This window comes from Anomaloglossus baeobatrachus, chromosome 2 (genome assembly GCF_048569485.1).
Source record: "Anomaloglossus baeobatrachus isolate aAnoBae1 chromosome 2, aAnoBae1.hap1, whole genome shotgun sequence".
Classification (NCBI taxonomy): Eukaryota; Metazoa; Chordata; class Amphibia; order Anura; family Aromobatidae; genus Anomaloglossus; species Anomaloglossus baeobatrachus.
In genome coordinates this window covers 695,154,555-695,298,733 of record NC_134354.1, presented here as the reverse complement: position 1 = coordinate 695,298,733, position 144,179 = coordinate 695,154,555, and the positions used below count along the sequence as shown (strand labels likewise).

At 45.7% G+C, this 144,179-nt stretch overlaps 2 protein-coding genes across 2 annotated transcripts; both read left to right on the top strand.

Annotated features, from left to right (window-relative positions):
• Positions 1-68,424: 68,424 nt before the first annotated feature.
• On the top strand, positions 68,425-118,112 carry FAIM2 (Fas apoptotic inhibitory molecule 2). Its single transcript, XM_075337249.1, has 12 exons — positions 68,425-68,554; positions 78,263-78,446; positions 95,313-95,416; positions 95,614-95,678; positions 102,326-102,379; positions 104,017-104,067; positions 105,581-105,620; positions 108,054-108,091; positions 108,188-108,275; positions 115,632-115,727; positions 115,839-115,892; positions 116,874-118,112. The coding sequence occupies exons 1-12, from the start codon at positions 68,540-68,542 to the stop codon at positions 117,021-117,023; spliced, it is 939 nt and encodes a 312-aa protein (XP_075193364.1). The 5' UTR covers positions 68,425-68,539; the 3' UTR covers positions 117,024-118,112.
• Positions 118,113-123,713: 5,601 nt separating this feature from the next.
• BCDIN3D (BCDIN3 domain containing RNA methyltransferase) lies at positions 123,714-130,453 on the top strand. The gene is made up of 2 exons (XM_075334546.1): positions 123,714-123,921; positions 129,067-130,453. Exons 1-2 carry the CDS (start codon positions 123,718-123,720, stop codon positions 129,622-129,624), a joined length of 762 nt encoding a protein of 253 aa, XP_075190661.1. The 5' UTR covers positions 123,714-123,717; the 3' UTR covers positions 129,625-130,453.
• Positions 130,454-144,179: the final 13,726 nt, after the last annotated feature.

The window sequence follows — 144,179 nt, the reverse complement described above, 5'->3', positions numbered from 1 at the left end:
AATGCTCCTTTGTCTTTCCCATGTTGACCAAGTATGAGTGCTGTTCACAAGTTTGGGGAGGGTCTTAATTAGTCAGAAAAGGCTGGAAAAAGAGATAATTAATCCAAACATGTGAAGCTCATTGTTCTTTGTGCCTGAAATACTTCTTAAAACTTTAGGGGAACCAAACAGAATTCTGGTGGTTTGAGGGCTTGAATAATAAATGACCCTCTGAATAAACTTTTCACAATTTAAAAAAAAAAAAAAAAAAGAAATAACATTCATTTTTGCTGCAGTGCATTTCACACTTCCAGGCTGATCTACAGTCCAAATGTCACAATGCCAAGTTATTTCCGAATGTGTAAACCTGCTAAATCTGCAGGGGGTTGAATACTACTTGTAGGCACTGTATATATATATATATATATATATATATATATATATATATATATATATATACAATATATGTGTAGTGGCCCGGTCCAGATTGTGTCTGTTTCTTTACGTACATTTACTTATATTTAATATTATGTTACATGTTATAAGTAAAGCATTTTTCATTTGTTGTGTTCTAGCACCATCTACTGGTGAAAACTGTAAGAATCTGAAGTGTGCATTGGGTGTTTTCCTATTGGCCAGTTCTTGGTCACATGGCTCAATAGGTAGAGCTATTCTCCAGCCTCTGTCTGGAAAGAACTGGAATGTTCTGGTTCTGGCTGAGTCTCCTCTGAGGGAAGACATTATATGGAGTTTCTCTTCACCACAAGACTCCTGCTAGGCCCGAGGCCTAGAATTTCACCATTTACTGATTTTTACAGCCATTATACTGAAGGCTTCCTATCCTGAATCTTCACTGGCCAGATATACATCTCTTCAGATAGTAGGGCATACTGAGTATATACCAGACCCTACTGCACTCAGATTGTGGAAGTTTGAGGGTCTCCCACCCCACTGCAATATTAGTGGCTTGCATGCCATTGTCCACGCACCAGCCGTCCGGTCCCCGTAGCGCGCTGGGCAACTTTCTACATTTGCTTACAAGTACTGCATGTGTCTTAACTAGCAGTGAAATCAACCCCAGAACTCCAGGTCTGTACAATCTTATTACTGTATCATATCTACTGTTAGGGCCAGGTGGACGGGCAGACCCAGGAGGTGGATCCACTGGGCTGAACACCTCACCGAAGGCAAGGTGCCCGGTAGCCGGAGCACAACGGGTAGCAGGACAGTCTGTTCAGAGGAGTGGAGTGTAGAAGTCCCTGGGACCACGGAGTCACTGAAGGTAGTCCGGGTGACGGAGCTCAGGTTCGGAGGCCGAGATGACGTCAGGCAGAGTCCGGAACCGACGGAGCGAGAAGACGGGTCACCACAGGGATCGGAGATGGTATGAACTGACGGGATGGCAGACCGTCACCGTTCGGGGTTCGAGTATCGTCAGGACCGGTTGGCGAGGCAGGAGCGGCTCTAGGAGAGAGATAGGTAAGTATACCACAAGACACAAGGAGACCTGACTCCTAGCTTAGCAAAACACGAAGAACAGGCCCCGCCCACTTGGAAAGGATCTCCCTATATACCCTGTACCTGATTCTTCAATATCCTGTTGGAGGACACTGGCCCTTTAAGAGAGGGTCAATGACCGCGCGCGCGCCCTAATGCGCATGCGCGAGGCCCGGGTGCCAGAAGCCAGAGCAGGGAGCGGTGAACAGGAAGCAGGAGAGCCGGGCTGGAGCAGAGTTGCCGACGGGCGCCGGGAGCGGGGACCGGGCTGCCTGGGGACCGCAGGTGATGGGGCATGGAGGCTGTGGAGCGGGGGACGCCTGGCAGAGGAGCCGGGGAGCGAGGCAGGGGAGCCGGGGAGCGTGGCAGGGGGAGCCGGGGAGCGTGGCAGGGGAGCCGGAGAGCGTGACAGGGGAGCCGGGGAGCGTGACATCTACCCTCTAAGCTCAGAGGCCTCTGAACCTGCTAAAAGCATACCAGAATTAAATCTGAAACAAATTGTGCTCTTAAAAGCTCCAGAACCCTAATTGCACTTCAGCATTCAACTCCAAGCTGTATTTGCCGTGGCCTACCCACAAAAGACTGAAACATACAGTATATACCGTGTTGTTTTCCTTTGTTCCCGCTGTATTAAAGCAACTGTTATCCCCAAGACCGTGTCTGTGGACTGTCCACCAGCTGTGGATACTGTGTGGGGGTGGATAGCAGGGAACATCAGGGCCTGGTAGACCACTATATATATATATATATATATATATATATAACACAGTGAGTGTTACGCATAAAATGCCTTGAGCGAAATGCTAGTTATTCAGTTGAATACCCTTCACACCTCTGTCTATTTCACATCATGGAGCAATGCGTGGGCCGGGCACAGGGAGCTCTCTCTCTTCATAGAACAAATAAGATTATGTAGGAATCATAATGAAATCACTCAGAAATTGATAATGATAAGTGCAGTCAACTAATGACCTGTCCATGTGAATTTATTAACAAAGCTCCACCCCATAGCCTCACCTGTGGAAATTTCTTCTAAACTAAGCTAACATAGCTGAATATAGCCTCCATACATCGCACACCCAGAGTTTCTTTGCTACGGAAATACTTTGAATAATAATTACGGTACTTGTAGTGACATAAACACTGGTTCATCTTGTGAGGTTGACCATGGATGTAGATGAAGTCCAAGCAAATCCCTTGATCCAGCTGTTAAAATAACAACCAGAACATGGATCCATCAGATCTCGATCTAGTACGCCTGTCGTATAAAGAACCAAAAATGTTTTCAACAATAAGACTCTGTCTCTTTCTTAAATCCATGATATGATGCCATGATGTCATTTACTTATGTCAGTAATTGAGACAAATTAGGCAAAAGCTTCTAATATTTAGGGAGACTTGTGGCATTATTTGGTTAAGCCCTACAGGAATCTAATTTATTGGAACAATGAATATGGTGCTAATAATAGTACTGAATAGTAATATTTATCTAGGCAAGTTATCATCTTTATCTGGGCACTGTATGGTACTATTTACCTGGTTGCTATATTTATCAGGGTACTGCATTTATCTGGACACTATATTTATCTGGGCACTGTATTATATTCTGTGGCATCACTCTGTGGAGACCCTACTCCTCTCCTTTCTGTTTGGTTTGACTATGTTTCTTCCCGCTGGCATGTGGGTTAGGGGTTCATAAATTTATAGAGTTGTGCCAAGTCACAACATAGGCAGGTGAGCATATACAATCCTTTGCTCGCTGTGTCTTATATTGGGGGCAACATGCTTTGAGCGCCTTTTCCCTTTTTCTTTTCACTCCATATTTATCTAGGCACTGTATGATGCTACTTATCTGGAAGCTCTATTTATATGGGCAATGGTATGATATTTATCTGGTTGCTATACAGTTGAAACCAGAGGTTTACCTACAGTATCTAAAAAGGCAGATCTGCATGTTTTTCTCACTATCTGGGTGCACTCACACGAAGGTATGACTCGCATGATTATCAGATCGCATCACACGGCGCGGTCGCATACTCTTCGGACAGGAGTGTTTCCGCTGCATAGATACATGCAGCCGACCCACTCCTGTTAGGAGAGTGTTCGGCCACGCCAGGTGATGCAATCCAATAATTGTGAAAGTCATACATTCATGTGAACACAACCTCAGACATGAAATCAAAATAAACCTTTCCCGTTTTAGGTCAACTAGGAACCAAAGTTATTTATATTTTTCGAAATGCCAGAATAATAAGAGAGAGAATGTTTTAAAACATTTTTTTACTTTCTGAAAAGCCAAAATTTTACATGCCCTAAGAGTACTATACCTTTTAAACAATATGGGACAGCCCATATGATGATGTCATGTCTTTGGAAGCTTCTGAAAGGTTTATTGGTAACATCTGAATTATAGACACACATGGGGATGTATTTTAATACACACCTGAAACACATGCTTCTTTGTGTAGCATCATGGAAAGTCAAAAGAAATCTGGAAGACAATTTCGGGTTCATCATTGGGTGCAATTTACAGATACCTGAAGGTGCCTTGTTCATCTGTACAAACAATTATATGCAAGTACAAACAAGATGGGAATGTCCAGCCATCATACCACTCAGGAAGGTGACAGGTTCTGTGTACCAGAGATGAACATGCTTTGGTCAGACATGTGAATATCAACCCAAGAACAAAAGCAAAAGACCTTGTGAAGATGCTGGCGGAAGCTGGTAAGATTTTGTCATTATCTACAGTGAAATGATTACTGTATGAACTTGGGCTCAAAGGCCACTCTGCCAGGAAAGAAGCCATAACTCCAAAAGAAATATTACAAAAAAGGCAGATTAATGTTTGCAAATGCACACAAGAACAAAGACGAAACTAAAATTGAACGTTTTGACCATAATGACCATCACTACATTTGGAGGAAAAAATAGAGTTGCTTTGAAGCCTAAGAACATCATCCCAACTGTGAAACACAGGGGTGGCAGCATCATGTTGTGGAGTTGTTTCGCTGCGGGAGGGGACTGTTGCACTTCACAAAATAGATGGCATCATGAGGAAAGAAGATTATGTGGCAATACTGAAGGAATATCTCAAGACATCAGCCAGGAACTTAAAGCTTGTGCAAAATGGGTCTTCCAAATGGACAATGACCCAAAGCATACTGCCAAACTGGATACAAAGTGGCTTAAGCATAACAAAGTCAATGTTTTGGAGTGGCCCTGATCTGAATCCTATTGTAAATTTATGGGCAAAGCTGAAAAAGGCCGGTGCAAGAAAGGCGATATACAAACATGGCTCAGTTACACCAGTTCTGTCAGGATTAGTGGGCTAAATTCCTACCAACTATTGTGAGAAGCTTGTGGAAAGAGATCCATAATGTTTGACCCAAGTCTTAGGCGGGCTTTGCACGTTGCGACATCGCAAGCCGATGCTGCGATGTCGCACGCAATTGTCCCCGCCGCAGTTGCAGCAGCGATATCTTGTGATTCCTGGCGTAGCGAACATTATTGCTACGCCAGCTTCACATGCACTTACCTGGGCTGCGACGTCGCTGTGGCCGGCGTCCCGCCTCCTTCCTAAGGGGGCGGGTCGTACAACGTCACAGCGACGTCACACGGCAGGCGGCCAATCAAAGCGGAGGGGCGGAGATGAGCAGGATGTACACATCCCGCCCACCTTCTTCCTTTCGTATAGCCGCCGGCGGCAGGTAAGGTGATGTTCCCCGCTCCTGCGACTTCACACACAGCGATGTGTGCTGCCGCAGGAACGAGGAACAACATCGTACCTGTCGCAGCAGCATAATTATGGAAAAGTCGGAGCCTACACCGATGATACGATAACAACGCTTTTGTGCTCGTTAATCGTATCATCTAGGATTTACACACTACGAGGTCGAAAGTGACGCCGAATGTGCGTCACTTTCGATTTGACCCCACCGACATCGCACGTGCGATGTTGCAACGTGCAAAGCCCCCCTTACAGTTTAAGGGCAATTACAGTTTAAGGGCAATGGTACCAAATACTGAAATGTATCGAAACTTTTGACTTTGCAGAAAGTAATAAATATGCCTTAAAAGATTTTCTCTCTCATTATTCTGGCATTTGGCAAATATAAATAATTTTGGTTCCTAACTGAACTAAAACAAAAAAAAGGTTTATTCTGATTTTGTGTCAGATAGGGAGAAAAACATGCAGATGTGTCTAAAGATAATGTATGTAAACGTCTGGTTTCAACTGTATTCGTCTGGATACTATTTCTCTGCACTCTATAGTTATCCAGACACTGTGTGATACTACTTATCTAGATACTATGAGAGAGGGGAGCCAGCACGATCTGAAAATGGCATGCATCATATAAAAAGTGCAAATTCACAGATTTATTCCAACTGTACTGTAATATAAATGAGATTTTTAGCAAATAATTGATCAATTCTTTGAGCCACCCCTGCCAACGTCACGGCAAATCTCAATAGGGGGGTCCTACACTATATTCTGTATTTCATGTGCCATGCGGCCTCCTAGATGGGGTTAAAAGCAGAACCATAATGGAGCACACATACCTGTAACCTGTGTATATAACCGCTTCTATGTTGCAAAAGAGGCAATTGTGGATAGAGGCCAGCCCAGGTCCCAGCATGTGGAGCAAGCTCTACACATACCAGGACTATATCAGAACTGACCCTCCCAGTGCCAGACAGCAACCATTGATAAAGGCGGACCAGATCCAAGTATGGTGCTTAATTAGCAATGCCTGCAGAAAGGGTGAGGCAACTGGATGTAAACAGCTACCAACAGGAGGAATATATTGCAAACCAAGTTCAGGGGTGGCTCAAAAAATTGATCAATTATTTGCTAAAAATCTCATTTTTTTTTTATTATAGTACAGTTGGAATAAATCTGTGACTTTTCACTTTTTATATGATGCATGCCAATTTCAGATCGTGCTGGCTCCTTTTTTTCTCTGTTATGACTGTAGTTATGCTACAATTCTGGTGACTGACCATCACTATACCATGCACGCTTGATTTTGGTTTGCAATGTATTCCTCCTGTTGGTAACTGTTCAGATTCAGCTACCTCACCCCTTTCCACAAGCAATGCTAATTAAGCACCATTCTTGGATCTGGTCCGCCTTTATCAATAGTTGCTGTTTGGCACTGGGAGGATCAGTTCTGATATAGTCCTGGTATGTGTAGAGCTTGCTCCACATGCTGGGACCTGAGCTGGTCTCTATCCACAATTGCCTTTTTGCAACATGAAAGCGGCTATATACAGGTTGCAGGTATGTGTGCTCCATTATGGTTCTGCTTTTAACTTTATCTAGGAGGCCGCATGGCACATGAAATACAGAATATAGAGTAGGATCCCCCTATTGAGATTTGCCGTGACGTTGGCAGGGGTGGCTCAAAAAATTGATCAATTATTTGCTAAAAATCTCATTTTTTTTTTTTTTATTATAGTACAGTTGGAATAAATCTGTGAATTTTCACTTTTTATATGATGCATGCCAATTTCAGATCGTGCTGGCTCCTTTTTTTATCTAGATACTATATTTACAGTGCCTACAAGTAGTATTCAACCCCCTGCAGATTTAGCAGGTTTACACATTCGGAATTAACTTGGCATTGTGACATTTGGACTGTAGATCAGCCTGGAAGTGTGAAATGCACTGCAGCAAAAAAGAATGTTATTTCTTTTTTTTTTTTTTTTTTAAATTGTGAAAAGTTTATTCAGAGGGTCATTTATTATTCAACCCCTCAAACCACCAGAATTCTGTTTGGTTCCCCTAAAGTATTAAGAAGTATTTCAGGCACAAAGAACAATGAGCTTCACATGTTTGGATTAATTATCTCTTTTTCCAGCCTTTTCTGACTAATTAAGACCCTCCCCAAACTTGTGAACAGCACTCATACTTGGTCAACATGGGAAAGACAAAGGAGCATTCCAAAGCCATCAGAGACAAGATCGTGGAGGGTCACAAGGCTGGCAAGGGGTACAAAACCCTTTCCAAGGAGTTGGGGCCTACCTGTCTCCACTGTTGGGAGCATCATCCGGAAGTGGAAGGCTTATGGAACTACTGTTAGCCTTCCACGGCCTGGACAGCCTTTGAAAGTTTCCACCCGTGCTGAGGCCAGGCTTGTCCGAAGAGTCAAGGCTAACCCAAGGACAACAAGGAAGGAGGTCCGGGAAGATCTCATGGCAGTGGGGACATTGGTTTCAGTCAATACCATAAGTAACGTACTCCACCGCAATGGTCTCCGTTCAGACGAGCCCGTAAGGTACCTTTACTTTCAAAGCGTCATGCCAAGGCTCGTCTACAGTTTGCTCATGATCACTTGGAGGACTCTGAGACAGACTGATTCAAGGTTCTCTGGTCTGATGAGACCAAGATCGAGATCTTTGGTGCCAACCACACACGTGACGTTTGGAGACTGGATGGCACTGCATACGACCCCAAGAATACCATCCCTACAGTCAAGCATGGTGGTGGCAGCATCATGCTGTCAGGCGGTTTCTCAGCCAAGGGGCCTGGCCATCTGGTCCGCATCCATGGGAAGATGGATAGCACGGCCTACCTGGAGATTTTGGCCAAGAACCTCCGCTCCTCCATCAAGGATCTTAAGATGGGTCGTCATTTCATCTTCCAACAAGACAACGACCAAAAGCACACAGCCAAGAAAACCAAGGCCTGGTTCAAGAGGGAAAAAATCATGGTGTTGCAGTGGCCTAGTCAGTCTCCTGACCTTAACCCAATTGAAAACTTGTGGAAGGAGCTCAAGATTAAAGTCCACATGAGACACCCAAAGAACCTAGATAACTTGGAGAAGATTTGCCTGGAGGAGTGGGCCAAGATAACTCCAGAGACCTGTGCCGGCCTGATCAAGTCTTATAAAAGACAATTATTAGCTGTAATTGCAAACAAGGGTTATTCCACAAAATATTAAACCTAGGGGTTGAATAATAATTGACCCACACTTTTATGTTGAAAATTTATTAAAATTTAACTGAGCAACATAACTTGTTGGTTTGTAAGATTTATGCATCTGTTAATAAATCCTGCTCTTGTTTGAAGTTTGCAGGCTCTAACTTATTTGCATCTTATCAAACCTGCTAAATCTGCAGGGGGTTGAATACTACTTGTAGGCACTGTATCTGGGCACTATGAAATTATTTATCTGGGCGCTATATTGTTTGAATATTGTATTTATCTGAAAGTATATTTACCTGGAAACTGTATGATACAATGTATCTTGATGCATGTTTATCTGGGCATAGTATGATAGCATTTATTTAAGTGCTGTAATTATTTGGTCTCTGTATGAGTAGTTTATCCTGGCCACATATCTGGACATTGAATGGTCCTCTAACCTGAGCAGAGCATGGTGCAGCATACTCAGCAGTTCTATATAATTGCGCGCCTTGGCAGTAAGTAATGATGAGAGAATCTGCAGAAATATGAAATTAGCAGTTTGCCAAAAATGTGTCATATGCAAATCAAATTAGTATTATTATACTCTAATTTCTCTCCAGACCTCAATGATTAATAAACATATGTGAATATATATATATATATATATATATATATATATATATATATATATATATATATATATATATATATATGCAGTACAAACCAAAAGCTTGGACACACCTTCTCATCTCTAGAACAACTATTAAGAGGAGACTTTGTGCAGCAGGCCTTCATGGTAAAATAGCTGCTAGGAAACCACTGCTAAGGACAGGCAACAAGCAGAAGAGACTTGTTTGGGCTAAAGAACACAAGGGATGGACATTAGACCAGTGGAAATCTGTGCTTTGGTCTGATGAGTCCAAATTTGAGATCTTTGGATCCAATCACCGTGTCTTTGTAGAAAAGGTGAACGGATGGACTCTACATGCCTGGTTCCCACCGTGAAGTATGGAGGAGCAGGTGTGATGGTGTGGCGGTGCTTTGCTGCTGACACTGTTGGGGATTTATTCAAAATTGAAGGCATACATAACTAGCATGCCTACCACAACATCTTGCAGACTTGTGCTATTCCATCCGCTTTGCGTTTAGTTGGACCATAATTTATTTTTCAACAGGACAATGACCCCAAACACACCTCCAGGCTGTGTAAGGTCTATTTGACTAAGAAGGAGAGTGATGGGATGCTACGCCAGATGACCTGGCCTCCACAGTCATCAGACCTGAACCCAATCGAGATGGTTTGGGGTGAGCAGCTGGACCGCAGAGTGAAGGCAAAAGGGCCAACAAGTGCAAAGCACCTCTGGGAACTCCTTCAAGACTGTTGGAAGACCATTTCCGGTGACTATCTTTTGAAGTTCATCAAGAGAATGCCAAGAGTGTGCAAAGTAGTAATGAAAGCAAATACAATATAAGACATATTTTCAGTTGTTTCACACTTTAAGTATATCATTCCACATGCTTTAATTCATATTTTTGATGCCTTCAATGTGAATCTACAATTTTAGAGTTATGAAAATAAAGGAAACTCTTTGAATGAGGAGGTGTGTCCAAAGTTTTGGTCCATAATGGAAGTTTTAGCAACTTCCCCACTCTCTGGCTCCTGCCAGCGTACAACTCAAGCCAAGATTCCTTCCAGCACCCAGGGCCCTCTGCAGACCCCTGTCTGTCTCTCCTCCTGGAGAGATTTGGCCCTACAGCCCTGACCTGGCTTGGCTGCACTCACCTCAGACTCAATATCAGAGCCTTGTGTTCAGCCTCCACACAGGCTGATACACCCAGAGCTCCCGGCTCTGCTCTCACTTGTTTCCAGTACACACACACTGGAAGTCTGGAGCCAGTCTCTATCTAGACTGCCCTAGAGACACTCTCAGAGCTCCCTGCTCTCACTTGTTTCCAGTCCACACACTGGACGTCTGGAGCTAGTCTCTATCTAGACTGCCCTAGACACACACTCTCCTCATGTTCAGGGACAGGATTGCTTTAACCCCTGGAACCACACCCATAGGTGGTAAGGAGTGTGTAATCAGCATCACACACCCTTCCATGGCTCTGCATGTAATGCAATCCTGTGGAACACAGGTCCCAGCCAACTTCACATTGCAGAGCACCATGCTTCCGCAAAACATACCGGCCCTTTGTTATACAGCCGGTTGATACGTCACAATATATATATATATATATATATATATATATATATATATATATATATATATATATATATATATATATATATATATATATATGTATGTAACGTTCTGTCCAGGAGTGGATCCACGGAACCATGCACCGGAGTCCATCAGGGAAGCTACCTGGAGCGAATCCCTATACAGAGACTGTCTGGCGACCACCCCAGAGGGCCTAGATGCACAGCAGCCGGAACACAGGTGGGATATGGGTAGCATCCATGGAAAGTCCGGGCAGAATACGGGGGCTGTTCCCGCGGTGACTTCGGACCGGAGGAAAATCTGGATGGATGACTGGAGCTGGGCAAAGACAGCAGGCGAAGTCCAGAACCAGTGATGAATGCAGGCTGGAGACGTCGGATGTAGAGCCGATGGCGGAGCAGAGGGAAGATGGTGAGATCCACTGCTAACGGACACCGGTAAATCTCCAGGGAGCCAGAAGAGCTGGAGCACACGTCGGGCGTCAGGATCTGAGGGCAGTGACAGGGTTAATCCAGGAACAAAACACAGAGGGCTTGAACACTAGCACAAGAGACTAAGCTGCAAGAACTCGTTGAACAAGCACCACTCGTATGCAAAAGGAAGTCTTGCACCTGTAATTGGCCATATCCTGTTCCAGGGACACTGGCCCTTTAAGAAGAGGTGAATGAGCGTGCCCGCGTCCTAATGCGCATGCGCGAAGCCCAGGAGCCGGAGACACGCACAGGAGAGTGGGGACAGGACGCAGGGGAGCCGGGGCAGAGTCCCGAGCCGCAGCAAGCCGGCAGGACCGCCGAGCAGGGAGCATGGAGACGCAGGGGAGCAGGAGCGGGAGCAGAGGCCGCGGTCAGTACGCACGTGGACCGGATCAGTGGCTAAGGAGTGATGCCGAGATCCCGAGACCGATCAGTGGGTAAGGAGCGGCGCCGGGACCCCGGGAGCATGACATATATATTATATATATATATATTATTATATATATATATATATATATATATATATATATATATATATATATACATTGGCTTGACATCAATTTGCCACAGCCGGCACAGAGGCAGAAGTTCACTGTACATGCACCAATACTTGCTAGCCCAACACTTTACAAAGCGGCACAGCTTGTCTGCTGTGAGGTTACAGAGGCAATGCTCGGTCAATATGCACTTTGGGGTGCAGTATCACATAGGCATTGGCATGTCAGGTTCCCTTTCTAAATGCAAACCTTATTCCTACAGATAGCTTCAAACTAGTGTATGTCCTTCTGCATCATACCTCCTTTATGCATCCAGAATACTATTTTACAAACATTTGATTGGTTGATAGTTCCCTCTTCTTAGTAACCTATATATCTACACTCAATTTGGCAAAGAGTGCATGTGAGCAGTAAACCACTGTCCGACACTTTGGGCAGCAACTTATCTCCAGCGGGAGATAACAATTATTGTTAAAGATTTGCCTGACTCCCTCCTGCACCATCATCATTATCTGTGCATTCCACATTAATTTGTGGGACTGGTAGAGGGGCTGTCTCTCTTCATGGAGCAAATAATATTATTTAGGGTCGGCATGTGATTGGGGGTGCATGGCTGTGCACGTCATGCACTGCTCATCACTTACATGCCAAAGTCAATTGCTAGCATCATAAGAGGACACCGTGCAATGGGGGAGCGGAGGGAAGGTGTGTATAATCGTTTATTTTTTATGTGTTTAACAGTGGCATATATACTAGGATGGGGGACATATATACCAGGATGGGGGACATATATACCAGGATGGGACCATGATGGAACAAATATAAACCAAGATGAGGAACATATATACCTGGATGAGCTCAAGATAGGGGACATAAATACCAGGAAGGGGCCCAGGATGGGGGACATATATATCAGGATGGGCCCATGATGGAGCAAATATATTCCAAGATGGGGAACATATATACCTGGATTGGCTCAAGATGGGGGACATATATACCAGAAAGGGGCCCAGGATGGGGGACATATGTACCAGGAAGGGGCCCAGAATGGGGGACATTAGTACATAATTAAGGGACATTACCCCCATTACAGTGCATTAGGAAAACAGTTTTTGCTTCAATTTTTTTATTCTATTTTCCTCTTCTAAAACCTAGGCTTGTCATATGGTCTGAAAAATATCTATCATCTCTCTTTCTATTTATCATTTATCTCTCTATTTATCGTTCTATATTTGCACATATTTAACACATTAAAACCATTAACATCAGTGTATGCATTTTCTTCCCATACATGTCCCATGGATGTCATGTGGCTGGAACACATGTACACATGGATGACACACTGATGACACATGGCATGGATGACACATACATACAACTGGATAGTCAAAAGAGAACTTGCTAAACATGCGGTTTTTTGATACGTATGTGTGAACATGGCCTACAGTAGACTTTTCTCTAACAAGTATAGTCAATACTATAAGGCAAGAGCTGTGATCGTAAGAGTGAGGCTACACAAAGGGTTTCAGAGACAATTTTATTCCAAATTTGTTTCGATTTTGGAACAAAAACAGCAAACTAGCTCAAGACCACAATCATCACAGAAGCATAAAAATAGGTATGTGATATCTAATATATAAAGTTGAGTGCATGTGTGTATGTGTGTATGTCCACTAAAGGAATCCGTTCCGTCACATTTACAATCACGAAATTTTGCACAGACATTCCATGTGACTCTTTGAATGTCATAGACTATGTTTGGGTGGGAAAATTTAACCCCGTGCTTTACAGTTATTCTACAAAAATCCTGCATCCATTAAACTGAATGGAGCTGGAGCTGCTGGCTATAAATAACAACTGTCAGTGGTTGCTATAGGAACAAAATAAACTGTTAGTATAAGAAGCTTATGTGTGAGGTAATATGATGTCGGTGGTGAGACAGATAGAGAGAGAGACAGAAAAAGACAGAGACACAGACAGAGACAGCCCTGGAAAGAGACAGCCCTGGAAAGATACAGCCGGGCAAAGAGACAGACGCCGAAAGAGACAGACGGGCAAAGAGACAGACCTCGAAAGGGATAGACCGGGAAAGAGACAGACCAGGAAAGAGACAGACCTGGAGAGAGACAGCACTAGAAAGAGACAGCCCTGGAAAGAGACAGACGGGCAAAGAGACAGACCTTGAAAGGGATAGACCTGGAAAGAGACAGACCGGGAAAGAGACAGACCTGGAGAGAGACAGCTCTGGAAAGAGACAGCCCTGGAAAGAGACAGACGGGCTAAAACACAGACGGGCTAAAAGACAGATGGGCAAAGAGACAGATGGGCAAAGAGACAGATGGGCAAAGAGACAGTCCAGGAAAGAGACAGACCTGGAAAGAGACAGACCTAGAAAGAGACAGACCTGGAAAGAGACAGACCTGGAAAGAGACAGACCTGGAAAGAGACAGACCGGGAAATAGACAGAGCGGGAAAGAGACAGACCAGGTAAGAGACAGACGGGCAAAGAGACAGATGGGCAAGGAGACAGACCTAGAATGAGACAGCCCTAGAAATAGACAGCCCGGCAAAGAGACAGACCGGGAAAGAGACAGACCTAGAAACAGACAGCCGGGCAAAGAGACAGCCGGGCAAAGAGACAGCCGGGCAAAGAGACAGCCAGGCAAAGAGACAGCCGGGCAAAGAGACAGCCAGGCAAAGAGACAGCCGGGCAAAGAGACAGTCGGGCAAAGAGATAGCCGGGCAAAAAGACAGCCGGACAAAGAGACAGACGGGCAAAGAGACAGCCCTGGAAAGAGACAGCCCTGGGAAGAGACAGCCCTGGAAAGTGACAGCCCTGGAAAGAGACAGCCCTGGAAAGAGACAGCCCTGGAAAGAGACAGACGGAAAGAGACAGATGGGGATAGAGACAGACAGGGAAAGAGAGAGACAGAAAGACACACACATAGAGACAGACACAGAGATAGAGAGAGACAGATACAGAGATTGAGACAGATAGACTGATGCAAATACAAACAGAGAGATAGAAACAGACAGACAAGGAAAGAGACAGAGAGCGACACACAGACAGACAGCGACACACAGAGACTGGGAGAGAGACAGAGAGAGAAAGTTACTATCCCGGGCAACGCCTGGTACTACAGCTAGTAAATAAATAAATAAAAAAATAACTAAAACTATTAACCTATTAGCGTTCACAGTTTGCAGCTCGGTCCACATGTTGTCCAATTTTGTCAAACACAGTAAACACAAATTTCACACTTATCTAACAGAGACTGTCACATATCCCACAATAAAGTTTTTAAATTACTTTTCATGAAATACATTTTAACCCCTTCAGCCCCCAGCCTGTTTTCACCTTAAAGACCCGGCCATTTTTTGCAATTTTGACCAGTGTCACTTTGACAGGTTATAACTCTGGAACACTTCAACGGATCCTGGCGATTCTGAGACTGTTTTTTCGTGACATATTGTGCTTCATGTCAGTAGTAAATTTAGGCCGATATGTTTTGCGTTAATTTGTGAAAATTTCGGAAATTTGGCGAAAATTTTGAAAATTTCGCAATTTTCAAAATTTGAAATTTTATGCCCATAAATCTGAGAGATAGGTCACACAAAATAGTTACTAAATAACATTTCCCACTTGTCTGCTTTACACCAGCGCAATTTTTGAAAAAAAAAAAAATTCCGTTAGGAAGTTAGAAGGGTTCAAAGTTCATCAGCAATTTCTCATTTTTCCAACAAAATTTACATAAAAAAAATTTTTAGGTACCACATCACATTTGGAGTGATTTGAGAAACCTAGGCGACAGAAAATACCCAAAAGTGACCCCATTCTAAAATCTGCACCCCTCACTCTGCTCAAAACCACATCCAAGAAGTTTATTAACCCTTTAGGAGCTTCACAGCAACCAAAGCAATGTAGACGAAAAAATGAAAATTTTACTTTTTTAACACAAAAATGTTACTTTAGCCATAAAAATTAGTATTTTCACAAGGGTATCAGGAAAAATGCATCATAAAATGTATTGTGCATTTTCTCCTGAGTACGCAGATACCTCATATGTGGTGGAAATCAAATGTTTGGGCACACGGCAGGACTCGGAAGGCAAGGAGCACCATTTGAATTTTTGAACGCAAAATTAGCTGCACTCATTAGCGGACGCCATGTCGGGTTTGAAGACTCCCTGAGGTGCCTAAACAATGTAGCTCCCCCACAAGTGACCCCATTTTGGAAACTAGACCCCTCAAATATTTTTTCTAGATGTTTGATGTGCACTTTGAACCCCTGGGGGCTTCACAGAAGTTTATAACGTTGAGCCGTGAAAAGAAAAAAAATTTTTTTTACCACAAAACTGTTGCTTCAACCAGGTAGCTTTTTTTATCACAACGGTATCAGGAAAAAATGCACCATAAAATGTATCGTGCATTTTCTCCTGAGTACGCAGATACGCCATATGTGGTGGAAATCAAATGTTTGGGCACACGGCAGGACTCGGAAGGCAAGGAGCGCCATTTGAATTTTTGAGTGCAAAATTAGCTGCACTCATTAGCGGACGCCATGTCGGGTTTGAAGACTCCCTGAGGTGCCTAAACAATGGACCTCCCCCACAAGTGACCCCATTTTGGAAACTAGACCCCTCAAATATTTTTTCTAGATGTTTGATGTGCACTTTGATCCCCTGGGGGCTTCACAGAAGTTTATAACGTTGAGCCGTGAAAAGAAAAAAAATTTTTTTTACCACAAAACTGTTGCTTCAACCAGGTAGCTTTTTTTATCACAACGGTATCAGGAAAAAATGCACCATAAAATGTATTGTGCATTTTCTCCTGAGTACGCAGATACCCCATATGTGGTGGAAATCAAATGTTTGGGCACACAGCAGGACTCGGCAGGCAAGGAGCGCCATTTCACAGCAAAATTGGTTGGAATTATTAGCGGACGCCATGTTGCATTTGGAGACCCCCCTGAAGTGCCTAAACAATGGAGCTCCCCCACATGTGATCCCATTTTGGAAACTAGACCCCTCATGGAATTTATCTAGCTATTTAGTGAGCACTTTGAACCCCTGGAGGCTTCACAAACGTTTGTAATGTTCAGCCGTGAAAATATTTTATTATTTTTTTTACCACAAAATTGTTTTTTCAAACAGGTAGCTTTTTTTTCACAAGGGTATCAGGAAAAAATGCACCATAAAATGTATTGTGCAATTTCTCCTGAGTACACAGGTACCTCATATGTGGTGGAAATCAATTGTTTGGGCATACGGCGGGGCTCAGAAGAGAAGGAGCGCCATTTCACAGTAAAATTGGTTGGAATTATTAGCAGACGCCATGTTGCATTTGGAGACCCCCTGAGGTGCCTAAACAATGGAGCTCCCCCACATGTGATCCCATTTTGGAAACTAGACCCCCCCCCCCCATACAAAAAAATTAGTTTGGCGAAATAAAAAATACAGACATCAGTAAAAAAAAAAAAAAATGAATAAAAAAAAAAAAAATATGAGCGCCTGCCACTAAGACCAGTGCCAAACGTGAGAGCAATGCACGAGTCTCGCATCGCATCATCCACTCCAGTCTGGAAGCGAGCAACTGCGCTGGATAATGCGATGCGAGAGGGCGGGGCGGCAGATGAGAAAGGGCGCAGCGGATGGAAGATGGGAAAGTGCGCAGCGGATGGAGGAGCGGCAGAGGATGGGAAAGGGCGCAGCGGATGGAAGATGGAAAATGGCGCAGCGGATGGAGGAGCGGCAGAGGATGGGAAAGGGCGCAACGGATGGATGATGGGAAATGGCGCAGCGGGTGGAGGAGCGGCAGAGGATGGGGGGGGGGGGAGGTGAGATGGGGATACCTACCTTACAGGATGGATCTAGGCAGCAGGATCACAGCAGACAGAAGAGGCAGCAGATGAAGGAGGCAACAGATTGAGGAGGGTGAGAGGGGGCAGTAGATGAAGAGGATGGGAGAGAGCAGGCAGCAGATCGGGGAGGGGGGCAGAGTCTGATGGGAGAGAGAGATGGCTCATGGAGGAGGGGGGGCCCCAGAACATGGAGGGGGGAGGGGGGAGGGTGGCTTGCAGCACATGTGGGGGGGGGAGGGTGGCTTGCAGCACATGTGGGGGGGGGAGGGTGGCTTGCAGCACATGTGGGGGGGGGAGGGTGGCTTGCAGCACTGCAAGCCACCCTCCCCCCCACATGTGCTGCAAGCCACCCTCCCCCCCCCCACATGTGCTGCAAGCCACCCTCCCCCCCACATGTGGAGCACTGCAAGCCACCCTCCCCCCCACATGTGGAGCACTGCAAGCCATCCTCCCCCCCACATGTGGAGCACTGCAAGCCATCCTCCCCCCACATGTGGAGCACTGCAAGCCACCCTCCCCCCACATGTGGAGCACTGCAAGCCACCCTCCCCCCACATGTGCTGCAAGCCACCCTCCCCCCCCACATGTGCTGCAAGCCACCCTCCCCCCCACATGTGGAGCACTGCAAGCCACCCTCCCCCCACATGTGGAGCACTGCAAGCCACCCTCCCCCCACATGTGGAGCACTGCAAGCCACCCTCCCCCCACATGTGGATCGGAGCGGCGGCCGGGACAGCGGTGGATCGGAGCGGCGGCCGGGACAGCGGTGGATCGGAGCGGCGGCCGGGACAGCGGTGGATCGGAGCGGCGGCCGGGACAGCGGTGGATCGGAGCGGCGGCCGGGACAGCGGTGGATCGGAGCGGCGGCAGGGACAGCGGTGGATCGGAGCGGCGGCAGGGACAGCGGTGGATCGGAGCGGCGGCCGGGACAGCGGTGGATCGGAGCGGCGGCCGGGACAGCGGTGGATCGGAGCGGCGGCCGGGACAGCGGTGGATCGGAGCGGCGGCCGGGACAGCGGTGGATCGGAGCGGCGGCCGGGACAGCGGTGGATCGGAGCGGCGGCAGGGACAGCGGTGGATCGGAGCGGCGGCAGGGACAGCGGTGGATCGGAGCGGCGGCCGGGACAGCGGTGGATCGGAGCGGCGGCCGGGACAGCGGTGGATCGGAGCGGCGGCCGGGACAGCGGTGGATCGGAGCGGCGGCCGGGACAGCGGTGGATCGGAGCGGCGGCCGGGACAGCGGTGGATCGGAGCGGCGGCAGGGACAGCGGTGGATCGGAGCGGCGGCAGGGACAGCGGTGGATCGGAGCGGCGGCCGGGACAGCGGTGGATCGGAGCGGCGTCGGGGACAGCGGTGGATCGGAGCGGCGGCGGGGACAGCGGTGGATCGGAGCGGCGGCCGGGACAGCGGTGGATCGGAGCGGCGGCGGGGACAGCGGTGGATCGGAGCGGCGGCCGGGACAGCGGTGGATCGGAGCGGCGGCGGGGACAGCGGTGGATCGGAGCGGCGGCGGGGACAGCGGTGGATCGGAGCGGCGGCCGGGACAGCGGTGGATCGGAGCGGCGGCCGGGACAGCGGTGGATCGGAGCGGCGGCAGGGACAGCGGTGGATCGGAGCGGCGGCAGGGACAGCGGTGGATCGGAGCGGCGGCCGGGACAGCGGTGGATCGGAGCGGCGGCGGGGACAGCGGTGGATCGGAGCGGCGGCGGGGACAGCGGTGGATCGGAGCGGCGGCCGGGACAGCGGTGGATCGGAGCGGCGGCGGGGACAGCGGTAAATCGAGCGTGGCGGCGGGGCGATCGGAGACAGGGGCGAGCAGCTGGGACAGGGGCGGGCGAGCGGCTGGGACAGGGGCGGGCGAGCGGCTGGGACAGGGGCGGGCGGGCGAGCGGCTGGGACAGGGGCGGGCGGGCGGGCGGGCGGGCGGCTGGGACAGGGGCGGGCGGGCGGGCGGCTGGGACAGGGGCGGGCGGGCGGGCGGGGCGAGCGGCTGGGACAGGGGCGGGCGAGCGGGGGCAGCAACTTACCGATGGGCACCCGCAGAGCTTCGGCTTCCAGGGACGGTCACAGGCCGCAGATCCACATTGATTGGAGAGAGCGGTCACAAGACCGGTCTCTCCAATCAGAGCTGGGGGCGGGTGAAGCATCGATCACCCAGCTCCAGCCAATGGCCAGTGCTACAGCAGCACTGATCAGGGCTGGATTTCAATGTTCCAGCCATTTTCAATGGCTGGAACATTACAGTGGCTGTAATTGGCTGAGCGGCGTTCGTCAGCCAATCACAGCCTCTGTAGGTTCGGGGAGGAGGCACCACCCCTCCTGACGTCAGGCAGAGGTCCCCTCCTTCCCGAATCCACCGTTTAAGTAAATAAATTTCACTCCCCGGGGCTCCGGGACCGCGATTTCGCCAGGACGTACTGAGTACGTCATGGGTCCTTTAGCACCATGTCACCATGACGTACTCAGTACGTCCAAGGTCGTTAAGGGGTTAAAGATACTCTACTTTCATTGCTTAATATGTGGCACAGTTATGAAATCCCAGGCATTTAGATGAAGTCTTGTATAACAGTTATTAATCTGGTTATACAAGTTTTACAAACGTCCTCCATATATCACATGTGCACTTATAATCACGCAACTCTGTTCAATGAGGCAACTCTAATCAACAGCAGATTAGGGCGCCAGAAATCCAAATTCCGAAACAGTCCAACACTGCCACCTGGAGTATCTAACTGGAAATACAGGCAGTTTGGAAGTATTAAGAGAGTGGAAGGATTTTCATTATTTAGCGGCTGTAAATCAGTGCAGTGGACTTGAAAGAAAACTGTGAAGTGTAGGCATTCAGTAATTCAGTGACTATAATGGAGCAGATGGAGTCAGCGTGTGCTCTCTAGTGCACCATTTTCATAAGTATATGCCATTTCGAGGAGGGCACCCAGAAGTGTTGGTGTCCACCTCCAATAAGTGTATAGTCCCAAAAATGATACACAAAAGAGCCCACGGTGACTCTGTCTACACCATTATAGCCAATGGCCCTATCAGCGCATGCGTCCGAATCCCGTTTTGCAGGGGGTTTGAACGGAAGCCCCGACAGGACCACTGAGTGGGGAGAGGAACGCAGTGTGAAAGCGGCCAAAGGGTTCTCTCACTCTGGAGTATAAAAAATTCTGATTCTCATCCAGAAAAGTGGGACAAGTGAAATCCGTTTGGTATTCTGTATGTAATGAGGGTGCTACGCGAGTGTGAGATTATTTTCTCACCTGGCGTCCGTATGACATGCGTTTTTTTTCTCAACAAATATTATTGTACAGTCATTTACAGGACCATTTACAGTGTGCTATGCTACAGAATGATGATGTATCCATAAAAAACGGACTTCAATCGGAGGCTACAGGGATCGACGCTGACGCAGGAGCATGTTAAGTCCAGCTGTCAGAGACTGACAGTGGGATTTAACTAGTTAACAGGCCACCAGCGCCTGTTAACTGCACCACACGTTGTCTGATCAGATCAGCCGACATGTGCGGGAAAACATGTTCGCCGCAAGAGCACACAATAATGGGGCAGACACGACTTTGGACATAACAGTATGTCCAAGATCGTGAAGGAGCGAAGGTGATAAATGGTCTGAACTGATTTCTCGTGTTGTAGCTATAACTAGGAACTCTCGGTTATAGCTCAAAGAGGTGTCAATGTGAAGTGAAAGAGGTCATAGTTAGGCTATGTGCACATGTTGAGTATTTAGTTGCAGAAATTTCGGCATTCCTTAATAAGAAAAATGCAGTGAAAAAATGCGTGTTTTTGCTGCCTTTTTGATGTGTTTTTGCTGTCTTTTTGATGTGTTTTTGCTGTTTTTTGCTGTGTTTTTGCTGTCTTTTTGATGTTTTTTTGCTGTCTTTTTGATGCGTTTTTGCTGCCTTTTTTATGCATTTTGCTGCCTTTTTTCATGCATTTTTGCATGTTTTTTTTCCATTGATTTCAATGGTGAAAACACGGCAAAAACACTGAAAGAATTGACATGCTGCAGATTATTTTCTGCACCAAATCTGCGAGAAAAACACTGTGTGCACAACACTTCAGGATTCTAATTTACTTTGTTGGCATCAGGAGTTGCTTCCAGTTGTGTGACAAAACTGCACTAAAAAAGGATGGAAAAGAAAAAACAAAGTAACAATGCACTGTGTGTACATACCCTTAGGCAGTAAAAAAACAAACGTAAAACTGTCAGAGAGGTAGCAGACTTTTTAGGAGTAGCCAAATAAATAATTCAGTACACTTGTTAAAAAAGAAGAAAAGTGCTGGTGGCGAGTTCTGCCACATCAAAAGACCTGGAAGCGCACGAAAGGCAAGTAAATTGGATGATCACAGAATTCTTTCACTGATCCAGAAAATCCCTTCACGACATTCCAAATATTGCAGATCGAGCGTAAGCAATATCCACAATGGATAGGATTCGCTACAACTGCAAATTTAATCTGAGATGAAACAAACATAAGTGCTCAAAACTGTTTGTAATTCAGTGTCATTTCCTCTCATTTTTTAGGCTGTTGTCCCATCTAGTGGACAGCTTAGAGACAGCAACTGCTCTGGGTTTGGATGTGGTATGAATTGCGTTAAAAGCAATATGTAACCCATTGACGTATATAGCTGATCACGTAAACGTTTCCATTGTATACATGTTGTTGACTGTGAATGTCTTACTGACGTCTTCACTCTTAGGCTTGAAACACACATCCGTGAAACACGTGCGTGTGTGGTCCGTTTCCATGTATACTGGAGACACGGCCAAACGTGCACCAATGTTACTATATCTCTGCGGTTACAATTGCGTTTTTGGTTATGTCCGTGAGTCCGTCTCCGTGATGCGTTTTTTGGTCCGTGTCTCACGCCAGCATGTCCGTTTTCTGCACGCAACACGCACCCAATGACAGTCAATGGGTCTGTGCGCACGTCCGAGTGACACGGATGCATCTCTGTTTGCTCCCTGTACGTTTTGTGCTTTTTTCATGTGATGTCGGTCTTTTTTCTTTTTCTGTTTCGTTCTCTCCCTCAGCCCGTCGGTCGGTCTCTATGTCTGTCGGTCGGTCTCTCTGTCTTATCTGTCCCTCTAGCTGTCTGTCGGTCAGTTCCCCCCCCCCCCCTCTCTCATACTTACCGCTCCCCGATCTCCGGCGCGGCGCTGCACTGCTGTTATAAAAACTTCGGCGGCTTTTACTATTTTGAAAAAGCCGGCCGCCCATTAATCAATCTCGTATTCCCTGCTTTACCCGCCCACCGGCGCCTGTGATTGGTTGCAGTCACACACACCCACCACGCTGAGTGACAGCTGTCTCACTGCACCCAATCACAGCAGCCGGTGGGCGTGTCTATACTGTGCAGTGAAAAACATAAATAAATAATTAAAAAAAACGGCGTGCGGTCCCCCCCCCATTTTAATACCAGCCAGATAAAGCCATACGGCTGAAGGCTGGTATTCTCAGGATGGGGAGCTCCACGTTATGGGGAGCCCCCCACCCTAACAATATCAGTCAGCAGCCGCCCAGAATTGCCGCATACATTATATGCGACAGTTCTGGGGCTGTACCCGGCTCTTCCCGATTTACCCTGGTGCGTTGGCAAATCGGGGTAATAAGGAGTTATTGGCAGCCCATAGCTGCCAATAAGTCCTAGATTAATCATGTCAGGCGTCTATGAGACACCTTCCATGATTAATCTGTAAGTGACAGTAAAAAAACACACACACACGAAAAAAATCCTTTATTAGAAATAAAAAACACAAACAAATTCCCTCATTACCAATTTATTAACCCCGACAAACCCTCCATGTCCGGCGTAATCCACGGACCTCCAGCGTCGCTTCCAGCTCTGCTGCATGGAGGTGACAGGAGCAGCAGAAGACACCGCCGCTCCGGTCACCTCCACGCAGCTAATGAGATGAGTAGCGCGATCAGCTGCTGTTAGTCAGGTAAATCGCGGCCACCGCTGGATCCAGCGGTGGCCGCGGGTAACCTCAGTGACAGCAGCTGATCGCGCTACTCATCTCACTAGCTGCGTGGAGGTGACCGGAGCGACGGTGTCTTCTGCTGCTCCTGTCACCTCCATGCAGCAGAGCTGGAAGCGACGCTGGAGGTCCGTGGATTACGCCGGACATGGAGGGTTTGTCAGGGTTAATAAATTGGTAATGAGGGAATTTGTTTGTGTTTTTTATTTCTAATAAAGGATTTTTTTCGGGTGTGTGTGTTTTTTTACTGTCACTTACAGATTAATCATGGAAGGTGTCTCATAGACGCCTGACATGATTAATCTAGGACTTATTGGCAGCTATGGGCTGCCAATAACTCCTTATTACCCCGATTTGCCAACGCACCAGGGTAAATCGGGAAGAGCCGGGTACAGCCCCAGAACTGTCACATATAATGTATGCGGAAATTCTGGGCGGCTGCTGACTGATATTGTTAGGGTGGGGGGCTCCCCATAACGTGGAGCTCCCCATCCTGAGAATACCAGCCTTCAGCCGTATGGCTTTATCTGGCTGGTATTAAAATGGGGGGGGACCGCACGCCGTTTTTTTTAATTATTTATTTATTTTTTTCACTGCACAGTATAGACACGTCCACCGGCTGCTGTGATTGGGTGCAGTGAGACAGCTGTCACTCAGCGTGGTGGGCGTGTGTGACTGCAACCAATCACAGGCACCGGTGGGGGGAGAAAGCAGGGAATACGAGATTGTTTAATGAGCGGCCGGCTTTTTCAAATTAGAAAAAGCCGCCGAAGCAGTGTGAACGCCGTGCAGCGCCGGTGATCGGGGAACGGTGAGTATGAGAGAGGGGGGGACACTTCAGTCACTCGGGGGATTAGCGGTCACCGGTGAATCCTTCACAGGTGACTGCTAATCAGTACACGGCACACAGACAGAGCCGCAGCATGACTATGAAGTCGGGTGAAGTTCACCCGAGTTCATTCTCATCCCGCTACTCTGTCTTCCGACATGTAGTAACGACATTTTGCATCACACACGTACATTTCACACGGACAACACATACACATGTCAGTTATTTCACTCACGCACACACGGACATTCCACACGCACATACGGCTAGCATACGAGATACACACGCAGGCCACACATACCATAAAAACGGACCTAAAAAACGGAAAACGGACCCGAAAAACGGCCCGTTTTACACGGACGTGGTTTTCACGGATGTGTGGCGGAGGCCTTACTAATAGTCTAATGCTATTCATCAGCACCTCACAGAAGTGCTAATAACCACAAAAACATAGAATCCCGATACCAGAAGCATGCTGCACTTTTTGCTCTATTAAAAATATGGAACCTTAATGGAAACTAGACAGACCCCATTACAGTCAATTGCCCCCTATGTTTTCTTTTGCATACGTCATGTAAAGGGACTGTTTTCTATGTGAATTATGTTTTTTATCCCTAGAATGGAACAGTAACAATCTTCAAAAATGCAGTGTGAACAAACCCTAAACTACAGTCCAATTGTAAAGGGATGGCAAACAGAAGATACTCGTGTCCAATATCCCGCAGTGCTTGTAAACAAAGATCGCCATCTGCTGGTGAAACAAAACCTGCAGGAACTAAAATGTGAAGAGTGTGTTTCCTCAAGGGAAGAGTTTGAAGGGGATGCCGGGTTACAAAATATAAAAGGCAGCAGCAAAGAGGAGGAGCTCACACCATGAGTAGCAGCGACGCTGACGTGTACACAGCAGAGGAAATAAGTGTATCCTAAATCCCTAAGTTATTAAAATACTTTGGGGTGAAACATGTGCTGGGTCATGAGGACATATATTCCAGACACTCCACTCTAAGGTACAGCATTTATATGTACTAACTATTTTTTCATGGCTATCTCTTGTGATGCACTCCAGGGCTATGGGGTACTCGGTCCCAGGCAGTATATTCACTGGGACAGTTCACTGGGTGGCCATTGCCCGGTTCTGTGACCCTGGGGTCGCTTAAAAGGGGTTATGTACAAGGGAATGATAATTAAGTTTTTGTTGTGATGCCACCTGTGGTGCGCAGCTAGGTAGGGGGCCGCCGCTGCAGGGTTCTTTTCACCGGGGGTTGATGTTGATTGCAGCCAAGATGGAGTCACTCCACACAGGAGGAGTGGGTGCCCGGGGAGGATGGCCGGCTGGTTTGTAGTGGTCCATGGGCGCCGGCCGCGGGACGGCATCGCCGGTAAATAATGGAAACGAGGCAAGAGCTCCGGTTCAGGTGTTTTACTCACTGGTTAGGAGATTGTACGAGAGTGTCCTGGTTCACTGCTGGTAAGTCTGATTATCCAGTGCAAGTTCCAGGCAGTTACCCGTGTCAGTGTAAATGTCCTGTTTGTCCTCGCTGTCCAGCAACTGGCAGAAGGAACCTGGGCTGAGCTCCAGCTCACAAACCCCAGGCTCCGCAGCAGAAAGATGAGCTGTGTCTCGTCCCACCAGCACTGGTGCTCTCCTGCACCCAGTCTGGTCTCATGGGACATCCCTCCAGGAAAAAGCTCACTATGTGTCATGGCTACCTCCTCTTATACCCCATGTGGCACCCGCCCCCTAGTCATTGTCCTGGTGACCGGGAAGTCCCATACTACTGGATGGCTAACTCTCCATCTCCACCCCAGTCCAGTCCTCCTTGTGGGGAAGGCACCTAACTGCATGGGAAATGTGTCTGGTGTGAGCACCGGCAAACCACCTGTCACTTACCCCAGATAGATACTGCTCCTTAATTCAGTTGCAGTACACTGTAGCGACCAGAGCCTCAGGGGCTCTACACTTGCATCCTTTTTGCTCTTTGACCAAATTTGGTATACAAATTATCATATATTTCACTTAATGACTGTACGAGTAGGGATGAGCGAACCCAAAACGTGAAGTTTGGGGTTCTTACCAATCACCAGGTGTCCCAGACCTGAACACAGACGTTTACCTTTATGTCCAGTACATGTTTGGGTTTGGTCACCCAGATAATAACTAATAAAAGGAAGCAAAATAATTACGCAGGACATACTTACCAGTCTCCGCGCATGCAGCTGTCACACTGCTTCCAGGTCCACTCATTACATCTTATGCAAATTTACTGCTTCCAATGACCCACAATCTGTGATTGGCTGCATTTAAGGTGGCTTTACACGCTGCGACATCGCTAGCCAATGCTAGCGATGGCGAGCGTGATAGCACCCGCCCCTATCGTTATGCCAATATGTGAAGATCGCTGCCGTAGCGAACATTATCGCTACGGCAGCATCACACGTACTTACCTGCTCGGCGACGTCGCTGTGACTGGCGAACCGCCTCCTTTCTAAGGGGACGGTTCGCTCGGCGTCACAGCGACATCACTAAGCAGCCGCCCAATCAAAGCGGAGGGGCGGAGATGAGCAGGACGAACATCCTGCTCACCTTTTTCCTTTCTTATTGCTGGCGTGTGGCAGGTAAGGAGAGGTTCCTCGTTCCTGCGGCGTCACACGTAGCGATGTGTGCTGCCGCAGGGACGAGGATCAACTTCGCCCACGCGACAGCAGCGATAATTGGGAGAGGACCCCCATGTCAACGAGGAGCAATTTTGGACATTTTTGCAACGATCCAAAATCGCTCCTAGGAGTCACACACAACGAGATCGCTACAGCGGCCGGATATGCGTCACAAAATCCGTGACCCCAACGAGATCGCTGTAGCAATCTCGTAGCGTGTAAAGCCAGCTTTAGACTGCTGGCGTGGCATCATCTCTGATTGATTCCCTTCACAGAGGCCGTCTGGGTTCTCTAATGCAATGTAAAAATAAATTTAAAAAAATGACTTAGGGTCCCCTATATATTGATACACAGAGCAGATAAAGCACACAGCTACTGGCAGCTCCAGCTGTGCTTGTTATCTTGGCTTTTTATCAAAAAAGATACCCCATGCAGTTTTTTAAAATTATTTAAATAAATAATTTTAAAAAATGCATACAGTCCCCCCCAATTTTGAAACTCAGCCAAGAAATAACCGATAGCTGGGGGATGGTGTTCTTAGGCTGGGAAGGCCCATGGTTTTTGGGCCCTCCAGCCTAAAAAACACCCTCTTTCTGCAATTTATTAACCCACAAAACACCCAGGTCCGACGTAATCTAGATTATGACCTCTCACAAGGATCTCGACTCTACTACATACTGAAGTTGCAGCTTGCAGGCACATTAAAAAACATGACCGCGCGCTGCAGCTTCAGGCAGACACTGACTGAGCTACAGCTGGGACATCACTGAGTTTACCTGCAGTCACAGTTGAAGATTTCTACGGTACCCCACCTGTGACCACAGGTAAACTCCCCTCAGGTGAACATATTGAACTCAGCGACTTCACCTCAGGTGAAATAATTGAGTTCAATGAGACCTGCATCTCCTGACAAAACACAGTGGATTTTTTTTGCCAAGAGATTTGCTGCTAGAATTCGTAAAACAAATTCCTGCAATAATTTTGCATCCTGGCAAAAAACACATCAAATTGCAATGTGGATTACATCAGATCTGGGTGTTTTGGGGGTTAATAAATTGGAGACAGAGGGGGGGGATGTTGTTTTTTTTGTTTTGTTTTTTTAAAAAAAGGATTTCTGTCTTTGTTTTGTGTTTATTTCTTTTTACTTCCAGGATTAGTAATGGGGGAGTCTCATAGATCCCTCCCCATCACAAATCCAGGGCTTACTGGCAGCTGTGATTTTTGACAAATCACAGCTGTCATTAAACACTTATGTTACACTGATTGCCACCGCACCAGGGCAATTGGGATAAGGCAAGTAAAGCACTTAAATTGTCGCAACTAACAGATGCAACAATTCTGGGGCATCTGCGGGCTGCTATTTTTAGGCTGGGGAGGACCACTAACCATGTGCCTCCCCAGCTTGAGAATACCAGCCCCAAGCTTTCGGCTTTATCATGCCTGGGTATCAAAATTGGGGGGAACCCCACATCATTTTTTTTAATTGTTTATTTAAATAATTTTAAAAAAGCCAAATGGGGTCCCTCTTTTTTGATACACAGCCAAAATAACACACACGACCCAGCGCTGCAACCTTTCTTTAAGCTGGGTATCACAATATGGGGGACCCTAATTCATTTTTTTTATTTATTTATTTTTACACCAATATAGGGACAAAGACAGCGTGTTTGATTTCAACCAATCACAGATGCTATCACAGAGGGTAAGGGCCTGATGTGACTGAAGCCTCAGGGGCGCCACACTTGTCATTACGATTTAAAAAGAGAACACACAGTAGTTTGACAAGAAATAGCTTCACCCAACCACTATCCATGAGTGGAAAAAAAGATTTTGTGTTATCATTCATATTTTCTGAAAAAAGGCTAAGAAAGCAAAAAAATCTGCCGGGGTATGTAAACTTTTAAGCACAACTGTATATTGGTGCCATCTGGGTCAATAGGCATTAAGTCAATTTCAAGGATTTTGTTTTTGTCTACACAGCAAAGCAGGCACATGTTGACGGTGGTGAAAGTACCAGAGAGCAAACTGAGTTTGAAGGAGACCAGAGTCATACCAAGTACAACGAAGAACTCGAAGACCATATAGCAAATACCGTTTACCAGAGGGACACTAGACTTTGCGGTCCAGCACTCAAGGCTAAAAGCTGAGCATCGGCTCCAGAGGAAGACCAGATTCTGAGGTCAAGCACTGAAGACCGAATGCCAATGACTGGTTTAGAGGTGGACCAGCCTTCATAGGTCAAGCACCAAAGACTGAATACCAACAACCGGAGATGGTCAACTGAACATTCACTCCAGTGCAGTGTTCCAGTGAGTCAGGCAGATACTTCCCGCTTTGACATATGGTACTAAAAAAGTAAAGCTAGTTACCAGTTAGAATGGTGGCACAGTAAATTGTTGTGCAGCCACGTCAACTCTAGTGTACAACTAAGACACATACAGGTATATAAACCTTAAAGGCCACGTCTCACTAAGCAACATCGCTAGCAACATCGCTGCTGAGGCACGACTTTTGTGATGCAACAGCGATGTTGCTAGCGATGTTGCTGTGTGTGACATCCAGCAACAACCTGGCCCCTGCTGTGAGGTCGCTGGTTGTTGCTGAATGTCCTAGGCCATTTTTTAGTTGTTGCTCTCCTGCTGTGAAGCGCACATCGCTGTGTGTGACAGTGAGGGAGCAACAACTGAATGTGCAGGGAGCAGGAGCCGGCTTCTGCGGATGCTGGTAACCAATGTAAATATCGGGTAACCAAGAAGCCCTTTCCTTGGTTACCCGATATTTACCTTCGTTACCAGCGTCCGCCGCTCTCACGCTGTCAGTGCCGGCTCCCTGCTGCCTGCACACATAGCCAGACTACACATCGGGTAATTAACCCGATGTGTACTCTGGCTATGAGTGCAGGGAGCCAGCGCTAAGCGGTGTGCGCTGGCAACCAAGGTAAATATCGGATTGGTTACCAAATATTTACCTTAGTTACCAAGCGCAGCATCGCTTCCACGTTTCACTGCTGGCTGGGGGCTGGTCACTGGTTGCTGGTGAGATCTGCCTGTTTGACAGCTCACCAGCAACCCATGTAGCGACGCTCCAGCGATCCCTGCCAGGTCAGGTTGCTGGTGGGATCTCTGGAGCATCGCTTAGTGTGACAGTACCTTAAATTTGTTTGCAAAACGGAATACTGTGACAAAAAGTAGGGTCACACTGACAGAAAGGTTGAGATTAGGATAATGTTAGTAAGAATTAGTTGAACAATCTTAAGTAGTTGTGTGAAATATACATTACCAACTGTGAATTGATTTGCATGATTTGTACTTTTGTACCGCTCATTGATTACCCCCTAATTTAACTAACTCCTGATTGCTGTAAAATAAATACTTGATGTGACTCACCACTGAGTCGCATTGTTGCATCATTGCATGAGAACAAGAATGGAGTAAAATACAAGTCAATCCTGGAGGAAAACTTGTTACAGGCTGCAATAGACCTTACACTGGGGCGTAGGTTCACCTTCCAGCAGGACCATGACCCTAAACATACTGCCAGATCTACAATGGATGGCTTAGATCAAAGCATATTCATGTGACTGAATGGCGCAAGCAAAGTTAAGACTTAAATTCCAGTGAGCATCTGTGGCAAAACATGAAAATTGCTGTTCACAGATGTCTCCATCCAATGTCACTGAGCTAGAGCTTTTTTGCAAATGAGAATGGGCAAAAACGTGATCCTCTACATATGCAAAGCTGTTAAAGACATACCTCAAAACACATGCAGCAGTGATTGCAGTGAATGCTGGTTGTACAAAATATTAACTTAGGGGGCTGAATACAAATGAATCACAATTTTCAGATATATATTTTTAAAACGTTTAGACAATTACACACGTGGTCAAAAGTGTTGGTACCCCTCGTTTAATGAAAGAAAAACCCACAATGGTCACAGAAATAATGTGAATCTGACAAAAGTAATAATAAATAAAACATCTCTGAAAATGAAAGTCAGACATTGCTGCTTTTCAGCTTCCACAGATTTAAAAAGAAAAAAAAAAAACTCCTGAAATCGGCCTTGACAGAAATGATGGTTCCTCCTTGTCTTAATATTTTGTTGCACAACCTTCTTAGGCAATCACTGCAATGAAACGATTAATGTACCTGTGCTGTCAATGAGACTTCTGCTCCTCTCAACGGGTATTTTGGCCTCTCCTAAAGAGCAAACTGCTCCAGCATGCGGCTTTTTTTTTTTTATTATTATTTAAATAAATAATTAAAAAAAAAAAAAGATATGTGGTCCCCCCTAATTTTGATACCCAACCAGGATAAAGCCGGCTGGGGGCTGGTATTCTCAGCCTGCAGCCGCCCGGTATTGCCGCATCTATTGTTAACCTGTATATGAAAGTAAATATATATGAAATATTTTCTGTGTACATGCTTGTGCAGCTTATTTCCTGTGTACATGCTTGTGCAGCTTATTTCCTGTGTACATGCTTGTGCAGTCTATTTCCTGTGTACATGCTTGTGCAGTCTATTACCTGTGTACATGCTTGTGCAGCTTATTTCCTGTGTACATGCTTGTGCAGTCTATTACCTGTGTACATGCTTGTGCAGTCTATTTCCTGTGTACATGCTTGTGCAGCCTATTTCCTGTGTACATGCTTGTGCAGTCTATTTCCTGTGTACATGCTTGTACAGTCTATTACCTGTGTACATGCTTGTGCAGTCTATTTCCTGTGTACATGCTTGTGCAGTCTATTACCTGTGTACATGCTTGTGCAGTCTATTTCCTGTGTACATGCTTGTGCAGTCTATTTCCTGTGTACATGCTTGTGCAGTCTATTTCGTGTGTACATGCTTGTGCAGTCTATTTCCTGTGTACATGCTTGTGCAGCCTATTTCCTGTGTACATGCTTGTACAGTCTATTTCGTGTGTACATGCTTGTGCAATCTATTTCGTGTGTACATGCTTGTGCAGTCTATTTCCTGTGTACATGCTTGTGCAGCCTATTTCCTGTGTACATGCTTGTGCAGTCTATTTCCTGTGTACATGCTTGTGCAGTCTATTTCCTGTGTACATGCTTGTGCAGTCTATTACCTGTGTACATGCTTGTGCAGTCTATTTCCTGTGTAGATGCTTGTGCAGTCTATTACCTGTGTACATGCTTGTGCAGTCTATTTCCTGTGTACATGCTTGTGCAGTCTATTACCTGTGTACATGCTTGTGCAGCTTATTTCCTGTGTACATGCTTGTGCAGTCTATTACCTATGTACATGCTTGTGCAGTCTATTTCCTGTGTACATGCTTGTGCAGCCTATTTCCTGTGTACATGCTTGTACAGTCTATTTCGTGTGTACATGCTTGTGCAATCTATTTCGTGTGTACATGCTTGTGCAGTCTATTTCCTGTGTACATGCTTGTGCAGTCTATTTCCTGTGTACATGCTTGTGCAGTCTATTTCCTGTGTACATGCTTGTGCAGTCTATTACCTGTGCACATGCTTGTGCAGTCTATTTCCTGTGTACATGCTTGTACAGTCTATTTCGTGTGTACATGCTTGTGCAGTCTATTTCCTGTGTACATGCTTGTGCAGCCTATTTCCTGTGTACATGCTTGTACAGTCTATTTCGTGTGTACATGCTTGTGCAATCTATTTCGTGTGTACATGCTTGTGCAGTCTATTTCCTGTGTACATGCTTGTGCAGCCTATTTCCTGTGTACATGCTTGTGCAGTCTATTTCCTGTGTACATGCTTGTGCAGTCTATTTCCTGTGTACATGCTTGTGCAGTCTATTACCTGTGTACATGCTTGTGCAGTCTATTTCCTGTGTACATGCTTGTGCAGTCTATTACCTGTGTACATGCTTGTGCAGTCTATTACCTGTGTACATGCTTGTGCAGTCTATTTCCTGTGTAGATGCTTGTGCAGTCTATTACCTGTGTACATGCTTGTGCAGTCTATTTCCTGTGTACATGCTTGTGCAGTCTATTTCCTGTGTACATGCTTGTGCAGTCTATTTCCTGTGTACATGCTTGTGCAGTCTATTTCCTGTGTACATGCTTGTGCAGTCTATTTCCTGTGTACATGCTTGTGCAGTCTATTGCCTGTGTACATGCTTGTGCAGTCTATTTCCTGTGTACATGCTTGTGCAGTCTATTTCCTGTGTACATGCTTGTGCAGTCTATTTCCTGTGTACATGTTGTTTACAAGATTATTATTGGGTGTGTTTTGGTTTTAGTGTTTTTATTTGTTTGCAGCAATAAAGGTCATGTTTTAATTTTACATACATCCTTCTTGTTATGCCTCCTACTCATCTGCAGTACTTTTTCTTCTTCTATAAAATCGGCCCTGCAGACCTGTAAGGGTTACCAGTTTAATACAAGTATAGGCAGGCAACAGATGTTTAATGCAATTAAGTTTTAAATGATACAATTGTGATGAAATTTAATTTGAAGTATATTGTATTAAATTGAATAATCTCAATCACCCACTAGAGACCTTCATAAATGTAAAACTCATGTGACTAATGCCCCATGCCACACTGCAAAATTGCAGAGTGTACTACAAAACATGATAGGAGTCAGTGTGGAGACAAAGTTCATTGATCCCCAGGCAGAGATTACAAATGAGCTGTTTATGACTGTTACAATATTACTATAGGGGAGAAAGTCAATGTGGTATTCTTACTGCAACTCAGAAATTTACCTTTTCAAAAATATTCTAAGAGAACTGATGTAACGACTACCCATATACAGTATAATGATATATTCACAGGCAGTGACCAACAAAACATATTCCCATGTTAGGAGAGCTAATTGTCCTACAGAAACCATGACTAGTCAGAGTAGCCATTGATAGCTGATTAATATGTAGTGCCCCTGAACCAGTCAGGGCACTACAGGGAACTGCATCCTCACGGGGATGTAGGACCTACCCCCTGGGACCTGGAACACCAGTGCCAGAAACACCCACACACACCAAAATCCTAGTTACCACTCCACACCAGGGGGCACTGCCTAGTCAGATAAGGGGAGGGCCACCTAGAGGACATAGCCTGACCAGGGAACTAGACAACCTGGTGGGAGGGGACAGCAGTCAGTAAGAGACAAGAGGTAGAGAGAACAGGAGTGCACAGTGAAGTGTACGGACGTGCCTGAGAGCTGGGTCTTGTAACGGTGACCCGGGGGCACAGGAGTGAGGTTGCCAGAATAGGGGCAAACGAGTACCTCTGGAATGGAGTGAAGTCACCAGGGACAGTAGGAGGGAGCACGACTGGAACCGGGCACGCTCGGAGTACAGGGCCCTATGTCAGGCGACAGTTTCAGACGGCCTGGCAATTACCTGCATGGTGAGGGTCCTTCACGGGCCTCATTGACCTACAGATCCGGAGGCATCAGAAGTAAAGCAAGAATCGGGGTTCAGACACATACCTCCCCACAGGGTCCACACTGCCAGCCGAACGGACAGACCGCTGTATCACAGCTGGGGGACCCCCAAAGATCCAGGCTTCGGGGCGCCAACCACACTGAGAGTTCCGGGGACAGAGCAACCGAGTCATCAACTGGCACTGGAAGTACAGGGACCTGAACCAGCCATCCAAGGGTCCGGAGTGAGTAGAGACTGTTGTTTACAATCCACGGTGTGGTCTCCCTTATTACAATCATCTTACACATTCCAGGCTGATCCCTACCTGCGGAGGGCCTACCACCACAGCTGCCATTACCACCAGCCCTGGGAGTACCCACTTCAGCAGCAGCGGTTCCACAACATTAACTGCAACCCGCAGGTGGCATCACACAAATGACTTTATTCTCCCATGTAAATACTCCCCATTAAAAAGCACTCAGGGAACAAGACCGGGCAACGGCCACCACCAAAGTGACATTCCCCAGTAGTAAACCACCCGGTACCGAGTACCCCATTCTCTGGGCGACACAAATAGATCTACTGTAAAGTGCCGGAGAGGGCAGTCGTGGGCGAGGGTTGTGGAACCCAACCTACCTCGGCACAGTACAGGTACGGGGGGCAGAGTGGTGTGGGTGGTAGGTGGTGTGGAGGTGGTACCTGATAACCGCTGCACTTCTGTATCTTCAGCCGGCTCCTCTGCCTCACGTTCACTTCCATGGGCCTCGTGCCCTGTGCACTCAGTAAGGAGACGACCACCGGGTAAAACTTTCAACACTACTACAGAAACATTTGACAGTTGTTTTCCACTTTCTTAGCACAGAGATGTCATCATCATCCTTCATACACATTTGCTTCTGTATCCGGCTCGGCTCTACATGGACGGCCATAATGGTGCAACTTATCCTTCCGTTTTGGACCCACTCCCTCAAAATGGCCGCATATCGTACGGTCTGGCGCACTAGATTGATGGACTATCTTGATGCCCTTCCGCTGTGACTGCTTTCCCTGAAGTAATAGCAGGTGCCAGCCTAAGGTAGGGGCGCCCAACTTCTCCTTTTATGACTCTATGACTTCACTGGACTTACACTCCACTGCAGACGAGCCGCCTTGGAATATCTCTGCTTCTGTCTTCTTTCTTTCATTTTCTGTCTTGTCTCTGTCCCCTCTCCACTTCTCTTCACTTCATTCTGCAACATTCTGACCCTGGAGATCCTTTCTTGCTTGTCCTTCTCACTATCTCTGCATCTCCCTATCTGACTGAACCAGGAAGCTGCCTTTTCCTATATCTGTTCCTGTACTGATGAGCCACCATCTCACCTAACCCCTGCAGCCTTCCAATCATCTTCTCTCGGTGCCCTATAACTAGAGTTGAGCGATGTTCGAGGTTCGAGGTTCGCCAATTTCATGTTCGAGTGATTTTGGGAGGTGCTTGAGATCGAACTCGAACGCAAGCTTTTTGCTAAAAGCTCGACAGCTTGAGTTACGTTCGAGAACGGTTCGATCAACAAAAAGCCTAGCTAGTTACTAGCTGGCTTTTCACTGTAATAGTGTGAGTCACTGTGATTCATGCTATTATCAAATTTCAGTGCATAGTGTGCGGTGGGGACACGGTTTAGATCTGTGCTGCACCTGAGTGCTAAGATAATGCCGATCGCCATTTTTTTTTTCCTAACCGCGCGTGGAGAGGGGCGGGCAAGGATGTCAGCCAATCACAGACACACACACAGCTAAGTGGATTTTTGCCAGACAAGCAAGGGCATGTGTCATAGGCTGTGCATGTCACATGTCCTTATAAAATACAGCCATTTTCCCCATCGCCGCCATTATCTGCCTTCTGCGTGTGGGTGACAGTCACCGCTCACGCTCCCGCTGCCACTCCTGCTGTGTGCGCTATAGACATAGTGCAATCTACACCGCGCTGTAGGGATTAGGGACTGCTGGTTATTTAAGCCCTTTTCAGGGCTGATTTCCAGGCGTTCATAGCCATAGCTGCAAGGCAGGTCCGTGCAAACGCTGTGTATAGCTTTAGATACGTGTCTTGGTACCTCATCTCAGGGAATTCCTTGCTACCTTTTTTCATTAGCAGGGATAGAAAGTGAGGCTTCCTTTCCTGTCCTGGTACCCACAGCACCCGGGCACTGTACCCACCTGCTCATTTTTGCCACGCTATTTTATTTGCCCAAAGAGCTGACACTTTTCCTGCTATCCTAAAAGTGTCTGGAATACTAAGTTAGTGTTCCTTTCCTGTCCTGGTACCCACAGAGCCCGGGCACTGTACCCACCTGCTCATTTTTGCCACGCTATTTTATTTGCCCAAAGAGCTGACACTTTTCCTGCCATCCTAAAAGTGTCTGCAATACTAAGTTAGTGTTCCTTTCCTGTCCTGGTACCCACAGAACCCGGGCACTGTACCCATCTGCTCATTTTTGCCATGCTATTTTATTTGCCCAAAGAGCTGACACTTTTCCTGCCATCCTAAAAGTGTCTGGAATACTAAGTTAGTGTTCCTTTCATGTCCTGGTACCCACAGAACCCGAGCACTCTACCCACCTGCACAGTTTTGCCATGCTATTTTATTTGCGAACTGTGCTGCCACTGTTAGGGGCATACAAAAATTGTCTGTGATAGTCAGTGTTGGTTCTTCAGCTGTCAATAAAGATAGACCACCTCTGCATTGTACACAGCTGTCCATTTTTGCTACTCAATTTTAATTGCAAACTGTGCTGCCACTGTTAGGGGCAAAACAAAAATTGTCTGGGATAGTCAGTGTTGTTTCTTCAGCTGTCAATAAAGCTAGACCACCTCTGCAATCTACACCACCTCTCCATTTTTGCTACCACATTTTAAGTGTCCAATCTTGTCGCTAACAAAATGAGTGGCAAAAGGACAGATGCTGGTGAAAAGGGTAACAGGCGTGTTGGAATAAGAAAAAAAGTTTGCGTCTGTGGGGAAGGTGGGAAAGCTACATTAACATTTGCTGAAGATAGGCCATCTTCCAGCAAAAGTAAGATGTCTACTGCTTTCCGTGGACAATCCGATGTGCTCCTTTATTTACGGAACCGAACAACTGTAACAAAGGTAGATGATGCACAAAAAAGAACATGCTTGAATGGATCTCAAGTGCTCCAACAAGTGGCATCTCCTCCATCTCAACTTCAACATCCAAAAAACAACAGTCCTCTGAGTTGTCATCCCAATCGCACTTGCTTTCTCCCAGCTCTCAAGTCTGATGGCTCAGTCTGCAGAGCTGGTCAGTCACACTATAGCCTGGGAATCTGAGGTCTGCTCCCAAGCTACAGTGAGTACAGACCAGGAAATGGTCTGCAGTGATGCCCAGAAGCTTTGTGAGTCAGATTCAGGCACTGATGACCAAGTTTCTGAGCATAATGTAGACCCTCATACCCAAACTGTAACACCTGTTGGTGGAGACAATGAGGAACATACTGATGATGATGAGACGCAGATACCAGATTGGGATGACAACTTAACTAGTCAGTCAGGGCAGGAAGAGGTTAGGTCTAAAGACAAGGGGAGTGCAAACACAACGCTTGATGATTAAGTTCTAGATCCCACTTACTGTCAACCCACAGTCAGGCACTCGAGGAGGTCACCAGAGGCGGTGGAGGAGGATGCAACTGACGACGAAGTTACCTTGCGCCTTCCTGGAAAGAGTCGGAGTACTGGAAGCACGTCAACAACTGCATCCTCAGCCACCACTCTGCCTCTAAGCACAAGTCGGGGAGGCTCTGCAGGTCGCATGGCCTCTAAGCCTTGCCTAGCCTGGTCCTTTTTGACCTTGCAAAGGATCTCCCAAATCATGTGATCTCTAAAATTTGTCGGCAATCTATAAGTAGAGGCCAAAACCTCACCAGTTAGCCCCCCAGCCTAAAAATATCAACCAGCAGCTGCCCAGAATAGCCGCATCCATGAGATGTGACTATCCTGGAACTGTACCCGGCTCATCCCGAATTGCCCTGGTGCGGTGGCAATCGAGGTAATAAGGAGTTAATGGCAGCACATAGCTGCCACTAAGTCCTAGGTTAATCATGGCAGATGTCTCACCGATATACCTTCCATGATTAACCTGTATGTTAAAGAAAATAAAAACACACATCAAAAAAATCCTTTTTTTGTAATAAATGACAAAAAACAGCAACCTCTTTCACCAATTTATTGAAGTCCCCAAATACCCTTCCATGTCCGACGTAATCCAAAAAGGTCCCACGACGCTCTCAGCTCTGCTACATCAGAAGCTGACAGAGAGCAGTCACAGACCACAATCGCTTTCTGTGAGCTCCCCGCAGCTACTGAAGTGAGTTGCGCTATCAGCGATGACGTCACTCAGGTTACCCGTGGCCACAGATCTCAGCGGGAGGACTTCTGATGTGGCCGCGAGTAACCTCAGTGACAGCATCGCTGATAGCGCGGCTCACTGCGGTCACTCAGGGGATTTGCGGTCACCGGTGAGACCTTCACCGGTGACCGAAAATCAGGCCATGCCACACAGCCAGAGCCGCGGGATGACAATGAAGTCGAGTGACGTTCATCCGACTTCATTCTGATCGTGCGGCTCTGTCTGTGTCTGCTGTCAGCGGCCATTCAGCTCTACTACATCGCTCTGTCTGTGTCTGCTGTCAGCGGCCATGTAGCAAAGCTGAATGGCAGATGACATAGAACAAACGGATCCGTCAAAACTAAGCTTAAAAACAGCACCCAAACGCATGTAAACGCAAGTGAACTTTCCGTTTTTTTTACTGGATACAGTAGACGGATCCAGTAAAAAATCATTCAGGTCACTAGCGGTGGCATGCGTTGGAATAAAAAAAAAAAGGATCCAGTCAAATGCAGTTTGCGTTTTTTTGCCTTAAGGCAAAAAAACGCTGATGTGAAGCTAGCCTAAGTCTGAAGTAGTTTTTTGTTTGTGAACCCACCCCACTCACACCTATTGCCAATCCACATGATACGCATATACAGTTAGGTCCAGAAATATTTGGACAGCGACACAATTTTCGCGAGTTGGGCTCTGCATGCCACCACATTGGATTTGAAATGAAACCTCTACAACAAAATTCAAGTGCAGATTGTAACGTTTAATTTGAAGGTTTGAATAAAAATATCTGATAGAAATTGTAGGAATTGTACACATTTCTTTACAAACACTCTACATTTTAGGAGGTCAAAAGTAATTGGACAAATAAACCAAACCCAAACAAAATATTTTTATTTTCAATATTTTGTTGCGAATCCTTTGGAGGCAATCACTGCCTTAAGTCTGGAACCCATGGACATCACCAAACGCTGGGTTTCCTCCTTCTTAATGCTTTGCCAGGCCTTTACAGCCACAGCCTTCAGGTCTTGCTTGTTTGTGGGTCTTTCCGTCTTAAGTCTGGATTTGAGCAAGTGAAATGCATGCTCAATTGGGTTAAGATCTGGTGATTGACTTGGCCATTGCAGAATGTTCCACTTTTTTGCACTCATGAACTCCTGGGTAGCTTTGGCTGTATGCTTGGGGTCATTGTCCATCTGTACTATGAAGCGACGTCCGATCAACTTTGCGGCATTTGGCTGAATCTGGGCTGAAAGTATATCCCGGTACACTTCAGAATTCATCCGGCTACTCTTGTCTGCTGTTATGTCATCAATAAACACAAGTGACCCAGTGCCATTGAAAGCCATGCATGCCCATGCCATCACGTTGCCTCCACCATGTTTTACAGAGGATGTGGTGTGCCTTGGATCATGTGCCGTTCCCTTTCTTCTCCAAACTTTTTTCTTCCCATCATTCTGGTACAGGTTGATCTTTGTCTCATCTGTCCATAGAATACTTTTCCAGAACTGAGCTGGCTTCATGAGGTGTTTTTCAGCAAATTTAACTCTGGCCTTTTTGGAATTGATAAATGGTTTGCATCTAGATGTGAACCCTTTGTATTTACTTTCATGGAGTCTTCTCTTTACTGTTGACTTAGAGACAGACACACCTACTTCACTGAGAGTGTTCTGGACTTCAGTTGATGTTGTGAACGGGTTCTTCTTCACCAAAGAAAGTATGCGGCGATCATCCACCACTGTTGTCATCCGTGGACGCCCAGGCCTTTTTGAGTTCCCAAGCTCACCAGTCAATTCCTTTTTTCTCAGAATGTACCCGACTGTTGATTTTGCTACTCCAAGCATGTCTGCTATCTCTCTGATGGATTTTTTCTTTTTTTTCAGCCTCAGGATGTTCTGCTTCACCTCAATTGAGAGTTCCTTAGACCGCATGTTGTCTGGTCACAGCAACAGCTTCCAAATGCAAAACCACACACCTGTAATCAACCCCAGACCTTTTAACTACTTCATTGATTACAGGTTAACGTGGGAGACGCCTTCAGAGTTAATTGCAGCCCTTAGAGTCCCTTGTCCAATTATTTTTGGTCCCTTGAAAAAGAGGAGGCTATGCATTACAGAGCTATGATTCCTAAACCCTTTCTCCGATTTGGATGTGAAAACTCTCATATTGCAGCTGGGAGTGTGCACTTTCAGCCCATATTATATATATAATTGTATTTCTGAACATGTTTTTGTAAACAGCTAAAATAACAAAACTTGTGTCACTGTCCAAATATTTCTGGCCCTGACTGTATAGCCTGGGTCTCAGCTTCCCATACACGGTAAGTTTTTTTTAACTGCATGAGAGGACACCCACTAGCTAGGGACCCCAACGTAGAGAAATACTTTGGCGTAGTGTTGGGGCTCTATTGCATTGATCAATTCAGTAGCTAAATTTCTCTTTATTCATATGTTTAAGGCAGTAATGCAGATTCCATTTTTCACATTTTCATTCTTACATATAGCTATTGGATTTTTCATGTCAGTATTCACACAGCAGTTTCTGCTATTACATGTATTCCCCTTGCATAGTCACTGGTGTGCATACCTTATCTCCATATAGTGATGTTTTTTTAGGTTTTTGCACCCAGTTCAGATTTAGAATGGTGTTCCAAATGTTATTCCTTATTTGTTAGTAGTTTTTCGTTTGTGAACCCACCCCACTCACACCTATTGCCAATCCACATGATACGCATATATAGCCTGGGTTTCAGCTTCCCATACACGGTAAGTTTTTTAACAGCATGAGAGGAGACACACACAAGCTAGGGACCCCAACGTAGAGAAATACTTTGGCGTAGTGTTGGGGCTCTGTTGCATTGATCAATTCAGTAGCTAAATTTCTCTTGATTCATATGTTCATGGCAGTAATGCAGGTTCCATTTTTCACATTTTCATTCTTACATATAGCTATTGAATTTTTCATGTCAGTATTCACACAGCAGTTTCTGCTATTACATGTATTCCCCTTGCAGAGTCACTGGTGTGCATACCTTATCTCCATATACTGACACACACAGAGCTGACACACACACACACACAGCTCTGACACACACACACACACACACACACACAGAGCTGACACACACACAGCTCTGACACACACACACACACACACACACACAGATCTGACACACACACAGGTCTGACACACACACACAGGTCTAACACACACAGCTCTGACACACACACACACACAGCTCTGACACACACACACACACAGCTCTGACACACACACACACACACACAGCTCTGACACACACACACAGACAGCTCTGACACACACACACACACACACACAGCTCTGACACACACACACACAGCTCTGACACACACACATCTCTGACAGACACACACACAGCTCTTACACACACACACACAGCTCTGACAGACACACACACACAGCTCTGACACACACACACACACACACACACACAGCTCTGACACACACACAGCTGACACACACACACACACACACAGCTCTGACACACACACACAGCTCTGACACACAGACACACACAGCTCTGACACACACACACACACAGCTCTGACACACAAAGCTCTGACACACACAGCTCTGAGACACACACACACACAGCTCTAGTTCTCGCCTTTTTTTATCTCCTTTTTATACAAAGGTTGTAACTTATGGTGAGGGCAGCTGTGCACACACGGCTCTGGGGGGGCCACACACACAGCTCCGTGGGGCAGCACATACAGTTCTGAGGGGTCAGCACACCACCGGAAGGCAGCGCTGTGTTGGAGGACGCTGGCTGGCGCTGCAGCTCCTCTTCATCTGTGGGACTCGAGCACACGTGCGGTAGCCCCGCCCACAGATGAACTTCAAACCAGGAGCGTGCAGCGAACGCTGTGGACTGCGTGCCAGTGTGGGTTAAAGGACAGCAGCTGCACTTTCCTGCCGAGCACTGCGGTCCCCGGAACTCGGCCCAGGGGCTGCGGAACTGACTGGCCCGTGGCTGTTCAGGGCCCCGGCACTTAATAAAATGGCAGCCACACAGATGGTGGTGGGTAGGACCGTATTTGGCCTTCATGCTGCCCTAGGTACTGTATGTGGTCGCACCCCTCACTGACAATATAAAACTACGAATCTTTGCACACATTATTTAAGTCTGATCTACTCTGTAACACTTGAAAAAGTGGTAAAATGCTAAAAGAATGAAGATCACCACTTCCTGCACATACGTTTAGGTTTTTTTTAGCTTCTTTCAACAGCTTCAGGTTTTTAAAGACACTAAGTGGTTAAAACAGGCAACCAAACCATTTTTCAGGCTGCCGGGTTGTCGCTGACTAGTACAAAATACAATTTCAATTAAAAAACATACAAACAAAAAAACCCCAAAAACACTGGAGATTCCTCGTAGCACATAGTGAGCACACTGGGAAGATTCACAAATCGAGTGACACAGAGTGACTGCAGACTTATTCTAGATCAGACAACGCCTTTAATATTTGCTTCAAAATCTATTTTTGATATGCAAATGAGAGGGCTTCGGTGCACCAAAGCAAAGACCCCACCAATGATGCACTAAAGCGCCCTCATATCCATATTAAATAAAAGTAGATTTTTCAGCAAATATTAAGATGCATTCAGGTCATTTTCTCCCTTGAACCTGTATAAACGTTAGTGCAGTGTAATGTCTGTGATAATACTCACCGATCACTGATTTCTCATGTGCTGGACTCCATAATGACGTCACACCCACAGCTCGTTTCTGCAGACGTCCCTCTTCTCAGACTTCCGTATTCTGCAGCACATCTCACCATGGTGCCCTGAAAAATAACATTGTCATTATAATGTTCCTGAATAAAACAGACACTAATGCTGCGCATTAAATAAGCCCTATGCTGTGACCCTGAAAAAAATAATTGCACCTCACTGTGCTCCCTGTATAAAAAAAAAATACTCCACACTGTGCCTCTTAATGTACATGGCCTCCACATTATCCTCTCCTATAAAATATTCGTACCACACAGTCTCCCCATATATACTATGACCACCACACCGTCCCCCCATACATACTATGACCGCCACACCGTCCACCCTTACATACTATGACTGCCACACCGTCTGCCCTTGTGTATTATGACCGTCACACTGTGCCCTAATATATACTAAAATGCCACACTGTCCCCTTTATATACTATGACCGCCACACCGTCCCCCCTTACGTACTATGACTGTCACACCGTCCGCCCTTGTGTACTATGACGTCACAATGTCCCCTAATAAACTAAAACGCCACATTGCCCCCCTTATATACTATGACCGCCGCCCTTATATTTTATACCCACTACACCTTCCTTAAGTATGAAATATGATCTGCACACTGTCCTCACTTCATGCTGCCCCCTCCTCACAATGTCCCATGCATGCTGATCCTTCTCCATATGAAGCTTTCATACTGCCCCTCTCCATACTGAACATCCCATGCTTCCCCTTCTCCATAATGAGACCTCCATGCTGCCCCACTCAACATACTTAGACGACCACACTACCTCATGCCTAATGCTGAGAGCTACCACACATACTACCCAACTTTTCATACTGAGCCCCCTATATTGCTCCCCTCCATACTGAGCCCACCCATGCTGCGTCCTTTCCATACTGAGCCCTCCCACTGCCCCTCCATATTGAGTCCCATGCTGCCCATTCTCCATAATGAGCTCCCAATGCTGCCCCCCTTTTCCATACTAAACCCCCAACATACTGAGTCTTTACAGTTTTCCCCATCGATTTTGTCCCTTGCACTATCCCTCACTCTAGAAGCCCCCCTAAACTGACCTCCTACAGCAATAGGCCTCCTAAAACTCCCTCCTACAGCAATAGCCCTCTAACCTTAATAGGCCTCCTCCCCCACAATCCCCAGTCTGCCACATTAGTCCGTCACCCCCCTCCCCACACATGCACAGTTTGCCGCATTATTCTGTCACCCCCCTCCCCACACATACACAGTGTGCCGCATTATTCTGTCACCCCCCTCCCCACACATGCACAATATGCCGCATTATTCTGTCACCCCCCTCCCCACACATGCACAGTGTGCCGCATTATTCTGTCATCCCCCTCCCCACACATGCACAGTGTGCCGCATTATTCTGTCACCCCCTTCCCCACACATGCACAGTGTGCCGCATTATTCGGTCACACCCCTCCCCACACATGCACAGTCTGCCGCATTAGTCTCCCCCCTCCGCCACATGCACAGTCTGCCGCATTAGTCTCCCCCCTCCCTCACATGCAGTCTGCCGCATTAGTCACCCCCCCCACACATGCAGTGTGCAGCATTAGTCTCTCCCCCTCCCCCACACATGCACAGTGTGCAGCTTTAGTCTCTCCCCTTCCCCCACACATGCACAGTGTGTAGCATTAGTCTCTCCCCTCCCCCACACATGCACAGTGTGCAGCATTAGTCTCCCCCCTCCCCCACACATGCAGTGTGTAGTATTAGTTCCCCCCTCCCCCAGACATGCACAGTGTGCAGTATTAGTCTCCCCTCCTCCCCCACACATTCACAGTGTGCAGAATTATTCTTCCACCCTCCCCCACACTTGCACAGTGTGCAGCATTATTCTTCCCCACCCTCCCCCACACATGCAGTGTGCAGCATTAGTCTCCCACCCTCCCCCACACATGCACAGTGTGCAGCATTATTCTCCCACCCTCCCCCACAAATGCACAGTGTGCAGCATTAGTCTCCCCCCTCCCCCACACATGCACAGTGTGCAGCATTAGGTGCAGCATTAGTCTGTCTCCAGTCCCCCCACCCCCACTGTCGGCTGCATTAGCAACACCCACATCTTTCTTCAGCTCTGCGAGCCCTTACCTGCTCTGATGCCATTCTTCTGCTGCTCTGGTGTAGGCCGCCGTCTTCCTCCTGCTCTGGTGAGTCTCCTCTCCTGCCTCCGGCATCAGTCTTCTCCTCCTCCGCGGCCGCGGCATCCTGCTGTGACGTCCACAGCATTGGACGCCGCAGCACAGAGCAGGGAGCTGATTGGCCTCTGACCCCGGAAGTGCAGGCGCTGGTACTTCCGGCGTCAATCAGCGTCCTGTGCCTTCAGCTTGTTTTTGCATCTTAAAGACGCAGATTCAAATAAATGGAGGAGCGCCTCCTCCCCCACCACCGAAAACACAGCTGATATTAGACTGTCTTTGCAGAGAGGGAGAGGGTGTGAAAAAAAAATAAATTTGCTGACGGGTTCCTAGTGGCAAGTATGGCCCTGGTGGTGGGGGCCCCCTTAGAATCTCTTTTGGTGGGGGCCCCGGGGCTGCAGCCCTGCCTGCCCCACCTATAATCCGGCCCTGACTGTGAGGTGGATGGATTAATTTGGCAAAGGAGAAATGCTCACTAACACAAATTTAAACAAATTTGTGAACTATATTTGAGAGAAAATGGCCTTTTGTGTACATTGAAAAAGTCTTAGATCTTTGAGTTCAGTTTATGAAAAATGGGAGCAAAAACAAAAGTATTGCATTTATATTTTTGTTCAGTGTAGTATTTTCTATGACCTCCATAACTTTCAAGGACAGCACAAAGTCTTCTAGGCATGGAATAAGCAAGTTGGTGACATATTGCAACATATTTTTCCATTCTTCAAGAGCAACCTTTTTTAGAGCCTGGATGATAGACGGAGAGCGAAAACCACTTGTCTCCTCAGAATTCCCCATAGGTGTTTGATTGGGTTCATATAAGCACATTCCTTGTCACTAAATCACTGTCAACCAACGTGTTCTTCTCCAGAAATAGAGATGTATTTTGTATCATTAGCATGTTGGAATATTGCACATCTACCAAGCAGACAGAGTGATGACAGCATCTTCTCTTTCAATATAGAGCAGTATATTTATGAATTCATAATACCATCAATGAAATGTTTCTCCCTGATAACAACAAGACTTATGCAGCCCCACATAAGGATACTGCCATAATGTTTCACTGTAGGTGTGGCGGTATTAGGGGGAGGAACAGCTGTACAGGACTCAAGTACAGTGAGGTAAATGAGAAGGCTGAAGCAAGTACTGGTTTTATTGCACACAGAATTATTAGTCCCGGAAATACAACTAACAAGGTGGTGACGATATGCCCATGGACAAAATCGTAGGTAATCAATAACTAAGCCTGCATAGGTATACAGGGAATGGATGTATAACACAATGTCATATAAGGGATATACACAGTTAAGTTTAAATGGTTACAATACAATGGTGACCAGAAATAATAGTAAACAGTATAAGCTACACTACTCACTACAGTCCTGTCTGAATCCTGCTAGCAGGGCCGCCTTTCTACAATGCTCTAGAACAAACCTGCCCTATGCACTGACGCAGATTTGCACCGGTGCACTCTCGCAGTTCTGCAGAGATGTAGTAGAGCTGAAATGAGCTGTGATGTGCTGTTAGACCATAACTCTGTTGTGCCACTTGTAGAGGTAGATGCAGTCCCACTTCTGATGCAAGGGTTGACTTGTACTGATGCACTGCTCTCTCTCTTCTGATGAGAACCACTGGAGAAGAGACAAAACTGGCTCTACTGCGCAACCTGGCCATATGTGCCCGAGTTCCATTCTTGTAGCACAGTCCTGCTAATGTGGCGCCCCTGACCTGGTCAGGCACCACTGAGTACTGCACCCATGCTGGGGGCAGTGCAATAGAGGTAATCCAGAAGCCTGACCGAGGTGTGACTACACAGGCGCATAGTAATTAGGTCTCACACATCTACCTTTGGGAGGACTCCTGAGAGATTCCAGGACGGGGCATAGCCTCCATGTCCACTGCAGGGGTGTGGTAGAGAGCCTGGTAGCTAGGTGGCGTAGGCAAGAACAGGAGAGGAGGAAGTAGTGAGCCAGTTAGTAAGTGCAGCTCAGGGAGAGCAGACGTGAGGAGGAGCAGACCCTGCAGGCTGTTACAAGCTTACTGTGTACGCGCAGTGACTACTGACGGGGGAGATCGGTCATCTAGTAGTGCCACTCGAAATCCACCCAAGGCTAGAGAGAGAAAAGCGGTGGCAGAGTAAGGGGACTGCCAGGGAGGTACCAGGCCCGCAAGGGTAACAGGTCCCAGTGCAGAGATAGATTCACCTTTCTTCTGCCAAACCTGCCTGAGGGGGCACTTCAGACCTCCAAGACAACACCACAGAGTCCGCAGCCACGTATCAAAGAGAGGGCCCATAGTTCACAGGAGGCAAGCAGCCGGAGTGACCTGGTCCAGACTACAAGCAAACGGGCCGAAACGAGGGGAGAACAGGCAGCAGCAACTTCCCTGGGTGACCTCCGTAGGGACTTCAAGTCAGGGTCACCACAAAACACAAAGGGATAAGGAAGGCGAGTTGGTAGTCACCCTCATCAGCCAGCCGGAAGGATACCTGGTTCCAGCCTGGTTCATCCGAGCTACGCCCGGGTTACTCACTCTGCCACCTAATGTGAGTAAAACCCCTGAAAGACATTCTGCTTCTGTGTTTGAGTCATTCTGCGCCTTGTGGTTCCACACACTTACACGGGGCCCTGGGGCTTGCCTCACTCTCGGGAGGCCACTACAACTGACTGCACCCACTATCAGCCCCAGGCACCCCTTAATCTGCAGTGGCGGTCATCCTGACCGCAATACCGAGAGTGGCGTCACGAAAATCCTAAAGAGAAGGTTCCCTACCTGTGACAAGACTGTTCATCCACGTGGAGTCCCTGAAGGTAATGCACGGACACAACACCTGTGGGGCTTCACACTAACTACCGTCGCATTGACCAGGCACCATATTATATCCCTTTGTGATGTAGCTGGACAGTTTCACTGCCCAACGACATCCTTTTCTATCTGCGTAGCTGCCAGAGGCAAGTCTCCATCTTCTACCTCCAACGATCTCCTTCCTTGGACTCCCGTACTTACCTGCCTGGCTGTTGTGCTAGTCCAAGTTCACTCAAAACAGGAGGAAAATTGTCTCTTAAGGTCACAGAGGATGGACTCTACTGGGATGTACCCGGTAGAGTCCCTACATAGCCACCATGCATTTTTTTTTTTACTCCACACCTCTGCGGCGCCATGCAGGTTTGAAGCAATCCGTGGGCCCGTGGGCCACATACGGCCCTTTGACTGTACCTGTCTGATGGCCAGACCACAAAAACAGAAGGACTGGAAACCGTGGCCCATGAGCTGCATCATGCAGCTGCACTCCTCCTCTTGGTGCCTTGATTTCACCGGCATCTGCATCTTCAGGATGCAGATACCACTGTATACAATGCTAGAACAGGAATCCGTCGGCTCTTTTTTTCATCATTCAGCTTGTGTGACTGAGATTCAGCACAGCAGGGTGATGTTCAGAGGCTCAGTCTACACACAGCAAAGACCAGCAAAGAATGCTGGGGGAACAGAGGCAAGGTGAGCAGCAGTTTTTAATGTAATTCACTTGTGGGGGAAATATGTAGTGTCATTGCTCTATTTGGGAGGCTGTGGGGTGCTATCATACTGTGTTTTGTCCTATAAAAATCATATTGTTGTTGGTCTTTGTAGCCATTATACTGTTTAGAGGGCTGTGGGGGCATCACACTGTATGTGATAGCATAATACTAGTTATGAAGGCATCATAATGTGTGTGAGAAGTTGTGGGGACATTATTCTGCGTGCAGGCTGTGGAGTCCATCATACTGTTTGGGGGTTTTGGGGTTCATCATACTGTGTGGGGGTTGTGGGTTTCATCATACTGTGTGGGGCTTGTAGGGTTCATTATACTGTGGGGGTTATGGGGGTCATCATACTGTGTGGGGGTTGTGGGTTTCATTATACTGTGTGGGGCTTGTAGGGTTCATTATACTGTGTGGGGGTTATGGGGTTCTTCATACTGTGTGGGGGTGTGGGGTTCATCATACTGTGAGGGGGGCTGTGGCGTTCATCATACTGTGAGGGGGGCTGTGGCGTTCATCATACTGTGTGGGGGACTGGTTGATCAAGGTACAAGGGCTTAATAACAAGAGTAGTATGATTTAATTATTTTTATAAACATTATAAAAAGCAGTAAATTATATGGTTTCCATTAGCAACTACTGATAAGAATACATGAAAAAAGAAGCCATTTTGTAACATTTTTTAGCAGTACCAGCGAGTCATCATAATTAATTCAGCTCAATATTCAGCTCTAAAATTAGTACAAAATAATATTTTAATAATACTGAGCAGAATTAATTTAAGCTTATTTGTTTGGCCCTCCACAACAGTCCCAATCTTTCGTGTGGCCTCTTATGTGGAAAATTGTCCACCACTTCTCTAGATTGTACTATGTGACATTAAAGTTTCTTGTGACACTTTTCTCCTGTAATCCTCCAGGATTATGCTGATTCAAGAATTGATTGCTCTATGTCTTAAGTTAAATAGTTCATTTTCCCACAATGTCTGAATGCAGATGATTCTGCTGAAAACTGAAATCCGCATCAGAGCTGTCCACATGATATATTATTAATAAAACCTGTGTTGTTAATAAATAGGTGTTTCTTTTCATTGGAATCCTGCCTGTGATGATAATAAGACTGTTGAGAAGTGATCACCTGAACATATATATACACTGTGTGCAGCATTATTAGGAAATGAGTATTTTGATCACATGATACTTTTTATACGTGTTATCCTACTCCAAGCTGTATAGGCTTGAGAGCCAACTACCAATTAAGTAAATCAGGTGATGTGCATCTCTGTAATGAAGAGGGGTGTGGTGTAATGACATCAACACCCTATATAATTTGTGCTTAATTAGTAGGCAACTTCCTTTCCTTTGGCAAAATGGGTCAGAAGAGAGATTTGACGGGCTCTGAATAGTCCAAAATTGTGAGATGTCTTGCAGAGGGATGCAGCAGTCTTGAAATTGCCAAACTTTTGAAGCGTGATCACCGAACAATCAAGCGTTTCATGGCAAATAGCCAACAGGGTTGCAAGAAGCGTGTTGAGCAAAAAAGGCGTAAAATAACTGCCCATGAATTGAGGAAAATCAAGCGTGAAGCTGCCAAGATGCCATTTGCCACCAGTTTGGCCATATTTCAGAGCTGCAACATTACTGGAGTATCAAAAAGCACAAGGTGTGCCATACTCAGGGACATGGCCAAGGTAAAGAAGGATGAAAAACGACCACCTTTGAACAAGAAACATAAGATAAAACGCTAAGACTGGGCCAAGAAATATCTTAAGACTGATTTTTCAAAGGTTTTATGGACTGATGAAAGGATAGTGACTCTTGATGGGCCAGATGGATGGGCCAGAGGCTGGATCAGTAAAGGGCAGAGAGCTCTGACTCAAACGCCAGCAAGGTGGAGGTGGCGTACTGGTATTGGCTGGTATCATCAAAGATGAACTTGTGGGACCTTTTCAGGTTGAGGATGGAGTGAAGCTCAACTCCCAGACCTACTGCCAGTTTCTGGAAGACAACTTTAATCAGTGGTACAAGAAGAAGTCGGTATCGTTCAAGAAAAACATGATTTTCCTGCAGGACAATGCTCCATTACAAGCATCCATCTACTCCAAAGCGTGGCTGGCCAGTAAAGGTCTAAAAGATGAAAAAATAATGACATGGCCCCCTTGTTCACTTGATCTGAACCCCATAGAGAACCTGTGGTCCTTCATAAAATGTGAGATCTACAGGGAGGGAAAACAGTACACCTCTCGGAACAGTGTCTGGGAGGCTGTGGTGGCTGCTGCATGCAATGTTGATCGTAAACAGATGAAGCAACTGACAGAATCTATGGATGGTAGGCTGTTGAGTGTCATCACAAAGAAAGGTGACTATATTGGTCCCTAATTTTTGGGGGTTTTGTTTTTGCATGTCAGAAATGTTTATTTCTAAATTTTGTGCAGTTATATTAGTTTACCTGGTGAAAATAAATATCGTATTTTTCACTTTATAAGATGCACTTTTGTTCCCCCAAATTTTGGGGGAAAGTAGGGGGTGTGTCTTATAAAACGAATATACGGGGGTGTGTTTATATATATACATACTGCAGGGTCCGCTCTGGAGCTGTGCTGGGAGCTGGTGAAGCTGTGGGAGGAAGCCTTTGATCTCTTGCTCCCGCTCATATAATATGCACAGCTGCTGTCCATCACCATGGTGCTGAAACCGCACCGCGCTGATGGGCTGGGGCAGGGGCGCATATTATATCTGCCTGCTCCCTCTTTTGATCGCACATGATCCCCCTGTGTTAGATATGGCCCCCATACTGCTGCCCATAGTAAAATAAAAAAAGCTTTGCTTACCTCCAGCGCTGATCTCCCAGTTTCTCTGCTGCTGCTGTCTGTGATAAGGCGTCTGTGATAAGGCACGCAGAGATGATATTGTGACGCCCTGGGCAAGCCAGGGGTCACAGGTCATCACACCACCACACCCTACACCCCAGTTAGGAACATCAAGGCTACCAAAATCCTTGTTGCCTTCCTCCAGGGGCTGATGTTCACACCAGGGGGTGGGCCAGGCGGTTGGCTCCGCCCACCGAGAAGTACACAGCCCTGGAGGCGGGAAGGACCAGGCAGATCAGTTTGGAGGAGGAAGTGGAAGGAGTAAACAGTGGAGTTCAAGTTAGGGGAGTAAAGTAGAAGGAAGTAGTAGTGGAGCTAACGAGAAAAGCTGAAGTGACAGAAAAGTGACAGTAGTAAAGCCTGAAGTTGGTCCGGGTGTGTGCCCCGGACTGTGACAGCAAGGTCAGCAGACGGCGGTGAGAGTCCGCAGGGGTGACTGCTCGGAGGTTGCTGGAAGGACTGCGGACGGGTAGTAGCCCGGCGGTCTGGAGCAGTATACGAAGAACAGTCAGCACCAGGGCAGGGGCTTTTCGGATCCCGGCAAGGCTAGGAGTCGCCATAATTTGCCAAATCCGTCAGTGAAGGGGACGTCTGTCTCCAAACAACCAAGTCCCGATTGAAGGCAACAGTCCAACCGTAACGGAAAGACACCGCCACCGCCAGGGCACCAGTTTCTCAGGGCCAGCGCCTGCGGGCAAAGTAGGGCTCCTCCGGCCCATATCCAAGCCGAGGAGCGGGTTACCGGTGGGAACCCATCGCAACCATCATCAACTTAGGTGCAGGACAGAGGGACCGTCACCGTCACCTACTGGGGAAAGCAAGTGCAGCCGTCCGTGGGAACCGTCTTTCCAGCCGTGTGTTTTACCGAAAACTGTGTCAACGTCTCAGGCTGAGTGAGTACCACAGTGCCGCAAGGCACAGCGCTGCCCCCCGCGTCCCTGCGCCCACCAAGCCCTGCATCCCCCACCTCATCACTGGGCCCCGGGATCGCCAACCCCTACCCACGGAGGGGCAACACAACAACTAGCTGCTCCATACCACCACTCCCGGGATCCCCATACAGAGCAGCGGTGGTGTCAACAAATCACCACAACCGTGGGTGGCGTCACGGACAATAACCAATCCCCACACCCAAAAACCCCCTTTCACTCACGGGCGAGGAACGCCGCTAGAGTTCCCGGGATCCGGCCCATCGCTCGAGCCACCGAGCAGCAGCAGGCCGCAGCGGCAGCCGGACCCGAGCAGTGGGAGAGCGCGGCGTCCCCTCCTCCGCCCGCGACAATATCACATGACCGGCAGCAAGAACCAGGAAGTGGAGGAGGAGCTCAACCCCACGGAGGGAGACACAGGGATTACAGCGCTGAGAATGTAAGGAAAGAGTGTTTTTTTTATTATGGGCAGCAGCATGGGGGGCATATCTAACACAGGGGAGATGTGCCATCTATAATGGCCATGGGCAGCAGTATGGGGGCCATATCAAACACAGGGGAGGTGTGCCATCAATAGTGGCCATGGGCAGCACACATGGGGGCCATATCTAACACAGGGGATGTGTGCCATCTATAGTGGCCATGGGCAGCACACATGGGGGCCATATCAAACACAGGGGAGGTGTGCCATCTATAGGGGCCATGGGCAGCACAGGGAGACGTGTCCCAGCACAAGGGGGCTATATTCATTATAAGGGGGCATATTCAGATTAAGGGGGGCTAATTTTAGGATGGGGGGTATGAGGGACATATACCCTATATGATTTGTTAGACGGACACTGGCATTATAAGATGGACCCCATTTAACATAAAAAAATTCTCTTTTCCTTCAAAAAATTTGGGGGTGCGTCTTATAATCAGGTGCGTCTTATAAAGAGAAACATACGATAAGTGAGATGGGAATATATTTGTTTTTTATTAAGTTGCCTAATAATTCTGCACAGAACCAAGGAAATCCAGCATCCACGTCCAGATATATAAAACTAGACTTTATTCACATTCGTTAAAAGGATGATGCATATCACATCCAAAATATAAAATCCCACAAGGGGGAATCAGATTGCAGATGGTACGCGTTTCGAGCTGTTTGCTCTTAGTCCCAATCCATACTGTTTAACAAACTAGTGGAGATTTAAAAGAAAAGGTGGGAGGGAAAATCAGAGAGGGATGTGACATCACCAGGATAAAATGAAAAAAGTCAGACATGCATGAGAAAATTTCACAATAAATAATAGCAAATTTCTAATGTTTCCAACATTCCAAGGTAGGACTGAAAAACAGGAACAACCATGATCGAAAAACATATGTATAAGGTATACAAGGTATACAAAGTATACAAGACATGGCTAAAAAAAAACAAAAAAAAAACCAGGTGCATATATCAGTGAGACTCCTACATCCGATCACGCCGTATCCAAACTGCCATATATATATATATATATATATATATATATATATATATATATATATATATATATATATATATATATATAGTGATCCGATGGAAGAGAACCACAGATGAACCATATGAAAAGTCCAATTACATTTAATCCAAATTTTCATAAATATAAGTATGTAGGTAAATAGACCAATGACTGAGAAAAAAAAAAAATAAAAAAAAGGAAGGAAAAAAGTCGAGGAAAGAAAACCCAAACGCAGGAATCCGAGGGATAATAACAACCAAACTCGATTCATAATTAGTCAATACATCTAAGAAAAATAAGTTAACAATACACTAGTAAATATTTTTCAATATATTAGTAAATATTTTTCAAATCATTCCTCAGATTCATGCCCAAGGGTGCTCTGGTCTCCAACAAAAATATCCATTTTGCTTCAAGTTTCCGTAGAATTTTCATAATATCTTCGCCTCTAGGTGGCAATGTAATTTTTTCAATAGCATTGACAAGACAAACCTCTACATTACCACCATGGACAGAAATAAAGTGCTGAGATGCACCCGACGGACTTCTACTGCTTTTGTTGCAAGCATCGTATAAGTGTTCCGAGAGTCTGCGTCTTAACCCCTTCACGACCTTGGACGGATCTATCCGGCCAGGATCGTGTCCCGTTAAGCCCCGCCCCCTGCCGCGGGCAGGGGGCGTGGATCGGCACACATATCAGCTGTTTTCAACAGCTGACATGTGTGCCTGCTAGCCGCGGGTGGAATCGCTTCCACCCGCGGCCATTAACCCCTTAAATCCTGCTGCCAAAGTCTGGCAGCAAGATCTAAATGCGCGCGGCCATGTTTTTTACTTACCGCCGCCCCCACCGGAAGTCACGTGTGTTATCACGTGACAATCGGTGGTTGCCATCGTAGCACAGGGTCATGTGATGACGCCTGCAGCTACAAAGTTTCTCTTTCGTTTTCCCTCGGCCGAGAGCAGAGGGAAAATCAAAGTGACTGAATCTGCTGTTTACAGCTGTATTGCTGTGATCAGCAGATAGATAATAGCGATCGGATTGCTGATCGCTATAGCCCCCTAGGGGGACTAGTAAAATAAAAAAAAAAAGTAAAAAAAAAAGTTTTATAAAATAAAAAAAAAACAAAAAACCTAAAAGTTCAAATCACCCCCCTTTCCCCCCATTGAAAATTAAAGGGATAAAAAATAAATAAATATACACATATTTGGTATCGCCGCGTTCAAAAATGCCCGATCTATCAAAATATAAAATCAATTAATCTGATTGGTAAACGACGTAGTGGCAAAAAAATTCCAAACGCCAAAATTACGTTTTTTGGTCGCTGCAAGTTTTACGCAAAATGCAATAACAGGCGATCAAAACGTAGCATCTGCGCAAAAATGGTACCATTATAAACGTCAGCTCGAGACGCAAAAAATAAGCCATCACTGAGCCATAGATCCCAAAAAATAAGAACGCTACGTGTTTCGGAAAATGGCGCAAAACGTGCGCCACTTTTATTGGACAAACTTGTGAATTTTTTTTAACCCCTTAGATACATGTAAACCTATACATGTTTGGTGTCTACAAACTCGCACCGACCTGAGGCATCACATAGATATATCAGTTTTATCATATAGTGAACACGGTGAATAAAACATCCCAAAAACTATTGTGCGATCACACTTTTTTTGCAGTTTTTCCAGACTTGGAATTTTTTTGCTGTTTTCCAGTACAATATATGGTAAAACCTATGGTTTCATTTAAAAGTACAACTCGTCCCGCAAAAAACAAGCCCTCATATGACAAGATTGACAGAATAATAAAAACGTTACGGCTCTCGGAAGAAAAGGAGCAAAAAACAAAAACGCAAAAATGGAAAGTGCCCGCGGGCTGAAGGGGTTAAACTGCGACAGGTGCTACCTATGTATTGAATATCACACATGGTACATGTTCTAAGATAAACCACATAGGTAGTCCCACAATTGATAAAAGAATTGATATTGTATTCCTTTTTTGTAGTACTAGATGCAAACTTCTTAATATTGGGCATGTATATTTACATAGGCCACAGGCCCTCTGTCCACACTTGTACGAGCCTGCAACAGAAAGCCAGTTGGAAGGATTCGCTTTGCCATGATTAGTATGGTCACTAGGAGAAATAGAAGACGCAATCGTGAAATTACGTTTGGGGACGAATCTTATTCCTCTATCAAGGATATTTTTTACTGTGCCATCCGTACTAAATACGGTAAGTGAGATGGGAATATATTTGTTTTTTATTAAGTTGCCTAATAATTCTGCACATTAAGTTACCTGCACAAACAGATATCCTACCAAATCTAAAAAAAAAACACTACAACTTCCAAAAATATTAAGCTTTGATATTTATCAGTTTTTGGGGTTGATTGAGAACATAGTTGTTGATCAATAATAAAAAAAATCCTCTAAAATACAACTTGCCTAATAATTCTGCAAACAGCTTGTGTGGCGCCCCTGACCTGGTCAGGCACCACTGAGTACTGCACCCATGCGGGGTCAGTACAATACAGGTAATCCCAAAGGCTGACTAGGGTGTGGACACACACAGACACTTAGTAACCAGGACACACACACGCAGCTTAGAGGGGACCCCTGAGCGGACCCAGTTAGGGGGCGTAGCCCTCGCATCCCAGCTAGTGGTGAGTGGTGGGCCTGGAGACGAGGAGTTGTGCAGAGGCAGCCGAAGGAGCAGGAGGTGTGGAGCCTCATCTGGAGGGCAGAGCAGAGGAGCAGGGCCCTGCCGGACACTGCACCAGTTAGTGGCTGCTGGCGGGGGAGAAAGGCTGCCCAGTGGTGCCGCCTGAAAACCACCTAGGCACCTAGGGCAGAAGCAAGAGGTGGCTGAGTAAGGGGACCGCCGGTAGTCCAAGCCCACACGGGGAAACAGGTCCCCAGAGCAGGGGCCCATTCAGTTGGCCTGCCAAACCTGCTGGTGACGGCACTTTATGCGCCTCACCAACCACACAGAGTCAGCAGCTACAGCAGCAATGAGGGGGCCCATAAGGAAGATAGAGCCTGGAGCCATCTTACCTTGGTCCACGCTGCCCGCAAACGGGCCAGAAAGGGGAGAACGGCAGCAGCGACTTCCTCTGGACGCATCCCACGATACACTTCAAATCAGGGGTGATCCGAAACAAAGACGGCTAGGAAGGCGAGTCAGTAGTCACCCCTACATCAGCCGAAGGGATACCTGGTTCCACCTGGTTCATCATAGCATCGCCCGGGTTAACTCACCGCTGCCACCTGAAAGTGAGTAAAAACCCTGAAAGACATTGCGGTTTTGTGTGTGAGTTCTTCTGCGACCTGTAATACTACACACTTACACCGGGCCCTGGGGCCAGCCTCACTGTGGGGAGGCCACAACAACTAACTGCACCTACCATCAGCCCCAGGCGCCCCCTAAACTGCTGTGGCGGTCGCCCCCTGACCGCAATTACCGAGAGTGGCGTCACGATTCCCATTGAAGTCAACCAGACCTACCTGTGGCCAGAAGATTCCCAACACGTGAAGTCCCTGAAGAGACCTGAAGGTAATGTGGGGCTACACAATTCTGGCGTCACGAACAGGATAAGGACTAGACCTGTTAAGACAGGTGACCATGTGCCTTGGCGGTCCGCATGAAAAATTTGAAGCGCCGCCATATTGCCACCGCAGAAAGCGTGCTAAGAAACAACAGCGGCCCGCGCAGAAAGAAGTAACTGCCCACGAAGAAGTGTGGCTACCCAGAAAACCCCTGCAGCATTCTGACCTCGCAAGCGATGGGGGTGGATCTGACCTTACCCGGTGGAGATGTTCAAGGCTGGTGGAAAAAGAAGATTCGAGTCTGCTGCAGGAAGTGAAGCTGAGAGGTTGCAAAGAGAACCTGGTGAGCAGCGACGCAGAAAGGATGGTGTCCGCACGCAGTGACCCAGAACCAGGCTTTGCTGCCTGGTGGGAATGGGAGCTTGCCCAGTTCTGCGACCGTCTGCAAGGAAGAGTGATGCAGCAAGTAATGGAAGGGTGCTCTGAGCTCCGGGAGCTGGCTGTGGTGGTTCTGGCTTACAAGAGGTGGACCGCACGACAAGTGCCACACCGGGAGGTGACCACCCAGACCCCAATGCTGATGCCTTTGGGTGAGTCCCATGTTGCCCCTGCCCGCTCGAGTGCACCAACACCACTGGCGCTACACCCGGAGGCCACGGCGACGCCCGCTATGTGGTGTGATGTGATCCCTGCTGCGATCTCGGAGGCGATCCCGGAGGCGATGCCCGCTACGATCCGTGCTGCGACCCCGGAGGCGATTCCCGCTGTGATCCCTGCTGCGACGTCCAGTGCAGAAGTGTCCCACCCGGCCAGACAAGACAAGGCCGCAGCCACGCCCGGCCAGACCAGACCAGACCAGGCCGCAACACCGTCTACCCCAGCCTGCAAGGCAAAAGCAGCCGCCGCACCCCAGCTGCTGATTGAAGAACCGGGTCCTGCGTTCCCGCCGGGAGATGACCCTGTGTTCCTGCACCTTAAAGAAGAGCTGAATGCCTGCTACCCCAAGGACCTGGTGGACAGATACATAGTCCCCAGGCAGTTACCTGGACATGGAGTGGTCCTAGCAGCTTCCGTAGCTAGGAGGAGCCCACCACCCTGGCCCTCCAATGAACATCCATCCCTGGCACTGCTGCCGGAGTCACCGGAGGAGTGCTGCAGATCACTAAGGGGGAGGAGAGGCCTGGAGGCTGAAGTGCTGATTCCTGAACAGCCGGAGGAGGACACAGCACCCGTTAAAATTGAGGGAGGCCCGGAGGCCGTGATGTTGCCTTACTCCCGCTGGGAAGAAGTTCCAACACCCCCTACTTACTGAGGAAGAGCTGACAATCTTCATGCCCAGCCTACACGTGACCTGGGAGCCTGCAGACAGCGAGGTGGCGGTAATGCGGAGGCCAGTCAGCAGAGTACGGTGCCGCGGGAGAGCAAGACCACCCCCAGGCAGGATGAAGGAAGAAGTGACAGCCCGAAATCTGCAGGAAAAACAGTCCCTCAGAAAAGCTCAGTACCAGGTTAGAGGTTCTCTCCACCGCGGAGTGGTTGAGGAATTCAACCTGAAGACCGGCTGTGGCTTCATTGTAGCACCTGGAATTAAGGAGGGTATTTTTGTGAGTCGAAGGGATGCCCAGTCCCACCTGCCTAGAGGACACCCTGGTCGTGATCTACACATGGGAGACCTTGTAGAGTTCACCAGACACCAAGGCGAACGAGGCTGGTATACATTGGACATAACGCCATGCCCAAAGAGCTCCAGTTACAGCCCAACAGCTTCTACCAAGTCCCCAAGGTTAATGCCACAAGACAAAGAACAAGACAAAGAACAAGACGAAGAACAAGATAAAGAACAAGACAAAGATAAAGACACAGCTAGCACTACAGAGGAAGACACAGAAACCTCCAGGTGTCAAAGCCCTACAGGCAAGAGCCCTGGTTGTGAGAGGAGGAGGTCTGTGTGAGTGAAGAAAAGTAGAGTACAGCAAAGTTAAAGTTACCAGTTCTGGAACGTTCAGGTTTCAAGATGATGTGCCCACATGAACTGATGTGAGAACCCTGTTTGCCAAAATCTTTTGCACCCGGTTTTGTGCATTACTAAAGGACCATAGGCTATGAACTGGCTATAGCCACAAACTCTCGCAGTGTAAATAGGTTGCCTTAAGATTTACCACCAGAGCACGCCCGTTTATGGGGCCTGGCTCGACTGTGACCAGGGAGCACACCTGTTTACCTCTCCACCACAAAGTGGGTACCCTGTCTTGACTGACCGTGGATGCCGCCTCTACATTCCTGCCAGAAGCGTCCGAAGGCGCGGCTCCACAAGGGAGGCTTACCCGTTAACCACCAGACCAAGAAAGAAGATCAGAGGGTTTTGGGTGGGTTAATGGACTTGTGGGTGGAGGGTGGTGAAAATGGTACCTGGTTTGAATGGTTTTATAATGTTTTACTGTTTTAAATGACATGTTTTTGCACTTTAAAATGTTTGTCTGTACAGCCCAAGAACGTGCTGTTGGTAACTAAAGGGGGCTTTACACGCTACGACATCGCTAATGCGAACTCGTTGGGGTCACGGAATTTGTGACGCACATCCGGCCGCATTAGCGATGCCGTTGCGTGTGACACCTATAAGTGATTTTGCATCGTCGCAAAAACGTGAAAAATCGCTCATCGCTGACATGGGTGTCCATTCTCAAAAATCGTTACTGCAGCAGTAACAAAGTTGTTCCTCGTTCCTGCGGCAGCACACATCGCTCCGTGTGACACCGCAGGAACGAGGAACCTCTCCTTACCTGCCTCCCGGCTGCTATGTGGAAGGAAAGAGGTGGGCGGGATGTTACGTCCCGCTCATCTCCGCCCCTCCACTTCTATTGGGCGGCGGTTCAGTGACACAGCTGTGACGTCGCTGTGACGCTGAACGAACCGCCCCCTTAGAAAGGAGGCGGTTCGCTGGTCACAGCGACGTCGCCGGACAGGTAAGTAGTGTGATGGGTCTGGGCGATGTTGTGCGGCACGGGCAGCGATTTGCCCGTGTCGCACAACTGATGGGGGCAGGTACCCACGCTAGAGATATCGGTACCGATATCGCAGCGTGTAAAGCGGCCTTAAGGGGGAATGTGGCGCCCCTGACCTGGTCAGGCACCACTGAGTACTGCACCCATGCGGGGTCAGTACAATACAGGTAATCCCAAAGGCTGACTAGGGTGTGGACACACACAGACACTTAGTAACCAGGACACACACACGCAGCTTAGAGGGGACCCATGGGCGGACCCAGTTAGGGGTGTATCCCTCGCATCCCAGCTAGTGGTGAGTGGTGGGCCTGGAGACGAGGAGTTGTGCAGAGGCAGCCGAAGGAGCAGGAGGTGTGGAGCCGCGTCTGGAGGGCAGAGCAGAGGAGCAGGACCCTGCCGAACACTGCACCAGTTAGTGGCTTCTGGCAGGGGAGAAAGGCTACCCAGTGGTGTCGCCTGAAAACCACCTAGGGCAGAAGCAAGAGGTGGCTGAGTAAGGGGACCGCCGGTAGTCCAAGCCCACATGGGGAAACAGGTCCCCAGAGCAGGGGACCATTCAGTTAGCCTGCCAAACCTGCTGGTGACGGCACTTTATGCGCCTCACCAACCACACAGAGTCAGCAGCTACAGCAGCAACGAGGGGGCCCATAAAGAAGATAGAGCCTGGAGCCATCTTACCTTGGTCCACGTCGCCTGAAAACGGACCAGAAAGGGGAGAATGGCAGCAGCGACTTCCCTGGACGCATCCCACGATACAGTTCAAGTCAGCAAAGAGGGCTAGGAAGGCGAGTCAGCAGTCACCCTTACATCAGCCGAAGGGATACCTGGTTCCACTTGGTTCATCATAGCATCGCCCTGGTTAACTCACCCCTGCCACCTGAAAGTGAGTAAAAACCCTGAAAGACATTGCTGTTTTGTGTGTGAGTTCTTCTGCAACCTCTGGTACTACACACTTACAACGGGCCCTGGGGTCAGCCTCACTCTCGGGAGGTGACAACAACTAACTGCACCTACCATCAGCCCCAGGCGCCCCCTAAACTGCAGTGGCGGTCGCCCTCTGACCGCAATTACCAAGAGTGGCGTCATGATTCCCATTGAAGTCAACCTGACCTACCTGTGGCCAGAAAATTCCCAACACGTGAAGTCCCTGAAGAGACCTGAAGGTAATGCGGGGCTACACACTTGGTTAACACAACAATGACAATACATACCTTTTTAATTTGGTTTAACCTCACCATATATTTATCAAAGTACAAGCTAACTAAATAATGCCAAAAGACTCTCTACACTCATCACTGTCCCCTATCTTCTCTCTTTACTACCCGGATCTGGCTGTAAATTACTACAATTCAATAGGATAAGGCACTTCCACAATACAGTATATAGAGTTCCGTATATGGGGTGCTCACGTAGGTTTCCAGACCATATAGTGAGTTAATAAGCACGAGGCACTCCCAGATAATTTGAAAATGTGAAAGTGTTTTTATTGTTATTTCATATTCAGTGCAGTTAAACGTTTCGGTCAATGGTCGACCTTCGTCAGTAACTAGCACATGAAATAAATAATTCACAGGATAGCTGACTCTGGCTCAGCCAGAAAAAAAAAACACATCTTTTTAGAGGGGCCTATCACACTCCATAATCAAATGAAATTCACATAGTCCATCCACGACCTCTCAGAACATAACTCTCCATCAAACTCCACCGCATCCCAATGCATCTCAAAGTTTTGGCTGACTGGTAAAGGCAGCCTTCATCTATCCTCCATTTCCTTGACATGGGTGGATTGTCATTGGAAATAAGCACTTGTACCTTGTCCCCTCACCTCACCTCATTGTAGATCAGACCTGGGCAAGGGGCGGCCCGCGGGCCACATCCGGCCCGCCTACTGTCTGTGACCGGCCCACCCATTAGATCAGAGTTGGAGACGTGGTGCTGCTTTTCCTGCCAGCAGGAACTTTTCAAATGACACGCGCGCGCCGTACTGACGACATCAGGGTGCGCGTGTGTCACAGAGAAAGCTGCCGGGCAGGGAACAGAGGACAGATTCCTGCATTCCGCTGCTACACTGTGCGGAGCTTCAGGATTGGTCCTCTGTTCCCTGCCCGGCAGCTTTCTTTGTGACACATGCGCCCCCTGACACAGCGCATGTGTGTCATTTGAAAAGTTCTCGCTCGGCAGGAGAAGCGGCACCAGCCGGTGCCTGGACAGAGAGAAGCAGCGGTGCAGCCAGGGCCCGTACCAGGGAAGAAGCAGCTCAGCGGGGGACCCGTACGGAGGTGCCTGAGGAGGGAGAGGGGAGTTGTCACTAATAACCTGAGGGGAGGGGGGGAGGAGACAATTGCGGGGGTAACTGGTGTAATATTTGGGTGTAGTGATGTAGTATATGGGAATATAATGATGTAGTTTTACAGGTGAAGAATATAGTGATGTAATGTATTACAGGTGCAGTATATAGTGATGTAATGTATTACAGGTGTAGTATATAGTGATGTAATGTATTACAGGTGCAGTATATAATGATGTAATGTATTACAGGTGTAGTATATAGTGATGTCGTTTATTACAGGTGCAGTATATAGTGATGTAATGTATTACAGGTGTAGTATATAGTGCTGTAATGTATTACAGGTGCAGTGTATAGTGATGTAATGTATTACAGGTGCAGTATATAGTGATGTAATGTATTACAGGTGCAGTGTATAGTGATGTAATGTATTACAGGTGCAGTATATAGTGCTGTAATGTATTACAGGTGCAGTATATAGTGCTGTAATGTATTACAGGTGCAGTATATAGTGATGTAATGTATTACAGGTGCAGTGTATAGTGATGTAATGTATTACAGGGGCAGTATATAGTGATGTAATGTATTACAGGTGCAGTGTATAGTGCTGTAATGTGTGTGTGTATGTATATATATATATATATATATATATATATATATATATACATATATGTATAGATATATTATTACACACTACATCACTATATACTACACCTGTAATAAACTATATCACTATATACTGCACCTGTAATAAACTACATCACTATATACTACACCTGTAATAAACTATATCACTATATACTGCACCTGTAATACATTACATCACTATATACTACACCTGCAATAAACTACATCACTATATACTACACCTGTAATAAACTACATCACTATATACTACACCTGTAATAAATTACATCACTATATACTACACCTGTAATAAACTACATCACTATATACTACACCTGTAATAAACTATATCACTATATACTGCACCTGTAATACATTACATCACTATATACTACACCTGTAATAAACTATATCACTATATACTGCACCTGTAATAAACTACATCACTATATACTACACCTGTAATAAACTATATCACTATATACTGCACCTGTAATACATTACATCACTATATACTACACCTGCAATAAACTACATCACTATATACTGCACCTGTAATAAACTATATCACTATATACTGCACCTGTAATACATTACATCACTATATACTACACCTGTAATAAACTACATCACTATATACTACACCTGTAATAAACTATATCACTATATACTGCACCTGTAATACATTACATCACTATATAGTACACCTGCAATAAACTACATCACTATATACTGCACCTGTAATACATTACATCACTATATACTGCACCTGCAATAAACTACATCACTATATACTACACCTGTAATAAATTACATCACTATATACTGCACCTGTAATACTGTACATGACATCACTATATACTGCACCTGTAATATTACATCATATATATATATCTCGGGTAGAACTGAGTTAATTATATTAGTCCGGCCCTCTAAAAGGATCCCAAGTTCTCATGCAGCCCCATAAGAAATTTAATTGCCCACCCCTGTTCTAGATTGTAAGCTCTCATGAGCAGGGTTGTCCTTTTTGCTCTAATTATAGTATTTTTTATAACTGTTACTTATTTGTATATAAACCTACTGAATTGTAAAGCGGTGTGGAATATCTTGGCACTATAGAAATAAAGATTTATTATTATTATTATTATTATTATTACCCTAACTCAAAATACAGTAAATAACTCTTCAAACTGTTAGTACAATTTTTGCCATTCTATAAATTACACTATTTATTGACTTTATCTTTACTACAATAGACCACAATAAAACACCATTTCAATGTCTGTTTCTTTTAGAAGAAAATGTTTCTGACCTTGGTATATAATAAACATGCTCATCTCACCATGGAGAAGGCTTTCTAATTCTAATTCATATCCCAAAACATAATTGGAAAGGTGGATGGTAATGATGTAGATGGAAATGTGTAGCACCCAGGGGGCAGGGGGTCTTTTTAAGCAAAATGTTAAACACAGTCCAGTAAGGCGCACAGTACCCGGGTTTTTGCCCGGGCACGTTATCCTGTTTGTGATTCCAAAATGTAGCACCCAGGGAGCAGGGGGACCTGGTCGGGTTTCGTACCTATTTTACTTGTCACCGGGCCGCTGCGGAGGGTCTGGGATGTTGCGGTGGCCTGCCCGGTTTCATGCCCCAACGTGTACACTAATAGAAGGGGAATAGGATGATGGATGAATTGTCGTGACGCCATCTGTGGTACGTGGCCAGGGAATAGTTGCTGTCCTCCGGGGCAGATGGAATAGCAGCCAAGATGGTGTCGCTCCCTACAGGTGGAGTAGGCCCTGGGGATGATGAAGAGGGAAGAGCGGTGGTAGTGGCTGCTGGCACCGAGGCGCTTGGCGCCGGCGCTGGTAATAAGAGTCCAAGTCGGCTGCTGCAGTTTCAGGTGTCTTTACTCACAGTTCTTTAAGAAGTCCAGTTGCTGCCGCAATAGTACTGGTCACCGCTATGATGGGCCCAGTCGACCTCGCATAAGTTGGAAGAAGCCACCGGTGTTTGAAAAATGTTCTTTTTAAGAGTTGCCCCTCCAGTACTTAGGAACCCGGGCTGAGCGTTCTGCTCCAAGCCGCAGGCCCTGTTGAAGAGAAGAGAAGAAGATGAAGGTGGTTTCGTATATCCAAACTGATATCCCGGGTAGACTGACTGGTGATTGTGTGAGTTTCTCCTACTTCTACCCCAAGTGGAACCTGCCCCCCAGGTGGTTGTCCTAGTGATCGGGAAAGTCCCTGCTTCGTGTGGGCCAACCCCCTTGCCTAGCATAGCACAGCTCCCCAGTGACCTGGCTCCTAAGCTGTATGTGTATGTGGAACACTGGTGAGTAACCCCCTCCTTACCCAGGGTGAATACTGCACCTTAATTGAGGTGCAATCCTCTGTGGTGACTGGAGCCGCAGGGGCGCCACAAATGCAAACCACTATATGATGTGTATTTTTTCTAGTTTTTTTTTTTATTTTTTACCTGTGGTATGTTTTTGTTTTTTAAAAACTCAGTAGATCAGTACCTTCAGCGTTTATGCTGCAGTTTTTCCCATTGAGAGCAAACTGGCTAAGCACCAAAAATTGCCTCAAAAACATTGTTTACATTCTGCTATGGTTTTCTGTCCAAAGCCTGTGCTTTCATCCTGAAAAAAAACCTTGCTTTTCTTTTTCTAACTTTGGTAATACAGTAATGTACAATATTTTTTTTCTAAATTGTAATTATTGTAACCGTCGTTTTAACTTATATTTCATAAATCAATAAAGCACATGAAAATAAGCAATTTTGTAATATACAGTATCTTATCAGACAATTTTGCTTCTTTCTCCTCCAGGACTGATTCTCAATATTCTCAGTTCACAAGTAAAATGAGTCTTCATTTTCATTAAAAAAAAAAAAAAGTTAAGTGATGTTATTTAACTTTATTTTGGTGTGTTATAAGTTTCTATGGAGAGCCTGAAAAAAAAAAAAATCAAAAAAATCGCATTGTGGTATTTAAAAGCAGAAATCATGCATTTCTGCACTATGAGGCTGTGTGCGCATGTTGCGTTTTTTCATGCATTTCCGCAGCGTTTTGATCTGCAGTGTTTTAATGCAAACATGCATGCATTTTGACTTCTAAGCAAAGTCTATGGGAAATAGGCATATTGTGTGCGCAAAAACGCTGCGTTTTTTTGTGACAAAAAATTGACATCTCTGCGTTTGAAGAAGCGACATGTCAATTGTTTTGGCAGCGTTTTGGTAACATTGAAGTCAATGACAGTTTTGAAAACGCATCCTAAATCAAATTTGTAGCGTTTTACGTGCTTTTTTGATGCTAAACGCATGCTTTTTCGGCAAAATCAAAGCATGCGTTTTTGGCATTATAGTGAGATCAAGAGGTTTCCTTTTGCCCTCACATGCAGCGCGACTTTAAAAAAGAGTCAAACAATAATTTTACTTTATTTAGAACATAATTATTAAATCTCAATTATCATTTTCGGAAAATTATCATTATTGTGTATGATTTAAAGGTTTATTTATTTATTTTTTTTCACTTTTTTCCTAGTGTTTGAATGTTCAAACTTTATTTAGCAGTGTCTTTGTATTGAAAACACATCCCATTTTAAGCACTGAAAATGCATGTAAAACGCGATCAAAACGCGGAAAAAACGCTAGAAAAACGCATGCGTATTTCCTGCGTTTATGTGGTGAAAACCAAATTTGACAATGACAAATTCTGCCAGAGGGTGCGTTCATTTCTGCAAGGTACTGAACGCAACGTGCGCACATGGCCTAAGGCTATGTTCACACAGGGAATCATTTACTGCATTTTTGGTGCATTTTTTGAGGTCACAAAGATGTTACTTCTCCCAGCAAAGTCTGAGATTTCTATGTTGCTGTGCACACAGTGCATCTTGGCTGCGTTTTTGAAGATACAACATGTCAATTCTTTTTGTGTTTTTCCAGCATTTTTGAGCCCTTCCAGTCAATAGATTTGACTTAACTGCATCGGGCAAAATGCGGTAAAAATGTGTAAAAAAACGCATGCGTTTTTTGGATGCGTTTTTGCCGCGGGTGCGTTTTTTTGGAACAAAAAGGCTGCATCTTTGTGACGCAGTGTGTGAACATAGCCTAAAATCCATTTAAAAAAAATGGTTGTTTCAATCTGCGGCAAAAAATATACAAAAAATAAGGCAAAAATGTAGTAAAACACAATAATCAAAGTAGATTGCTAATGCATGTTTTGGTGCAGACACATACAGAATAAATGGAGGAAAAGGAGGAAGAAAAGCAGCATTGGGCAGGTGGGAACACGGCCTTATGTTACTGACATATCCAGCAGCTGATGGTTTTTTTTTCTCAGGAGAAGGGAGCAATCACCGTAAAAGAGCGTCGTATAATTTTCAGTAATATTTAAGAATAATTTCCCAAATTCTAAGCTTTGTATATCATTGTATGAATTTCCTCATGTGTTATATTTCCCTATTCATCCGTCATTCGCTGTTCTAGCAATTGTAGCAGTTGCTGGTGCTTTGTATACTCATGTGATTTCTAATCCTCTTCCCCAGAAAAAAAAAAAAATAGAAATACAGATCCAGTGCTCCCCCTCCTGGATTGCGGAGGAATGGTACAGTCCTGCAGGCTGCTGGATGGTGCTGGAATGTAAAGCATCATTACTGCCTGTCCAGAGCGCAACATCCGGCACACGGAGGATACCCGGAGCACCATGACCCAGGGAAAGGTAATCACACATCACCCCATCCCGACTAACTGAGCACGAGGGATAAATAGTGGCCATATCCCACCGTCATGGGATAGACGGCTTCCCATATACAGCCCTGCGTTACATAAGCCGTTATATATCTGCCAAACTGTCGCTTCGTTTTGTAGCCGGACGATGTCACTTATAGTCAGAGGCATTTAATGAGTTAATATTGGATAAAAGAGCACCGGCTGTGGAAAGGGGTAATTTAAGATGAGCCGAATACATGAATTATGCAATGTATAGTCACTTCCAGAAAGGTGAAGGCGTCTGTAGAGGACAGTAATACTGCGTCACACAGAGACGGGACACAGTCCTAGCGTAGAGGCCAAAGATCCAAGAGTTAACCCCATTGTGGCACCGGGACCCCTTTATTGCAATTAATTTGCATTCAAGATTTATCTATATATTCTATAAATATGTATGATATCACGCACAAAAATCAAATATCTGCCAACACCAAGCCAGTTTTAACAATGACCCATTTAATTGTGAGTGAATATCCTCTATTCTGGTTCCCGGAGCACTGACACAATAATAATGGGTCCTATCTAAAAATAGACTGTGGATCACTAAGATAAAGGGACGCGATATGGAAAGCTGATTAAAGGGATATTCCCATCTTCAATATCCTATCCCAATATGTAGTAGGTGTAAAAATAAGAAGATCAGCAAATACCTCCAATTACAAATGTAGTATAGTTCTCCTGATATTGCCATGTCTCTTACCTCATGTGCAGGGCATTGCAGCTTAAGCCCGCTTTACACGCTGCAATATATCTTACAATGTGTCGGCGGGGTCACGTCGTAAGTGACGCACATCCGGCATTGTATGTTACATTGCAGTGTGTGACAAGTACATGCGATTGCCATTGAATGGTTAAACGTTCATCGCATATACATCGTACCAGTCTCTAGAATTGCACGTCAGATTGTTCATCGTACCCGGGGCAGCACACATCGCAGTGTGTGACACCCCGGGAACGATGAACAGATCTCACCTGCGTCCTGCGGCTCCCGGCCCACAATGCGGAAGGAAGGAAGTGGGCGGGATGTTTACGTCCCGCTCAGCTCCGCCCCTCCGCATCTATTGGCCGGCTGCCGCGTGACGTCGATGTGACGCCGAACGTCCCTCCCACTCCAGGAAGTGGACGTTCGCCGCCCACATCGAGGTCATATGGACAGGTAAGTACGTGTGACGGAGGGTTAATCGTATGTGCGGCACGTTCAACAAATTGAATGTGCCACACATACGATGGGGGCATTGCAAATCGCATACGAGATCGTATGCGAAATTGCAACGTGTAAAGCAGGCTTTAGGTATCCATGGTTACGACCACACATATAGTGACAGTTAGTTGCTCATGGTCCTAATCATGGATAACTGATCTGCAATTCCCTGAACATTATAATTGGAGGTATTTGCCAATATTATTACCCCTGATACCTATTGGGATAGGGTCTTGGAGATGGGAATACCCCTTTAGCCTAAATACAGAATCTTATGTGAACATCTGTTGTAATTTTAGGCTGTGTCTAAACTGTAAAAGGCATAGGCTGGCTCCACATGTTCAACATTGGCAGTCGCAGTCAGAGTATGGACCACAATGTCCAGACCGGACAGGGGTCTTCTAACCCAATCTCATCAGCTTCACAGATATATGAGGGTGTTAAGTTTGGGTCAGAAGGCTCAAGGCCGGTCTGGACATTATGGTCCATGCTTTGATATGTGAAACTGACTTTGTGGAATATTTAAAGGGAACCTGTCAGCAGATTCATGCAGCCCAAACAATGGACAGCATGAATCAGGCACTAGCTGCATGATTGTAGTTGTATATGTTTTACGCTGAAGTGATGCAGTGTTTCAGAGAAAACATACCTTTTTGGGGGGGATTACATATACTGTATACATGTTATACTGAGGTAATTTATAGGTGACATGCCTTGAAAACCCGCCTTGTGACTATGCATCTAGGCTGACTGGTCCAAGGCAGGTCCAACCCACTACCCCATGACTGACAAGTGTCTCCCTACACACAGTAGATATAGAAACTTGGCACTCAAGATTAATGTGAAGAATGTTTTTATTGGCAAATGGCATAACTGGGTTTGACGTGGTGCCCACCGCTGTATCTGGCATTGCCACATAGATAGCGGTGGATACTGCATCATACCCAGTAATGCCATTTTTGCCAACTTGCCATACTTTGCATGCACACTGAAGGTCTTTGACCAAAACATCTGTGTTTGTGCTGGTCCTACAAGTTCTTGATTTTTTGATCTTGATCTTGATTGATTTTGAGTGCCAGGTGTAACGCCTGCATGGATCCACAGACTCAGATGGGCTGTAAAGGGGAGGATGGAGGGAAGCCACTCACCAAGTAGGACCCCCAGAACCCTGAAACCCTTTAACCCCTATACAGGGATTTGGAATTACACAGGACCCTGGAGATCACTACCTGTGGAAGGCTGCAGTCTGATGAGAGTAGTAGTCAGGCAGGGTCAAACCAGGAATTGCGGAACAAGGACAGAATCGGCAGGCAAGGACGTAGTCAGCAAACGTAGCAGAGGTCAGATCCGGGTCGGGTAACAAGGTACAAAAACAGTAGGCAGAAGGGTAGTCAAAAACACGCAGAAGTCAACACAGGAATCACCAACAGAATAGGACGTAACAGGAGCCAGGAAAATCAGAACTATATCTGGCAGTGATCATGTGACAGGAGGGGAAATAAGAAGGGTGTGGTGTCTTCCCATTGGCTGTAGCTGAACGCTGGCAACTTCAGCTGGAAGGCACATGCCACCCACAGTCAGCCAGCGGTACTGCAGATCCCAAGCTAACCCAGCCCAGTGGATGATCGGAGCCTGCGCCCACTGGTGCCGCTGGCATTGACTTCTCTCCCATCACCAGCACCATCCACGGCAGAAACACGGCGTCGCCTGGCGATCGGAGCAGAAGTCGCTGGAGCAGACTCCGGCGGTGACGTAACAGTACCCCCCCTCCACGAGGGGCCTCCGGACCCTCAAAACCCGGCTTCCCAGGAAATTGGAGGTGAAACCGTCGGACCAGACCCCTAGCATGAACATCGCTCGCAGGGACCCATGACCTCTCCTCGGGGCCGTAACCCCTCCAATGCACCAAATACTGTACCGCCCCTCTGACAATACGGGAATCAAGTATTCTTTGTACCTCATACTCCAAGTTACCATTCACCAAAACAGGAGGAGGAGGGTCACTGACTGGGTGAATGAGGACACGATATAACTTGAGGAGGGACTTATGGAACACATTCGATATCTTGAAGGATGGGGTGAGTTGCAGGCAGAAAGCTGTGGGATTAATTACCTCGATTATCTCGTAAGGTCCAATAAATCTCGGACCCAGCTTAGCAGAAGGGACCTTGAGTTTAATATTCTGTGTGGATAACCATACCCTGTCCCCAACTCCAAGGCTAGGGCCCTTGGAATGTCTCTTATTAGCAGAGGAGGCTTTACCAACCTTTGCCTTCTTCAGGTTCTCTTTCACCTCAGACCAGATAGCCTTTAATTTGTCCACAGTTGAGTCAGCTTCAGGAGTATCCACCACAGCGGAAGATAAAGAACTAAAACGTGGATGCAACCCTAAATTGCAGAAAAAGGGGGTAATCTTGATGGATTCCTGATACTGATTATTGATAGCGAACTCAGCTAGCGGCAGATATTCCACCCAGTCAGACTGACGGTCAGACACATAACACCGGAGATATTGTTCAAGGGTTTGATTGGAACGTTCGGTCTGACCATTGGTCTCTGGGTGGTAGGCAGATGAAAAAGATAGCTCTATATGGATCTTTTTACAAAACGCCCTCCAGAATTCGAGACGAACTGTGTTCCTCGGTCAGAAAAATTTTTTCCGGAACCCCGTGTAACCGCACAATATGCCTAATAAACAACTTGCTAAGAGTTTCAGAATTGGGTAATCCGGACAGAGGAACAAAATGACACTGTTTGCTGAATCTATCCACTACTACCCAGATACAAGTCTTCCCTTCTGAGGGTGGAAGGCCAGTGATGAAGTCCACGGAGAGATGTGTCCAAGGGCTTACTGGAGTAGGTAGGGACTGGAGAAATCCGGCAGGGCGGGTACGGGGTGTCTTGGCTCGAGCACAAGTTTCACAAGCCAGTACATATTCCTTACAATCTTTCGCTACGGTTGGCCACCAAAAATTCCTGGTTACTAATCGGAGGGTATTGCCGATACCAGGGTGACCTGCCAGCACAGAATTGTGGGATTCCTGGAGTACCCGTAGGCGCAGTGAGGGGGCGACAAACAGTTTATGGACAGGGGTGGTTTCAGGAGCTTGGTCTTGGGTATTATGGACTTCTATCAAATCTAAGGAAACCGATGACATAATAATGCCTTTAGCTAAAATATGCACTGGTTCAGAGTCTTCAGACTGAGAGGGACAGAAGCTACGGGAAAGTGCATTAGCTCTGGTGTTCTTGGTACCGGGCCGGAATGTTACCACAAAATCAAATCTGGAGAAGAACAATGCTTACCTAGCTTGCCTAGGATTGAGTCTCTTAGCAGATTCCAGATAAGTGAGCTTCTTATGGTCTGTGATGACTGTGACCTTATATTTGGCGCCTTCGAGGAAGTGGCGCCATTCCTCGAAGGCCCATTTAATTGCCAACAGCTCACGATTACCAATGTCATAATTTCTCTCTGTGGGAGAAAACTTGCGGGAAAAGAAGGCACAAGGACGAAGCTGAGTGAGAGACGGAGTACCTTGTGATAGCACCGCTCCCACTCCAACCTCGGATGCATCGACTTCCACAATAAACGGACGCATAAGGTCAGGCTGAACCAGAATTGGGTCTGAGGAGAAACATCCTTTTAATTTTGAGAAGGCATGGATCGCCTCTGGCTACCAATTAACCACATCAGCCCCCTTTTTAGTCAAATTGGTGAGGGGTTTGGCAATTTTGGAAAAATCTCTAATGAATCTGCGATAATAATTAGCGAATCCAAGGAAACGCTGCAAGGCTTTCAGAGACTTGGGTTGCACCCACTCCTTAATCGGTTGAAGCTTAGAGGGATCCATGCGGAAGCCTTCTGCAGACAATATATAACCCAGGAAATTAACCTCTGCCTCAAAAAAAACATATTTCTCATATTTAGCAAATAGAGAATTCTCCTTGAGTCTCTGGAGTACAGTGCATACATGTTGGACATGTCACGTAGCATCAGGAGAATAAATCAGGATATCATCCAGATAGACCACCACATATTGACCACAAATATCTCTGAAAATGTCATTAACAAAGTTCTGGAACACAGCCGGCGCATTACTTAATCCAAAAGGCATTACTAGGTACTCATGGTGTCCCTCTGGAGTATTAAATGCAGTTTTCCACTCATCCCCTTCTCTGATACGGATGAGGTTATATGCACCCCTGAGATCCAGCTTGGTGAACCACCGGGCTCCTATGAGCTGGTTAAACAGATCGGGGATGAGTGGCAGAGGGTACTGATTCTTTACAGTAATAGCATTCAGTTCACGGTAGTCAATACAAGGTCTGAGGCCACCATCTTTCTTATCAACAAAAAAGAATCCAGCGCCGACTGGTGACCTGGAATGTCTGATGAACCCTCTCTGCAGACTGTCTGCTATATAATCTATCATGGCCTGACGCTCCGGACCAGAAAGATTATACATTTTACCCTTGGGGAGTCGGGAATTGGGGACCAAATCTATGGGGCAGTCATAATCTCTGTGCGGAGGTAATTTTTCAGATTCAGATACAGAAAACACATCAGCAAATTCCCTGAATGCATAAGGTATGAAGACAGGTTCAGCTCTAGTCAGGTTCACAGATAAAGACATGCACGTCTCCTGACACTCAGGACTCCAGCGCACAATCTCACGCTGGTGCCAGTCTATGACCGGGTTATGTTTACGCAGCCATGGCATTCCCAATACCACTGCTGACATCAGATTCTCAAGAACAAAAAATGACACAGATTCTACATGCAGAGCACCAACAAGCATGGAGATCTCTGGCGTTACAAAAGTAACCACACCCTGAGTGAGAGGGGTGCTATCAATAGCAGATATTCTAATATGTGCATTTAACTTTAGCAAAGTCAAACCCAGCTCTTTTGCTACAATAGTGTCTATAAAATTAGCAGCAGAGCCACAATCAACAAAGGCCTGCAGCCGTACAGATTTTCCCTGGTGAGACAATGAGACAGGTAACATTAACCTCATAGGGTCTGCAGGAAGTACCTGGGCACCTGAGCGGGTATCCTTGGGTCCGCTCAGGTGGTGCTGCTGCCTTGGAAGCAATTGCCTCTCTGATCCAGGCACTCCACCACGTGATCTGCTCCCTTGCAGTCGACGGGACTCTGGACATGCTGAGGTAGGTACTGCAGTGGGGGCTTGGACCTGAGCAGACCTGAGATCCTGCACTTGCTGTGTCAGTCCATGTACAAGCCCAGAAAGGGTGTGCACCTGATTTAGCACAGCATGGAGAGAATCCATTTTTTTTTTCTTTTCTTTTCTCTCCTGGTTAGATGGCCAGATATAATGTAACGCCTGCCTGGATCCACAGACTCAGATGGGCTGTAAAGGGGAGGCTGGAGGGAAGCCACTCACCAAGTAGGACCCCCAGAACCCTGAAACCCTTTAACCCCTTTAACCCCTATACAGGGATTTGGAATTACACAAGACCCTGGAGATCACTACCTGTGGAAGGCTGCAGTCTGATGAGAGTAGTAGTCAGGCAGGGTCAAACCAGGAATTGCGGAACAAGGACAGAATCGGCAGGCAAGGACGTAGACAGCAAACGTAGCAGAGGTCAGATCCGGGTTGGGCAGCAAGGTACAAAAACAGTAGGCAGAAGGGTAGTCAAAAACACGCAGAAGTCAACACAGGAATCACCAACAGAATAGGACGTAAAAGGAGCCAGGAAAATCAGAACTATATCTGGCAGTGATCATGTGACAGGAGGGGAAATAAGAAGGGTGTGGTGTCTTCCCATTGGCTGTAGCTGAACGCTGGCAACTTCAGCTGGAAGACACATGCCACCCACAGTCAGCCAGCAGTACTGCAGATCCCAAGCTAACCCAGCCCAGTGGATGATCGGAGCCTGCGCCCACTGGTGCCGCTGGCATTGACTTCTCTCCCATCACCAGCACCATCCACGGCAGGAACACGGCGTCGCCTGGCGATTGGAGCAGAAGTCGCTGGAGCAGACTCCGGCGGTGACGTAACACCAGGTTTCTACATCTACTTGAGACAGTTTTGGACCCTACTTGAGCACCCCCCCAGAAGTGCCGTATACCAACTCACTAACTCTCCCTATACACAGACATAGAGAGACCTGTCAGTTATTAGGAGCAAGGCGGGAAGAAACCGCATGGCACCTGCCTTGGGCTAGTCAGCCGGATTTATCGGGTATATTGTATCTGAATAACCACAAAGTAAAACATACGCGTCTACAATAACGAGCCAGGGTCTGATCTATGCTCTCCATGATATTAAACCTATTTTAACATCCCAGTACAATACATTCACAGTGGTTCCTCATTGACTTTCCTCGTTCCAATTGGTTTAAAAGATGACTAGAAATCAAAGCAGGCCATATACCTAAGATTAATATTAGCTAAACCCACTGATTTCGGTGCAGCCGGCCAACCATCTGGTGTGTATGGGGGCTTCCCCACTCTCCCTGACATCAGATATAGGAGGAAAGAAGGACTAGGCACTTTCAGGAGAATAAGGTGCCACTACAGGCTTCTGGCAGTGACTCGCTCCCCGTCCCCTGATTCAAAGCACATGCAAACTCGCCTCAGCCTGGTGTATGTGAGGGTCAGGAGATACGGCTCACAGCCATCTAATATGTATGGCCAGTCTAGGATTTCAGTAGTGCAACTGCACTTTTGCCCGATAACATTACAAATGTTTCTAACTGCACAAAGGAAATATACTCTTTTACAACAAATTTGTTAATAGAAAAAAATTTCTATTCAGAACCTTCATCTATTGACAAGAGAGCAGCTGTCTATCTCCCTGGATGTCTCCGGAGGTCTGTCCATTACTTCCAATAATTTAATTTCCTTGTGATAGCAATACAGGGAGAGCCAACACTTACTATTGAGTTCCTGCACAGTTTATAGATGATCACTGGGGGCAATTTTCTAAAGAAACTATTGTCCAAAGTGGGTAACCACTTTATATGTTCCTGCACTCTTCTTACAGCAGCAGGAGGCAGAAGTAATTCTATGGAGCAATACATAACTTTCTCTGAAGTTAATGGAGATGTCCACTACTTGGACAACCCCAATCAGTGCTCAACGTCTGTCTCCCCGCCTTCAGACATTTGAGCAGTATGTGAGTGCTGCGTTGACTTCCCGCTCAAATGTCTGAAGGTAGGGTGAAGGAAGCCGGCACTGATTGATCAAAGGGCCCACGTGTCATAACAATGTCTGGTGGGCCCCGGGAATGTTACTTCAGACATCACTGGAACCGCGGCTGCACTGGGAGTATAGGCTTATTTATTTTTAAGGGAGCCAACAAGGGGAATGAGAAGGGGTTGTCTAAGTAGTGATCAACCCCTTTAAAGCTCCCATACACTTTAGATAAAATTTGGCAAACCCATTGACCTCAAGTGGTTCTGCCAATCATCTAATGTTACGTGATCTCACCTCTCTTCCCCAAAATCATCTGAGGTGAAATTGGAAATCCCATGGATGCAGGAGGGGAAACAGACAGAAATGGACCCCTGTGCAAGAACAGAGAACAGTATATCAGCCCTTTGCAGTCCAATAACTCTTCATAATGCACAATTCCGAAGTGTCCCCCTTACCTCCTGGGCCCCTGTGTGGCTGCACAAGTTGCACCAATGGTGTGTACATCCCACATGAACACAACCTTCTAGTTCTGCATAGACAGAACACAGGAACTGAGTCATCTCCCATATGGGAGATATAACACTCTAGTATGGGGGCCTTTATTTTGGGATGGTCCAGGCATTTTCTGTCCTGGCTCAAAATGCTTTTCTCAAATTTGTATGGTTGTTGTGTTATTTTTTCCTGTTCCCTGAAGCTTACCAAATGTGAACTATTCGCTATAAATAATTTAGGCGGCACAAATTTGTACCTTTTAGCTTGTAGGATTGCAATTTCAGACCTCCCTGGCCTGACGCTGTGTTTCCTGTCATAAGATCTCTTCTACGTGTCCTCCATCTGTGGAGCCATAATGATTAACATAGCTGTAGCTTAAATGACTCTTAACATAATGTTTTATCCAAAATGCTGTATCCATGGATATGCCAGCCTGTGACTAACTGCTCAGCATTCTGTGCAGAGGGGAGATGTGATCTGTTTACTGGGCCATATGACAACCTCTCATTTTATACTAAGACTGTATAGATTGTTTTGTGCTGTGAACTCGGCTGCAAACTTTTATTTTATGTTTTAAATTTTCATATCATTTAAATATTACTTGTTTACAATCCTTCCATGATGACATCATCATTCAAGTAACCGCTGCAGGCAATCACTGGTCTCAGCATGATGCTTGAAGACACAACACATGACCGCTGTGTCCGTGTCCTGCATGCTGAAATATATCCACTGTGTCTGAGAGTCATATCTACTGTATTCGGTTAAATCATTCCACCAATTGTAAGCATTTTATTCTGAAGGTCTCTGTGAATAACAAGCCACCAGAGAGTGGAGGAGGTAACATGGACGTGCAGCCAAGTACCCTGGCTCCCTCAGCACCTCCCTCCTATGAGGAGGCAACAGCAGGAGATGTGAAGAAGGCTGGTTTTCTTAATACATCTCCAAATGTGACCCCATATCCCAACTGGACACAGGACGATGCAGGTAAATCTACATCTTTACCTATTATAAAATCACCTGTAATATAGAATTTTTCTTTGTTTCATTTTTTTTCATCATTGAGGCTTTGTTTGATTAGTCATGACCTTCCATCAAATTTTTGATGTTGAACTTGACACAAGATGTAATAGTGGCTGCAAAGCAGAATAAAACATCTAAGCCACCAATGTATTTGTCCTGTAATAAGTAAATTTTTGTTAGAATAGTTTTCACTTGGGGTGTATACTTCTCCCTGTGTGATGCTGGCCAATAAGAAGCAGGTAGCAGCATTCAAACGAGAGAACACGCCCCACCATTAGCTTACAACCAGATTTCTCAGGGTGTGATATCTAATGATATAGCCCTGATCTCCTGGTCTAACCTCCTGCATGATTAGAAATTGCAGCTGAGTTTAGCGGGTCAAATTACAATTCCTTCTATTAGCTCTGATCCTATAGTAGATAGAAAAGAATAACAAGACCAAGCAGGTATGAGTTCTATCAAAGGACGTAATAACTGCTGTATGGACAGCCTCTATAGGATTTATAGCCTTGTAATTAAGCATTTAAAGTTTACCTATCATCTTGATAAACTTCTGACATGTCATGATTAGTCATGGGCAAGTATGCTCGTGAAAGCTCGCTATTTGATCGAGCCTTAGAGTTTGAAAATTCTCCAGTTTCCCATTGACTTCAATTATACTCAGTACTCGAGTCGCATCGGAGCAACCCGATGCTCGATTGAGTAATGAGCAGTGGCGAGTACGCTTGCCTATCACTGATGAAATGTCAGACATTTTGGTCAGTGGGGATCTAGATTATTAAATATCCACCAATCACAGAAATGAAGGGGCAGAAGTACTCAGCTATCTATTTACCTTCATATTGTCTACTGAACTGCAAAGCCAAAATTAGGTCTAATTTACCAAAACCTTATAGATTGTAAGCCTGTGGGGCTGTGTTCTCTCCCCAGTCTGTCACTGTTAGTTTGTTTATTGAAATTTTCTATATGTATTATATACAGTGAGTACGGAAAGTATTCAGACCCATTTTTCACTCTTGGTTTCATTGCAGCAATTTGGTAAATTCAAAAAAGATCATTTTTTTTCACATTAATGTACACTCTGCACCCCGTCTTGTCAGAAAAAAAAACAAAAATGTAGAAATGTTTGCAAATTTATTAAACAAGAAAAACTGAAATAGCACATGGTAATAAGTATTCAGAACCTTTCCTCAGACACGCATATTAAAGACACATGCTGTCCATTTTTTTGTGATCCTCCTTGAGATAGTTCTCATCCTTCATTGGAGTCAGATGTGTTTAATTAAACTGATAGGACTTGATTTGGAAAGACACACACCTGTCCATATAAGACCTCACAGCTCACAGTGCATACAAAATGGAGTAGAGAAGGGGTTAAAGCCGCGCATCAGCCAAAATGAAGATGTAGAATGTTGATGAAGATAAACTTTCTTTTATTCCATAGGTCTACGCGTTTCGAGGTAAAAACATCTTCCTCAGGACCAGTACATCAACAAAAGGCTTTTTGTTGATGTACTGGTCCTGAGGAAGAGGTTTTTACCTTGAAACGCGTAAACCTATGGAATAAAAGAAAGTTTATCTTCATCAACATTCTACATCTTCATTTTGGCTGATGCGCGGCTTTAACCCCTTCTCTACTCCATTTTGTATGCTCATCCACGTGGGGCTGCAGCAGACGCCATTATCTTATGCGCACTAGTGGTTGTGACTGTCACAACCCTTTCAGGTGAGTGTACACTTAAAATTAAACCTCACCGATCTGTTTGGTATTACACTATCAGCACTCCTTATTTTCAGATTTATAAGCTCACAGTGCATGTCAGACCATATGAGAATCATGAGGTCAAAGGAACTGCCCAAGGAGCTCAGAGACAGAATTGTGGCAAGGCACAGATCTGGCCAAGGTTACAAAAGAATTTCTGCAGTACTCAAGGCTCCTAAGAGCACAGTGGCCTCCATAATCCTTAAATGGAAGAAGTTTGGGACCACCAGAACTCTTCCTAGACCTGGCCGTCCAGACAAACTGAGCAATTGTGGGAAAAGAGCCTTGGGGATAGAGGTAAAGAAGAACCCCAAGATCACTGTGGCTGAGCTCCAGAGATGCAGTAAGGAGATGGGAGAAAGTTCCACAAAGTCAACTATCACTGCAGCCCTCCACCAGTCAGACCTTTATGGCAGAGTGGCCCTATAGACGCCTCTCCTCAATGCAAGACATATGAAAGCTCGCATAGAGTTTGCAAAAAAAACACGAAGAACTCTCAGACTATGAGAAATAAGATTTTCTGGTCTGCTGAGACAAAGATAGGACTTTTTGGTGATAATTCTAAGCGGTATGTGTGGAGAAAACAAAGCACTGCTCATCACCTGCCCAATACAATCCCAACAGTGAATCATGGTGGTGGCAGCATCATGCTATGGGGGTGTTTTTCAGCTGCAGGGACAGGCTGACCGGTTGCAATTGAAGGGAAAATGAATGCGGCCAAGTACAGAGAGATCCTGGAAGAAAACCTCTTCCAGAGTCCTCTGGACTCCAGACTTGGCCGAAGGTTCACTTTCCAACAAGACAATGACCCTAAGCACACAGCTAAAATAACAAAGGAGTGGCTTCAGAACAACTCTGTGACCATTCTTGACTGGCCCAGCCAGAGCCCTGACCTAAACCCAATTTAGCATCTCTGGAGAGACCTGAAAATGGCTGTCCACCAACATTCACCATCCAACCTGACGGAACTAGAGAGGATCTGCAAGGAAGAATGGCAGAGGATCCCCAAATCCAGGTTAGAAAAACTTGTTGCATCAATCCCAAGAAGACTCATGGACGTACTAGCTCAAAAGGGTGCTTCCACTAAATAGTGAGCAAGGGTCTGAATACTTATGACCATATGATATTTCGTTCTTTCTTGTTTAATTCATTTGCAAACATTTCTGGTTTTTTCTGTCAAGAAATGGTGCAGAGTGTACATTAATGAGAAATAAAATGAACTTTTTTGAATTTACCAAATGGCTGCAATGAACAAAGAGTGAAAAATTTAAAGGGGTCTGTATACATTCCATACCCACTGTGTGTATATATATATATATATATATATATATATATATATATATATATATATATATATATAGTATATATAATATATATATATATATATATATATATATATATATATATATATATATATATATATATATATATATATATATATGCAAGCCCTCTTACCATGTACAGCATCCTTTAATTAATGATGCTTTACAATAGATAATAATACACATACATGCACAGTTTAGTAGAGCATTCATGTGTTTTCAAAGAGGAGGAGGGAATACGTTGGTCTAGGACATTATTTTTTGGGAGAGACAGCTGATCTGGACCAAATATCTGCTCTGTTAACATTACCGTACAGCCGGTTATCAGTGTGCTCTGTGCTCCTACCATTACACAAGCCTTGTTATCAAACCTCTCTGTTACTCCTCTGGCCCCATCCTCCTTTGCTATGGGACTGTATACATATGACTATGCAAATAGCTTCCCACAGTAACAGCAAACAAATAAGGGAAAATATGGTATTGTCTTTTTGGGTGTAATGATTTTAAATGTATTAGAATAACGTTTATAATTTTTTTAAAAAATTGGGTATGAATTATATATTTAGTCAGTAAAGGACCCTACTAAAACAATTTATATATTGGCCCAATTAATTCAGGAGTGCACCAGCAGATAAGGACGTTTTAGTTTTCACTATGGGGCCTTAATGTTTTTTGTCGCATTGGTTTTACGTATATTTAACAATAAATGCAACGTTAATGGATGTTGAACCAGAAATTATTTGGATCATGATATTCACAAATTTAAAGAGATCCTGTCACCATGAAAATGCAGACATCATGTAAGAGATCACATGAAATGGAGCAGATTGATAAATAGTTTTGTTCAAAAAGGTTCAGAATAGCTTGTATTTTAATCATTTAATCCTTTGGTTTTACTGGGATTTTAAGACCGAATCTGGTACTTGTAGACCTAAAAGGTGCAACACTGTACATGTGAATATGAGACTGATGTGCATAAATGCTAAGTAAATACAGAAACACTTGTATGTTCATTATGAGGATATTTTCCCATAGAAGCATTCATTTTGGGATAAAATATCTGAATAGTACAGTTACATACAGAGGCATCATACCACAGCATATTCTGTTCCATGAACATCAGACCTAATGCCCATTAAATGGTCATTGATGGTTCAGTAAACCTCAGCTCATCTGATGGCCAACACAATAACAACATTTCAAGTATCAGTACCTCAGCCTAAAAAATCCCAGCTACTAGGTTTTGCATTTTTAGGCTCACTTGATGAAGTAGTGTCACAGTACAGTGATGGAAAGGAGAGGGGGAAGTAGATCCACTATTGTCAGAACCAGGTTTAGCCTAAAAGGGGCATGACTAAGTGCCTACCCAGCCTTCATCAGAGCCTCTGATGGTGAGGTTGGACTTGTCTGGTGATAGACATCAGGTACCACTCTAGGGCAGCTCCTGGCTGTCCTGCTCCACCAAGGTTGGAGCAAAGCGAGACAGGAGGTGGGATACACTGCCACTAGGGAAGGATAGGGGAACACAATCCTTGACACTTACCCGAAGCAGCTATGAGCTCCCTGACGTCCCTAGGCGGGTTCTTTCAACTTATGCGATGATCACTTTCCTATCCCTGTCCCGCTCTAGGTTAAAAACACAGAAAAAGACAGACAGGGGTAAAGTAAACAGCAATCATACAAGACACTCCAAACTACAGGAAGGAGTAAAGGGGAATAGACCAGTGAAGTAAACTGAAAAGGGATAAAGGAAGGAAAAACAAAATACAGTTTCCAAACAGCAAACTCCAGACACGGTTCCAAAAATGACTTCTTGGTTCACAGCTCACAGGTTCCCTCTAGAGCAGGGGTGGGCAATTAATTTTCCCATGGGGCCGCATGAGAAATTGGGATTGGTTTAGAGGGCCGGACTAATATAATTACCTCAGTTCTACCCAATATACTACATTACTACACCCCCTCCATATACTACACCTGTAATAAACTACACCACTACACCCCTATATACTACACCTGTATTATACTACACTCCCTCCATATACCTGTAATATACTACACCCCCATATACACCTGTATTATACTACACCACTATATAATACACCTCCGATATACTACATCATTACACCCCTATATACTACACCTGTAATATACTACATCACTACACCCCATATACTACACCTGTAATATACTACATCACTACACCCCTATATACACCTGTAATATACAACATCACTACACCCCATATACTACACCTGTAATATACTACATCACTACACCCCTATATAGCACACCTGTAATATACTACACCTCCAAATAGCACACCTGTAATATACTACATCACTACACCCCTATATAGCACACCTGTAATATACTACACCTCCATATAGCACACCTGTAATATACTACACCTCCATAGAGCACACCTGTAATATACTACACCTCCATAGAGCACACCTGTAATATACACCTCCATATAGCACACCTGTAATATACTACACCTCCATATAGTACACCTGTAATATACTACATCACTACACCCCATATACTACACCTGTAATATACTACATCACTACACCCCTATATAGCACACCTGTAATATACTACACCTCCATATAGCACACCTGTAATATACTACATCACTACACCCCTATATAGCACACCTGTAATATACTACACCTCCATATAGCACACCTGTAATATACACCTCCATATAGCACACCTGTAATATACTACACCTCCATATAGTACACCTGTAATATACTACATCACTACACCCCATATACTACACCTGTAATATACTACATCACTACACCCCTATATAGCACACCTGTAATATACTACACCTCCATAGAGCACACCTGTAATATACACCTCCATATAGCACACCTGTAATATACTACACCTCCATATAGTACACCTGTAATATACTACATCACTACACCCCATATACTACACCTGTAATATACTACATCACTACACCCCTATATAGCACACCTGTAATATACTACACCTCCATATAGCACACCTGTAATATACTACATCACTACACCCCTATATAGCACACCTGTAATATACTACACCTCCATATAGCACACCTGTAATATACTACACCTCCATATAGCACACCTGTAATATACACCTCCATAGAGAACACCTGTAATATACTACACCTCCATAGAGCACACCTGTAATATACACCTCCATATAGCACACCTGTAATATACTACACCTCCATATAGTACACCTGTAATATACTACACCTCCATATAGCACACCTGTAATATACTACACCTCCATATAGTACACCTGTAATATACTACACCTCCATATAGTACACCTGTAATATACTACACCTCCATATAGTACACCTGTAATATACTACATCACTACACCCCATATACTACACCTGTAATATAGTACACCCCCATATAGCACACCTGTAATATACTACAACTCCATATAGTACACCTGTAATATACTACACCTCCATATAGCACACCTGTAATATACTACACCTCCATATAGCACACCTGTAATATACTACACCTCCATATAGCACACCTGTAATATACTACATCACTACACCCCTATATAGCACACCTGTAATATACTACACCCCCATATAGCACACCTGTAATATACTACACCTCCATAGAGCACACCTGTAATATACACCTCCATATAGCACACCTGTAATATACTACACCTCCATATAGTACACCTGTAATATACTACATCACTACACCCCATATACTACACCTGTAATATAGTACACCCCCATATAGCACACCTGTAATATACTACAACTCCATATAGTACACCTGTAATATACTACATCACTACATCCCATATACTACACCTGTAATATAGTACACCCCCATATAGCACACCTGTAATATACTACAACTCCATATAGTACACCTGTAATATACTACACCTCCATATAGCACACCTGTAATATACTACACCCCCATATGTCACACACCCTGCTCCCCATACAGCCTGCACCCCCATATCACACGCACTACACCCCCATATGTCACACACCATGCCCACATATCTCACCCTGCCTGTACCCCAACTTACCCCTCTCAAACACTCTGCACCCCTTCACATCCTTCTGTCAGTCTGCAGCCCTCATATGCCACTCACCCTGCAACTCCATCTTCCCACATATGCCACTCACCCTGCAGCTCCATCTTCCCTCATATGCACTCACCCTGCAGCCCCCCTCCCCCTCATGTCCCCTCTTTTCTCATTACCAGTCATCATGTGTCCACATCTCCTTCAGGATTCAGTATCTTTGCTTTCTGCCCGGCATCCTGTGTCTCCTCCCACACAGTCACATGGGCGTGACATCATCGCAGGTCCTGCAAGATGAATTATTCCGTCTGCTGTGCTGCTCCTTCTACTGCAGGGCGGGCGGGAACTTTTGAAATGACACACGCAGCGCAATACTGACAACGTCAGAGCGCGCGCGTGTGTCACTGACAATTAGTGCCGGCAGTGAACAGAGGAAAGACTCCTGCGTTCCGCTGCCTGCACTTACTGTGCGGACCTGCACAGGATCTCTCCCTGCTCGGCACGCTGCAGCCCGGCTCCACTGCACCGGCTGAAGACGGGCGGGCCGGTCACAGAGAGCAGGCGGGCCGGATGTGGCCCGCGGGCCGCCCCTTGCCCAGGTCTGCTCTAGAGGATAGCTAAGAAAAGCTATAACTAGCAACTCCCTGAACTGAAAGAGGAGTCTTTATAGCAGTGGTAATTAATAAACTCAGAACAGCTGATGCCAGTGTCGCGGGCGGAGGAGGGGACGCCGCGCTCTCCCACTGCTCGGGTCCGGCTGCCGCTGCTGCCGCGGCCTGCTGCTGCTCGGTGGCTCGAGCGATGGGCCGGATCCCGGGGACTCTAGCGGCGCTCCTCGCCCGTGAGTGAAAGGGGTTTGGTTGTGGGGATTGTTTATTGTCCGTGACGCCACCCACGGTTGTGGTGATTAGGTGGACACCACCGCTGCTCTGGCTGGGGATCCCGGGAGTGGTGGTATGGAGCAGCCAGTTGTTGATTTGCCCCTCCGTGGGTAGGGGTTGGTGGTCCCGGGGCCCAGTGATGGGGTTGAGATGGTGGACAGGCGGGTTATGGGGCCTGTGGAGGTGCAGGGGCGCAGGGGCAGCGCGGTGCCGCACGGCACGGAGGTACTCACTCAGCCAGTAAACACGACACAGTTCTCGGTAAACAAACGGCTGGTTGGACGGGTCCCTCGGACGGTTGCGGTGCTGATGTTCCCTGCAGTTGACGGTGACGGTCTCTTCCCTGCACCTATGTGTAGTCTGTTGGTAGCGATGGATTCCCACCGGTAACCCGCTCCCCAGCCTGGATATGGGCCGGAGGAGCCCCACTCTTGCCCGCAGGCGCTGGCCCTGGGAAACTGGTGCCTTGGCGGTGGCGGTGTCTCCCCTTAACGGTCGGACTGTTGCCTTCAATCGGGACTTGGTTGTTGGGAGACAGTCGTCCCCTTCACTGACGGATTTGGCAAATTATGGCGACTCCTAGCCTTGCCGGGATCCGAAAGGCCCCTGCCCTGGTGCTGACTGTTCTTTGTATACCGCTCCGGTACCGCCGGGTCACCACCCGTCCACGGTCCTTTCGGCAACCTCCGAGCAGCCTCTCCTGCAGACGGTCACCGCCGTCTGCCAACCTTGCTGTCTCAGTCCGGGGCACACACCCGGACTAACTTCAGGCTTCTTGCTGTCACTTTCTCTATCACTACTCTCACTTTCCTTCTTCTCCTTCACTGTTTACTCCTCACACTTTCAACTCTCAAGCTAATCTGCCTGGTTTTCCCGCCTCCAAGGCTGTGAACTCCTCGGTGGGCGGAGCCAACCGCCTGGCCCACCCCCTGGTGTGGACACCAGCCCCTGGAGGAAGGCAACAAGGATTTTTGTTTTGACTTCGGTGTACCTGTAGGGAATGTGGGGTACGTGTTGTGTTGTGACCTGTGACCCCTGGATTGCCCAGGGCGTCACACCAGCTTTCATCCAGAGTTTAAGAGACCAGACAAAGTACTTAACACTAGCACCACCAGATCAAGGAGAATCTGCATAGCCAGCAGTATTAACCTGTGCAAGTGTGTGCGTAGCCGTGCGCTGTGTGATTTTCTGAACCAGAAATAGGAGAGACCACTCTCCGTTGTGGTACCCTCGTGACAGTTGGATTCACGAAGCCTAAGGTCCAGGTGAGCAAACAAGTCTCGGGCATTGGTGCAGCAGGCCTGGAACACATGAAGAGTGAGAACTTGGTACACTGGAGACTACAGGAGGACAGAAACTGAGTCAAAAGCAGCAATAAGAACTGCGTCACTTGGTCTTATATGAGACCCGGGGGTGCAATGCTTGGCCCACTGTCCTCTGAAAGCAGTTCAGGGATAGATGATCTAAGAGGGAGAGGTTAGATTAGAGCAGACATATAGGCAGTTTTTAATTGCTATTGCAGTACATTATATATTTTACATTTGAGCGCTTTAGTGTCTTTCATGTGGCACTAAAGGGTGTTTTTAGAGTTTTTTTAACCTAATAAATAATTTTAAAATAACGGCATGAGGAACCCCCTATTTTTGATACCCAACCAAGGTAACACAGACAGCTGGGTCTGATATTATCAGACTGTGAAGGTCCATGGTTATTGGGCCCATCCCAGCATAGAATTATCAGCCCCAGAATTGGCATCACATTAGATGCCCCATTTCTGGTTAGTAATGGAGAGGTGTCTACAAGACACTCCCATTACTAATCCAGTAATTAAAAGAACACACATGCAGGAAAAAATTGTTTTTCTGAATAAAGACTCCCCCACACTATCCCCTGGTCACCAATTTATTATCAAAAATGTTCCCAGAAAGTTTTGTTGTAGTCCACCATCCACGAATGCAGCTGCAAGGCACTGTGAATAGCAGTAAAGTACAGCTATTCACAGGTGCAACAACAACTACAACTCTCATCAACGTCGCTGGTTCAACTTAGCGCAGCATTGGCCTGGCGGCTCTGATAAGAGTTGTCGTCACTACCCGGCGCCTGTCAATAATTTAAAAAAAAATGGTCTAGGATCTCCTCTTTTTATGATAACTAACTAACGTAAAATTGACAGGTGAGAGTTGCAGCCCCTCAACAAACTATTAACATCAACAATACCCAAACTCCGGTAAGAACCTCAAATTTTACTGTTTGAGTTCGCTCATCCCTATTAGCGACTAAAACAAAAAACTTTAAAAGAAAAAATTATGTTGCCATTCTCGAAGATCTATAACTTTTTGATTTTTCTGTTGATGCACCTGTGTGAGGGCTTGCTTTACAAGTGCCAAGCTGCTGTTTTATTGATACCTTTTTGGGATAAATCTTAAGTTTCTGATTGCTTTTTGATTTTATGGTTCTTACTCTATGGGTTAATTCATTTAACATTTTCAGACTTTTATAGAAGCAGCAATATCAAATATGCTTATTCATTGACTTTATTTTTTTAGATTTTAAATTGGGAAAAGAGGGTTTCATTTTATTAATATTTTTAACCCCCTCACGACCTCCACCGTACATGTACTGCGCAAGTCGGAAGCAGTGTATGGGGCGGACTTACGACATACTCGGCAGGTATGCCACAAACAATCATGGGTGGAACGGAGCTCCGCCTACAATTGTTAAGCTGTTAAATCCCTTGTTAAAGTCTTGACTGGAAATGAGCGAACCTGAGGTTCAATTTTCAAATCCAATACAAACTTAAAAAATCAAGGTTCGGGTTCAGGGTTCGGATGCTTTACGTGCTGTGCTCGGGTACACTCAGTGCTCAGCCCTGTGCGAGCCGCTTGCAGTGTTTGAATGGCTCTCACTGGGGGTAATATCAGCACGATTACATGTAGTGTGAAAAAGAAAAAATTGTTTGAAAAAGCCTGCCTACCCTCCCCAAGAAGTGATCGGCTTATGGCTGACTGTGTGCGAAGACTCAAACTGCCAATACGTTACATGTTCCGGGGTTCGGGTTAAGCTCGAGTCAGTAGAGGCTCAGCCCCTTGGTGGCCAGCGAACCGAACCTCCACGGAACCGCTCATCTCTACTCTTGGCAGCGGGACACTTGCTGGTATGGCGGCACTCCATTTTAAGCGTCCATTGGTGCACCAGTCATGTGATGGCAGGTCGCCGATGGGTTGCCATGATAGCAGGGGGTCTGCTGAAGACCTCTGTGCTTGTCATAGCAGCTGACTTTGGCTAGGCTTCAAAGGAGAGAATGAGTTTTACTATATTCAGCAATGCCATGGCATTGCTGTATATAGCACGAGTGATCGGATGATCGCACGTCATTGTCCCCTAACGCTACTATTAAAAAGAGTTAAAATTTAAAAAAAATGTATTAAAAAATCTGAAAAAAGTTATAAATATATAAAAGTTCAAATAACCTCCCTTTTGCAACATTGAAAATAAAGATTAAAAAAAAAAAAATACACATGTGGTATCGCCAAGTTCAGAAAAGTCCAATCTATCAAAATATAAAAATAAAGAACACAATTTGTAAACACTTTAAGCAAAAAAATTTTAGGGCGCCAAAGTTAAGGTTTTTTTTGTTGCCGCAATACCACAAAAAATGTTGTAACAAGCGATCAAAATGACATACCTATCCCAAAATGGTATCAATAAAAACATCATCTCATCTTGCAAAAAAGACATCACACGGGTCCATGAACCGAAAAAGGAAAATGTTATGGGTCTTGGAAAATAGAGACACAGTCCCACATTTTTGCTACAAAATATACATGGTAGAAATAATTTCCAAAAATTCCATGTCAGAATTCTGTTTTTTTTTTTAGAATTTACCCGCATTTGGAATTTTTTTACCCATTTTCCGGTATGCTATGTGATAAAATGAATGGTGTCATTCAAAAGTACAACTCATCCTGCAAAAAAACAAGCCCTCATATGTCTATGTGGACAAAAAAATAAAAAGGTTATTGCTCTGGGAAGAAAAAACGAAAACAAAAATATGCAAATTTGCTACATTGTGAAGGGGTTAAAACATTTTTTTACTTTATTTTTCTGTACCCTTAAAGCATCACTTAATTTTTTTTTTCACTACCAGCCTGGCATCACTAATGCTTGTTCCATGCTCCTAGTAGAATACTTCCTAGCTGCCGTCTTCTGCTGTTCTCGGTGCCGCTCCGGTCCTCTTCTGCTTGTTGTAACCTGTCAGATCGCTCCAGTGAGTGCACTCAGAGCTTGTGACTGTTAGTCTGACATCTGGCCAGTCAGGAGCTGGGGTCACTAAAGCTGCGGAGAAGGACCTGGGTGGCGGAAGGAAGAGCAGAAGGCAATGGCTTCCTGGCAAAGGCCAGGACTATCACTTACCCAGTGAAATAAAAATAATGTTGCAGTATTACTTTAAAGTAAATCTGTCACCACATTTTAACTATCTAACTTATTAATTTGGGCATACAGTTTATAGAATCCTGAAAAAGTCCTACCTGTATGTCTCATATCAGATGCCTTGTTGTTGATCTTTTATCACTATATGTAAATGAGCTCTTCCAGGCTATGGGGTGGACGCTGCCTGGAAGATAACTGCGCCCCCAGAGATTATTTTAAATAAATGGGGAGTTACCAGTGTGATGGCTGCTCTCTGCTCTCACTGCAGAGCTGTGTGTGATTATAACTGACACGTTTGCAGGTTCCTATCAGCTTCAGCCTCTATCTCACAGGCAGATAGTGTTGGAATGAAGCAGAGCTCAGGGAGCTGCACAAAATGTGCTTGTAAGAAGTCAAATTTAATTTCTCCTGTTCTGTGTCAGTTACTTGTCTTACACTGGTAACTCCCCTTTTGTTTAAAATAATCTCTGGAGGCGGAGTTATCTTCCAGGCAGGATCCGCCCCATAGCCTGGAAGAGCTTATTTATATAAAGTGATAAAAGATGATTTTTCCACAAGGCATCTGATATGAGGCAGACAGGTAGGACTATTGTCAGCATTCTATAACCTGTATGCCCATATTAACAGTTTAAAAAGGTCAGTGTGGTGACAGATGATTTGGACCTGTGATCTTTCGATCATTAGTTTTATATACTTCAATCCTTCTGTAATATATCTGCATCTGAGCCCACCGCATACTTTTGCACCTAATTTGTGATCTACATGTAAATCACATGTTGGAAAGAGGCTAAAGGGGGCTTTACACGCTGCAAACTCGTTGGGGTCACGGAATTGGTGACGCACATCCGGCCGCATTAGCGATGCCGTTGCGTGTGACACCGATGAGCGATTTTGCATCGTTGCAAAAACGTGCAATATCGCTCATCGGTGACATGGGGGTCCATTCTCGATTATTGTTACTGCAGCAGTAACTATGTAGTTCGTCGCTCCTGCGGCAGCACACATCGCTATGTGCGACGCCGCAGGAACGAGGAAGCTCTCCTTACCTGCCTCCCGGCCTCTATGCGGAAGGAAGGAGGTGGGCGGGATGTTATGTCCCGCTCAGCTCCGCCCCTCCGCTGCTATTGGGCGGCCGCTCAGTGACGTCGCTGTGACGCCGCACGGACCGCCCCCTTAGAAAGGAGGCGGTTGGCCGGTCACAGCGACGTCGCCGGGCAGGTAAGTATGTGTGACGGGTCTGGGCGATGTTGTGCGGCACGGGCAGCGATTTGCCCGTGTCGCGCAACAGATGGGAGCGGGTACCCACACTAGCGATATCGGGACCGATATCGCAGTGTGTAAAGTAGCCTTAAAAGATTGTACAGAATACATACAGATAATATCGCTTGAGAAAGCTGATGGCGAAACACGTCTGGGTCTGAGGGGGTAGTTATTTTCCTTTTGGGTTTAGATCATAATGACTCAGTCTGGTTGGTACCATGGTCCCAATTCATTAAGAAGATTTCTCTAGAATTATTGAGGTTGCTCATAAATTGTTAACTTTTGACATTTGTCCCTGTTAGTTTTACCAAAGTGGACACCACTAAGGTGTGATGGGGCATGGCAAGGCAGACCCGGCAAATTTATCAAAATCAACACCACAAGAGTGGAATGTAAATTAAGCCAGAAATGTATGGCAGCCCCTTGCTGGAGTAATATTTATGGCTAAGGCTTGAAAGATGTGCCAAAAACATTAAGAGGCGCAAACCTTACTCCACATCTTATTCTACTGCAGTCTTCATCGAGGCTGATGTGCAGCAGGGCCCGGTCCAGGTTTTTGTGGACCCTGGGCGAAAGAGTCTCAGTGGGCCCCATCCACACATAGACATGCACAGATACATACACATACAGGCATACGTACACATACATATTTAAAGGGAAATTCACAAAAACACATATAAACCGACATAAATCTAGACACAGTCATATACACTGACATACATAGATACAGATCATACTTGCACACACACACACACACATTAGAGATATTTCTAATATTGGGAAGCCAGCAACAGCCTCATTCACCTCCCCGCTTGTCTCCATCCAGCTCCTCCTGGGCATGTGTCTGTGCCACGTTGATTGGTGGTCGTCACTAACAGACGTGGCTGCACATAGAGAACACTAACACTGCTGTATATACATCACAAGAGAGGCTGGGGACATACACATTACTGGGGGGCACACATATTACTAAGGAAAGGGGTATACAGCAATGGGGGGCATACAGCTCTAGCGGGGGGCAGTGGCTCTGGAGTGGGGGGACAAACAGCTCTGAGGTAGGGTGGGACATACAGCTCTGGGGTATACAGCACCGGGGTGGAGGGGACATGCAACTCTGGGGGTATAGTAGTATGCAGCCCCCATATTCTTTTATATAGTGTTATGAAGCCCCCATAGTCCTCCATATAGTATTATGTAGCCCCCATGTAGCATTATGCAGCCCCCATATTGCACTATGCAGCCCCCATATAGCATTATGCAGCCCCCATATGTCAGTATGCAGCCTCCATATGGCACTATGCAGCCCCGATATGGCACTATGCAACCCCCATATTACATTAGGCAGTCCCCATATAGCATTATTCAGCCCCCATATGTCAGTATGCAGCCTCCATATGGCACTATGCAGCCCCGATATGGCACTATGCAACCCCCATATAACATTAAGCAGTCCCCATATAGCACAATGAAGACCCATATAGTATTAGGCACCCTCATGTAGAATACATCCCACATATAGCACAGTGCAGACCCAGATAGCATTAGGCACCCTCATGTAGTATACAGCCCGCATATAGCACAGTGCAGACCCAGATAGCATTAGGCACTCTCATGTAGTATACAGCCCCATATAGCACAGTACAGACCCAATTAGCATTAGGCACCTTCATGTAGTATACAGCTCCATATAGCACAGTACAGACCCAAATAGTATTAGGCATCCTCATGTAGTATACAGTGCCATATAGCACAATGTAGACCCAGATAGCATTAGGCACCTTCATGTTCTATACAGCCCCCATGGTCATCTTGCCCCAGTGATTAATACATACTCACTTTTCCTCGTTCCCCTGCTGCTCCGGTCTCCTCGGCGCATCCACTGCTGTTGCTCTGACCTCACTGCAGGCACGCAGTGATGATTTCACTGCGCTCCGCTGCTGAGCTGTCAGAGGCTCAGAGCGCCGACAGTCACAGCGGGGAGCATGATGAGAGAGGAAGCGCCGCTCCCTCTCTCATCATTGCTTTCAATAGTATTCGCAACTGCGATGCCGATACAATTAAAAGTGCGATCCTCGGCGTGGGGAGGCCGGTGACAGCGCGAGTGGGCCCCCTGGCAACCCAGGGCCCCAGCATTTGACCGGGTTTACCGGGTGCTGACGCCGGCCCGGATCTGCAGTTTATAACACAGGACTTAATGAAGCGTTGCCTAGATGTGTTGTGGGTTCTTTAAATCTAATTATTCAACTATACTTTGATGTATATTCATCTTGACATTTTGTGATTTTGTTTTATTACTTTGCTAGTGTATCTGACCAAGGCCACGTGCACATATTGAGTATTTGGTGAGGTTTAACCTCCGTATTTGTACGGCCATGTGCACACATTGAGTATTTGGTAAGTTTTTACCTCATGATTTGTAAGGCTACATGCACACATTGAGTATTGGTGAGTTTTTTTACCTTAGTATTTGTAGCCAAAACCAGGAGTGGAACAATCAGAGGAAAAGTATAATGGGAACATGTGCACTAGTGATGAGGGAGCGTTACCATGCTTGAGTCCACAGTACTCGTAACGGGCAGTCAGATGTTTGGTTGGGCGCAACTCGAGAACCCGAGTATAATGGAAGTCAAATGGGGAATTTCCCGGAAAAGTGCTCGAGTTCCCCATTGACTTCCATTATATGTGAATACTCGAGTCGCGCCCATCTGAGCATCTGACTGCCTGTTACGAGTACCGAGCACCTAAGCATGGTAGTACTTGCTCATCACTAACGGGCATCACTTCTGGATTTTTTACCCACTCCTGATTCTGGCTTACAAATACTGAGGTAAAAATCTCACTAAATACTGAATGTGTGCACCAGGCCTCATACTTCTATTTTTATGTGATTTTAGGTCTAGTGTATTGCAGCAAATGAATAAAATGATGACATTGTTGTGTCTATATTTTGCTTGTAATGTCTACGGTAGGATTTGTTACATGGACAATAGATGAGGGAATTTATTTCTGTAGCATTGTGGCCGGGCATACGTAGGCACTTAGATGCTTGGTCAGTGCTACTCTGGGCAGTAAACTGGCACTTCTCATACAGGCGGCAGCCCCGGCTACGGCAGTGGAGCCTATCCTGGAGACACCGAGATGTTAACCGCGATGAGCTGGGAGGATGACAGAGTGAGGCGGTCGTTTGTTAGGAAGGTAAGTGTGGGGTCACAGATCTTATACTGTAAAGTGATTTTGAGATGAAAATAAATCTAGGAGGGGGGAGGAGGACAAAGCAGTATGCGGCCTGAACACAGGAGCCATTGTTCTTGTGGGGAGAACGTGACAGTGGTGATATCATGGGCTTGTATCCGCTCTGTCAAATAAACTATTGTTTTCTTCTTATCTTTCAGGTGTATTCAATCCTATCCTTACAGCTGTTGGTGACTGTGGCAATTGTGGCTCTTTTTACCTTCTGGTGAGATAGTTTAAGATCACTGGACTTTTAATGTTAATGAGATGAAATACATAGGTTATTACTTTAGGCACTATTTTCACGTGACTTCACACTTTTTAACTTTTGACAGCAAGATAACATTACTGTGGAGACGACCCTTTCTGCTCGATAAAGAACTATTAACAAAAAGGCTCCTGGTAATACCATTAGAAATTAGTAATATAACAAGGGAAAAGCTTTGTTGGTTTCTTTAAAACAGAAGCCATGTGGCTGTGACAGATCAGCCCACAATAGCCGTAAATGGCTACTGACGGACGTCGTTGAATTATAGAGGTGTACAATATCCAAAGTAAGATCATTTCATTTGGATGTTGCGCATTTGGTGGCTTTAGAATATCAGGATATATCTGCTATAAAAAATTGACAATGACCTAATTAGTAGTAATGAGTGAGCACTAGCATGTTAGGGGTACATGGTATTTAAAACGAGCAGTTGTACACTCGAACATACTCAACAAGCAGCCAGACACTCCGACGGGCTCAACAAGCAGTTGGACACTTGGGTGGGCTCAACAAGCAGTCAGACACTCGGACGGACTCAACAAGTAGTCAGTCACTCGAACGGGCTCAACAAGCAGACAGACACTCGGACGTACTCAATGAGCAGTCAGACACTCGGACGGGCTCAATGAGCAGTCAGACATTCAGGCGGTTTCAACGAGCCGTAGGAATCTCGGACGCACTCAACGAGCAGTCAGGCTCAACAAGTTGTCGGACACTCGAACGGGTTCAACAAGAAGTCAGATACTCAGACGGGCTCAACAAGTAGTCGGACACTTGGACGGGCTCAACAAGCAGTTGGACACTCCGACGGGCTCAACTTGAGTACCGAGTATAATGGAAGTCAATGGGGAACTGAAGTATTTTTCTAGAATCTCTAAAATAAATGCCTGTAACATAAAAATCTGATTTAAACAATGTCATTTTCTGATGATAACTTAACTTTAGGCTCGATGCAGATGACAGTTTTTTCTCATCAGAGAAAATCAGATGAGTTATGCTAATTACAATCTGCTCAGTGGGAAAGATAGAAAAAAATTCTCTATCTTCTCCATACCATGCCTGATGAAGAGACCTGAATAGTCTCGAAAGCTTGCAATTAGTACCATCTTTTCAGTTAGCCATTAAAAGGTATCAACCACTGAGGACTCTCAGTTCTTTTAAACAATTTTCTATCTTCTCCATTCATTCAGTCTTTGAAAATCCACAGACCCATTGACTTACAAAGCCATGTGCGATCCAATTTTCGGTGGCAACTCAAGCATACAGCAATTTTGTTCTTCCTCTGCTGGACTTGTGCACATAGACTAAAGGCTGCTTTACATGCAGCGACATCGCTAACGAAATATCGTTGGGGTCACGGAATTTGTGACGCACATCTGGACTTGTTAGCGACGTCGTTGCGTGTAACACGTACGAGTGACCGCTAACGATGAAAAATACTCACCACATTGTTGATTGTTGCCACGTCGTTCATTTCCCAAATATCGTTGCTCATTCTGGACGCAGGTTGTTCGTCGTTCCTGAGGCATCACACATCGCTACATGTGACACCCCAGGAACGACGAACAACAGCATACCTGCGTCGTCCGGCAAGGAGGTGGGAGTAACGATCCTGCTGCTCCTCTCCGCCCCTCCGTTTCAATTGGACTTTTACTGGGTGATGTCGCTGTGACTCCAAACGAACCGCCCTATTAAAGAAGAGGTTGTTCGGTGGCCACAGATACGTCGTTTGTAAGGTAAGTTAGTGTGACGCGTACCAGCGATATTGTGCGCCACGGGCTGCGCTTTGCCTGTGACGCACAAACGACGGGGGCGGGTGCTTTCACTAGCGACATTGCGGCCTTTACAGTGGTCAGTCTGATCTGGATTACCAACCATCCAGAAATTCCAGGACAGTCTGTAAAAAGTGGTCATGTTTTTGCCTTCTCTGTAAAAAAAATAAATAAATAAAATTTAAGGTGTCAGTGATTTTTTTTTAAGCTGTAGAAACTTGTACAGATTATTTTTATTATCAATATTTTATAGTTTACAGTGAATGCAGCTGATGTCGTCATATCAGAATTATGGGCTGAAGACATGTATCACTTAATCATAATGGTTTATTATGGTTTTACATTGTGTCTTTAAAAAATATTGTCTGTACATAATTTCTTGATAAGCTGTCCAGCAAAAAAAAAAGCCAAGTTGGCACCCCTGGGTCCAATGTATTGTGGGATCACACTCGGACCGAAAATACGGTGGTGTAAACCCTTAAGAGTCTCAATCTGACCTGCTTCACTTTCATTAGATTGAAATGTAGTATCTCAATACTGCACTGCTTAACTATATGTCTAGTGCCCAAAGTAGCACTGAAACCCGTTCCTGAATTTTACTTGAACACAAAAACGGCATTTTTTGTGCCTGTATGTAACCTCTGAGTTGCACCGATCTATACCGGCCTCACAGCAGTCTTCCGAATCATACTCTTCCTCTCTGTGCCTCGGGGTTCACATGGACCATTTATACATGAAAACATATGGTAGTAACATGCTCCACGTGATCAGCTTTTAATGAGAGACACTATACAGCAACCAACAGAGGACGGTTGTTCTACTACGGTCTTATTCACACTGTCCATTTTCCCATCCATATTCAGTCTGTATAAGCAGCATCCACAATAAGGCGGGCTTTGCACGTTGCGACATCGCAAGCCGATGCTGCGATGTCGCACGCGATAGTCCCCGCCCCTGTCGCAGCAGCGATATCTTGTGATTCCTGGCGTAGCGAACTTTATCGCTACGCCAGCTTCACATGCACTCACCTGTCCTGCGACGTCACTCTGGCCGGCATCCCGCCTCCTTCCTAAGGGGGGGGGTCGTACAACGTCAGAGCGACGTCACACGGCAGGCGGCCAATCAAAGCGGAGGGGCGGAGATGAGTGGGACGTAAACATCCCGCCCACCTTCTTCCTTCTGTATAGCCGCCGGCGGCAGGTAAGGTGATGTTCCTCGCTTCACACACAGCGATGTGTGCTGCCGCAGGAACGAGGACCAACATCGTACCTGTCGCGGCAGCGTAATTTTGAAAAAGTCGGAGCCTACACCGATGATACGATAACGACGCTTTTGCGCTCGTTAATCGTATCATCTAGGATTTACACACTACGATGTTGAAAGTGACACCGGATGTGCGTCACTTTCGTTTTGACCCCACCGACATCGCACGTGCGATGTTGCAACGTGCAAAGCCGCCCTAAGGCTTCGATTTCTGTATAACAATTGCCAAATTAAGTCAATGGAGACGATAAAAGGATCCATTAAATGTCACCCGGAAGCATCTGTTTTTGATGCATTTAACTGATACAATTGGGAAATCATTGATTTGAGACTATGGAGAAAAGCATTTTGTTATTGAAAACAGGCGATAAAATGGATCAGATACACATGTAAAAAGGATGGAATGTGGCCATATAACAAACGTAAATTGGACAAGCAAATGGGTGAAAAATGCTTTTCTATACAAATGTCCAAATACATCGGTTTTTAGTGTAAAAATTATCCATGTGAATAAGGCCTTAAGGTTGTATAGAGCAATAATGTTACAGTATGCATGATCCCTAATGCCTGCTTTACACGCTTCAATAAATCTTTCAATCCGTCGTCGGGGTCAAGTTGTAAGTGACGCACATCCTGCATCGTTCGTGACGTATTTGCGTGTGACACCTACGTGCGATCAAGATTGAACGAAAATACGGTGATCGTATACACGTCGTTTATTCCTCATACATTGGACGTTTTGTTGTATGAACCTAGTCAATTGTAACGTGTGACATCCCTCATACGATTGTGATGTCTGATGCTATGTGCGCAGGTGTGCGCTCTGCACCGCAGCTTAAAAAAGGTCTGCTTCAGAGCGCAGCTGAAAAGCTGCGTTCTGAAGCGCCTCACAATGTCTGTCATTCACTAATCTCTGTCAGTCGGTCACTATCTCTGTCCCTCTCTCTCTGTCCATGTCAGTCTATCCCTCTTACCCCCTCTCTCATACTCACCGATCTCCGATCCCCGGCCCGGCTCTGCACGGCATTCACACTGCTCCGGCGGCTTTTACTGTTTTGAAAAAGCCGGCCGCCCATTAAACAATCTCGTATTCCCTGCTTTCCTCGCCCACCGGCGCCTATGATTGGTTACAGTGAGACACGCCCCCACGCTGAGTGACAGGTGTCACACTGCACCCAATCACAGCAGCCGGTGGGCGTGTCTATACTGTGCAGTGAAATAAATAATTAAATAATTAAAACAAACGGCATGCGGTCCCCCCCGATTTTAAAACCAGCCAGATAAAGCCATACGGCTGAAGGCTGGTATTCTCAGGATGGGGAGCTCCACGTTATGGGGAGCCCCCCAGCCTAACAATATCAGCCAACAGCCGCCCAGAATTGCCGCATACATTAGATGCGACAGTTCTGGGACTGTACCCGGCTCTTCCCGATTTGCCCTGGTGCGTTGGCAAATCGGGGTAATAAGGAGTTATTGGCAGCCCATAGCTGCCAATAAGTCCTAGATTAATCATGTCAGGCGTCTATGAGACACCTTCCATGATTAATCTGTAAATTACAGTAAATAAACACACACACCCGAAAAAATTCTTTATTATAAATAAAAAACACAAACATATACCCTGGTTAACCACTTTAATCAGCCCCAAAAAGCCCTCCATGTCCGGCGTACTCCAGGATGGTCCAGCGTCGCGTCCAGCGCTGCTGCATGGAGGTGACCGAAGCTGCAGCAGACACAGCCGCTCCGGTCACCTCCACACAGCTAATGCAGACAGCCGCGCGATCAGCTGAGCTGTCACTGAGGTTACCCGCTGTCACTGGATCCAGCGGTGGATACAGCGGTGGCCGCGGGTAACCTCAGTGACAGCTCAGCTGATCGCGCTACTCACCTCAGTTGCTGCGTGGAGGTGACCGGAGCGGCGGTGAGTAGTGCGATCAGCTGAGCGGTCACTGAGGTTACCCGCGGCCACCGCTGCATCCACCGCTGGATCCAGTGACAGCGGGTAACCTCAGTGACAGCTCAGCTGATCGCGCGGCTGTCTGCATTTGCTGTGTGGAGGTGACAGGAGCGGCTGTGTCTGCTGCAGCTCCGGTCACCTCCATGCAGCAGTGCTGGATGCGACGCTGCATCATCCTGGATTACGCCGGACAAGGAGGGCTTTTTGGGGCTGATTAAAGTGGTGAACCAGGGTATATGTTTGTGTTTTTTATTTATAATAAAGGATTTTTTCGGGTGTGTGTGTTTATTTACTGTAATTTACAGATTAATCATGGAAGGTGTCTCATAGACGCCTGACATGATTAATCTAGGACTTATTGGCAGCTATGGGCTGCCATTAACTCCTTATTACCCCGATTTGCCAACGCACCAGGGCAAATCGGGAAGAGCCGGGTACAGTCCCAGAACTGTCGCATATAATGTATGCGGCAATTCTGGGCGGCTGTTGGCTGATATTGTTAGGCTGGGGGGCTCCCCATAACGTGGAGCTCCCCATCCTGAGAATACCAGCCTTCAGCCGTATGGCTTTATCTGGCTGGTTTTAAAATTGGGGGGGAACCGCACGCCGTTTGTTTTAATTATTTAATTATTTATTTCACTGCACAGTATAGACCCGCCCACCGGCTGCTGTGATTGGGTGCAGTGTGACACCTGTCACTCAGCGTGGGGGCGTGTCTCACTGTAACCAATCATAGGCACCTGTGGGCGGGGAAAGCAGGGAATACGAGATTGTTTAATGGGTGGCCGGCTTTTTCAAAACAGTAAAAGCCGCCGGAGCAGTGTGAATGCCGTGCAGAGCCGGGGATCGGGGATCGGTGAGTATATGAGAGAGGGCTGCTCAATTCACTTACTCAGGAGTTTAGCGGTCACCGGTGAGTCCTTCACAGGTGACCGCTAATCAGGACGCGACACAGACAGAGCCGCAGCATGACAATGAAGTCGGGTGAGGTTCACCCGAGTTCATTCTGACAGTGCGGCTCTGTCTGTGTCTGCTGTCATCTGCCATTCAGCTCTGCTACATGGCTGTCTGTGTCTGCTGTCAGCGGCCATGTAGCAGAGCTGAATGGCAGATGACATAGTAAAAACGCATCCCTACACATTACACACGCTTGGCAAGTCAATAAATAAAAAAAAAAAAAAAAAAAAAGGGTGCCCAATGCATACGTCACAGAACACATGATCTAAAGGATCGCACACAAAATTGATCAATTTAACATAGACTACTAACGCACGTGTGACAGCAAATGAACGACCTACGTGCGATCTCATTCAATCGCATATGCGACCTGGGCGTGTCACATCGCATACGAGATCGCACACCTAATTGTAAGGTGTAAAGCTGGCTTTAGGCTAAAGCACATCGAAAGAAGAGGAATCACATAAGTCGGTGGGGAAAAGAAAGCACCTTTGTGATTTACCAGAGTTTGCACTACACAATGTTTCTGTGCCTCAGTTTCCAATTTTCTAGGAATATTGAGGACTTTGATGTTACGTAGACAATCCCAAATATTGGGTTTGATATATGAATATGAACAATAATATCTACAGTAATCGTATCCGCTTGTCTTTCAGTGACCCAGTGAAGGAATATATTCAAGAAAACCCTGGCTGGTACTGGGCTTCCTAGTGAGTATAAGGCTATGTGCGCACTAGAAAGTGCCTTTTTCTTTAGGAAAATCCAGACCCTCTTAAAGAATCCCGCACCCGCTATAAAAAAAAGCACCAAAACCGCAGCGAAATCCGCATGCGGTTTTACCGTGATTTGCCGTGGATTTACCGCGGATTTTCCACAGGTTGGTCCCTGCGGATTTTTACCATTATCTATGGCAAAAAACGCAGGTACTTGCAGAAAAGAAGTGACATGCTTATTATTTCTGCAGCGGAAAATCCGTGGGTATAAAAAAACGCAGTGTGCGCACAACATTTTTTAAAACCCATAGGATTTGCTGGGGAATGACTGCAGCAATGTTAGACACATTTTCTGCAGCAAATCAGCGGCAAAATCCGCAGTAAATCTGCAGCATGCGCACAGGGCCTAAGACCTGATGTAATGCCACACATTGCCATGAATTGAGCTTTGTTCTTCTGTCCTGAAGATGTACTATCTCTCCCATTTACATTTTACAGCCAAGTAACAGGAAACAATTTGCCCCACTGTTTGGTACAGAAGTATAACCATTTCATGCCACATTCTACAAAAAAACCTCTTACCAATTGGACGTTTTGTAACCAACCTGTAAGAAATACACTGTTTTGGTTATTGGCAGCTGGGTCCATAATTGTGAGGATCTTGTACTATGGGGAGGCAGGCTCACAGCAGGCTGCCCACTTTTCAAGTTGCATGATTCACTGCTTCAGATGCCAAAATAGTGTAAATATGGCAATGAGCTGGAAAGTATTCTAATTAAGAATTAAAGTGAACCTATCAGGTGCAATATGCACCCAGAACCATGAACAGTTCTAGGTACATATTGATAATCCCTGCCTAACCGTCCCTATATACATTAGCATAGATAAAGGGATATTTTAGTATTTCTAAAGATCTTTTATCATATGGTAATGAGTTCGGTGACTAGTCCCAACAGCGTTGCTTCCCTTGCTAGTCGGCCCGGAGTTACATCATGCGCACTACTTCAGTTTGAAGGCGGGACGCGTACACCCCACTTCATAGTGCTCTGAAATCATGCACACTTCGCCAAAATCCAGCGTCAGGCGGTGATGGCAGCCAGAGAGGTGAGTGAGATCATCCTCTGATGCTGTGTATTCATTAGCATGTTAGCACACCCACAGGGATGTGCTAACATGCTAATGGGGCCGACTAGCAAGGGAAGCAACGCCCTTGGGACTAGTCCCCTCGCTCATTAGCATAAGATAAAAGATCTTTAGAAATACTTTTTTTTAAAGATCCCTTTATCTAAGCTATCAAATGCAGGGACGGTTAGGCAGGGATTAGCAATATGCACCCAGAACTGCTCGTGGACCTGACAGGTTCCCTTTAAGCCGGATGACACTTGCGATTGACTCACGTGTGACTTGCGCGAGTCTCATATCACATCACCCAGCACGGTTGCACAATCTCTGGACAGGAGCATCTCAGCTGCATAGAAATACATGCAGCCGACACGCTCCTGTCCAGGGAGCAGCTGTCGTGTTGGGTGATGCACTGGGTCAATTCCAAGTGTGATTCCAGCCTTAGAATAAAAAAGGTTTTCTATTTATAAACATATTCAGAACTTTCAGAAACCCTTTATCTCTATCCACAGTGCTGTCTTCTTCACCACATATCTGGTTCTTGCCTGCTGTAGCGGACCAAGGTACGATTCTTTTATTCTGGAATCAGAGGAAGTAAAATTATACTAAGGTGGGAAAAGTTGTGCCTAACCATAAAGATGGGGTTAATACAAGACAAAAACACCTCACTAAAAATACAAGTAAAAAAACACATTGAAAAAATTCAAGTAATCTAATTCACCTAAGAGGTGAAGAAATGCTGGAGCAATCTGCAAGATCAAAAACTCCAAATACTCACTGTGGGAACGTACCCTAAAGCCACGAGGACATGGTAAGTATTTGGTGTGTTTCTTACTTCAGTATTTACAAGTTGTTAAAACAAGCCGTGAGTAAAAAAAAAAAATGCAAAAATGGTGCATGTTTCTATAAGGGTTCACTCACAGACGTATAACACTGCCAAGGTCAATCCAAAGTTTTATGAGATAGCCTTCAGACCTATGGGACCTTATGGGGCAGTGCAGATCTGCAATGTTTTTCTCATGCCTCTTGTTTTTCTTAGGCTAATTTCACACATCAGTTTTTGGCATCAGGCACAATCCGGCGTGTGCCTGATGCAACGGATCCGGCGCAGAATATGCAAAAACTGATGTGCCTGATCCTTTTTTTTTGACGGTTCCAATATACCTGATCCATCAAAAAACGGATCCAGCGCATCCGTTTTTGCATCCTTTTTGTCCGTTTTTTTTTTGCTGGATCCGTTTTTTTTCAATACATTGGAGCATGCTCAGTTTACAAAAACTGATCCGGTGGCCGCATCCGTTTTTTACCGCATTACGCCGGTGTCCATAAGCTTCCATTGTAAAACACGCCGTATCGCGCCAGACAACAAAACGTTACAAGATACGTTCCCTCCGGCCGCCGCTTTAGGCAATTATGACGGATCCGGCAAAAGCCGGATGCAACGCAAGGCCATCAGGCACAATCCGGCGCGAATACAAATCAATGGGGATAAAACGCATCCGGCGCCGGATTGTGCCTGATGGAAAAAAACTGATGTGTGAAATTAGCCTTATGCTGCGAGTGGCTTCAATATTTGGATAACACGCACTCTTACAAGTCTATGGGTGCATTTGAAGCATCAGACTGCACTCGAATGTCATTCAGGTGCAGTCTGATGACTGCGGACACATGCATTGGAGAAGATGGAGAAATTAATCTCTCCATCTTCTCCGCACCTGTGATCCGATTTTCACATGTGAGAGAATCGGAGCGCAGTTGACACTCCTCACGCTCGCAGCAGAGCCTAAACCGAGTCATTAACATATCATATCATCTGATGCTCTCTCATAAGAGACCATACGCTAGTGTGAGCAAGCCCTTGTACTTATCCACTGATTGTTACACTCCTGGTTTTGGCTTACAAATTCTGAGATAAAAAAAACCCTCACCAACTATGCTTTAGAATTGTTATTCCATAAAGATACATACAAGCATTTACTAAAACTCAATGTCTGTAGAACTGACGTCCTCATTAAACGACAACTTCAGTTCTGTCCAGTGCTTAATTTAATTGTCAGCATAAATCTTCCCTTCCAGGAGGCGTTTTCCATGGAACTTGATTCTCCTTAGTGTCTTTGTAAGTATAATCAATCAAGACTTTTATGAATAACTAACTGAACTGATTATCTTCATAAATTTTGAAAAGGGCAAAAATATATATGCCATGGCCAAAACTGTTGGCACCCTTGAAATTATTCCAGAAAATGAAGCATTTCTCCCAGAATATTATTGCAATTACACTGTTTTGCTATACACATATTTATTTCCCTTGTGTGTATTGGAACAACACAAACAAACTGAGAAACAAAGGCAAACTGGACATAATTTCACACACAACTCCAAAAATGGTCCGGACAAAAATTTTTGGCACCTTTCCAAAATTGCACCTGTGGAAATTAACAGGTGTGGGCAATATGAAAATCACACCTGAAACCTGATAAAAATGGGAGAAGTTGAGTCAATGTTTGCATTGTGTTTCTGTGTGTGCCACACTAAGCATGGATAACAGAATGATTAAAAGACAACTGTCTGAGGACTTGAGAACCAAAATTGTTGAAAAATATCAACAATCTCAAGGTTACAAATCTATATCCAGAGATTTTGATGATTCTTTGTCCATAGTGCGTAACATAATCAAGAAGTTTACAACCCATCATTTTACAGTGAATGCAGCTAATGTCTTCATATCAGAATTATGGGCTGTAACAACCCAACCAATTCACACTGGCAAAAAAAATCAAACCATAGATGTCCATAAATTAGGTTATATGTAATAATACGAAATGACAAAGTAAAAGTATTGAACACATAAAGAAAGAGAGGTGCAAAAAGCCATAGAAAGTCATGACACCAGCTGAAATCTATCTGTAATTAGAAAGCAATCCAGCCACTTAGTGAAAAATAATATCAGTTGGTTCAACTGATGGCCTATAAAAAGGTGTCTCATTATCAAGGTGCCACACTAGAAACAGCACATAATGGGTAAAACCAGTGAGCTCTCTCAATACCTTTGCAACCTTATTGTTGCGAAACATATTGATGGTATTGGTTACAGCAGAATTTCCAAACTAATATAGGTTTCAGCACTGTTGGGGCAATAATCCAGAGGTTGAAAGAACATCATTTCACCATAAACTGCCCATGGCTAGGTGCTTCCCACAAGATCTCAGACAGAGGAGAGAAAAAAAATATCAGAAGACTTGTCGAAGAACCACCTGTCAGTAGGTACAATTGTTTCAAAGAAAACAATAAGTTATGTGCTGAACGTCCATGGCCTGTATGCACGCTCACCATGCAGGACTCCATTGCTAAACAATAAAGCTTGTTCAAGCGCATTTAATGTTTGCTCAGCAACATTTAGACAAACCTGTGAAATACTGGGAGAATATAGTCTAGCCAAGTGGGACCAAAATTGAACTTTTTGGATACTATAATACACACCAAGTTTGGAGGTCAAAAGGCACTGCATATTACCCCCAAAACACCATACCAATAGTGAAGTTTCAGGTGGTGGGGCTGTTTTTCAGCATGTCACTGGCAAACTTCATATAATTGAGGAAGAATGAATAGACAAATGTACAGAAATACTCTTGATAAAAATATGCTGCCATCTACCAGAAGAGGAGATGTGGGAGGACATTTCAACAAGATAATGATCCGAAACGCATAGCCATGGAAACGCTCAATAGGTTTCAGAGAAAAAAAATAAAGCTGCTAGAATGGCTGAGCCGATCACCTGACCTGAAGCCAATAGAAAATTTACTGAAGGAACTAAAGCTCAGAGTTCATAGAAGGAGTCCACAGAACTTTCAGGATTTGTAGAGTGTTTGTTTGAAAGAATGGGCTAAAATCACTCCTAAACAATGCCTGAGACTAGTTTCTCCATACAGGAGGCATCTTGAAGCTGCCATCACCAAGAAAGGCTTCTGTACAAAGTATTAAATAAATTTCAGTAAGCATTCTATACTTTTTCCCGCCGTAATTTCTCATTATTACACACGACTTAATTTATGGACATCCAGGTTTGATTTCTTTGCCTGTGTAGATTGGAAAGGTTGTTACAGACATCTGGTGAGATATTCATGTCAATAGCACCATTAAAAATATACTTACTTATAAAATTGGTCACGTGTTCAATACTTCTCTTACCCGCTGTATATGATATTAAGAGTGGTGTGTCCAAATTATGAGTTTCCTCTCCTTATAGAGTGGCTCTTCGGGATGCTAACGTATACACCCAATGAAGATTATTTATTACAATCTAGCCCGGGAGCTGTGATACTGAATATTGCTAATTTTTGTTGTGATCTACATTGTTGATGCAGACATCCCTGATCGTCTGGTAGTTAGACATAACTTTTTGTTCTATGATGGTGTAGGGTCAGTATTGATACTCCTGGGTGTCTTTGGTGGTTTTAGAAGCATTTACGTCGAGGCGTTCAATTAACAGATAATGGTACAAAGCAAACTTCAGATTCCGTTGTTTCTACTGATGTATTTCTGTTTGCAGACTCTGTCCATGGCGTACATTACAGGGATGTTATCTAGGTAAGGTTCACTTCTATACGTGGTTGTTATTTCATTATACTACCCAGGTACTTGTAAGAAATAGACTTCTGATTTTCCAATATTCATTCTTCTCAGCTATTATAACACCACGTCTGTGATCTTGTGTCTCGGAATCACCGCTCTTGTCTGCCTCGCCGTAACCCTGTTCAGCTTCCAAACTAAGGTGAGAGATTATTACTAGGGATGATCGAATACTTCGATTATTCGGCTTCGCGGATATTTTCCGAATACCTCGCCGCCATTCGACTATTCGACGTGCAATGTAAGTCTATGGGAAGCCCGAATAGTTCCGAATAGCTGTTATTCGGGTTTCCCATAGACTTACATTGCTCACTGAATATTCGAGAATAGTCGAATAGCGGCGAGGTATTCGGAAAATATTCGCGAAGCCGAATAATGTTAAAAATATACTCTTAAATATATTTTTCTTCAAATACGTAAAAGCGCATGAAAGAAAGGACTTCAAAAATGTAAAAAATAAATGTATTTTATCTATTTAAAAATGGTTGCCAGGGTTCAGTTACAGAAAGGAAAAATAATATACTTCATTAGCTTACGTAAAAGAGTTCATTTAGTCCATACTGATCAATAGAAAATCTTCATCCATCTCTCCTTGGATTCTGAATGGCAAGGCAGGACAGCATGTGTTCGTCTTGCAGCCTGTAAGCATTCTGACGACGTGCAGGAGCAGCCAGTAGCCCCCTCCATCGTGTGTTATATGACAACTGTCCAGTCCATATAGGGTGTTTTAACTGAACACAGTTCCATGACATAATCTTCTAGAAGCTTCCAGAAGAATATATATATACATCCTTCCATATCAGCACTTATGTAAATTCAATATGGATATTTTAATATTTATTCCTTATAAGAACTTTATTAATAAACTATGCCCTCCAACATAAACAGAACTGTGAACATATATGTCCTACTATAAAATATTTGATAACTAGATGTATTAATTTTAATGTTTTTAACAAATAATTGAAGTATTTGATCATCCCTAATTATTACATTACGGAAAGATTTGTGATGTTTAATGAAAATCCACGGACTGCTCAACCCATTAGTGACGGCCTTTATCTTTTTGAATTGTACCATTCTGCAATATCTGGGCTGCATAGGATCCAGCTGTCAAAGAAGATGTTCGTAATGAATTCTCGATAATTGAACACATTCACTATAATACAGAGGACACTGTACAATAAAAAAAAAACACTATAGCTACAAAAAAGTAAAATAATATTTAAAGGGGCCTTCCAATCTCAGATGAAAAGTCTGCTGGATCTCTATGTGCTGAATCATATGGTTCGGAATGCGCACACTATCACGATTCCCCTGTATTCCCTGTGCGGGTGGATGCTCAGATGATAGCATTTATATGATTTGCATACCGCAGTAACATATGGATAAGACTGCTGCACTAGTCATCACGTCACCACAAGTATAAAAATTGCGTACATGTGGTCAAGTAACCACACACCCACATGGCAAACACAGTGGAAATGTGATAGTGTGGGCATGCTATAGATTACTACAAAATTTAAGAATAATTCTAATAAGAATTTTGTTAATATAGCACCAACATATTCTGCAGTCAGGGGCGTACATAGAAATCATGGGGCCCCATAGAAAAAGTCTGAATGGGCCCCCCCTGATAAAAAAAAAAATTACAATAAAATATTAAACATAATAATCATCATACATGTTACTGGGGGCCGGCACACATTACTGGGGGCGGCATATAGTCAGAAATAACACATACTACTATATAGTGTTACTGAACAACACCCACCATACCAAGGCCAATAATACGTTGCAAAATAATGCCGCTACACCATGACCAAATATTTCCACATTGAGTCTGAATATAACCACCGTCCTGTTACTGAGTAAAGTCCACTGCATTAAGAACAGTGGGATCACACCGCAAATCCCCAAAGAATCTGCAATATGTGAACTTGGCCTAAAGTAGAGATGTCCTTCTTCATGCCCCTCACCACACACAATATACATTTTCACATCTGTCTCCCCCATATAATGGTGACGATTATGACCCCTTTATAGCCTTAGGATCTATAGTAAAACTCTGCAAAGTACAGGGATAACACACACAAAAATGGCAAAGCAGAGGGTCAACACACACACAGTGATGGCACCGCACAGGCGCAACACACACACAGTGATGGCACCGCACAGGCGCAACACACACAGTGATGGCACAGCACATAGGCAACACACACACACTGATGATACAGCACAGGGACAACACACACACAGTAATGACACAGCACATGGGCAACACACACGCACACACTCACACACACAGTGATGGCACAGCGCATGGGCAACACACACACACACAGTGATGGCACAGTAAATGGGTAACACACACACAGTGATGGACCAACACATGGGCAACACACACAAGGATGACACAGTACAGGTGCAACACACACAGTGATGGCACAGCACATGGGCAACAGACACACAGTGATGACAGCACATGGGCAACACACACACACAATGATGGCACAGCACATAGGGCAACACACACATATACACACACACAGTGATGGCACCGCACATGAGGCAACACACACACACACACACACAGTGATAGCACCGCAGAGGCAACACACACACAGTGATGACACAGAACATTGGCAACACACACACAGTGATGACACAGCACAGGGACAACACACAGTGATGGCACAGCACAGGCGCAACACACAGTGATGGCACAGCACAGGAGCAACACACACACAGTGATGATACCGCACATGGGCAACACACACACACAGTGATGACACAGAATATTGGCAACACACACACAGTGATGACACAGCACAGGGACAACACACAGTGATGGCACAGCACATGGGCAACAAACACACATTGATGACACAGCACATGGGCAACACACATACAGTGATGGCACAGTACATTGGGCAACACAAACAAAGTAATGGCACAGCACATTGGGCAACACACACACAGTGATAGCACAGCACATGGGGCAGCACACACACACACAAACACACAGTGATAGCACAGCACATGGGGCAACACACACACAGCGATAGCACAGCACAGGCACAACACGCACAGTGATGGCACAGCACAGGGGCAACTCACACACACCCACAATGATGGCACAGCACAGGGGCAACACACACAGTGATGGCACAGCATAGGGGCAACATACAGTGATTGCACAGCACAGAGGCAACACACACACACACACACAGTGATGGCACAGTACAGGGCAGTTTTTCTGTTGTGTTACAGGCAGACATTTGTACATTATAATACTCACCTGTCCTGTGAGAGATAATTACTGTCTCCGGCCTCCCTGCTGCACTTCCTGTGGGTCCTTCTGGCTGCTCCTCCTCTCCTGTGCATTTTCATTCTATTCCTTCTGTTCTCTTCGTTTCACTGTTTTTCTGCTAATTGTTTGCTTTTCTCTTTTCTATGGTCTCTACTCCTCCCCTCCATCAATGCTTTCCTTTTCATATTTTCATTCTGCCGCGGCTGTACTGAACAAGCTACGTCCCCTCTACTGATTGGCTGTTCTCCTCCTGGCATCTCTCACTGCTCTCTGACTAGAAGCTGCTGCCTGGCCACTTCCTCTTCTTCAGCCCAGGCCCTGCACTGCGTGCAGTGTGGGCGATTCTGCATCTCTGTGTTGGCCAGCCTGCAGCTATACAAGCAGTGCTGGCACCCAGCGGCGTTAATCAGCTGCTTGGTGATGGCCTGGGTGCATGATGCATGAAAGTGAAAACGTACACACCGCGGACAGCCGCCCCGGACCCCTCCAGCTCATGGGCCCTGTAGCAGTGGCGTCTGTCTCTATTGACGGTACACCACTGTCTGCAGTGCTTTACAATTCAGACAGTACTTGTACAGACAATAAAGAAGGTGAGTATATGACAGGGGCCAGAGGGCTTTCATTTAAAGAACCACTGCAGTGGTGAAATAAAAAGAAAAAAACAGACGTGGTACTTTGAAAATGTGCGAGCAAGGTATTAGTTGAATCTTCTGGGGTAGTGCATTCCAAAAATCTGGTGCAGCACAAGAGAAGTCTAGGAGATGGAAGTGGGAGGTTCAGATTATGGAGGATGTTAGCCTTCAATCAGATGCAGAACAGAAAGCACAGGGAGGTTGATAGACAGAGATGAGAAAGAAGTGTGCAGAGCTTTGTGGTTGAGAAGAATAAGTTTGTGTTGTATTCTGTAGAAAATGGGTAACCAGTGTAATGATTGGCACAATGTGGAGGCATCAGTGTAGGAGCTTAAATGAAATATGATCTTGGCTTCCGCATTCAGGACAGATTGGAGAGAAGAATTTGCTTAGAGGGAGACCAAGTTTGCACCAGGACCAAACCTGATCATCTGTCATAGCAATATTATATTGTCCAATGCAGTCTTTGGATAGCCAAGCCAGTGACCCTTTAGACTTCAAAAGACAGAGACAAAGAAATGGTTGGCCACCTCTCCACCTCTTCTCAGCTAAAAATGATTTCTGAACAGCAACCATGAGCATAACTAGAGCTAGTAGTGACTTTCAGGGGCACAATTAGAAATTCTGGATGTTGTGAATTGCACGAACCAGCCAGAGCAGGTAGAGTAGGGGTGAGAGAGACACTAAAGGTGGCTTTACATGCTACGACATCGCTAAAGCAATCTCGTTGGGGTCATGGAATTTGTGACGCACATCCGGCCACTTTAGCGATGTCGTTGTGTGTGACACCTATGAACGATTTGAATCGTCGCAAAAACGTTCAAAATCGCTCATCGGTGACATGCCCCCCTATTCCCAATTATCGTTGTTGCTGCAGTAATGATGTTGTTTGTCGTTCCTGCGGCAGCACACATCGCTATGTGTGACACCGCTGGAACGAGAAACATCACCTTACCTGCGTCCACCAGAAAAGGAAGAAGGAAGGAGGTGGGCGGCATGTTCCGGCCGCTCATCTCCTCCCCTCCTTTTCTATTGAGCGGAGGTTCAGTGACGCTGCTGTGACATCGCTGTGACGCTGAACGAACCACCCCCTTAGAAAAGAGGTGGTTTGCCGGTCACAGCGACGTCGCAGAGCAGGTATGTGCGTGTGACGCCGCCGTAGCGATAATTGCCGTAGCGAAAATTGCCAGCAGGATAATGCTCCATTGTAAATCCTCAATGTTGTCTAAGATATGAGCGATACACGTCACTTTCTGGTACATTGTGGCTGACTTGACATGGTATTTGCATTCATTGCTACAGTGCCTTGCGAAAGTATTTGGCCCGCTTGAATTTTTCAACCTTTTCCCACATTTTAGGCTTCAAACATAAAGATAAAAATTTTAATATTATGGTGAAGAATCAACAACAAGTGGGACACAATTGTGAAGTTGAACGAAATTTATTGCTTATTTTAAACGTTTTTAAAAAATAACTGAAAATTGGGGCGTGCAATATTATTCAGCCCCTTTACTTTCAGTGCAGCAAACTCACTCCAGAAGTTCATTGAGGATCTCTGAATGATCCAATGTTGTCCTAAATGACTGATGATGATAAATATAATCCACCTGTGTGTAATCAAGTCTCCGTATAAATGCACCTGCTCTGTGATAGTCTCAGTGTTCTGTTTAAAGCACAGAAAGCATCATGAAGAGCAAGGAACACAACAGGCAGGTCCGGGATACTGTTGTAGAGAAGTTGAAAGCCGGATTTGGTTACAAAAAGATTTCCACAACTTTAAACATCCCAAGGAGCACTGTGCAAGCGATCATATTGAAATGGAAGGAGCATCATACCACTGCAAATTATTATTATTATTATTATTTATTATTATAGCGCCATTTATTCCATGGCGCTTTACAAGTGAGAGAGGAAATCTAGAGAAATCTACCAAGACCCGGCCGTCCATCCAAACTTTCATCTCAAACAAGGAGAAGACTGATCAGAGATGCAGCCAAGAGGCCCATGATCACTCTGGATGAACTGCAGAGATCTACAGCTGAGGTGGGAGAGTTTGTCCATAGGATAACAATCAATCGTACACTGCACAAATCTGGCCTTTATGGAAGAGTGGCAAGGAGAACGCATTTCTCAAAGATATCCATACAAAGTGTTGTTTAAAATTATCTACAAGCCACCTGCGAGACACACCAAACATGTGGAAGAAGATGCTCTGGTCAGATGAAACCAAAATCGAACTATTTGGGCACAATGCTAAACGATATGTTTGGCGTAAAAGCAATAAAGCTAATCACCCTGAATACACCATCCCCACTGTCAAACATGGTGGTGGCAGCATCATGGTTTGGGCCTGCTTTTCTTCAGCATGGACAGGGAAGATGGCTAAAATTGATGGGAAAGAAGATGGATGGAGCCAAATACAGGACCATTCTTGAAGAAAACCTGTTGGAGTCTGCAAAAGACCTGAGACTGGGATGGAGATTTGTCTTCCAACAAGACAATGATCCCAAACATAAAGCAAAATGTACAATGGAATGGTTGACAAATAAACGTATCCAGGTGTTAGAATGGCCAAGTCAAAGTCCAGACCTGAATCCAATTGAGAATGTGGAAAGAGCTGAAAACTGCTGTTCACAAACTCTCTCCATCCAACCTCACTCAGCTCGAGCTGTCTGCAAAGGAAGAATGGGCAAGAATTTCAGTCTCTCGATGTGCAAAACTGATAGACATACCCCAAGCGACTTGCAGCTATAATCGCAGCTAAAGGTGGCGCTACAAAGTATTAACTTAAAGGGGCCGAATAATATTGCCCTTTTCAGTTATTTATTTTTAAAAAAAGTTTAAAATAAGCAATAAATTCCTTTCAACTTCACAATTGTGTCCCACTTGTTGTTGATTCTTCACCATATCATTAAAAATTTTATCTTTATGTTTGAAGCCTGAAATGAGGGAAAGGTTGAAAAATTCAAGGAGGTCGAATACGTTCGCAAGGCACTATAACTTGTAGAAAATGAAGTTGATAGGTGCACAATTTTTGGCTTCTGTTTTTATATTTCATAGTTATGTGGTTGAAGATACTATAAAGACTTGAGCAAATCACCCGAAATTTGATTCTGGCACTCAATTCATGGGGAAATTCAATTTGTATGAAATAAATGCAATGCAAAAAGTGAATCGCCGGAAAGGAGCTAGAAAAAAAATCTTATATTCACCTCTACTAATTGTTCCCTGTACATGTCCCGCCACCACCGGTCCTCTGTTTGATGCTCCTATTTTCTATCTACTTTCTTACATTCATTAAGCCCTAGTTTATCCCACGGGGTCTAATGTGCCCTCATTTTCATGTATCGTGCCGCATGCGGTTATGTGTAGCGAGGCCCTGGTGAATGGACAACTGATTCGCTCATATCTACTCCTTGACCATTCATCACAGCTTTACAATTTATATAACCACCTTTTCAGAGGACACAAACTATATTTCTTACGAAAAGCTCATCTTTTAATTGTCGATAGGATAGGATTAAAGTCATTTTCCTCATCTTTCATTTCACAGGTTGACTTCACTTCTTGTCATGGACTCCTCTTCACGCTGGTCATGGTGCTTCTATTCAGTGGACTTTTCCTAGTGATCTTAATTCCATTTCAATATGTAAGTAACAGGCTATTTACAATTTTTATAGGCAAATAGTAATTCCTTCATTGTTCCTACTCTAAAAAATATTACGTTGTATTATGCTTTACATAATACCTGTCATTGCAGGTGCCGTGGCTTCACGCAGTCTATGCTGTTCTTGGAGCCATAGTGTTTACCATGGTAAGTGTATAGGTATCTATGGGATGTATTCTCTTACTATTATTGTATATTTAGACTAACTGAATAACCTCTGATTAGTTGTTGTTATAATCCCTTTATGTACCTTGCCATATATGTATTCTGTGGCAACTGCAAACAATGCAGATGCTGACTGTAAAATATAGCCTGCACCTGCCCATTACAGCAGTGATTGGTGCTAGCTGCAATTATTGCTGCAATCTTGGGTGGATGCAGGCTGCTATTTTTAGGCTGGGAGGTTCCCAATAACCATTGGTCTACCCAGCCTGATAATACCAGCCCCAAGCTGTTGACTTTATTATGGCTGGGTATCAAAATTTCGGAGACCGCACACTGTTGTTTAAATTATTTATTTAAATAAATGAAAAAAAAAATAATGCATGCAGTTCCTCTTATTTTGATACACAGCCAAGGGGTCTGTATGCCATATGAATTATCTGTGCTGGGTGTCATAATATGGGGGGACTCTATACCAAATATTTTATTTATTTTTATACCCCAATACTGACCCACAAACAGCACCTGTGATTGGTTGCAGTCAGACGCTGTCACACAGGCTGGGGGCGCGTTTGACTGCAATCAATCACAGACGCCAGGACGGCCGGTGGGCGGGGAAAGCAGTGCATATGGATAAGCACTAATGAGTGGCCCTGGTAAAGCATTTATGTTATACAAAATGTTTGATGAAATTGACAGGTGGGACATACCCCGTTCCGTCCGGTTTCTTCCCCAGTTCAGCCCATTTCAATGGAGCAGTTTCCAACTGGAGTGCAATGCCAAAGACATAGAATTTTTGCACAAGAGAATTATGCAAAAATTTGATGACTTTTTAAATCTTTTACACCATTTTTTTGTCAAAAAAGGTTTGATGAATCAGCCTCATTGTCATTTTTGTATTATACTCCGTTTCCCCTAATTGCTTAATAAAGAAATGATTATTTTTACTTTGCTTTTCTTTTCCAGTTTTTGGCATTTGACACGCAGATGTTGATGGGAAATCGACGATATACACTGAGTCCAGAAGAATATATTTTTGGGGCACTGAACATCTACCTGGACATCATCTACATCTTTTCATTCTTCCTCCAGTTGTTTGGTACAACCCAAGATTGAAGATTTGCAATAAATAAATATTGTACACAGATGCCTGCCAGGAAGCCATTCATTCTTCCGGGGGTTACAATATGGCACTACACACCGAGATCTGCACCGTAACATACAGGCACACACATAAATGTTACCTAACTGCAATTTGCAGCCAAGCACACGCTTGTCGGAGACTCGACCACCACCATAAATATTCAATGTGATCAGGAGACTCGGTAACATGTAAAGGACTGGAATTCTTTGGCGAGCCGCTATTTACACATTTGGCTCATTAATAAATCAGTCAGAAAACTGGAAATGGGAGTTACCGAGAGCCACTAAACTGAATGACATAGTGTCTTCTAGCATTTGTTGCTTCACAGTTAATAGGGGAGTAAAAAGATAAGCAAACATGGCTACTGTCATCCAGAAATAGCGCCACTGTTGTCTATTGGTTGTGTGTAAAATTGAATTTCAGTCTGATTTGTGGACAGCATGGTATAGAGAGAAAGAAGTGAGCACAACGATATATACAGTAGGTTAATTGGACAATATTCAGAATAACTTGCGTTTTATTTCTTGAGATCCTTGGTGTTTGTATGTATGAGTCCAGTGGGCAGACCTATACAGTGATTGACAGCTCTCTCTGCATGCACAGTCATATAGGGAAGACTGTCAGTTAATAGTAGGACCATCCACTGGACTCATACATACAAACACCAGGCATGCAAGTTATCTAGAAACTTTTCCCACAAAAATGTCTATCGATATGATCAGCTCCTCCTGCTCTGTAACATGCAGCCTGCAGATCAGACACCACATTCAATAGGACAGGTTCCCTTTAAGTGAATATACCTAACACAGTCCATGAACAGGAATGACGCACTTTCCGGTAGAAATCAGCCATGTTTATCTGGTACAACCCTTTTAATTGCTATCTAACGTTGCTTTCTAGGCCGATTAGTTTGTCTCGTATTTCTCGTCATGGCCATTGACTGTCACAACAGCACGATAACATGTGCATGATGTCTATTTTTGTATCCCATCTGAGCTGTAGTTACAGTGAATTACAAGCTGACATACAGATTGGTTCAATAAAGTCTTATATTCTTCTGAGCTTGTATTTTGTTTTATGGTATTCTTTAATAGTCAACCTGTAGCAGGGTCTACACCAGGACTTGTGGTCCTATTGTTATGGTACTGGATCACTTCTTTAATAGTCTACTTTTGGCAGGGCCTACACCATGTCACAGTACTAGATTACTTCTTTAATGGTCAACATCTGTCAGGATCTGCACCATGACTTGTGGTCCCAATGTCACAGTACTAGATCATGTCTTTAATAGTCAACATCTGGCAGGCCCTACAGCAAGACTTGTGGTCCTATTGTCACAGTACTAGATCACTTCTTTAATAGAGTACATCTGGCAGGGCCTACACCATGACTTGTGGTCCTAATGTCACGGTACTAAATCACGTCTTTAATAGTCAACATCTGGCATGGCCTACACCATGACTTGTGGTCCTAATGTCACGGTACTAAATCACGTCTTTAATAGTCAACATCTGGCAGGGCCTACACCATGACTTGTGGTCCTAATGTCACGGTACTAAATCACGTCTTTAATAGTCAACATCTGGCAGGGCCTACACCAAGACTTGTGGTCCTAATGTCATGATACTAGATCAGAACTAGTGAGAAGAAATGGGATCTGTAATGCTCGGGTGTACGAGCAAGAGTGGACCCACTGGGCCACAGCACATGGTACACCTGAGGGGTGTGACTTAGGGACACTCTGGGTACTTACTTAAGCCTCTGATAGTGATGATTGATTTGGCTGCCGGTAGCCACCAGGTGTCACTCAGGGAGACTCGGTGCTGCGAAAACTGAACCCATGAGTGTGGACACTTGCAATCTCTGCTACAACAGATACAACCAGGACGGCTGATGTGCAGGCACAGCTAATACAGATAGGTGCAGCAGCGAGTATGGCAGATACAACTAGTACAAATATGTGCAGCAGCGGATATATCAGGTACTGGAACACAGACGGGTATTAGCAATAGAACACATAGAAATATAGCAGTAGCAGCACAAGGGACCTGACAACTAGCAACGCGACTCTAATGGATAGACCATGTTGCCAAGGCACCTCCCATAAAGGGAGGATGCCTTAAATACCTAGTTCCCCTTTATGAATAGGTGTGTGTGTGTACCATAAGTGTGCACCCAGTAGGGCTATGTGGTGCGCACAGGTCCTGGAAGCCGGCTGCAACCTATAAATTTCCATGAAGGTGATCAGGCAGTAGGCTGCAACCCAACCCTGCTGGATTGTGAGTGACCACATTCCCTATTATTAACTGTGACTGGCAGCACAAGTTTTGCATTCTTGCAGTTGTATATCTAAAAGTCATTGTAATTGACTCGTGTGGACCACTATTTGGCTGTCTCCTAGCCGCAGTGGCTATTACTCATCACATTTCCACCTCTCATTCAAGATTGAATTGTGTGGGATACAGATGAATGTAACTACTATGCAGAGATATAGAATTGTAAGAGAAGATCCAGATCCATGGCTATGCTTTCTTACACCTTGGCCTTATTGCCTTTTTTATGGTTTCATGGTTGAGTTGTCACCTAGTTTGGATCCTTTGTCAATCCGCTGCCCCCTTTCCCTTCATTTCCATTCTTTCACCCTTTTATTTTTTCTGTTTCTTTTCTTCTCTTTTACATAAAAGGAAAAATTTCTGATGACACTGAATGCCGCACTGTTGAAACCCAATTATATTGCAGTTTTCTCTTTTGCTTTTGAAAGAAAAAAAATTTAAGAACACCAAAATTAGGTGTTTTTTGGTTGCTGCAATACCACAAAAAATGCTGTAAAAAGTGATCACATCATCATATCTATTCCCAAAAAGGTATCAATAAAAATGTGGTCTGAGCCCAGAAAAAATAAGCCGACACACAACTCCACCGACTGAAAAATGAAAACGTCACGGGTCTTTGAAAATGGTGACACAACCCCCAAAATTTCTTACTGCAAAACTCTGTAGTTTTTGACTGCTAAAATAGTAAAAAAAAAACAAAACAAAAAAAAATGGACATGTTTTGTATTGCCATCATCGTATCGATGAGGAGAATCTTATTGTGAGGTAATTTTTATCAAAAAATGTACACCCTAAAAACAATTACCAAAAACATGGGTGAATTGTATTTTATCACAATTTTTACCCATTTGGATTTTTTTCCCGTTTTCCAGTACATTGTGTTAGGCCTGTTTCACAGACGTTTTCCACTGACGTGTAAAAAACGCATATGTCTCTTCGTGTGCCGTGATTCACAGCACACATGGGTTGTCCATGTGCTATCTGTGATCCGTGTCCGTCATCCATGATTGCACATGGACGTATACTCACCTGTCCCCGCGCCTGCTGTCCATGGTGCTGAACTCTTCTGCTCTGTTGTGTATCTGTACTGCCGCTTGGATCCGGAGCCGCGGTGGCTCGAGGGGTCTCCGGACCCGGGGGGGGGTCCGCACGGACACTCGAATTAAAAAGGAGTGGGGGAGTTTTAACACAGGATTAGGAAAGTTCATGATGCCACCCACGGTGCGTGGTAAGTTAGGGTACCACCGCTGCTGTTGGGGACGCCCGGTGGCGGTGGTATGGCAGCAAGGTGTTTTAACCCCTCCGTGGGTAGGGGGTTTTTGCCCCGGGAGCCCGGTGATGGTGATGTTGGGGGTAGGAGAAGGGTTTTTCAGTGTACTCACTCAGTCCACAAATAACCACACCGACAGCTTGTAAACCAGAGTTCGGAGCACCACTGTAGCTGGGAGGGAGCTCGCTTGGGTCCGTGCCCTTGGTGTTGCAGTTAGTCTGTGACCCTTTCCTTGGCACCTGTGTTTTCTTCTTTGGACCCTCAAGTCTGAAACTTTTCGGGTCCCGCTCACCCGTATGGCTAATGGAGTGAGCTTGCTCTCAGTGTTCATAGTATCATAGTATCATAGTTTTTAAGGTTGAAGGGAGACTCTAAGTCCATCTAGTTCAACCTGTAGCCTAACATGTTGATCCAGAGGAAGGCAAAAAAACCCCAATGTGGCAAACAAGTTCCAATGGGGAAAAAATTTCCTTCCTGACTCCACATCCGGCAATCAGACTAGTTCCCTGGATCAATACCCTGTCATAAAATCTAATATACATAACTGGTAATATTACATTTTTCAAGAAAGGCGTCCAGGCTCTGCTTAAATGTTAGTAGTGAATCACTCATTACAACATCATGTGGCAGAGAGTTCCATAGTCTCACTGCTCGTACAGTAAAGAATCCTCGTCTGTGATTATGATTAAACCTTCTTTCCTCAAGACGTAGTGGATGCCCCCGTGTTCCAGTCGCAGGCCTTGGTGTAAAAAGATCTTTGGAAAGGTCTCTGTACTGTCCCCTCATATATTTATACATTGTGATTAGATCCCCCCTAAGCCTTCGTTTTTCCAAACTAAATAACCCCAAGTTTAATAACCTGTCTTGGTATTGCAGCCCACCCATTCCTCTAATAATCTTGGTGGCTCTTCTCTGCACCCTCTCTAGTTCAGCTATGTCCTTCTTATATATCGGTGACCAGAATTGTACACAGTATTCTAAGTGTGGTCGCACTAGTGACTTGTACAGAGGTAGAACTATATTTTTTTCATGAACACTTATACCTCTTTTAATACATCCCATTATTTTATTAGCCCTGGCAGCAGCTGCCTGACACTGTCCACTAAAGTGAAGTTTACCATCCACCAATACACCCGAGTCTTTTTCTGTGTCTGTTTTACCCAGTGTTCTACGATTAAGTACATAATCATAAATGTTATTTCCTCTACCCAAGTGCATGACCTTACATTTATCTACATTAAACTTCAATTGCCACTTCTCAGCCCAATCCTCCAATTTACATAAATCTCCCTGTAATATAAAATTATCCTCCTCTGTATTGATTACCCTGCAGAGTTTAGTATCATCTGCAAATATTGAAATTCTACTCCGCATGCCCCCAACAAGGTCATTTATAAATATGTTGAAAAGAAGTGGGCCCAATACTGACCCCTGTGGTACCCCACTATGAACTGAGACCCAGTCCGAGTACGTACCATTAATAACCACCCTTTGTTTCCTATCACTTAGCCAGTTTTTAACCCAGTTACACATATTTTCCCCTATCCCCATTATTCTCATTTTATGTACCAACCTTTTGTGTGGCACCGTATCAAAAGCTTTTGAAAAGTCCATATACACAACATGTTCATGCGTAGAATTTCTTTGGACTGTATTGGGAAAGTCCTATCCCATCGGTGAGCTAGTACCCCGATTTTGGAGCGGGTTGGGGATGACACTTGAAGTCTTCACCCCCGTCGGGTAAATTACCAGGACGCATGAAGCTACTTCCCGGCCTAGGGTCCACGTACCCCGTCGTGCCCTGCCCCTGCCCGGTGATAGCTCAAGGCCACCGGCCGCCCTCCTTGGCAGTCCGTGCCCTCTTACACTATCCCCTGTAACCGGGTTCCAGCTCCTACCAGGCCCAGACCAACGTCTGCCACCTAGTACTCAGGAGCCCTGCTCCACCTGTGACCTCTCCTCACGAGAGTCACTTCCTTCTCCTTCCACCACCACTTCCCTTCTCACTCTCCTCAGCTAGACTGTCACTTTTCCACTTTCGCCTATCAACCCCCCATGTGGGCGGTCCTATTCCCTTCAGGCCCCCCAATTGTGTGTCTGGTGAGTGCAGTGCAAAGTGTTCCTAGGGTTTTGATTTGCTCACCTGTTGGCAACACCAAAGGACCAGGACCCGTAACCAAGGAGGGTGGATACTGTGCTGAAGGGCAGATTGCACAATACCCTGTGACGACCTGATAGGCCAGGGCGTCACATTTCTGGCCACCGCTGACCTTCGCTGCAGCTACTTCCGGGTTGGCTGCATATGCATGAGAATACTGAGCCAGCCTGGAAGCAGCAGAGTGCAGCAGCTGAACAGAGCGTCGCTGGAGAAGGCCAGTATAAAAAGCTTTTTATTTTCAATGTCCGTGTTTTTCTGGTACGTGTTTGACGGATCACACCATAGTGTGGTCTGTGGGACATCAGTGATGCCAGAAAAAAACGGACTTGTCTCTGTGCGGAGCACACGGACACGCGTATATGCCGCACCGAGACACGGGCAGTGAAAAATCACTAATGTGTACACAAACCCATTGATTTTAATGGGTCTGCATATGTCCGTTATTCTTGTACGTATAAAAACCGTCACATACGTACCAGAATCACTGACGTGCGAAAATGTGATATGTCTATGTGGACAGAAAAATAAAAAAGTTATGGCTCTGGGAAGAAAAGGGAAAAAAAAAACAAAAAACAAAAGCCCCAAAACTGAAACTGGCCCTGTTGTAAAGGGGTTAAAAAAAATAAAAGTACATAACTATATATTTAGATGGAAATGCTGGCAGGCCTAGATGTGTTGTTGCACTGAATTTGTTTCTTTTTCAAAGACTAATGAAAGGATAAAATAATTGTATAATCTGAACCTCTTATAAACATCATGTAATAACGGTATCACAAGTAATATCCCTCTATCGGGTGTACAAACATGTCAGCGGCCTGAGAGGTCACGTGCTGGGAGTAGTAAGATGGCCGCTCACCGGAAATCCGCAGTGCAGCACCTTTCTGTGTTCGGCCAGAAACAATCACATGGTAAAGATGGATAATTCCGAGACCAATCAGCGTCAGGAGCCCGGAGCCGCTCAGTATGGAAACTTCCCTAATTACTACAGCTTTCACCCCCCCGAGACCCGCATAAGCGTGCTGCCCCCGGGACTGCTGCTGCAGCTCCTGCGGAGACCTGGTGGGCTGCAGGGGGCGCTGCTGGCGCTGGACGTCGGCTGTAACACCGGGGTGAGTGAAGGGGCGGAGCAACAGCAAACGTGGGGATCCAGCAACACGGGGGTTGTAAAGAGCTTCCTGGAGAGCTGGGAAGTCATATTGTGCCTTTATTATTGTCTATACAGCATCTCCTCATTCTCCTCCATTGCTCACTGCTCTGTGCTCTGTACATGGAGAGTGGGTCTGTTCTTTCTTTTGTACAGGATCCCTTTTTTTCATACTGGATCCGTTACAAATGGAAGAGCAATAGCAATTACCAAATCCATTCTCCATAGACTCCAATGTTGAAAAAATGGATCAGGTAAGATTCAGTCACTTAAAAATGGACAAAAATAGTTGTCTGCGCCAAAGATCGCTCCGGATCCAATATACCGGGCTGGACGCCAACTCGGCCTGACGGGAATCTCCCGCTCCTCATCTCCACTGTGTCAGATTATACTGTGGATCTCATCCAAATAACTAAAAAATGGTAAAACTGTAATCCCAAGTCTTCTACAGATAGGAGCCGTGAGGACGGACGCTAAGGATACACAAGATCTGCGAGGAGATTGTATCGTCTCCGCGTGTTCCTGTGGATCCCGCTTCTTCCCACACTCCAAAGACTGATAGAGATTATCGCTACATTCACATGGCCGTTCTGTTTTTGTGGTCCGCAAAAAAGGTCCTGTTTTTCCACGGATGCATCCGTGTGACATCCGCATCCATTCCATATATGGGCCGTGTCCCATCCATATGAGTTCCATTTTTTTTGCGTACCGCAAAAAAAAAATGGAAGGAGGGTTACATACAGTTTGCGGTATCTGTCCAGATGCTGGGCCCCATATAAAGTCTATGGGGCACAGAATTTGATGCAAAGGGATAGGAGCAAGCGCTACATACTCACCGATCACTGGGCTGGCTCACACTGCTCTTTTTCCAAAGCAGGCCGCTCATACATATTCAGTGCTTCCCTCGCTCACTAGCGTCTGATTAGTTGCAGTCAGACACGCCCCCATGCTGAGTGACAGCTGTCTAACTGCAACCAATCACAGCCGCCAGTAGGTTTGTCTATATCGTACAGTAAAATAAATGAATAAAAAAAAACGGTGTGCGGTCCCCCCCAATTTTGCTACCCAGCCAAGATAAAGCCTCACAGCTGGGGGCTGGTATTCTCAGGCTGGGGAGACCCACGTTATTGGGAGCCCCCCAGCCTAAAGGTATCAGCCAGCAGCCGCCCAGAATTGCTGCAGACATTAGATGCGATAGTCCCGTGACTTTACCCGGCTCCTACCGACTGTTCTGGTGTAGTAGCAATTGGGGTAATAAGGAGTTAATAGCAGCCAATATCTGCCACTAAGTCCTAGATTAGTTATGGCAGGCGTCTATGAGACACCCCCTCATCACTAATCTGTAAGTGAAAGTAAATAAGCACAAATGCCTGAAAATCCTTTATTTGAAATAAAAGATTAAAAAATCACCCTCTTTCACCACTTTAAGAACCCCCAAAACACCCCTCCAGGTCCGACGTAATCGACACAAGGTCCTACAACGCTTCCTGCACTACTACATCTGAATCTCACAACGAAAGCCATAGAACATGACCACCTGCTGTGAGATTCAGGCTGCAAGTGAATTGAGCCACGTGGTCAGCGGAGACGTCACTCAGGTGATTTCCGGTCACCGGTGGCGGACTCCAGCTGGGATCACAGATCACCTGAGTGACGTCAGTGACAGCCCGCAATACTGATGTGAGAACATGGCGGACAATGGAACTCGGTGACGAGTGTTGACGTCAAGAGGGCAGCGGAGATTGTCACAGCAAGTAATGAACTTAATTAACCTCCTGACGGCAGCGTTTGTCATCCCTGCGGCTGCTCGCACACTGCTGTGCGAGCAGCTACGGGGCTGGCACGGGAGTGGGACACAGTCTGCAGGGGCACCTGACAGAAGCTACACAGAAGGGCTTCTGTGCAGCTTCCAAGGATTTTGCGGGCCCATTGACTTGTATTGAGTCACGGTCCGCAATTACGGAACAGAATAGGACATGTTCCATAATAACTGAACGGACATACGGCATTCGATCTAATTTTTTTTTGTAAGATCGGATGCACACGGAAGTGCTTCCATGTGCCATTCAATCCTACACAAAAGACATTGAAAAGATGGTCCTGTCAGTAGGTCCACAAAAAAACAGGAACTGACCAGGACAAACGGAACAGTCATGTGAATGAGCCCTTAAGGGGGCTTTACACGCTACGATATCGCTAATGCGAAGTCATTGGGGTCACGGAATTTGTGACGCACATCCGGCCGCATTAGCGATGCCGTTGCGTGTGACACCTATGAGCGATTTTTGCATCGCTGCAAAAATGTGCAAAAATCGCTCATCGGCGACATGGGGGTCCATTCTCAAATATCGTTACTGCAGCAGTAACATAGTTGTTCCTCGTTCCTGCGGCACCACACATCGCTCCGTGTGACGCCGCAGGAACGAGGAAGCTCTCCTTACCTGCCTCCCGGCCGCTATGCGGAAGGAAGGAAGTGGGCGGGATGTTCGTCCGACTCATCTCCGCCCCTTCACTTCTATTGGACAGCGGTTCAGTGACGCATCTGTGACGTCGCTGTGACGCTGAACGAACCGCCCCCTTAGAAAGGAGGCGGTTCGCCGGTCACAGCGACGTCGCTGGGCAGGTAAGTATGTGTGACAGGTCTGGGCGATGTTGTGTGGCACGGGCAGCGATTTGCCCATGTCGCACAACAGATGGGGGCGGGTACCCACACTAGCGATATCAGGACCGATATCGCAGCGTGTAAAGTGGCCTTTAGGCTATGTGCCCATGGGACTCTGTACCCGCGGACATATATGCAGGTACGGCCGCAGGTTTCCCGCAGCTGATCCCTGGATTCCGCAGCTATCCATAGCTGCGGGGACATTCATGCGACTTACCTGTGAAAGTCCCAGCCTCTATCTCCATAGTGGAGGGACTTCCGCCAGGAATTCCGCAGGTATATCCGCAGGAATAATTGACATGCAGTTACGTGCGGCTGCGGGACATCCGCAGCATGGACACAGACACTCCCCATGACCCGTAGGATAACATGGTGAGTGTCTGTACTTGCTAAAACCTGCGTATTTATCTAGAAAATCCAGATAAATCCGCAGGTTTTCCGCAGCAAATTCCGCGGTTACAGAGTCTTGTGGGCACATAGCCTTAGACTGTGATCTCCGATGGACATAATGATGACGTCTGTACAGCGCTGTGGAATATGATGGCGATATATAAGCCATTCATAAGAAATAGGATCTGTTCTTGTGTTTGGGGTCTTTTCTAACACATTCAGTAGTAAAAAATGGATTCAGGCAAAAATCAAAGTGAAAAGAAAGTTTCCTTATTTGTAACGGCTCCGTCAGACGTTTAGTAATGGAAGTTTCTGTTCCTGTCTTCTCTTATACGTCTGACCGGCAGTAATCATCTGTAGGATAGAATCTAATGTAATTAAAAAACAAACCTCCCACTATCCTTCTTTTGGGCCGGACAGCGGGTGGTGTGGATATAAATGGACGCCTGATGTTTAGGTCCCAAAAATGAAGTTTTTCTTTCCGTTTTTTTTGCTCCCAGAAAGATCAGAGAATTGGTAATAATAATGTATTTGAGAAGCTGCAATGTGGTTGCTATGGGCAACAAAGATATTCCTTATGGTCATGTTCACATGTAGGGTAAATGCTGCAGCTTTTTTGCTGTTTTTTTTTTTTTTTGTGTGTGTGTTCACAAAATCTGCGTCATTTAACAGTGGATGTGATTTCATAAGAACTCGTCCCCGCTGAGCCGCTGTTGAACTGTGCATTTTTGAGAGAGAAATAAACACAGTTGAGTTTTTCAGTGAAGCAAAAAACCACAATAATCATGACAGAACACAAATCTTTGTTGATAAGGAGATGTGGGGGACCCTGAGAAGAGGGGCGCAGATAACACACTAAAAGACTGTCCGCTAAATATTTGTCCTGCAGATCGCCGTCTCACCCGACTGTCCTATAAACACCAGCGCTCAGCCAACCATTCAAGTCTCCTCAACAAGGAGAACAAAATTCCAAATCTGGAATCCTCTAGAAAAGACTTGTCACCCCTAAAAAAGATCTGCCATTGGAATTCCCAGTCCAATACTTCTCTCCCCCTATATCTATTGGGGGAGATTTGGGAGGCCCCTCACACCGCTAACCTTCATCTATTGTGTATGGGGGTCCTCTAGTGAGATGTAAAGAGCAGTTCTGTCTCTGTAGACGACCCAGTGCTCTATGGCTGCACATTTATCACTGGAGAAATCTGATTGTTAGGGGGTTTACAAGTCGGTTCCCCAACAATCACCAGAATTTATCAATACGTGTCTGCTGATCCTGTGATGTAAAAAAAATAAAATTGGATATTCTGTGTAGCAACTGTTTTTCACTTTTGTGCTGCCCTTATCAATGAAAATAAAAAAGGTGGACGGACCTCAGCCGAAGAGGCCGGGGACAATCCCAGCCCTGATACATTGATGGAAATTCTAGTCAATGTGCCAGGCCTGGGATTGACCCCGACCTCCTCTGCTGAGCTCCAACCACATATATATATATGTAAGTATGTATGTATATGTGTATATATATATATATATATATTATATATGTGTATGTATGTATGTATGTATGTATGTGTATGTGTATGTATATATATATATATATATATATATATATATATGTACATACGCACATACATACATACATGCGCACACACATACATACATGCACACACACACACACATACATACATACATGCGCACACACACACACACATACATACATGCACACACACACACACATACATACATACACGCGCGCGCGCACACACACGCACACACATACACGGCCACTTATCTATTGAAGTGTATGCAGAAACCAGCAATCATGAATCTCCGATTTCTCTTCTCTGATCGGACCTTCTTCTGGGACTTACCAGTGAGTTGTGGCTCAGACTGTGGATAGGCCTTGAATGCTTAAAGGGGTTGTCCAGACCTAAGAATATTGATGACTTTCACATTGGTGAGTGTCTGACACCTGGCTTTTTACCGATCATCTGTTGTCAGCTCCTATTACAGTATGTCTGGTGAATGGTTGTGTATTTACTACTTTTCTGTCTTTTGCAGGAGTTGAGCGTTGCGTTATTCAACCATCTCATGCGGTCAGAAGGCTGTTCAGAGCCCAAGATCAGTGCCCACTTCCTGTGCTGTGACATTGACCCTGACCTGATCTCCAGGGCTCAGTCCACAAACCCTCACCCTGACGCCATCACCTTCTCCACCCTGGACATCACGGCAGGGCCATCACTAGGCTCCTTGAACACTTTCTTGGACAGGTTTGGCCAATGCTCTTTCCATATTGGATTCTGCATGTCCATTACCATGTGGATTCACCTAAATCACGGTGATCGAGGCCTAGTAGAGTTTCTTAATCGGTTGAAAACATTGTGTGATTATTTACTGATTGAGCCGCAACCATGGAAGTGTTATCGCTCAGCGGCCCGTAGACTGCGTAAGCTGGGCAAACAAGACTTCGATCACTTTCATACTCTGTCCATCCGTGGGGACATGGAGAAGGAAATAACCAAGATCATGATCAAAGATGGCAGCTCAGAGCTCATTCACCGGTTTGGAACAACAAGCTGGGACAGGAGTCTTCTGCTTTTTAAAATGACAAAACCCTGAAACCTTTCTGGCTAATCCTTTATATTTAAGGTTATTTATTTTTTATTTCTGTGTTCCCTTGATCACACCATACTTCAATCAGTGAGGACCGTCAGGCGCTGCTGGTGTCTGTCATGTAATGGGATGTGCGCCGTCATTTATTTCTCTGTTTTGTGCGTATGATGGATTTAATCAACTGAATAATTAAAAAATGCTGTGAACAATGGTGGGATTGCACCTGCCGAATCCAGGCTATTAAACGAGCCATTCCAGTTACTTGTCACCTGTCTACTGGCCGGTGTACTACACAGGCTGACACACAGTGATGGGACAGAACGATCTCAAATAGTTGCACCAAGTATTATATTGTCCGTAGCACATCTTATGGAGCAATGTGCTGCCAATGGCATATATATATATTTCCTCTCCAGCATAATCAATCCGATCAGCTGACAGAAGACAATTTTACAACTTTCTGGTGATTATTGGTATTTTTAGATGACAGATAATAGAGAGCAAGTGTTCCTATGAAGTTCATTCACCAATTATCTGGTCCTCAAAATGTATCCTGCAGTATTGATAACAATACTTATAGGAATTAAGATTAAGGTATTTGTACTGAATATAGATAGCTGCTCACATAGTCTTGTGTGTGTGTGTGTGTGTGTATATGTATGTATATATGTATGTATATATATATATATGTATATGTATGTGTGTATATATATATATATATATATTTCAATTTGGAAACTTCTAGTGGTTATATCATGCGTACAGTAGAATCTCCTTAAATAGCCTTCTGAGCAGCTGCATTGGACATATATACCATGACACATGCTGGGGAGGGGAGGGGAGGGGAGGGCAATTCTTCCGAAGAACTTTACTGCAAAGCAACACATGCTGGTCTCCAGCATGTCACCCATTCAGGATCCAGGGAAAGATGAATGAAGAACAAGACTTCTAATGATTTAGTAAAGAAATAGACTATTTTTTACTATAACCTTCAAACAGATTATCACGTAAGCTAAAGAACAATATTATTGTTTTCCTTCTCTGTAATTAATCAACTCTTCTATTTTTGTCAATTATTTTTACTCAATATAAATTACATTTATTTTTTACATTTTTTTGAAGTCTATTTCTCATGCTTCTTATCACGTATTTAAAGAAAAGTATATTTAAGGGATATATTTTTAACACTCCCCTACCTCTTTTTCTCTAGCTATATAATCTCGCCGGTGAGCTGTTAACCTGGAAATTATTATTATAGAGTATCATTGATTCCATGGTGCTGTATGTGAGAAGGGGTTACATACAAAATACATATACAAGTTACAGTAAACAAATTGGTACAGAAGGGTGAGGGCACTGCCCTTGTGGCGCCCCTGCAGCTTCAGACGCCACAGGGTACTGTACCTCACTAGAGGTGCAGTGTTCATGCCGGATACGGTGGAAGTCGTCACTGGTAAACCACCAACAACACACTCAACCAACACATAACACGGGAGCTCTTCCACTGGGAATGGGCTAGGGTAGGTGCTGGGGTCGCCATCATAAGGTATGGGACCTCTTGCCCACTAGTTCAGGAACCTGGAAGGTGGGGCACCAACAGAGGTAGTTAGGAGCCATCATACTTAGTATTCAGTCTGTTCCAGGCGCAGCAAGCGCCAGGTCGCACTCAGGAGGAGATAAGCAGAGACACGGACAGTTCGGGGCCCGCGGTCTGGAGCTGGAGGTGTTACGCCCTGGACTAGCCAGGTAGTCACATACATACCAACATACACACCCCCCACCCTAGGCAGTTACAACAGTCAGACAAAAACCCTTGTAGCCTCCCTCCAGGGCCTGATGTCCACACCAGGTGGGGCGGAGCCAGGCGGTTGGCCCCAACCACCGAGGAGTTCACAGGCCTGGAGGCGGGAAAAGTGTCAGTTCAGTCTTGGAGGTGGAAGTGAGAGGAGTAAACACTTGAGGTGTCTGGGTAGGAGCCCAGGCACTGACAGCAAAGTTGGCAGACGGTGGTGGCCGCCTGCAGGAGTTGGTGGAACTCCGCAGAGCCGTAAGGACCGGGGTCGGGCGTCGGCTCGCCGATACCGGACCGGGGAACGGAGTGAAGCTAAGCACACAGGCAGGGCCATCGGACCCCGACCAGGCTTGGAGCCGCCGACAATAGTCAAATGCGAGTGTGACAGGAACCCCAGGGGTTTCCTAACAACCAAGTCCCGACTGAAGAAAAACATCCACCCAGAGAGGATATACAGCCACTGCCACAGGCTAGAGATCCAAGGGCCAGAGCCTGCAGGCAAAACGGGCTCCTACGGCACCTATACACCGGGGAGCGGACTACCGGTGGGCAACCACAGGAGTCAGAACATTTCTAAAAGGTGCAGGGAAAGACAGCCACCATCAGCCGTCCGGGGAGAGCACAACAACACTGCAGCCGGCTGCGGGACCCGTCCATCCGGCCGTTTTGGTTTACCAACGACTCTGTCAGTGATTGTCTGAGTGAGTACACCAGTGCCGTCCAGCACCGCGCCGTGCAGTCCCTGCACCCCAGCCATCCAGCCTCCCCGTTACACCACCGGGCCCCGGGATCACCATCCCCCTACCCAGGAGGGGACCACATCCTAGCTGCACCCTACCATCTCTCCCGGGATCCCCGTTACCAGCAGCAGTGGTGCAATCATCACCACGTCCCGTGGGTGGAGTCACGAACAATCTCCCTAAACATACCACCCCCCTTTTCACTCACGGGCGAGGAGCGCTGCTCAGGTCCCCGGGTCCGGTCACCGCTCGAGCCACCGAGCAGCAGCAGCAGAAGCTCCGGACCCGAGTGTGGTGAGTGTGTCCCTACCGCCCGCGACAGAGGCTCGACCCGGGTTCTTAGGAAAGAAGGGGGATCCTAGGGTTCGTGGGAAGTGCAGAAGGCACCCGTGACCCATTCCACGGCCCAGGAGCTGGGGGTGGAGGGAAACCAAAGAAAGGAGATGCACAGAAGGAAATACCGGCCTTGACCGCCAAAGTATCCGGGATTGGCTGAAGCCCATCACAGCGTAGCTCGGTGCTCCAATGGCGGTGTGCTTCCAGTGAGTAAAGATCTTGAATTCCAGCTTCTGTGTCGTCCCGTTACTGCCGGCGCTTCCAACATCGAGCCCCCTCACCATCAGCGACTACTACCACTCCTATCATCCTCCCTGAGGCCAAGGTCTACCTGTGAAGAGCTGTGACACCCGAGATGCGTTACCATCCGCCCCAGAAGAGAGAAGTCCCGCAGCGGCTGCGAATATTTGGCCGCACACCATAGGTGGCGTCATGAACAACTACCCCTATTGTCCCCATCCCCAGCTTTGACACCGCCGGGGTCATGGAACCGGGCAAGGCCACCGCTGCAACCTAGGAGAAGAACCGCAGCCCGGTGACGGGTAACCCCCAGATCCCGTGGGCGCGTCACCCTTATGGGCTATCAGTCTACAGGAAAATGGAGAGAAGGCAGCAGGTCGTGGAAATGACCAGAGATGAGATGTGCCATGTTGAACAAGCCGCACTGGCACTGCCTCAGTCCGTTAACCTCCTAACCGCAGGAACACGGACACGTGGTTGTTAAATGCCAGAGGCACAGCTAATTAGTAGCAGTGGTGTTTCCCTGCCACTTCTGTCAGCTCAGCTGCTTTGTGCAGTCTTAGCTGACATTTGAGTATTTTTCATGAATACTGTGCTCAACAGTGATGAGTTCCTCTCTCATGTCCGGTCATAGTGGTCTCCCCTGTTACCACATGCCTCTGTACTTCAAGAGGACCATTCACATGGGCAGCATGGTGGCTCAGTGGGTAGCACTGTAGTGCTACATAAAGATAGGGAATTTAGATTGTGAGCCCCAATGGGGACCGTGTTTGTGATGTATGTCAAGCGCTGTGGAATTAATGGCCCATATAAGTGAATAAATATTATTATGATGAACTAGTCACCAAACTTTTTTTGTTTTATTTTATTTTTGCTCTTCAGTGCAGAGATATTAATCAAATTATTTGGCACCTGAAAAAAGTTAACTCATTAAGTCCAAATGCGTGTAATCACAGTTTTCACTAGGTGCGTGCACTTCCCCCTGTATGCTGATCAATCATAAGCAGACAACAAGACTCAGCCAGCAAAAACATTTCATTTTTATCGCAATTGATGCAAAAGAAAAAAAGTGTCCACAACGTGTGAATGCAGCCATCAACGCAGAAACATCAGCAGCAGCCGTTCAAGTGGCAGAAGCAATTTCTTTGCGGTTTGGCACATTTTTTTAGGCCATTGCATGCACCAGCCGAACAGAGTAGAAGTCTGACACATAGTGAATGACTGGAGAGGATGTACAGGATTATCTAGAACTCAATTAGATGCTATATAAGAGGGGATTAGACCGTTTTGCATTTTGGTCTTCAAAAATGGAAGAATGGCCTGAGCTCATAAGTCACGCCTTGCAAGTTTTTTGGCCTGCCCGGCAGCCAGCGTTCTCTCAGAACGTGTTTTTAGCATTGGTGGTGGTGTATTGACGGGTAAGCGCATCCGGCTGTCCCCTGAAAGTGTAGACCACCTAACTTTCATGAAGATGAACAAGTCGTGGCTGTCCAATGACTTTTCCACCCCAGTCCCGGATTGTGCAGACTAGGCGATGGTGTAGTGCTAGCGGTCTGGGAGCACAAGCCCTACACCTGTTTGCCATCTTGCTATCTATGGTGAAGGTAGAAATGCTGGTTCAGGGTTTGTTAAAGAGCCGGTCCTATGCATGTTGTGGCTTTCGACTATTTGTAGTCTGCCAATTGTTGCCACTTTTCCTGTTATCTCTGACCTTAATTTTTGGAAATGTGGAGACTCCAAGTAGGGTTTCCAAATTGTCTTTTGTCTGTAGTGCCAGGGTTCTGGGAGCAAGAGGCCTACTGCTGTCAATCATCTTGCTGTCTCTGGTAAAGGTAGAAATAGAAATACTGGTTCAGGCCTTGTTAAATTTTTATTATGTGCTTTACAATAAATTAATTTTATTAAAAAAGCTTAAAATACTGCTTGTTTACTCATGTTAGGATATAATCACGTAGGACTACACAATGACCAGTTAGTAAATTGTGTATTCTCTAATTTTGATCTCCAGTGTATATGGCCACTGTTGCATTTCTGAAGAACGGTGAAAGTGATTCAGTGGCCAAGTATGTCTCCTGATCTGAACCTAATAAAACACTTATGGGGCATTCTGAGGAGACAAGTTGAGCATCACTATCCATCCAACATCCATGCTCTAAAAGAGGTTGTTCTCATTCTTGAAAAATGTAGAAAGATAGATGTTGTATTATGTTGCCAATTGTTCATTCCATGCCTAGAACACTTGGTGCTCTCCTTAAAAATCATGGAAGTTATTCAAAATGTATGGGTAATTTTGATCCCTCACTTGGATCAAAAATAGGTGTCTCCTTTTTTTGTGGACATACGGTGTAGCATCCCTGAGGTATCAGTTGCCAAAAAATGTGAATGTGGAAACCCAAATCCCAGAATATCCGTGCCAGTCAACACACCAGCACCCTCAGGCCACATACATAACCCCAATTCCAGACTGAGAGACTGCCTAGTAACAGGTAAAAGGGATGGGCATTGATTGGATAGTTGCCACCCAATCTGTAGGGAGAGACCCAGCAAGGGGAGGGGCCAGTGGTCAGTTGAGAAGTTGGTGGGAGGAAGTAGTCAGAGTAGAGAGAAGGAAGAAGAGAGAAGTAGTCGGAGAGAGTGAAGGAGTGAGGAGTGAAGTAAAGAAAGAAAAGCATAAAGACCTGAAGTAACAATGGAACACTGTAACAGGAGCGAGGGACTGTGGAGTAAGGAACCAGGAACCGTGGGGTACCTGTGGAAGCGTTAGACTCCAGGAACCGCGGGGCGCCTGTGGACGTCTGGAACCTAGGCTCACAGGACTCAGCACAAGGTGGGGGGCAGACCCTAGGACAGCATGGCACTTTATGGTCAACTGTTAAATCTGCCAGGTGAGGGGAACTCCAGGGTCCCTCACCACCCAAAGAGCCTGAAGCATCAGCAGCAAAGAGGGGACCGAGGATAGAACCCCTTAAATAGTCCAGGATGCCTGCAATAGGACCCAGACTGAAACAGAGGGGCTTCCCCAGAAACTCTAAGCCATGGGAACCCATTACTAACGAGCGTGCACGGGGGACAGCTGCCCCAGGTCACAGCTGGCACGGAACCCGTACCATCCCAGGCCGCTGACCGGGCCGCGTTACCACCTCCATCCCAAGCCGCGGATCAGGCCACTCCACCGCCTCCATTCCAAGCCGATGTCCAGGCCGCACCGCCTCCATCCCCGGTAGCGGAACCCGTGTCACCCCCGATTGCTGACCAGACGAAGCCACCGCCTCCTTCCCTGGCCGTGGATCCGGCCGCACCGCATCCTAACCCGGCAGCGGAGTACCCAGAAGCTTGCCAGCCCAACCCAGAGTGGGGGAAGATCCAACCTGCCCCCAAGGCGGTCCAGGTGGCCAAGCTAGCTGAGTGACGCAGTCTCGGAGGAGATCCACGCGGCATGCCAGGCCACAATCCGCCTGTTGGCCTTGGAGCAGGAGGAGCGTGAAGCCCAGAGGGTGCAAGTGAGAGCCCGCGACCGCCGCGAAAAGAAGAGTCTGCGGCAGGCTAGTTGGAAGGACCGTGGAATTCGTTACCAGGGTGTGGTGGACGAGTTCAACCAGAAGAAGGGGTAGGGCTTCATCACTGAGCCGGGGTTGCAAGTTGGTGTCTTTGTTTCCCGGCGAGATGTGATGGCCCGCCTCCAGAAGGGTCACCCTAGTCGGGAGTTGCACCCAGGTGATACGGTCACTTATACCCGACATCATGGGGAGTGAGGCTGGTATGCCCTGGATGTGGAAGTGCGTCCAGCAGGGGGTGCTTCTGTGGTTCCAGTCCCCGCTTACTCCCCAGACTCCAGCTTCCAGTGTTAAAATGTATGGTAGCTGAACCAGGCTACCCAGTTCCAGTTAAAAATGTTTATTTCTGCTATTAAAAATATTTAAGTTGATAATGATTGCAGAAGCCTGAAAAGTTTGATAAAAATGGACCCGCAGTCACAGGACTGTTTGTGACAAGAACTGACCTTGTATATAGTTGCACTGTTGTGCCAATACCAGAGTACAACCTTACCAAAGGACCTTAATTGACACCGCCACGAAGGAGAGGATGGTTGCAGAAAGGGTCTGCGGTAGAGTCGGCTGAGACTTGGTCACCATGGAAACCGGTGACCTTCTTCCTAGGGGTTTTTGGGACCAGGACCTTTGGGTGGTGGGTGATGAGAAGGGTACTCCAGGTTTAGCAACGTTCAAGGAAATGCCTCCCCTGCGTGGGAAGAATGTTGATATATTTAATGTTACTGTTACAAAACTTTAAAAATGTACCTTGTCATCTTTGCAGCCCGCGGACGTGCTGGCATTAACCAAGAGGGAATGTAGCACCCCTGATGTATCAGGTGCCACAAAATGTGACCGTGTAAACCCAAACCCCAGATTATCCATGCTAGTTAACACACCAGAACCCTCAGGCAACATACATAACCCCAATTCCAGACTGGGAGACTGCCTAGCAACAGGTAAAAGGGATGGGCACTGATTGGATAGTTGCCACACAATCTGTAGGGAGAGATACAGCAAGGGGAGGGGCCAGTGGTCAGTTGGGAAGTTGGCGAGAGGAAGTAGTCAGAGTAGAGAGAAGGAAGAAGAGAGAAGTAGTCGGAGAGAGTGAAGGAGTGAGGAGTGAAGTAAAGAAAGGAAAAGCGTAAAGACCTGAAGTAACAACGGAACGCTGTAACAGGAGTGAGAGATTGTGGAGTAAGGAACTAGGACTCCAGGAACCGCGGGGTTATTGTGGAAGTCTGGAACCAAGGCTCACAGGACTCAGCACAAGGCGGGGTGCAAACCCTGGGACAGCGAGACACTTTATGGTCAACTGTTAAATCTGCCAGGTGAGGGGATCTCCAGGGTCTCTCACCACCCAAAGAGTCTGAAGCATCAGCAGCAAAGAGGGGACTGGGAATTGAACCCCTTAAATAGTACAGGCTGCCTTCAATGGAACCCAGACTGAAACAGGGGCTCCCCCAGAAGCTCTAAGTCACGGGAGCCCAATACTAACGAGAGTGCATGGAGGACAGCTACCCTAGGTCACAACTGGCACTGAGAACAAGGGGAGCGGGAACACCTGAAACCGGCACCAGCGGGTCCAAGTACAAAACCCAAAGTAAAAAAAAAGGCGTGTTGAAATGGCAATACCGGTGTGGACTGTTTCCTTCTCGGCTCCGTACACATGCACTGACTTTCTTATTATAACCCCCATCATCCACTGCTGGGACCTAGCCCTACTTGCGGAGGTCCCAAAACACCTAAGCTGCATAACTTCATCAGCCCCAGCAGGACCCTGCAGCGGCGGCTTCAATAACCTGGCCGCACACCACAAGTGGCGTAGTTGAAAAGGTCTTATATTCTTTTATTTTTCTCCCATTTCTCACCCCCTTTTTATTGGACCAACCCCAAGGCTCACAGAACCCGGCATTGGCCGCAACCACGACTGTTCCCCCCCTGCGCACCACACGCCCGGGACAGAGTACCCCACTGCCCTGGGGTGTCAGATACGGTCTACATAAAAACATGGACATGAGGATGGCTAGATAGATGATTATAATTATTGATAAGCAAACCCATAGATATTTGGGTTCGCTGAACCAGCACGGACAAAAAATATATTGGGTTCGGTAGCCGAACCCATAGAAGTCTAAGGGACTCAAACTTATGTGTTATAAAATAGAAAGGAGGAAATTTCAGCTCACCTTTCCCACTGAAGGTCCACTGCACAGACACCGTATTGCCAACAGTAAGGGTTCCAAGAAGTGTAGAAAATCCAGCAACCAACCTTCTTTAAAAATGTATATAAATTTTATTAAAAAATATTCCATAAAAATAAAATGATTTAGTAACATAGAAAATCCAGAGAGAAAAAGAGGGTAACGGGTGGGGGCAGAACAGAAACAAACGCATTTTTATCTTTTTCATAAAACATTTGGCAGTACATGGGTAGAAAAATGTGCTGAAATCTAGCAATCTGTAAACGGACACCAAACACACCGGAAACACGGATGTGTGAATGGGGCCTTAACTGGTATTGTCATAGGTGAAAGGAAAAAGAGCAATCACTGGTAATGTAAGTTTGCAGTTCCCAAGACAGCACCCTTCCTTTGGATTGTAGATTGTGTCTCTGTCGTTCCAGTTCTCTTTAGCTATATGGCTGAAACATTTAAACCAATGCTAATAATTTCTATTTTGGAGCATATTTCTAGGGTCGGCTCCTGCGGTATCTACTCTGCAATCCGCTAGAGGTCGAAGTGAGTATTGCCGTTTTATGTACAGTTGTGGGGTGGTGCGACCCTCTCTCACTGGTGGTGTCATGGGTTCTGGAAAATTACATTACCAGCAAGTAATTACCCCTTTTTTCATCCTAGTGCTGTCCATTTTTCACAGACTAGTTGCTAGGAAAAGGTGAAGAAACTATCATGGGGTATTTTTCATTTTTGCTTGTCTTTTTTTTGGTAAAAAAAACCTGCACTGCACCAAATCAATGAAGAATGAAAGAAATTTTTGTAGACAAAAAATAGTCATGGACATGCAAGAAAGACACAAATATTCTGGATATCCTTTTTGTCCATATTTCACATCTGTTTGGACCTAAGCCCTTCAGAAGTTGAACAGAGGGTTTTTGGGGGCCAAACTTGAAGATGCAATGAATTATGTGAAAAGTCCTCTCAAAGTAGCTACGTAAGCTTAAAAGATGATGAGGAGATAGTCAAATTGGAGGACAAGGAGAGAGATGACTACTCGGTGGCCCGCTGATACCATGATATAGCAGGAGTGCGTGCCTGAGACTTTCGTGGAACCATCTGCTATCTTCACTACAAGAATATCGGCACACGAAGCTGAAATCCACGCCAGGGCATACCTGGTGCTAATGACATTTTGTGCCTCACAAACAGCCCAAAGATTTATAAACCTCTACATAATTGTGGTGCACCTTACTCCATAAGACTTATATTTCAAATCTGATATAGGAAACCCCAGTCATTATAAATTCCCCCTTAGTTTACATCTTGAAGTTCATGATGTTTCTGTTTGGCCACTGGGGGGCAGTATAATCCTAGTATTAAAAAAAAACTAGCTGAGCATGTTCTGCACTTGGGGTTGGGCCATACAAACAGGATTAAGACTGATGCTGTTTTATCAGCCATGGATTATGTTTCTGCTCCACGCCTTATGCCCTATGTCAGTGTATAGTGAAATCAATGCATATTTTTATTGCATGAGTTGCACTCACTGACCCATATGTTTATGAATGGAGGATAATAAAATAGTCATACTCATATGTTTCACAATGAGGTCCGGGATTTAGATTACTTTCATACTGAATAGAAATGCTAAATGATATGTGGAGGTTGTAGAAGTCACATTAGATCAAATTTCATCTCTGATGTAATATCTCTAAGAATGTCAACTTTTTACAAACATCACTTGGAATGTCGGTAAAGTGCTGCAATTTTCTAAACAATAATTACAGATTATCGCCTCCTTTCCAGCTGGCATCATGCTCAAGGAATCATCCAGAATCACTGATTTTGGTGTCTGGCAGATATGTCAATACTTCAATTCTGGCACAGCTCCCTTGTTTTTTGGAGTCTTTTTTGACGTTTCTTGAGAGTTAGTCAATGTATTGTTACATACTTGCTAACAGTCCCTGGTTTTCCTGTGACTCCTGGGCTATATTCTTAACACATGGTAAATACATGTGTGGTCAACACAAAGGACTGGCACATGACTTATTGCTTCCAAAGACAATACTAAGGACCAGGGGCATTCACTGCGAGTGGAAGAAAAGCCTTTCCATCAGCTAAATAGGAAAGGATTCTTTACAGTTAGAGCAGTCAGACTGTGGAATGCCGACCACAAGAGGTAGTAATGGCAGATACTATAACAGCTTTTAAAAAAGGATGATTTCCTCAGTACACACAACATTGTCGGTTATAAATGATTTAATAACAAAATATATAATTGTTGGAGGAAGGTTGAACTAGATCAGTGTTTCCCAAACTCCAGTCCTCATGGCCCCCAAGAAGTCATATTTTCAGGATTTCCTTACTATTGAACAGATGATGGAATCATTATCAAGGCATCACCTGCGCTATAGTAGAAATCCTGAAAACAAGACCTGTTGGGGGCCATGAGGACTGGAGTTTGGGAACCACTGAACTAGATGGACCTAGATCTTTTTTCAACCTATCTAACTATGTAACACGTGGGATCACCATGTAAATATTTGCTTCCCAGTTTGGGATCTCTGAGTCCTCTGCTTTTTTTCTATCTATATTTGCAAGAACCAATGGAACGTTTTGGCTGACTATCATATTGAAAAGGAGCAGGTGTGAAACATAAATTAATGATGTGATGCTTAGAGCTGTGACTAAACTATATCACAATCAACACAATCACCACAGATAAGGATCAGACACATTGGTTACTATTCACATTAGCAGAAATAAAATGCCTCTAGTATATTTTTTTTATTGGCCTAGATGTCAAAGTCTTGCTTACAAGCCTATCTTCCCCTCCCAGAGATATACCCTGCCAAAGACAGAATGCTAACTTTTGAGTATAATGTACATAAACTCTGATCCTTTTGGCCCAGGCGTTCTTGGAAATCCCAGGACAGTTGTAAATGCTTATTGTGATCTGATCCTCTTCACCTATAGCTGTAACATGTTCACTAGAAGCCAAAGTGCCCTGTGTAGTAAACCTGGGTGGTAGCAGAAATTTATAGCTGTAATGCTGGTGGGTGTGGACCCACTGTGCCATAGGCTTACCCTGCAAGGGTGTGCTAACTTTCTACTAGGTCTGCACTATGGCCTCTGAAGGTGAGGATAGGCCGGGCAGCCGATAGACACCAGGTACCACTACAGGGCAATCCCTGATATGGCATCAGCTACCTGGAGGGTCAGAAGAGCTCGAAAAAAGTATCGGAGAGGCATTATTAGACGTCAGGGCAGGCGCCACAGGATACTCTGGTATAAAGGTGAAGTCCAGAGAGGAGAGGTCAGACAGGACGGATATGCAAGCCCGGCGAATAACTGGAGAGACAGAACAAACATGCACCCACAGGATCCAGAGACAACCAACTGGGAACCAATGATCTGGCAAGGAGTGGTGGGAGGACCACCTAATGAAGGCCCTGTTAGCATAAGATAGGACACGGAACCTAATCTCTGCAGGACACAGCAGGGTTAAATTCCAGTAGGATGAAGCCACAGCTGCCTGTGGCCAAGTGGAGATTCTTTAGTAGAGGAGCTGACAGTGAGCACAAGGCAGTACAGAAAGATAGTCTGACACTGGGGAAGCACAGTGGTGAAAGCAGTGAGTAGGGTGGCACTGAGAAGACATGCAAAATGCCAGCATTACAGTACTCCCCTTTTGTGCCTCTCTTTTTAGGCCAGACTGCCGAGGAAACCTCTCAGGAATGGTATGGGTGCAGACGTTTTTGGCAGTTTCCTGTAGAAGTTATTATTACTAGCGCACTGTGGACAGGTGGTGACAAAGTTCCGAACATCTGTCTTCAGGACAGAAATATCCATCTCCTTGTTGAAGCAAAGATCTTATCTGGAGGGACATCTTTTACAAGAACAAGAGTCGCTTCAGCAATATTAGCTAGGTTAAAGATGTGGTAAAATTTCTCCTAAGAATCAGTCGTATTAAAGGGTTGAGACAGGCCATGAATTTCAGGCATGAAAGGCAGGTCCAACGGCATGAAAGGTGGGGAATTGAGAAAAATCTTAATGAGGCAGTTGTCAGAACACGTCGATCACCATTGAAGCATCTGACTGGTGGACCAGTCAACAATCGGTGAATGTAGAAACCATGGAAGACCCAAAAGAACAAAGTTTACAGAGCTAGGTAGCACATAAAAACAGAATTTTTTTTTTTTAAGAGTGCTGGGTTCCAATTTGCAGTGACAAGAAGCAAAACATGACAAATATTCTCCACCAGGGGTTGTCAGTCAGCATAGGAAGCTGAAGAACCAGGTCGGGATGATGAGGCTGGCAATGGATTCACACTCAAAATGGGCTGCTCTCTCCAAACCAAGGTGACTTGGGTGAAAACTTTTGAATAGCTAACATTCCTATCCAGGTTTGTCTCTCCGACTGTGCCAAGGCTCTGGCGGCTTCCAGGCGTCACAGAGCACTGACGAGCATAATGTCTCTTGCTTCCACAGTACATGCACACATTGTCACTATACCTTTGTGGTCGCTCTGGTACAGAGAGTTTGGCTTGCTCTTCTTGCATCAGCTCTACAGCAAGAGGTTGAGCTTGTAGCAGCAAAGAGTACTGAAAGGTTGGAGATGACTGTCACGGGTGTGTCATGGGTAACAGACAGTCCTGTTGTGTCCAGCTATAGAAGATCACAGCGTTTAGCTTTGCCATCTGCTCCATGACCTTCTATTATTCTTACTTGGTGTATCCTATGTATCTCCTCTGCTTGATTTTGATCACATTCCCTTTAGCACCCTGCAGAGTTCCTCACCCTTTCAGCTATATTTCAACAGCACTTCCCTTGGTGTCTTTTTATACCCTCATTTCCCCTTACTTTGTGCTGGTGATTGGTCTAGTACCCATAACATGTCTTCAGTGAAAGCTGTCGGCTTATATCCGTCTGGAGAAACTTTGTTGTTGTTTGTAGTTCCTCTTGAGTCATCTGGAGATAAGTTATTTGTTTGATTTTCCCTTTTATTATCCTTGTGTCTTCTTTAGAGCTTAGTGGGGTTGAATAAGGCTATGTGCGCACGTTGCGTACAGTCACTGCAGAAATTTCTGCAGCGATCTGAAGAGCACACGTGCGCTTCAAATCGCTGCAGAAAATGTCCGTAGTGAAAAAAAAAAAAGCCGATTCCATGCGCTTTGACTGCAGCTCCTGCCATGGACAGAGCAGGAGCTGCTGGCAAAGTGCACGGAAGAAGTGACATGTCACTTCTTAGAATGCGCGCTCCGGGCAGCAGCAGAAGCGCTGCGCTCTAAGACGCCACGTGCGCACGGCCCCTGCACAATCTCCATAGATTGTGCAGGGGACGCAGGACGTATGCAGTTACGCTGCACTGCAGAGCACAGCTTAACTGCATGAATTACGCACACGTGCGCACATAGCCTTAGGGCTCATCCCATCCGCTCCCTACCTGGGGCTTATGTCCGGGTCAGCCGGGGTCAAGTATCTGGCTCTGCACATAGGTGTGGAACCTATCTAGGGTGATGAGGGAAGCCAGAGCCCAGTGATAGTCACCCCTGACGAAGCCTGTCTTCCCCTTCCCTAGACACAAGGTTTCCCTTTCCTTTCACCGTTTGCTTGGTACTTTCCCGTACCTAGCGTGACACCGATCTGGGAGGTTCCCCAAAAAAACAAGACAGCTGAGTCTGTTCCAGAGTTTGTTCATGAAAAAGGAGATCAATCCTAGTAGCAAGGTGTATATGGGCATCGAG

Excerpts from the sequence above, each read along its gene's own strand:
- FAIM2 (XM_075337249.1), top strand. Across the intron at positions 78,447-95,312 it reads CTGGACACAGGACGATGCAG|GCGGCAGCCCCGGCTACGGC; the intron begins GTAAATCTACAT and ends CTTCTCATACAG. Across the intron at positions 104,068-105,580 it reads GCCTGCTGTAGCGGACCAAG|GAGGCGTTTTCCATGGAACT; the intron begins GTACGATTCTTT and ends CTTCCCTTCCAG.
- BCDIN3D (XM_075334546.1), top strand. The coding sequence starts at position 123,718 with ATGGTAAAGATGGATAATTCCGAGACCAATCAGCGTCAGGAGCCCGGA. Across the intron at positions 123,922-129,066 it reads ACGTCGGCTGTAACACCGGG|GAGTTGAGCGTTGCGTTATT; the intron begins GTGAGTGAAGGG and ends TGTCTTTTGCAG.